Source organism: Pseudorasbora parva, chromosome 2 (genome assembly GCF_024679245.1).
Source record: "Pseudorasbora parva isolate DD20220531a chromosome 2, ASM2467924v1, whole genome shotgun sequence".
Classification (NCBI taxonomy): domain Eukaryota; kingdom Metazoa; phylum Chordata; class Actinopteri; order Cypriniformes; family Gobionidae; genus Pseudorasbora; species Pseudorasbora parva.
In genome coordinates, this window is record NC_090173.1 from 45,356,876 (window position 1) to 45,468,139 (window position 111,264).

The following is a 111,264-nucleotide window of genomic DNA, read 5'->3' on the forward strand; positions in this document are numbered from 1 at the left end:
GTGAACGTCACTTTGTTCAAGCTCAAATTCTGTTATTATGGCATGAGAGTTCAGAGCAGGTTGTGTTTAGTCTTGTGGGCATGGAAATGTGATATAAACAGAGAGGATGTGAAGTGGAGAAATCACTGGGAAAATCTTCTAAGCCCGTTTCTTGCTCAGCAGTCCTGTGCTATGTTGAATAGAGAACAAGGGATGGAAGTGTGGGGGAAGGGGTCACAAGAACAAGCATAATAGAAGGCTAAAAGGCCCTCAAAGAGCTCATGACTAAACCCCAAAGGCCAGTGTCTTTTCTTTAGGCTAATAACGATGACTTGAAGCATATAAATACTTGCTTGCAATGTTTGTCTTGGAAACAAGACACCAGCTCAAACATTTCATTCAATTTTACCATTCAGGCAGAAGAAGAAAAAAATGGGATGGATGAATGAATATCATCCATAGGCCATTAGACATGCATGATACTTTAAAGACCATTTAAAAGCATTTAAGTGCTCAAACAGAGACAAACATTTTACAAGACAGAAGAAGTTGAAAGTACACGTCAAGGCATTTAATCATATTCAGACACTTAAAATTGTACAAAACAATATACAACAGTCTTTAAACCACACAGGTCAAAGTAGAGCTGTGAATAACTATAGTCTGCCATCTAGTGTCCAGCTTTGCACTTCATCTACACATTCTGAACCTTTTCCACACACATCAGAGGACATTAAACTAAACAGCCACAGACATTAAAGACAATTCAATATTCATCAGCAAATCATGGGCATGTCCACACAGAGTAGCAACAGCCAAATATGCACGTGCGTGTTTAGTATAAATGACTTTTTTTGTCCAAATTACTGGGTAACAGTAACATATTAGGTTATAGAAAAAAAGTAGAATGTTAGATTAAAAAGATATTAAAGCATAACCAAAATGGTCCTATCAGATCACAGAGCTTTTCTGTGGAAGCACAGCATCCTGTGGGAGTCATTACAGCGCTGTAAACTAGGAGGAAACACTAGATATGGCTCCTTTTATCAGCTGTTTGACTGGGGATGAAGGGAGATTCTGAAATCCAGCCCTGGAAGCTGTGGGGGGGGGAAAGCCTAGTGTTTAATGTATGAACCAGGACTTATTTCACACACTTCTGAATTACAGTAAAATCACCTGGCACTATCAAGGCAGCGATTCAAACACCAAAGCGATCTTATTCCTAAAAGATAATGATTAATGCCTATTAAACCTATTACAACTAATAATCAAATCTGTGTTGTGGCTGAATAGTATCAGCATTTCTGTTACAAATATTCATATTAAATCAAAGAAGAACTGGGATAAGAGTTTGTAGTTCAGATATAAACACTAATTTCTACAGAAGCGATCAAAATTGAGCAAATCACATTTTGAAAGAAACTTGATGCTTCAAATAAAGATTGTTTCAATCACAATTAAATGGACTGTAGCAACTAACATTTTGTCAGAACCTCTAGTAAATGACATAATTTTGTTTAGTTGTCCGTTTAGAACGGTTGGTTTATCACTACATTAGCTGTTGCTGCTGCTTTGCACTTGATTTTTATCTTATGCTCAATAAAAGTACACTACAGTTCAAAAGTTTGGGTCAGTAAGATTTTTAAATGTTTTTTAAAGAAGTCTCGTATGCTCACCCAGGCTGCAATCATTTGATCAAAAGTACAGTAAAAACAGTAATATTGTGAAATATTACAATTCAAAATTCTATTGTAATATACTCTAAAATGTAATTTATTCCTGTGATCAAAGCTAAATTTTCAGCATCATTACTTCAGTCTTCAGTGTCACATGATCCTTCAGAAATCCTTCTGATATGATAAATTGATGCTCAAGAACATTTATTATTATCATCAATATTAAACAAATTCTTTTTAAAGAGTCCTACTGATCTCAAACTTTTGAAGGATTCTGTGTTGGTGTCCATTATACAGGTCCTTCTCAAAAAATTTCCATATTGTGATAAAGTTCATTATTTTCCATAATGTAATGATACAAATTAAACTTTCATATATTTTAGATTCATTGCACACCAACTGAAATATTTTAGGTCTTTTATTGTTTTAATACTGATGATTTTGGCATACAGCTCATGAAAACCAAAAATTCCTATCTGAAAAAATTAGCATATTTCATCCGACCAATAAAAGAAAAGTGTTTTTAATAGAAAAAAAGTCAACCTTCAAATAATTATGTTCAGTTATGCACTCAATACTTTGTCGGGAATCTTTTTGCAGAAATGACTGCTTCAGTGCGGCGTGGCATGGAGGCGATCAGCCTGTGGCACTGCTGAGGTGTTATGGAGGCCCAGGATGCTTCGATAGCGGCCTTAAGCTCATCCAGAGTGTTGGGTCTTGCGTCTCTAATCTTTCTCTTCACAATATCCCACAGATTCTCTATGGGGTTCAGGTCAGGAGAGTTGGCAGGCCAATTGAGCACAGTAATACCATGGTCAGTAAACCATTTACCAGTGGTTTTGGCACTGTGAGCAGGTGCTAGGTCGTGCTGAAAAACGAAATCTTCATCTCCATAAAGCTTTTCAGCAGATGGAAGCATGAAGTGCTCCAAAATCTCCTGATAGCTAGCTGCATTGACCCTGCCCTTGATAAAACACAGTGGACCAACACCAGCAGCTGACATGTCACCCCAGACCATCACTGACTGTGGGTACTTGACACTGGACTTCAGGCATTTTGGCATTTCCTTCTCCCCAGTCTTCCTCCAGACTCTGGCACCTTGATTTCTGAATGAAACGCAAAATTTGCTTTCATCCGAAAAAAGTACTTTGGACCACTGAGCAACTGTCCAGTGCTGCTTCTCTGTAGCCCAAAGTGTCTTGACCTGGGGAATGCGGCACCTGTAGCCCATTTCCTGCACACGCCTGTGCACGGTGGCTCTGGATGTTTCTACTCCAGACTCAGTCCACTGCTTCCGCAGGTCCCCCAAAGTCTGGAATCGGTCCTTCTCCACAATCTTCCTCAGGGTCCGGTCACCTCTTCTCGTTGTGCAGCGTTTTTTGCCACACTTTTTCCTTCCCACAGACTTCCCACTGAGGTGTCTTGATACAGCACTCTGGGAACAGCCTATTCGTTCAGAATTGTTTTTCTGTGTCTTACCCTCTCGCTTGAGGGTGTCAGTGATCAGTCAGGTCGGCAGTCTTACCCATGATTGCGGTTTTGAGTAATGAACCAGGCTGGGAGTTTTTAAAAGCCTCAGGAATCTTTTGCAGATGTTTAGAGTTAATTAGTTGATTCAGATGATTAGGTTAATAGCTCGTTTAGAGAACCTTTCATGATATGCACATTTTTTGAGATAGGAATTTTGGGTTTTCATGAGCTGTATGCCAAAATCATCAGTCAGGCATGTGATTGGCTAAGGACAAAAAAGCAGGAAAATATACCATATTTTATAATATAGACCAACCCCTACCCCGCCGCGCCGAACAAACTGGTGGCGGATCAATATGGACAGTAAAGCAGGACCCATAACAACTTATTTGAACAAAAAAATACATTTTATTGTAATAACTTTTTTGTACAGTATGAAAAATAACTAATTATTTGGTGGATGCATTTTTACCCAATTTTAATAGCTAAATGTGCAACATGCACATTTTCATGTCAAAAGAAGGCCTCAATTTTTCTATGACTCTTTAGCCTTTGTAGAAAGCTTTTTTAGAGCCTCTACACGTTTCTTTTGGAATTTGCGCCTGGCATGATAAATTAATCTATAATGACGAAATGGGGGTGCAATTCACATTTATTCCACAAGGTGGCGATGTCTGATACACAATGATGAAGTGACGTTTCACTCATAGTTACGTCTGACAGAAAACGAAACAATAATAATTATAATCTGCAAAACTTGAAATGACTCAGTGATTTACTGCAGAGAGCAAGTACTAAACACAATCATATGTTAGTGTCACTGTCTCTTGATGATGGATGTGGTCAAGAAGCTGTCAGTGAGCAAAATATTGATTTTGAAGACGTTGAAAATGAGTTGGAGAATATGCGTGAGATCGCGAATATGAGGCAGAAGCTGAATATACTGGTAAACGATCTCTGACGAGGAAATATGATGATGGTATTAAACATCTGCTCAAACTGAACCCTTCCAAGCAGGGCCGGCGTTTGCTATAGGCGAGCTAGGCGGTTGCCTAGGGCGACAATTGTGTTAGGGGCGCGAGCGCGCTCTAGTGCCGCCCATACTTCCCATTAAGCATAGAATCGGAACAAGCGAAATACAACATAATGTTCATTAAACATGATCATCATCGGGCGCCCCCTCCGCCACACGTTTAATTACTTATCAACCTGATTATTAGATTGAATTGATGGTGATTATTGATTATTAGTTCAGGCGTTAGGTCAGGCAAGTGCTCATCTTGCGCGTTCATCAAAAATGAGGCGTCTAAACCCGCGGATGCACAGGGACGGAAAAAGAGAAAGAAAGAAAGGAAGAAAATCGAAAGAAAGCCCAGTATAGAGGTTAGTCTTCTTATCTCAGCCAATAAGTTGTCAAACAAAATAAAATTACTTAGTATCAATCTTATCAACTAATATTTATTTTATAAATATTATTAATATTGCCACTAAGCTATCACTTGCTAGTTTTCTACATAATTACTATACGTATTGCAAACATAACTTCACTGACAATAATCTACAATAACCTAAATGGATGTCATTAAATATCAAAAGTCCAGTTCGTTATGAATATGGATAACGTATGCATGTTATTTATGAAAAGTACAAACGCGCTCTACGTGGGCGTCGGAAGAAAATAAATACGGCCTCTCGTTTTTTTAGTTTTTCTTTTACTGGAGCAGCCTAACGAGATGCCATATTATTTACATTAAACACAAATATGCTGTGTTCACCAAATTCTTCACAGTGGCTGTAGTCTAGTGGTAAGACGCATGGCATCAAGATTTGATGCAGATCGATCAGAGGTTCGATCCTGTCTTTTACCACACTCGCTCTATTCCCTTTTCCCATCACATATCAGATCGGAAAGGCATTTATTTTCAATAAAAAGTGAGAAAATGTTTGAAAAGTGGAAATAAAGCGTCAAACGTGTTTAATAATAAGTGCTTCTCGGTTAGGGGTAGGCCTAGGAAAACAGACGTGCTGAATTAGAATAGAGACGATAAAAGTGAGTGGGGTGGGGAGGGGTGGGGGGCGCAAAACTCAATCTCGCCTAGGGCAACCAAAGAGCTAGAGCCGGCCCTGCTTCCAAGCTCCAAAAGGTAACGAAATACGTTTTATTTTATTCTTCTGTGGCTGTTACTCTAACATCAGGAGTTGTATATATTATCGCGACAGGTAGAGGTCTAACGTTATCCATGTTAAATATAACGTTAGAACCGGGTCCCCAATATGTAAGAATGTTTGGCGAAACAGTCATGCATTTAAGGGTTAAGCTATGGAATGGCTTCAGATGACTTTGTCACCCAAACTGACGTGAAAAAAGCGGGGGGCGCCGAAAAGCGCGCTGTTTGCATATATAGCTAGTGCTAGCAAATACAAGTAATGTTAGCTGTCAAGTTAATGTTAAATGCAGCTTAAACATCCTGCCATAGTGGAAAATCAATCAAAATCGATCATCTAATCAATCGACAACTAAGTCAAATTAGTAACTTATAGGTTATATATAGACACAAGCAATAGTATACCCAGATCATCCGATCCGGTGATGTTCTTGTCACGATACAGTCCTTGTTGCCCATCCCGCGATCGTGGTTTCGACCCGGGTTACCATGGTGACGGCTGTGAGATGACGGTCAACCCACCAATCCCCCCCGCCCCCGCCAATTTTTTTTTTTTTTTTACAGATCTGCATGATTTACGTAGGTCACATTTTCAGGTCGGAAAATCCGGAATTCCGGATTAATCCGGAAAAATCACATCCCTGATCAGTATCAAATCAATAAAAGACCTGCAATATTTCTGTTGGTGTGCAATGAACCTAAAATATATGAAAGTTACATTTTTATTATTACATTATGGAAAATAATGAACTATATCACAATATGCTAATAGTTTGAGAAGGACCTGTATTTCACAGAGTGAAAAACATTCTCACCTAATCTGGTGCTGGTCTCCTTCAGCAGCAGCTGAGATTTCTCATGGAAAGACAGCAGCTCCCTCATTATACAACAGTGAGAGTCCATCTGTGAAGAAACACAACTGCACATGACTGCAGCTCTCAAAACTGTTTGAACGTAACCAATTCTCTTATTGTACTTTTTACATGATCGTTGTCAAGTCAAAATTAGCAGAGAACAATGTTGCGTCTACATTGTCACCAACATTAAAATATGCCACAAAAAAAGTATTATTATTTTTGTTTAGGATATTTGTCATATATATAGTATACCATTAGGCCTACAGCGCAAATAGCAGAGATGGCCATTGTCATTATGACATTTGATTTGGTGAAAAAAAGATTTTTAAAATTGCCATTTAGTAGGGATGCTTCAACATATATATGATATTTAATGTCAGTTCTATATAAAACTACTATATACTGTATAATGTTGAATATTATGTATAATAATGCAATGGAGGAATATATGGGGGTCCTGACAATGCCAAATGTCTTATGTTACCAGTAAAAAGTGGCTTCCATTATTTTAGTCAGTGATAGAGTGCAAGCATATTTATCTAAAATGAATTTGTATTTTTAGCCTCAAAATCATGAATATTTTTATTCTGGTGTCACTACTGTCCTGAGCATTGGGTTTAGCAGCATCAAGTCCAAGCCTATTCATTTCCACCCCCAATGTAACACCAAATGTAGCAAATTTTAAAATCAACAGTGCGTTTTTGTTAAGCTTTTACCATACGTCTTGGGACTATTATTGAATCTCAATAATATTGTATCATGAGATCAGTATTGTGTATCTAATTGTGACATGATGGTCTTGTTACACCCCTACCATTTAAGCACATCTTATTTTATCCCATTTTTTAAAATTATTTTAGCATTTAAATTTAGAAAATATACAGGAATTTGATTTTTTAATTTAATTTACAACATTTTAATATCTAATACATTTGGATTTAATGCAACAGCTACTTGCAGCCCACAGCCATCAATTTTATTTAGTCCCTTTGCATTAAAAGTTTGTACATCTTTAGTACATAGTTACAAACAATATGTAAAGAAATCTTTACAATTAATGAAATATGCTTAGAACAAACTTTTAAACCCATTGCTAAAATTTGTGATAAGGCTAGTGCAGTGTTTTCAATTCATCAACTGTTTCTGAATACTTTTGGATTTGACTTGTTCAGTGAATCCTCAAGTCTTAAAGGTGCAGTGTGTAATATTTATAAGGATCTATAGACAGAAATGCAACATAATAAACATAACTATGTTTTCAGTGGTGTATAAAGACCTTACATAATGAACCGTTATGTTTTCATTACATTAGAATGAGCCATTTCTATCTACATACACCACGGTTACCCTTAAAGTGAAGTCTCTATTTTGCACTGCCATGTTTCTACAGTAGCCCTAAACAGACAAACTGCTCTACAGAGGGCTAGCTACTCTCTGTTGACTTAGACGATGACATATTTGTCCTGTTTTGGCCACTGTAGATTTTCTATGTCCTTCAAAAGGGAGGGGTGAGCGGTTGCAATTAGCAACCTCACCACTAGATGCCGCTAAAATTTACAAAGTGCACTTTTAAACGTCATGGTCTAGCTCTCACCACTAGCTCCATGTTTCTGAGTAGTTTTTGTTGTCCCATGAGTATTGCCTTATAGTCAGGTTTGTTCAGAACGAGTTGACTCTGTGAAGACCTGGCAAAGCATGATGGGTCCAGTGGCACACCCTTCTCTTCACCCCGCTTCACACACCTGCAAAGGGACAGAAATGCACAACTAAGCAAAACTTCTGCATCCATACATGTGCCGTGAATGCGTGTAGTTGTTCTCACTTGTCCAGTTCTTCAGCTTTGGTCCGGTGTTTGTTCAATAGCGTCTCCCATGACATGCTTTCAGCCTGTAACCTTCAGAAGCACATGATGACCATTAAAGGGTTAATTCAGCGATTAGCATATGGTTTTGTATCAGTAGAAACCCTGGAGTATATTCAAATAATTGCGCTTCCCCCCCTCATATGCCCCTGAGACAAGATATTTATGCATTTTATTTCTGGAAAAATTCCTCCTATGATGCAAATTGACGATATTTGCAACATAGGAGGAATGTTTGGCCAAAGGCTAAAGACTACAGCCACCAGAGGGAGCCATTTCCACATGTTTTGAACCCGCGCAAGGGGGATGGAGATCACACTCACAGCTCAGCTCGAGGCTCCAGGCACTCATTTAAACAGAGCTATGGTGAGCAATGTAAGTCTTTTAACTTCTCAAATTAATTTCTATGAAAGTTAAGCTTACAAAACGCATGAACTGAAACGCGCCAGACTGAACTCGCGTTGTGAATGTATGCCGCGAATGTATGCCACGAGTGTAGTCGCGATTACCTCAGCTCTCATCACGAGAGCTCATCAGCTCATTTATCTGACTCCGGCAGTTAGTGCTCAGTGCTGTGATACTCGCGCGGTGACTCACTCATTATGTTGAACAGACACGTTCAGTTTTTAATTGTAGTGTCTTCTCCAACTCAGTCACAGTAATCAAGTTGGTGGCTTTGGGAATGGCCTCACAGGGCAGCGACGTATTCTGGGAATTGTAGTCTTTCATCCCCATGAGACAAAAATACATTTTCTGTCTTTTCTCAGTCTAGAAGGCACCAAATTAAAAAATAATTTAACATTTCTACTACATTGATGACCCAGTTTAAATACAGATTCATCTTCCCAGCGCTGAAGTACCCCTTTAACAGCTATAGATGTACATGGCAACTGCAGTCATGAAATAAATTCTAATCCATTCTACCATCTTGGACGGATGAGAGCAGATGGAGAATTACCTGTTAATGTCCTCCTGAATGCGCGCAGTGGTCATGTTAACAACAGGGTCACTGCACATAGAGAGAGAGAGAGAGAGAGAGACATTTAATAAACTGGAGTGTGCTTCAGGTGCAAAGGACTAGTGATTAACGTAATAGACACAGAAAAACTGACTTTTACCTCTCAGCAGTTGTGAGTGAATTCTGAGTTTCTCTGCTAATGTCTTTAGCTAGACTGTCCCACTCTTCATGCAAAGATTCAACTGGAAGTGAATGACATTCATATATACATGAAATACAAGATTTGACATAAAATATAATTATTATGGGCATTTACTGTGATACGACTGTGTCCTACACCTGTCCTACGCTATGCCTGTGTCCTATTCTTGAACGCCAGTCTCTCATGAACGCGCGTATGACAGTTAACAGAAGTTAGAGATTCAGATTACTGTTTGTAAATTTAAATGTGGATATTTTACTTACTCAAACGCATCGCTTCAGAAGGCTTTTATTAACCCCCTGGAGCCGTGTGGATTACTTTAATGATGGATGGATGCACTTTTTGGACTTTAAAACAGAAATAGCCATTCACTGCCATTATAAAACTAAGAAGAGCCAGGATATTTTTTAATAAAACTCTGAACTAAATTAAATTGTATTCGTCTGAAAGAAGAATGTCATATACACCTAGGATGACTTGAGGGTGTGTACCGGTAAATCATGTGCCAATATCCATTTTTTCTTCAAATAAATACAGATTAAGATATTTTTTCCCCAAAAACGTTTAAATGGCAGTAAGTTATAACTATCATTCCAGTTTTTTTTCCTCAAAATAAAAAGCTTAAATTTCCTGAAAGATGGTAAAGACAAACGTAACAGTTATATTTTATTCAGTACTGTGCAAAAGTCTTAGGTGCGTTAGCATTTTCACACCAAAAAATGTTAGGCCAGTTATTTATAACTTTTGCTTAAGTGTCAGTAGGAAATATCAGTTAACATTTACAAATATTTCCTTTGCCATTAATTGTAATAATCCAGTGAGATTTTTGTATGCACAAGTACAAGTAGTCAGACAACAGCCGGTATGATCTGATCTCATCATCATCAAATCCGCCTGTGATTACATGAAGATACAGAAAAAACTGAGACAGACTAAACCCAATAAACTTTCCTGCTAAGCTATATCTGCAAGTGTACCAGGGCAAAAACTGTTTGAAACACAAAAAGTGTCACACCAAATATTGATCTGATTTAGTTAATACAAGTTAATTGATGGATAAAATCTATATATGACATTATTTTTGAAAGCATCATCACTTTACAGCACTTTTACACAAATGCCTACAATTCTTTTTCAGTGACAGAAAAGCGATTAGAGGAGATAAATTGAGTTGTTGTGTGATGAGAAACAGTGGAAAACAGAGCAGGTGAGAGACCAGTTTGCTCATAATGTTATATACGCTAGCATACGAACACTGTGCTCAGATTACAATACTTTACAGATAATTATCATGTATCAGGCAATCGAAAAGCTGGCATTGGTCATCTAGGAGTCACAGTCGTTAATATCCATCTACACTAAACTTTAAAAGCTGGGTGTACATTACACAGTGCGGTTTTGGCTGTCATACGAGCTCGCAGATGATTTTCTTCTCTCACATGGACATCGTGGATGCTCGTATGGTCGTGGCTCGCAGCATGTGAGCGAGCGGAAATACAAGACGAGCCGAGCACATTTCCTCGCACCTCCCGATCTCACAATATAAATAAAAAAAAAAATTGGGAGTCGGCCCGATTTTTACCAGCGTATGACTGTCATGTCACATAGGCTAGATCTATGAGTATTATTATGTTATAGCTCAGTGGCTGCAACCATACAGCGTGCATATTCTCACACACACACACACACACACACACACACACACACACACACACACACACACACACACACACACACACACACACACACACACACACACACACACACACACACACACACACACACACACACACACACAGTTTCTTGTTGAAAGGAATGGCTGCTGTTCTCTGCTTTTCAACAAATACATTTTTTGCACACATTATTTTCTCAATCTGAAGCAATAGCAGCAACATTGAAAGCTCCAGTCTCTGTTTAACGCGAAAGCTCGTGTGACTGCACAGTGTACGCCCACCTTAATAACGGTGCACAATTCCCGTTTTCTTCGAGCTGCACGGATTTCTCTGAATTCTGATGGATCTGTGACCTCCCGCAGCGGCCAAACCACAGACAGTATAAAGTTAGTGTTATTGTGTGTTTCATGTGATCCTTTATTTACTCATTCTATGTTATACAATGTTGAAAAAAACAGCGTTTTTTACAAACAGCCAACGAAACGGCCAATTTATCTACTAAATTTGTGCTCTTATGTCTTTTAAAACATTTTAAATCCTGCATTTCCTTTTCATATGGCATTTTCATACAAGGTTATATATTAATCTTGAATTTTTTTTAACCTGCAATATGCTTTTTAAGCATCTTGGAGACATTGCCACAGTTCTAGTTTCAGTCGGTCTCAGGCAGACCAGATAATGACATCAGATTATACCGCCTGTGGTCAAATCTCACTGGATTATAACAATTAATGGCAAAATTAATGTTTGAAAATGTAGACTGATATTTTCAACTGACACACTACAGCAAAAGATAGAAATAACTGGATTAAAACCATCTTTTTGATGAAAATACTAAGGTGCCCAAGACTTTTGCACAGTACTCTATATATATATAGACCACAAACAGGTCATTCCTCTGTCATGAAGCTAGTGAAAATATTGGCAGAATATGAAAACGACTGGCCCTGACTTACCTTGAGTCTGAAGTGCCTCTGCATCAACACCAGGAACCGTGTACAGACTGTTTTTGACTCTCTTTACTGTCCTCTATGTGCAGTCAGGGAAATCAAAATATTTAATCCAGGAAAAAGACAATTAGGTATATTAATCGTAACAGCCTCATTCATTTTTTTTTCTTAACAAATATGCATTTACAGACCTGCATAGCAGCTTTAAATAGCATCTCCAGCCTCTCACTGTCAGATAAAGACAGACTGATGGTTTCACACAGCGCTGAAAGATACAAAGAGAGGAGAAAGTCAACACAACAAAATTCTCCAGCATGACATCCAGTGAAAGGCTCTTGGACTCTTACACTGTGAGGAGCAGGGAAAGGCCGGCAGAGAGCGTCTGCCTCTGGATGATCTCCTCCAGGATTTCCTCCGCGATCGAGGGCTCAGTTCAGGAACGGGAACGCTCACACTTTCCCTCATGCCGTCCTCAATCTTCGAGTCCTCTGGCCGTTCCTCTTCTCCTGAACGTTGCATCACTGCAGGAGTAGGTGAAGTGCAAGGAGACTTCTGAGGAGGACCTGATATGTGGTTACTGTCACAAGGCCGTTTGACTCCATGAGACACTTCTGAGACCTAGTTGAGATGACATAGCACAAGAGTTAATACATAAGGCAGGGGCTGACTATGAATTTACATACTTGTGACATTTTAACTATAGATATTGAATTATGTATGTATAACGACATATTGTGAAATATTATTACACTTTAAAAGAACGTTTCTATTTTAATATATTAAAAAATGTAATTTAAATGTGATGGCAAAGCTAAATTTTCAGCAATATTACTCGAATCTTCCATCTTTTAGAAATCATTCTAATATGATGATTTGCTGAATAACAGTATTTTATTTAGTTACTTATTGCAAACATTTGAACTGTAACGTTACATTATAAAAGAAGAACAGAAAACAGAAAGATTTACCCTGGTGTCGATATTGCTGGCATCACATCTGTGTGAGAGATTAACGTTAAAGGGTCATGTAGATTACCGAACCGAACACCGAACAAACTACACAACTTTGTTTGTTGCATTTAATATATTGCAAAGTATTTAAAATAATAGTTATCAGTACTTGTCCATTAACTAACCAAGTATCATTATGTAAACAATTGAGCTGAGAATAAACAACCGCTTTAAACACAGTTCTAAAAGCTGTAATAAATGTAAATATTTATTCATTCAAAAACAACTATCATGTGTCATTGGAAAATAATTAGTACACTTATTCCCTGTGTTGTAGATAAAAAACAAAACTCACGACTCAAATACTTTGTCCTGGAGCTCCGCCATTTTCTTTCAAAGCCCGCGCGCAGTGTCAGATATGCCCCGCCCACTTTCATTTCGACCGTGATGGTTCTTGGGAACTGTAGTCACGTTACTTTAGCATTGAGTGCGTGCTGAGACAGTACTTTGGTAGTGAAAATATAAGCTATTATTTAATATAAAATGAATCATTCTTTAAAAGTATAACTTACAATACACAGATCAGGCATAACATTATGACCGGTGAAGTAAACAACTTTGATTAGATTATCTCTTTATCACAGCCCGTTAATGGATGGGATACATTAGGCAGTAAATAAACATTTTGTCCTCAAAGTTGTGTTAGATTTTAAACAGGGAAAAAATTAGAGTTTGACAAGGGGTTGGCTTGTGATGGCTAGAAGACTGGGTCAGAGCATCTCCAAACCTGCAGCTCTTGTGGGGTGTTCCCGGCCTGCGGTGGTCTGAATCTATCAAAGTGGTCAAAGGAAGGAACAATGGTAAACCAGCAACATGGTCATGGGTGGCCAAGGCTCATTGATGCACGTGGAGAATGAAGGCAGACCCGTGTGGTCCGATCAAATAGACAAGTTTCTGTAGTAGCTCAAATTGCTCAAGAAGATAATGCTGGTTCTGACAGAAAGGTGTCAGGATACACAATGCATCACAGTTTGTTGCGTTTTGGGCTGCACAGCCGCAGACCAGTTAGGGTACCCATGTTGACCCATGTCCACCGCCGAAAGTGCCAACAGTGGGCACGTGAGCATCAGAACTGGACCACAGAGCATTAGAAAAAGGTGGCCTGGTCTGCTGAATCACATTTTTTTTTCCATTACATGGATGGCCAGGTGCGTGTGCTACCAGGGAAACACATGGCACCAGGATGCACTATGGGAAGAAGGGAAGCCACCAGAGGCAATGTTCTGCTGGGAAACCTTGGGTCCCGACATGTTACTTTGACATACCACCTACATCGTTCCAGACTATGTGCTCCCTTTCATGGAAACCGTATTCCCTGGTGGCTGTGGCCTCTTTCAGCAGGATAATACGCCCTGCCACAAAGCAAAAAAGTGCTGAACAAACAAGTCTGATCCATGGAGGCTTCACCTCACTTGCGGGACTTAAAGGATCTGCTGCTAACACCTTGGTGCCAGATACCACAGCACATCTTCAGGGGTCTAGATCTGTGTGTGTGTGTATATATTTATATATAGCCAGGACTCCCTAGTGAACCAAAGTAAACATCCAAACAGGCCACACGATGATTAAAATTAAAAAGAAAGAAACTATATTTATATTTTTCTCCCATTTTTTTCCTGTTTCACAGTTTTTCCTATATGGATATAATATATAGATATACATTTTTTAAACAGCTTTGTCATCTCACTTAAATCAAAAGTTTAAGAAGCACTGATTTTAAACTATTTTGGCATGAATATTTTTATTTATTTTAAAAATGTTATAATTTTCTTTCTAATATTTATTTTGTGATTATTTTTGAGTTATTGCATAGAAAATTCATTTAACATAAAACTGTGATCTTTAAACTTGCCAATCAAAATGTTCTCAAATAAAGGCCCTGCTTTCACCAACCATTATTTGAAAAACATGTTCAAAAAATCCAAGCCCTTCTTTCACGTGTTGAAAAAAAAAAAAAAAAAAAACATTGTACCATGTTATACATTCATATTTCATAATTAGCATTCCTACATGTGCTTTAAAGCTACAAGTGAACATTCTGATAACATACTTTTCAATTTTCCCTAAAAATATGAATTTTCATATATATTGCTGTTAAACTAAAGCAGTACAAAATCTGCTTGTTTTCTCATTCAAATTTGCGCAGTCTCAACGAGAAAGAGTCATGCAAATAAATAACACAACAAGAGGTTTTTTTGGTCATTTATAAGTCTTTCTGAGGTTTGTCTTTTTACAAAATGATGAAAATAAAACAAAAAAAGAAACACTTCTTAAGAATGCCCCGTCCTTGCCACACGCTTCAACCGCACTGAAACACTCTCACCCTCAACACAATACTGTAGTTTTTCTTGGCCTTTAGAGCAGAGGGGGTGGTTAAAGATGTCAGTAGAAAGAAAATGAAGCTAAAGTATTAAGACAGAGCAAAGACAGAGACAGGGAGGAGAAGGAAACACTGGGGTGTGTACAGTATTGAGTTTCACGCCCATCCTCTCTCATCTTGCAGAGTTTGCTGCCAGTCGAGTACCGCGTTCCTGTAAAGCCCGTTCACAGTCTGGTCACAAGGGGCAGCAGCTGCTTTGGTGACTGTTGGCAATAACAGTTCATTTAGGCAACCTCAGGGTTCCTTTGCCCAGCAGAAACTGCAAAACTCTGTCCACCAGCAGGGCAGCGACAAAATCCACAACTAGGACCTGTGCTATTATTAACTTGAACTGCAAAGAGAAAAAGAATATAAAAAAATTATTGTAAATATATTTGTATATTTACACATTTGTATTTCACCGATGAGGTTGAATACCAATTTGCATCCCATATACAGTGTTTCTGCAGGTTTGATAAAAGGTAAATAAAGGCAAGACTTTTAAAATACCCTTTTCCCCTCTTGAAGACCAAATTAAGAAAATGTAAGGAATAAAGTGAAGCCAACACAACATGTCAATACATCTCTAAATGTAAATATCTAGGGAGAAACACAATGAGTTGTATTAATGACACTTTTTAAATATGAATGAAATGTAATTGTGATCTTTTCTAAGTTGTTTTGCACAAAAAAGAAGAGAGAAATAGGTGAAAGGGTTACTTCACCGCTTTTTCATATTAAACTATGTTATTCTCTTAACTTAAACGAGTTGACACACACCCCTCTCGTCTCAGTGTGTGCACTTAATCTCTCTGACGCGTGGTAACATTCTGATAGCATTTAGCTTAGCCCACTAAGCCCAGTTCATTCACTATGGTACCAAACAGAGATCAAGTTAGAAGTACCAAACACTTCCACGTTTCCCCTATTTAAATACAATTACACCAATAGTTGAACGATCAAGTATGGTGACACAAAATAAAACGTGGCGCGTTTCTAATCGGATTAAAAAGGAGAACTATAATGTATGGCGGAATAGCACTTCTGAGAGAACTTCAGCTCGGCGCAGTAAAAAGTCCCGGCCGAAACATCTTTCCTCACACCTCCCCCTCACTCTCTCATTTCTGTCAATAGGGAGATGTGAGGAAAGATGTTTCGGCCGGGACTTTTTACTGCGCCGAGCGGAAGTACTCTCAGAAGTGCTATTCCGCCATACATTATAGTTCTCCTTTTTAATCCGATTAGAAACGCGCCACGTTTTATTTTGTGTCACCATACTTGATCGTTCAACTACTCGTGTAACTGTATTTAAATAGGGAAAACGTGGAGGTGTTTGGTGGCTTCTAACTTGATCTCTGTTTGGTACCATAGTGAATGAACTGGGCTTAGTGGGCTAAGCTAAATGCTATCAGATCGTTACTGCGCGTCAGAGAGATTAAGTGCACGCACTGAGATGAGAGAGGTATGTATCAACTCGTTTAAGTTAAGGGAATAACATAGTTTAATATGAAAAGGCAGTGAAGTATCCCTTTAAGGTTTGAATAGCTCTGTTCCCAAACACATAGAAGTAACTTTAACTAAACCTTCTGATCACACTGCAGTGCTGTTCTTTCTAAATATATATATTTTTTAAACTGAGGAAGATATAATTTATTAAATTTTTTTGCAGTGCATGCAACAATTTAATGCCCATTTCGCTCATCTATGGAGCGGAAGGCTTGTGGTACCATCACAGAAAGGCGTGAAATCCCTCTCCAGAACTTTTCCATTCACCGTTTCGGTTGGTGGAACGATCTTCTGACCTCCATCGGCATGGCAGAATCACTCACTTCATTCAAAAGACGGTAAAAACGTATCTCTTCCATGAGCACTTCATCTCATCATAAAAATAAATAAATCTAATTCTTCCATTTCCCCCCATTCGAGCTTATGCTACTCTGAGGAATATCCAAATCTTTGTATTTAAGGCCCTTTTTGCGTTTCTTCGCTTCTTCACGATAGATCGCTTCCTACTACTCAGTTTTAAGTCGCTTTGGATAAAAGCGTCTGCTAAATGTAATGCCATAAATGTATGAATTTAAGACTTTATGCTCTGATTTAAGACATCTTTTTAAACCTTAATTTGTGGAAGGGTGAATTAAGACCTTTTCAACACCCTTTTAAGACCATTTCAATACCTGCAGAAACCCTGTATATCACATAACATGCATTAGTATTTCTCAAATCATGTTGAAAAGTCAAGTCAAAGGTACCCAAGGTTGGAAAAATATTTATTGTGAGATTTTAAATTATACATTAATTAGGCCTGTAGCGGTTATTGATTAATTATCTGATTATGGTTATTCGATTTTTTGAGATTACACAATAATTGTGAACGGTACAATCACTCACTCTATGTATTATAATGTACACGTTATAATGTACAAGTCTCTTGTACAATTATAATGTACAAGAGAAAGTCAAAGGGCTTCCTTCAAACGAAAAGAAGATTTATGGATTTTGCTTTTTTAGTACTATTATATAAATGTATAAAATGATATAAAATTTAATAGCAATAAATTAAACCATATAAGCCTATTTCGTTATGATTTCTATTATTATATTAAATAAAGTTGCAGGTAAATAAAAAAAGTAGTGTATTCGTTTACATCAAGAGACTTGAGACTCAAGTATGTACCAAGCATGATAACTGTAAAGATGACTTTAATGTTTACTATATTCTCACGACAACGATAACTCACGACAATGTTCTGTTTATTATAAGCACACACCGAGTTGTCGTCTACTGTTTTAAATGCTGGAGCTCTTTAAAGCAGGAAAGATTCTGATTGGCTGTCAATGTTTTTAACATTCTGAAAGCGATTATTTTTGTTCTTATCGTTCTTGTGCTGTTATCATAGTTGTGGTGTGAACTCTGCTATTCTTTTATATTTAGAATTATTTTTAAATGATATCTGTAAGGACTTTTAGGCTCACACTGTAAGTTTATGTAAAAAAACAGAATCAAATTGTTAAACCGCAATTATTTGTAAGATAATTAATCGTCAACACACAATTCATGATAAGGAACGTAAACGTTCGTGCACAAATTTTGGATCGATGATTGAATTAAACAGTAACCCAGAGACAATTTTGTCACACTACTGATGTACTGACATACTGCTTAAAATACAAACCTTTCCATTTCAAATACATTTTGTGATTAGCGTGTTGTACTGAATTCATACCTCAGTTGGAATATCCACTAAGGCAAACTGCTCATTGAATTCAGGTGAAGATCCCGTCAGCAGCCCTACTATGGCGAGCCCTGATATAGCGATGCTCCACAGCAAGGGCCGGTTCTCAGTCAGAGACTCCATGAACGGATGACCCTGAACAAGACAAATTTGTTAAAAGTTAAAAATAGAAATTTTTAACAGAGTAGTTCACCCAAAAATGAAAATGTGTTATTCAATGAAAATCTTCCACTCATCTGCTGTTGTTATTGTTAAACTAAATTCTATTAAAATAATTTTCATTCATTGAAACAAAGATAAAGTACAATAAAATTTAATATTTTTTAAACGACGTTTGCCATGATTTGGTGTTATGTGCAATGCATTGTTTGGTAACACTTAATTTGACACTGTCCTTTTTACACATTTTACATGTAGGTACTATAGTAATAACTAAATGATGCATAATTACATGCAGCTAACCCTAAACCAAAACCTGTTAAGTTAAGTAACCTAACCCTATAGTAATTAAATGTAGTTAATTAATATTACTTAGTACTTAAAGCCACAATATGTAATTATTCAAAACAAAGGCGTCGCTTGATGCTTTTATTATGACGAGCGATTGATAGGCGATGCACAGACATGGTCCGTGTCCTGGTTAAAATGACTTATTTCTTTGGATTTAAACACTCTTGGAAACATTTGGGATAATGTAAGTACACAAAAGTCAACAAAATATATAACATTGTTCTAGTAGGTTTTACTGTGCCTTTAAATGTACAGTTAGAGTGAATTATATTCAATACATGCATTAAATATAATTTCACATAACCATTAAAAGTACCTTATAATTAATGGCAAATGTGGCCATTTGCATGGCCATGGACATGATGTATACAGTACTGTTAATGAGACTGGGCTCAAACTCTTTGTACAGGTCCACAAACCGCTCTGTCCTGCAAGAGAAAAAAAAGAGAATAAGAGAGGTTAAACATGATGCCAGATTGCAAATATTATGAAAATCAAACACAAATGAAAAGAATGAGGTCACACGTAAAGAATAAGTGGTGATAGCGATATGACTAATAGCAAAAAACAACACTAAAGACATTTATAATTGCAAAACAACATTCTATTCATTAAAAAATTCTGAAAAAGGTCATGTTTCCACAAAACAATCAGCACTGTTTTCAACATTGATAATAATCAGAAATGTTTTTTAAGTATCAAATTGATTTCTGAAGGATTATGTGACTAAAGACTGGCGTTATGATGCTGAAAATACAGCTTTGCATCACAGTGATAAATTACCTTTAACATTTTTTTCGTTATTTTTAATTGTTATATTTTTTCACAATATTACTATATTTTAGGCTAAATGCATTAGCTTTGGTGCAGAGTCAGTGTCATGGTGCAACTTTTTTCAAAAACATAATACACCTTTAAATAAACAGTGTAACTGATATTTCTAAGATTTTCAGTTACAAACTAATTGGCAAAAGTAAGTATCCCATTTATACCTGGGTGGGCTTCTGCTCTGTGCCCCTCTGTACAGGTACACCAGACTGCAGAAGTGAACTGCAAACTGCAGTAGCACTGTGAGGACAGTGTACAGGTTGAAGATGTTAGGTAAAGGCCGCTCTTTGGACAGGGTCTTCAAAGGCTGAGACGAACAGATATCATACACAGTCAGGGAAATGCAGTTCATTATATGACAAGCAGCTTTACAAAACACTAGCATCTCACCTTCGACCTTGAGATGAAAAGAAAGCAGCCGGCCAGCAGCAGGCCCTGAAGGGTCGCCTGGAAGTCACTGAATTTGACCCCCTCCAGGTAGAGCACAGACTGACTGTAGGCCAGAACCAGAGCGTTCAGAGCCAGAATCTTAAACATCTGCAGGGTGGTCACCAGAGTGCAGCGGCCCTGTTTAATCACGTGACAGACTGAAAACAGATGGGACAAGGTTAGGCAAATCGCATGGAGGACTAATAATCTGGATACATTTTTAAAAAGTGTTTGCGTTTTAATACGCTCTCGTCCACAGCACTAGCGTTTTCCAAAAGTTGTTCTTCCACACTTAAATAATTTTACTGTGCACAAGATATAATAAAAGTTAACTGAAAAAAAAATCTCACACTATACTTCTAGCACATTCATTTAATTAGTAAAATATCCCCAACACTTACTAGTATGTCTCAACCTTCGGAAAGCAAGTAAAACTCAAAAAAGCCAATGCAAAATATTTTTTATACAGTGTAGGTTGCACTCAAGTGTCTTAATCCCCCCATCTTTTGCCACAGGACAGCAATTGCGACTAAATACTGTCATCTTTGCAGGAATATAATATGAAGATTGTAGAAAGTAGCATTTATCTTTAGTAACATTGTGCAAGTGAATAGCACATAGCAGCTTTAAGTGTGTATGGCCATAGATATCTAAATGTACGATGCATCACATGACCAGCGTTGGGGGCAACACAATTCATGTAATGCGCATTATGCATGTAATCAGATTACTTTAATGTAATTTAATTTAAGTAAAGTAATACATTACTTCATAAATTTACACATGAATTTATGGGGTAAATATTAACAAAAAGTAATGCACGCTACTTTTCAGTTCAATTCACCCTTCGCAAAGACCCGCCCCCAATGACAGGTGTGTTGTTTCTCACGCTTTGTAAATAAGGATATAAATACCAAATATGATAAACCATGTAAATTACTGGGGTATAAATTAGTGTACCAGTAAACTAGACTTGTATGACAAGTCAGACATGAAGTTTGTGTAGAGCATTGTCTGAACTGACAGATGAGGATTTCGGGCAGGTTTCTGGAACGGATTAAACTGTACATCGCCAAGCCTTTCTGGATACCTGCTGTCAACGTTGCAAGTATACGAGCATATTTGTACAATTTTTCACGTTAAAAACGATGTCAGTCTACTAAGGGTGGTGATCTGTTTGTCGGACAAATGGCGGATAGCAATATCGGCGTTGTGATTCGTCAGAGCGCCTGTCAATCAAACTCGCCGCGAAGGGTGAATTAATTTGCAAGTACCGCAACATTACTTTTCATAAACAGTACATAGGTAATGTAATCAGTAACTTAATTTACATAATTAGTTACTTCAACAATAATGTAAAGCATTACTTTCCATTAAATGTAACCAAGTAAATTATTTGTTACTTTTTTAGGGAGTAAAACAGTGTGGACAGAATGCCAAAACAAATCAGAGGAAAAACATGCGTTTTCAAATGTATCTGGATTAATGTAGACAGCCCAAAATGAGAGAGTGAACTGATCGAAAACATGTTCAACTTACTGCACTGTATAGAGGAGAGTTTAGAGGTGAACGGAGCAGCAATGGAGGCGTCGCCCAGTTTAACCACCTGAATCTGATCTTCTTCTAACTCTCGCAGTACCTGACTGATTCTCTCCTATGACACAAGGCATTTATGCAACATTGGTTTACGTATATAGAGGAAATAGTTTATGTTTAATAAATGTTGAAGTTCAAAACATGATCATAGAGGGGGGCTGTTAAAAAACAAAAACAAAAAACCTTTTGTGCAGCTAGCTGCTCCTCTCTCTGGGCCATCATTCTCTGTCTGGCTGCACGGGAGCTGAGTTTGACTCCTGAACTCGGGACTGGGGGTCCAGGTCTGGGCTCTCCAGAGAACTCTTTGTCTTTACTTCTCTTCTTTTTCTCAGGCATGCGCTCTGGGGCATTAGCTAACAAGGCCACACCTGGTAAACACAAAGGACACGCTACAATATGGGTACATCTACTGACTTAAGTATGTTCCAAATTCAGTACAGTACAACCTGTGACATGCAGTTAAATGAGTGAAGTTGATTTTTGTAGCCAAGAACCAATATAGGTGTTGAGTCACAAAAAGAAAAGAAAGAACCCACCTGCTTTTAAAACCTTCAGACTGCACACATTTTTTAACCGAGCGACAAGCTAAACTTACCATCTGTGACATGCTTGAACGAACCCAGATATAATTTTATCTATATTTGGTTAGATTTGTAAATTACACATGGAGGAATCCATTACATGCATGTTATAAATGTCTGATAACACAAGTATGTTTAATGACTCACCAATGTGGGCATGTTTGAGTGCACCAACATCATTCGTGCCGTCTCCACACATCAGTGTAACGAAACCCAGCCCTTTTAGACTAGTTATGACAAACTCCTGCACAGACAGGGAAACCAACACTGTTAACCATGTTGAACAGCTCAACAACATAGGGTTTAATGAATACGGAGTTTGAAAATTCAGTGTAGGTTTCTCAAACGTGGAAAACTGACCTTCTGTTTGGGGCTGACGCGAGCAAACACTCGCACGTGAGGAAGCAGGGCGTTGAGTAAACGGGGTTCATAGGTCAACCTGGTCAGCCCCTCTCCTGTCACACAGAGGTCGTATCGCATGACCAAATCAGAGACCGAGGAAGGAGGTAGAGGGAGGCACACGTTGCCATCTATGGACACCCACTGCCATTCAGCTGCAAAAAACAACAACATAGTGAACAGATGAAATGGATTCGAAGCATGTAACTCCAGTTACTCTCAGAGGCGTCACACACCTGGATTGGGGCCTGGCTGCAGTATGAGTGTGTGCTCTTTCTGGATGAAATGGAGCTCTCTGGCCACATGACACGCAGTTAGAGGGTTGTCACCTGTGATCATTACTACCTGTGGACCGAGAATGTGACAAATGGTAAATCTGCCTCAGGAAAACAAACAGGCAGCCAAAGGAAAAGGACTTTAAAAGGCAATTATTAGAAAACTATTTCTTTATGGACTAAATAAAAATGAAAACAAAAAGTTCTGAATATAAAAGAGAAGGAAGAAACTATACTGCCCTACAATACACACATTCAGATTGAGAGTAATATCCGGCCTTTGAAGTCAATATCAAGTCAAATATATAGCATTGGAAGCATGTTTGTTTGCCAATCATAATTATTTATATTTTTATACATATACATTTATTTAAAAATAAAAGGTATAAATATGAATATTTTACTTACAAAACTAAATCAATTCACTTCATAAAGCCTTTATTAACCCTCCAGAGATGGGGGCTTCAAATTTGGGGCAGCTATTCATTGCCATTATAAAGCTTGGAAGAGCCAAGGCATTTTTTAATGTAACTACGATTGTATTCATCTGAAAGAAGAATGTCAAATACACCTATGATGGCTTGAGTAAATGAGGAAATCATGGGCTAATTTTCATGTTGGGGTTGAACTACCCCTTTAAAAGAATGACTAGAAAAATCTTTAGTCGAAGGCAGCCCTATATATTTAAAAAACAAAGGATACTTGTCAACCATTAGCAAATACATTTTCACATATCGAGCTAACCCACTCACATGGTGTGAGGCCTCTTGTATCTCTCTGATCACTGCTTTGCTATCTGTCTTGAGTGGACAAGACACGACCATGAACCCTGCGAAGCGCAGGTCACACTCCAGCACCTCACGGCTCAGCTCTCTCACCTGCACACACAGAGTATGATCACAACAGCCTGTGAGAAACAACAGAGCATCTGGAAACCTGATGTTCAGATTTCATTCAGGGATCTACCTGCTGATGGCTCAGGTGGCCGATCTCTTTGTATCCCAGTGCGAGAACTCTTGCTCCCTCCCGTGACATCTCTCTGTGCACCTCGTCATAGCTGGCTGGACATTCACAGAACTGAACAAACAATGTCTTATTAAACAACATATGACCAAGTCAATCAGAACATACTTTTTTCATACAGAACAGGATTTTTGATCAATACGATTTCCTTTCAAGGTTGGGTTAAAGAAAGCATTTAGGGTGTGAAACCAAAGATCCACTTAAACACGGTCTAGTGAGCTGCAAACGATCGCTTGATGGTTTAACATTTGAAAAGGAAATAAATATAAATATTGGCATTGTAATTTTACAGATGTACTATAAAATTATTTAAATACTAATGTAAATACTAAACTAATTTGTTTTTATTTTACAGTAAACTAATATTAGAAATTATTTCTTATTTTGTTTTATTTAATAAAAATATTTAATATAATAATTATTTTATAGTCATAGTGAAAAGGTCAAAAACAGTGGGAATGTGTCCAATGCAAACTTAAAGGGAAAGAAAAAAAAAATTCCTTTTTTTACTTGTTTACATTATGATTACTGAAAACGTTGACACATTTTTCAGGTCTTCGCCTAAATTTTTCAGCCCTAAATGGATGATTTACATGCAAATTCAAGTAAAAAGTATTTTTTCATATTTTTATACACTTTGTGGATGCACTACTCTAAAAAAAGAAAGAAAAAAGACCCCAATCATTCTAGAATAATTAATTATGTCCAAATAGATTAATTCAACTCATGCAATTTTCTTATTGTAATATAGTATAATAAACTTAAATGTATTTTTTTTTTTCAATTTCATGCAGCCCCAAAAGCGATCATGCAATCCTGATGGTGTCATGACATTAACCGACATCATTTTACAGGGCTTTTTAGACTGACTAGTTATTCCAGCAACCCACTGCCTTTGATTTTGAGAATATTGTTTTCCACATACCCAGTGTAAAGGTTAACCCTACAAAGTGTGTGAGGGAATGATCAGTGCTTCTCGTGCGAAGCTAAATGGCGGCCCACCATAGTCTAATCTGTGCCACCAGTTTTATAATGGACTGAAACATTTTTAGAACGTAAAACATAAAAAGGTCTCTGTTTTACACCATTGCTTTGGCAAAGTATCTGTCAATTAAACTAAAACGGAGTGCAATATGGCTTCGTGCCCATATCAAATTGCAAAAGACTGCAATTTAATTAAAGCTACTGTGTAACTTTTTTAGTTTATTCTTAGCTAAAAACACTTAGTTCTTTCAAAAATATATGTGCTCATTAATGTATATTTACTTCTTTCAAGTAATATAGTATTCTCGTAAGTTTATAATATGCCATTGAAAATACATACGGGTGAGGGGTTTGAATGCAGGTCGCCATGTTGCCCCTCCATCTTGAAAGTACATTAGCCAAAGAGGGACATACCCATAAATTCAAGCCGTAGCGAATGTGAACAGGGGGATTGCTTGAGACTGCTATTTGAAAACCTGAAAGCCTTTTTGAAAGTCTGTTCCTACAATGTAAACTTTGCCTTACGCTAGTGATGTTGTTCAATATAAAGAATAACGATAGCACTGATAAAAGTTACTTTACTAAGATTAGCTTGCATTTATCTGGGAACCTGATAGCTGATGTTAGCAATGAAAGGGTAAAAAAAAATAATGAAAATGTAAAACTGATTCATTTTACATAGATGTCAACCTACAAGTTAAGACAAATTAATAATTAGGAAAAACTCATGGACAAGGCCGAACTGGAAGCCATGCTAATCTTGGACTTAATCAGCCACCGTAGGAGTTAAAACAAAATCGGAATTGAGAGGAACAGAAACTAATATTCACTGGATGGTCATATACCTTTTCACCGCTAGATGGGGGGAAATATCACACAGTGTAGCTTTAAATAAGTATATAGTTTGTTTGCACAGCTCATTTTAAAGCTAAGGGTGCACTCTGTTCATGTGGTCAGATGTGCATTATAAACCACAGAGAACTAACAAACATATACCTAAAGAGCAAAAGAGATGCTCACCATGTCCTTCAGGGTCTCAGGTGCACCTTTAACAGTTGAGATATAGCAGAGCTCAGTGGAACCCATTCGCTCATATGACGCCAGCACTGACATCCTCTTCAGCGCACTGGCGAAATGAAACCTCTGATGGATCTTCAACCCTGGAGTCTTTATGCTGCGAGGAAACACCTTCTCATCTAAACAGGGACAGAAAGCATGCAATACATACTAGGTTAACCAAACATGCTGCCAATTGGGGCTATGCAATATTGAAGAAAAATTTGATATGCAGCACTTTGTTAAATAATGCGATATTTGATATGCAATACGATTAGCGTGTCAAATCTATTTAAATTATATATAAAAAAATATTTTAAAAAGCGGAGAAATGATACCATTTGAGTTTCACATTCTTTCTGGGAAAAGAGCATCGCTACAACTTCTGAAAGTGACTAGCAGTGTTTTAGCAAAAAATTCTGTTAAAAAAAGTGTGTGTATTTGGTAGTTCGAGTGTGTAACAAAACACAAAACAGAACTGAAGGGATCACATGCTTTCAGAGAGCCACTTCTGCGCACGTTTAGGTGTGTGTCAGAGAGCAGACAGAACGAAACTGCAAGCAGTTGTTTTTCAGAAGTTATTACATATAATAACTCTTTTTAACGTCAAACAAATCACATAAGTAATAATAGTTGTGCACCCATTCTATTCTCTGCTATATGCCGACCTAAAACTTACACTTTTCCCAATGTTGAAGTAGCCTATTAAAATAATTCAGATATTGCATGCCGTTGCCATATGCATTTCGTGGCAGCCCTACTGTCAATAATTCAAAATGACCAATTTTTTTTTTGCAATTTTGCCAGATAAAAATGAATGGTTTTCAATATTTTGCAGACAAATAAAAAGAACATGGTGGAAAATTGATAAAATTACACATAAATGATCATTTATAATCCAGTCGCTGAGCTCGAATGAACAGATCTGTGTTTAAATTGGACCTTTAGTGAGTGTCCAGTCCGCTGCGGTCAGCATGGCCTTCTCCAGCGGATCACCCACCAGCTGTCCATCATCTAGCGTGACTAACGAATGACACGTAGCCACCACCCGATGAGTGTCCACTGGAATCTCTGAAACGGGCATCACTTGTTTCCCATCTCTAAGGAAAGGAGGAACAGAAACAGACAATGGAATCTTTTCACATTTCAGGGGTTCTCAGAAGTGGAAATCGTCATAGGCATCATCATACACTGCAGCTAGTCAATTCACCTTTTAGTGCTTAATTCAGTTATGAATAGCGTTGTCAAAAGTACCGACCGCGATACCAAATCAGTACTGAAATTTAATGTGTTGCTTTGAGCACTGTTGAGCTGTAATCGTAAACACCTCTGACTGGCCATTGTGTTCACACGCTCATCGGATGTGCCTGTGATTAGCTATAATGATCAACACACAGGAGTGTTTGAAAAGCACACAGAAGTGTTTGAAAAGGTTTTAAAAGCACAAGCAGGCGTCGACCAGCGGACCAATAGGGCGATAGACACCTACATTCAAACACTTTGTTTTTATCTGTGTAAGCACTCTGTGAAAAGCGACATTGATGTATTTTTACAACATGTTTGTGAAGCGCTGGTCATTGTAGCCAATCACAGACATATTTCATGAGTGTGTGAGCACAACGGCCAGTCAGAGGTGTTTACGATTCCGCTCAACAGTGCTCAAAGTCACATTTTTAAAATTTCAGTAATGATTTGGTATCGCAGTCAGTACTTTTGACAACACTAGTTCTGAACAAAGAAAGATGTCAAATTTGCCATCAATCACTCAGTTGTTGTATTAGAAATACTCAGGCTGCAGTGTTAAAACATTTTCTGATGTAATGCCAAGGTAATTTAACACAAAGTATAGTTTACGTAAGTGTACATTAATCAAAAACTCTGCTAGATTTCAGATGTTAATAACTGAGGAAATGCATTATCACAGTCTGTCAAAAGGATCCATAATGAGGGAGAAACACTTTCAGGATGATTTTGCCTCACACTTTACCTGAGCCCTGCGACACCACGGACTACCAGGCTGTCACTTGTCAGGGTGCCAGTCTTGTCGAAACAGCAAATCTCCACTTTCCCAGCAAAGGGGATCCTGAAAGGTTCTGTGCAAAATACATCTGTAAGAGAAGAATATTAGAGGATACGTCTGAAAAGGGGGAGAACAGTGAGATTAAGTCTTGACCAACATGTTGACTCCAGTGTAGTCACTCACAGAGTTTGGCCAGCGCTATGAGAGATGTGTTAACAGCCAGTGAGAGCTCTATGGGTAATTCAGGAGGCACTACTGATGTGAGGATCAGAGTACACTCCAGAAACAGCTTATACTTGTTTCTGTTCGGGTCCTTCGTCCCTGAAAAGGCACAGAGAGTGAAGTATGAGACAGCGTATATATTATATCTAATGTTCCTCCAGAATCACAGAAAAAAAAAGTAAAAACTGATGTGATAGGAGTTATATTTATAATTTAAATTGTTCACAAGTGACAGTGAATGTTTTTTGTAATGTTATAAAATATTTATATTTAAATTACATGCTGTTTTTTTATTCAGCAAAAAAAATGAAAATGATTTCTGAAGGATCATGTGACCCTGAAGACTGGAGTAATGATGCTAAAAATACAGATTTGATCACAGGAACAAATTACATTTTAAAATATATAAACATTTTACAATATTACTGTTGTTACTGTAGATTTCATTAAATAAACGAAGCCTTGATGAACATGATACTTCTTTCAACAACAAATTTTAAAACATCTTACCAACCATAACATTTTCAATGGTAGTGAAGGTGCAAAAACTGAAATTTTTGAAATGAAGAAAATTCTTGGAATGCACAAATATCCCAGAAGGGTTTGTTTGTAAAGAGTAAAAAAAGACATTTAAATTAGCAGAAAATATAGATCAGCTGGGTCAAAACAACCATGACTCAGCACATAACACAACTGACCTGAACAGAGATTCCAGGATTTAACTTGTTTTTAAAAAGTTGAAATATTTTGAGTAATTGAGCAGTAATTAAAGGAGATGCATTCTCTGTGACATTTCAGAGATTTTAGTGTCTAACAGCATTAATTCTAAAAACAAGAAGAAAAAAAATGCAATAAATAATGACTAGTCAACCTCACTAATTAATCAGGTGAATTTTTAACAACTAGTCAACTATCCTGCCCAATCCCTGTGAAAGGAGATTTTACACATGAAGGTGACTCACCCTCGACCCAAACATACACAGCTGCAGCAATGGCAAAAACCAACAAGAAAAGGATGAAGATAAAGGTCTCCAAGTTGTTGGCCGTTACCCTCTTCACGCCAAACAGAATCGTTCTCAATAATTTGCCCTAAAAAACAACAACACATTTTCAGACAGTTTAAAGATACAAGATTAAAGGAGAGGTTTGAAGGGGTCACGTGCAACAAAACATGCAACTTGATCAAGGCACCTCACCTGAGAAGTGTAGAATCCAGTCCGCAAAACATAAGCAACACAGCCATTGTCTACAGCTGTGAAAAGACAGAAAAAGAGGGAGTGTAATTACATATATTAAAATTAAATTGCTGTTTGAAGACATAGAATTAGGGATGGACTGAAAAGTATTGGCCAGAAATTACATAACACCACTACATCTATTTCCATCAGTTTTCGGTCAAGATTTTAACAATGCAAGAATCTAGCACTCTGTAAAGTCTCCTCCAGTACATCCCAAAGACTTTTAATGAATTTAAAAGTTAATGAAATCAGAGGTATTGATTCATGTGTGAAAATGATTCTTCATGCATGATGAATCTTGACATTGTCATCCTGGAATATGTCCATGATGTGTCTTCCTACTAGGGGTTGCACCAACTGGTTGACTTTAATGCTCTGCCATGACGCTTTAAGCTAAACGTCGACTAGTCACTGGCCTATAGAGGGCGGAACAGAAGCCATTTCCTGACATGCAGGCTGTGTTTCAGAAAACTGAAAAGTCACAGTTTCACTATTAGTAGGCAGAAGCTGGCAGGTTGAATTAATACACACGCAATAACTCTTTCACTAATGCATTCATTTACATGTAATCTTTTTTGTGCTTCTTTATTGTGCTTCGAGCAGAAATCTGTGAGCAATATAACGACAACCTTACGGGCAGCACTGTGTCAAGAAAACCTGTCTTCACATCTCAGCTCAAGGTTCAGGGTTATTTGTTCAGTAAGGACATCATCAACGACTAGTCGACGTCAACTTTCATCACATAAATGTCGACTAAAAACCTGAAGTCATTCAACACCTTCTTCTTACATAGTTGTTTAAGAAATGAAAAGATACACACTCCATTAATCAGGGTTAGAAGAACTGTTGCTAAACATATAACATGCATCCCTGCAATAATGATCCAGTCATTGACATTAAGCATTTACCTATTTAGATCCAAAAATATCAACCAAATTTTTTTTTTTTTGCTAGGTAGTACAGATTTGTAGGATTATACATTATTTGAATAATTTGCCAAAAATAAACCTGATTCTCTTGCATATAATTGAAAAAAAAGATTAATATAACTAATATTTAATATGAATATATTTTCTGTCAATTTTAGTGTTACTTTCAATAAAATTGTGATTATTTTATTGGCTCATGTTTTTTAAATTCAATACCATTAAAATTGTTGAATTTAATTAAAGTCTAATACTAATATAAAAAAGCATTTAAGCATTCTCATTTAAAATAAGAAATAAATAATTATTTAAATTGCTGTGGACGGGGATACAACAACGCAGAGGTAACACAAAGAACATTGTTCATTTGCATATACTACCAACACAATGCAGAACAGGTTTTAAAATATTTAAAGTTACTCTTTAATTGGTCAGTTAAGCTAAAGCACATGTAAAAGTTCTTGTGGACCAATCACAGCTGTGAGTACTAACGTTTCAATCCAGCACTGGTTCGGAGAGGTGGGCTGTGCTGAACCACTTTGGTGCCACCTGAGATGACATGAAGTCTGGAGTCTGCCTGCAGGTTCAGGATCCTGTCAGGGTCCAGATCCTCCACCGGCTCCTACAGACAAAACACAGCCAATTACAGACAGCAGATTTTGCTGATGTTTTCTGCTGATTCTGTGCAGAGCGCGACCAGACGCACCTTCATCTGAGGTACAGACTCTCCTGTGAGCATAGCCTCGTCCACAATGCAGCGGCCTCTCAGTAGCAGCACGTCACAAGGAACCAGGTTATCCTGAGGAGACCGTCCTGTGACAACATGACAAAACGATGTTTATTAACATGCTACTGAATATTAGATTAGCATTAACATTTGAATGGATGTATAAAGTACAAGATACGAAAGTAACAGGTAGTTCAGAGTAACTACGGACATGACCACCAGAAGCCAAACACTTTTTATCTTAACTTTTAACAGCATTGACAATGATTAAAACATTTTTTTAATGGTTGTGTTCATCAAGGCTACATTTATTTAATCAAAAATACCATGTCATAATTTAAAATAACTTTTCTATTTGAGTATATAAAAATGTAATGTATTCAGTCAACAAAGTATAAACAATGTCAATAAGAGATTCATTGCACAGCATAGGCAGGTTCATTCCTATGCTCGCGCGCAGTCAGGCGAAAGTATAAACAAGCCTTCAGACATAAAAGAGACGCAAGGCTAATATTAGGTGCGTCTTAATCAGCTCCCTAGTTCAGTAGTCAGGGCACTGATCAGGACATACCGGTAAGTGAATGGACTGACTCCCTGATCAGTGCCCTGACTACTGACGGAGCAGATTGAGGCGCACGCATTGTGAAGATCGATATCTGTAGCCTGCCTGACACGGCATTTTCACAGACGTAGCATCTCTCATCATAGTAGCCTATTTAAAATGGCACATTCTCAATTTAATTTACAAAGCAATCCCTGTAAAGTTTTTAGGTTAACTATAGAAGAGACCAGGATTAGTGTGTCGTACTGGCATGACTCGCATCGGGGCGCGTGGCATCAGGATGGTTTCGCATTAAATTAACAGCATTTAGGAGATTATCCACTCATTTTCCCCCGGCCTTTATTTGTTTGTTCTGACCACGCCCCCGGCCACTATCAGAAGCCTGGTGTTTAATTGACTACAGGCTTTTATTTGACGAAATACGGTGTGTGTGTGTGTGTGTGTATATATATATATATATATATATATATATATATATATATATATATATATATATATATAAGGAAAATAAGCATTCGAAGACCCTGCTATTTTGCGAATTCTCCAACTTGGAAATCATGGAGGTGTCTGAAATTGTTATCGTAGGTGCATGTTCACTGTGAGAGATCTAAAAAATAAATAAAAAATCCAGAAATCACAATATAGTTTTTTTTTAAAACTATTATTACAGCTGAAAATAGGTATTTGAACACCTGTCTATCAGCTAGAATTCTGACCCTCACTGACCTGTTAAGCCTAGTTCACACTGCCCGATTTTTGCCCTGATTTTGAGTCGCCGACAGGTTTTGTGAAATCGCCGACAAATGCCCGAGATCACAGGCAAATCGGTGCTCGTGCACGCGAGTGACAATCACGCTGTATGAATGATCAAAGACGCGATCAGAGAGAATCGCCGACGAGTCGCCGACGCCGGTGAGATATTTGGCATGCTAAATATCTGGACCTGTCGGCGATTCAAACTCCTGCTGTGTGAACTGCGTTCTGACTGAAAATTACACCGACAGCCAATGAGAGAGTGAGATACAGGGCAGCAGGACGTTCAGAGAGGAGTTATAGAGCAGAATATCAGTATTTTAATAGATATATTTACAATTCTATCAAACAGAAACAAAGCCCAAACATTTGCACATCCAGCCACAGCAGCAGCACATTACAAAATTATTTATTTACCTCAAACTGTTTTTGCAGAACAAAATCCTGTCTCCCTCTGTCTCTCCAACAATTTCTTCCGCCATAATCTTTTTTCTTTTTCTCCACAAATCAGCACACATACAATTTGAAGCAAACTTTGTGCAGTTTATCATTTTTAATAACAATTCCAAGTCTCGCGGGAGAACTCCGGTCTGACGCACGTGTGATCTCGCGTTGTTTACTTGTCACATCGCACGTGTGTTTGGGAACCGTAGTTTGCGCACGGGAGAGAGAGAGAGTTGTCGGCGATTCTTCCTCTTGTTCAGTCATGCAGTGTGAACTCCTCTGTCGTCAAACCATCGTGCAGTGTGAACACAGCAGTGACTGAATGCTACCCCAGATAGTCATGCAGTGTGAATAGAGCAGTGACCCGACGAGTTTGAAAATCGTGCAGTCTGAACTAGGCTTTAGTCTGCCTTTAAAATGTCCACCTCACTCCATTTATTATCCTAAATTAGACGCACCTGTTTGAGGTTGTTAGATGCATAAAAGACACCTGTCCTCCCAAAACAATCAGTAAGAATCCAACTACTTACATGGCCAAGACCAAAGAGCTGTCCAAAGACACTAGAAACAAAATTGTACACCTCCACAAGCTGGAAAGGGCAACGGGGAAATTGCCAAGCAGCTTGGTGAAAAAGGTCCACTGTTGGAGCAATCATTAGAAAATGGAAGAAGCTAAACATGACTGTCAATCTTCCTTAGACTGGGGCTCCATGCAAGATCTCACCTCGTGGGGCCTCAATGATCCTAAGAATGGTGAGAAATCAGCCCACAACTACACGGAAGGAGCTGGTCAATGACCTGAAAAGAGCTGGGACCACCGTTTCCAAGGTTACTGTTGGTAATATTCTAAGACGTCATGGTTTGAAATCATGCATGGCACGGAAGGTTCCCCTGCTTAAACAAGCACATGTCCAGGCCCGTCGTAAGTTTGCCAATGAACATTTTGATGATCCTCAGGAGAAATTGGAGAAAGTAATGTAGTCAGATGAGACCAAAATAGAACTTTTTGGTTATAATTCCACTAAATATGTTTAGAGGAAGAAGAATGATGAGTACCATCCCAAGAACACAATCCCTACTGTGAAGCATGGGGGTGGTAACATCATGACAGGGCGACTGCACTGTATTAAGGAGAGGATGAGCGGGGCCATGTATTGTGAGATTTTGGGGAACAACCTCCTTCCTTCAGTTAGAGCATTGAAGATGGGTCGAGGCTGGTTCTTCCAACATGACAATGACCCAAAGCACACAGCCAGGATAACCAGGGAGTGGCTCTGTAAGAAACATATCAAGGTTCTGGCGGGGCCTAGCCAGTCTCAAGACCTAAACCCAATAGAGAATCTTTGGAGGGAGCTCAAACTCTGTGTTTCTCAGAGACAGGCCAGAAACCTGACTGATCTAGAGAAGATCTGTGTGGACGAGTGGGCCAAAATCCCTCCTGCAGTGTGTGCAAACCTATTGAAAAACTACAGGAAACGTTTGACCTCTGTAACTGCAAACAAATGCTACTGTATCAAATATTAACATTGATTTTCTCAGGTGTTCAAATACATATTTGAAGCTGTATCATACAAATTATTAGTTAAAAAAATCATATATTGTGATTTCTGGATATTTTTTTAAAGATTATTATGCTCACAGTGGACATGCACCTACGATGACAATTTCAGACCCCTCCATGATTTCTAAGTGGGAGAACTTGCAAAATAGTAGGGTGTTCAAATACTCATTTTCCTCACTGTATATTGTTTTTTTTATTCTGCTAACTGCGCATTGCACATAGCTACACTTTGACATCTGTATTTAAATGTGTGATTCAGTCTGACTGACAGCGAGTGATTAACTATAGCAATGGATGGAACAAAAAAAATCTGATATTGTATTTCAAATGATCTGTCCATTAAGTCTTGGTGTAAATGCTAAATAATAGACCTGCCACTTTTTCTATGTAATCATGTATTACTTTTTGTTCCATTTATTACAAACTTTTCAAATTAGGCATTTAAGTGACTTTTTACAAATAAATGTACAGATTTAATAGTTCTAAGCTCTTATTTATGCTCTGTCCTGACATTGATTGTTTTTTACTTAATGAATAAATAGTATAAGTGGATTTTACAACCAGTTTCTTTGCAATTATTTTGGATTTATTGTCAGGGACCCACTTTATATTAGGTGGCCTTAACTACTATGTACTAACATTTTAATTACTCATTTGATACAATGCACATTGTGTACATACATGTTTGTACATTGTAATTACATTTTAAAAATACCGGCATGCAATTACGTCTGTAATTAATTTCTGTAGTTACATTTGTAATTACACAGTTGGCACTTCCCTTACACTTAACCCTACCCTTAAACTGACTCACACCACCACACCTGGCCCTAACTCTACCCGTATCCCACCTCAATATCCGCAAAAGTGTTGTGCAATACATTTTGAACACAGTAAGTACATTGTACTTATTTTTTTTTGTAAGTACATAGTACTTAAGGCCACCTAATATAAAGTAGGGCCATTGTCAGTATTAGGCTCGCAGTTCATATTGGCTGAGTACTTTGTACTGTGTGTGGATGACCACAAAATACCATTTATGACCCAGGAAAAACCTTGAAACAGATTACATAAAACTCACCAACTGAGACAATGTCTCCAGGAACTAGTTCATCGCTGGATACAGGCCTCCATTTCCTGTTCCGATAGACCTGTTACAAATGCAAAGTACTCAAATTATCCTTAGAGCGACCCATTCTTTCACAAATGTTTGTAGACGCGTCTGCAGGCCTAAATGCTTGATCTTATACACCTGGGGCCATGGAAGTGATTGAAACACCTAAATTCAATGATTTGGAGGGGTGTCCCAATACTTTTGGGAATATAGTGCATGATACTATATTGGGGATGATATCACAAATGGAATCTTGCATTGACCAATCAGAAGGCAGAACCAGCACTGTGCTTTATAAAGAACATTTTGATAAGAGTTAGTGGACAAACATGGGCCGTAATCCATCAGTTACCTGGATCATGTAAGGTTTGTTTCCCATCCTCCGGATTTCTGACATGTTCCTCATCTGCTGCTGCACCAGAGATGCTTCAAATGCCACAAGCATGAAGAGCGTAAAGACACTGTAGTACCAGTACTCATCCAAACACCACAGACCCACACAAAACACCTGCAGGGGAACAAAAGCATGCAGGTTAATCCATGCAGGGTAGTGCTTCTCAATCCTGGAGACAGGATGTATAATTTTCATAAATTTTCAGTGTTAAAAAGCCTTCAGGACCAGAATTGAGAAGCACGGGCATAAGTTGATGCATTTACAGTATACTCATTCATTTATAACGCACAGGCCATCAATCCATCAGGTAAAATCAAAACCACAGGCCCCGCAAACGCACCTGGAAGACAAAGAAGGGTGCTGTGGCTCTCTCCTTGAAGAGCTCCAGGAAGTCCGGCACCACCATCTCTGCACGGTTGGTGCTGTAGTTCTTCTCTGCAGCCCGTAGCTGAGCCTCTTCCTGATAACCTCTCCAGTTCTGGAAATGACTCATGGGAAAGTTGATCGGAAATGCCACCTGCAGAAAGCGTTTCTTCTCCTTGCTGTCGTAAACATAACGGATCTTCTGGAACTCAAAGGACAGGTTTTCCTCTCCATCCTCATCCTGCACAAAAAATATATACTTCAAGCATTTTTATTATCTAACCTACATTTAGGTTTCCACATCTTTTAACCAATGAATTAACAAAACTTTTTCCAGTTGTACAGAGATTTAGGTTTATAAATTGTTTATACAGGAATTTAAGTGGGCCGGAATGGCCCGGAACTGCATTCCAGCACCTCAGATAAATTAATCTATTTATTTATTAATTAATATAAATGATAGCACGATGTAGGCTTTTGTAAAAAAAGATTTTTTGCATGCACCGTCATATATACACACACACACACATAGACACACACATATACACTGCCATTCAAACGTTTTTGATCGGTAAGACTCGGTAGGATAATGTTTTTAGAAGAAGTATCTTACGGTCACCAAGGCTGCATTTATTTTATTTTTTTAAAAACAGTACCGGTAATATTATGAAATAGTATTAAAATGTAAAATAACTTTTCTATTTTAATATAATTTAAAATATTATTTATTTCTGTGATGTAAAGCTGAATTTTCAGCATCATTACTCAGGTATTCAGTGTCACATGAGCCTTCAGAAATCATTCTGATATAATGATTTGATGCTAATGATTTAAGATTATTGTCAATGTTGACTTTTTCAGGATCTTATATATAATATATATAAGAGCCTATATATATATATATATATATATATATATATATATATATATATATATGTATATATTTATTTATTTATATATTAATATATTAATAATTTAGTAAATTATTTAATTGTGATTGTGTAACAACTATATTATAACATTAGAGATACTGCAAATCATCATATCAAATATCAAAAATAATTATATCTGAATATCAACATATCTAATTATTGCTATTGTTTTACCATCTGGTGGTTTTTGGACATTTTAGAGCAAAGATTTTGGGTTTATACATTTTTTAATTAATTTAAATGGTACAAAACACACACACACAAAATCATGGATGTGATTGCAAAAGGCTAAATGGTCTTTTTTTTATTTTAAAAAAGGCACATGATTTTCGTGGTCAAAAATACAGAGCAACTTTTGGGGTTCAATCAAAAAAAATCAGCCATGATGAACTATTCTTTAATAATGTCAAAATATATAACCAAATGCAAAACCTAATAAAATTAAGAATTTATATCAGAGTTATCTTAAAAGCAACTAGAGAACACAAAGTATTTATAACTTAAACTTTATTAATAGAAAGTAATATAAAATATTACAAAACACACTACATTAATTTTATTAAAATGGTTACACTTATTTTATTTGATTGTTTTCTTAAACACCAGGAAAAAAAGATCTCACCTTATCCCTCAGAATAGGCACTAATTCAGCTGAACCATTGTTGGGTGTTGGTATAACTTTTGCAAAGGTGGCTTTGGCTGGATCAGACTCCTGTTTAAAATATAATTGCATAACAGTCAGTGTATTATTATGAGATGTCCCAAACATATGTTTGGATTTTTGACTTACTTATTCAAGTAAAACCAAGCCAAAAAACATTACCAAAACGTGTTAGTATTTAACACTAATGTTTAGATTGTACATATATGTTTTTATGTGTTATTTATCACCTTTGAGCAGGTGAGCCAGCAGTGCGCGTGCACGGACCAGTAGCCAGAAAGCACTGTCAGGACGTGCGCGATCCCGAGAGCGGCGAGCGCCAGCAGGCCGGCTTCAACATACTCGGCAGCCCCGTAAACTCCAAACCACGTATATAAGCAAAGTGGGTAGAGGAGGAGAAACGGGAACACCGTACCGTGCAAAACGCGTGGCCTGCGGCTGTGGAGAGACACTGATCTCACCAGCTCATCGCTCGGCGCCCGCGTCTGCGTCCCCCCCGGCCCACCAACGCCGTCTGAGGCCATATGTCCCTCTTTTTTAGCTTCATCCATTCTAGAGTGTGCCTTCCTCCGTCGACCCTCCTACTCTCCACCTCCTCCTTGCAGGCGCTGATGTTAAAAAGGCAGCTTCGCACCGGCCTGTTGTCTGGCCACTCTACAGATTTCTGAAAAATTTCAGACACATACGACAGTTTCCGCATACGCAAACACGTACGCTGATGACGCAATATCCGGTACAAATCCTTGCGTAAAGTTTTGCATTTGGGGGGCGGTTCAAGATGGCGCTCTAGCAACATGTGAATTGATGAGCTCCGCGAACTCAAATAGTATTATTGGTTTATAGTGCAATTAAAAAAAGATTCTGCCACTCTCTTTCAATTCATAATATCAGTTAGTTAACAAATACTGTTTTATAAGAGAGTGACACAATGGGCAAATCCGAAAAAAGGAAAAGCAAGGGCACTCCTCAGGTAAACGTCAACACTGCCATTAAAACTGGTAAAGACCAAGCTTCCGGAAGTCTTGTAAAAGACAATCTTCATGACTACAGCAAGATAAATCCTGATTTTGATGATTTCATGTTATGCGAGGAGGAATTTCCTGCTCTGCCAGACACTCCATGCAAATCTCCTGCTACCAAACAACGGAAGACCGTAAGTTATGACATTGCTGATGTTCTCTCGCAACTCGGTGGACTCTCGCAATTAATAAATACTCGGTCTGATTCTCTGGAAAACATGATAGGAGAGAATACACGCGCGATTACCAGCATGAAGGAGGTAATACATGAAAATACCAAACAAATCACAAGTGTCAAGGAAGCTATCGAATTCATGAGTGAGGAAGTTAACAGTCTGAAAATCAAGTACGGAGCGGTAGAGTCCAAGGTGGGTAAAGTGGAGCAGGCTACCACTGAACATGAGAGAAGACTGGCACATCTGGAGAGCTATTCGCGACGTTGGAACTTACGCATTTATGGCATCCCAGAGAAGGACAGAGAAAATGTTCGGGAATCGGTCATCCAGGTGTGTCAGCAACTCCTACCAGAAGACAAGGACAAACTTCCAAGCGCCATTGACTCTGTACACCGACTTGGTCGCAAACAACCGAACAAAAACAGAGGGATTATTTTCCAGTTTACCTCCCGTTTCTACCGCGACGCCGTGTGGCGTGCAGCAAAGGAGTCGGCTTTTCTCAGGGAAAATAAACTGAAAATATCCGAGGATTTGTCCCCAGCAGATAAAGAGAGGAGAAACAAACTATGGCCAGCAGTGGAAAAAGCAAGACAAGACAATAAACGCGCTTACTTTATTGGTGGTAGGGCCTTTGTTGAAGGAGTCGAAATATACCCTCCAGCGTGAAACTTTATGTAACGTTACCTGATTTGGATATTCGAATCTCCTTTCGTGATATAGCCTACTGAGAGCGTGAGCTAACAGTTTGTTTAACTGAGAATTTATTTTATTTTTCTTATTATCTTCTCTTCAACGGACTTTATTTATTTAGTTCTTTTATCTTTTGAGTTCAATCTAATCTAAAAAAAATCTCTTCTGAAGAAGAAGGGAGAAAAAAGAAGAGGAAAAAACAACTCGTTGCTCACGGATAAAACCAAGGAAGACTTTGAAGACTACCTCGATTATTATGCTAGGCCTACTAAATGTGGGATTACTACAATTACTCTTTTTATTTTTTTATTTTTTTATAGCCTGCCATTGAGATTGAACAACATTATTTGCATTGGCACAGAGTTTGCTGTTCTCATCGTTCTGTGTATATTTGTTATTACACATTTTCTGAGACTTGTTTAATCTACCTTTATAATAGACTTCTTTTCTCGTTTTATGTCTCTATCTTTAATTTCTTTTAACACTAGAGGGTTAAGAAACCTGACTAAAAGGAAAGCGGTTTTTCTATATCTTAAACAATTTAATTCAGATTTTTGCTTGCTGCAAGAATGTCACTCAACCAAAGAGGATTATAATTTTTGGAGATCTCAGTGGGGATCAGATTTATGGATGGCTCATGGAACAAGTAATTCAGCTGGCGTTTGTATTCTTAGAAACCGTTTTAATGGGAAGATTCTTTGCTCTGATTATGACCCAAGTGGACATTATATCTGTCTTGTAATGGAAATTTCAAATGTTAGATATGTTATTGTTAATATTTATGGGTTTAATCAACAACAAAAAAACGAAAAACTTTTTGATCAAGTGGAAGAACTTGTGTTGAAATTGTTAACTAAATACCCCAATTCCTTTTTAGTTTTTGGAGGAGATTTTAATGTGACGTTAGATAACATCTTAGACAGATGGCCCCCAAAGTCTCCTGATAATTCAAATTTGTACTTAAAGATGTTTATGCAACGTTTTTCTTTAGTTGATTGCTGGCGAGATACTCATCCTTCTCAAAAAATATTTACTTGGAGTAATAATTCTCTTTCACACCAGTCTCGTATTGATATGTGGCTTATCTCTAGAGATTTAAATAATGTATCCTCTAATATTATTCCATCGCCTCTCTCCGATCACAAATGCATCTCAATATGCATTCCTTTTTCAGATACTACTAATTTACATAGAACTACCTCATATTGGAAAATGAATATCTCCTTGCTTAATTATAAGGAAGTAAAGGAAAAAGTACATTTTATAATTGTATATTACTGGGAAAAAGCAAATAAGGAAAACAGTTTTTGCTGTAATTGGGAATTAGCAAAATACGAAATTGGTAAATATCTACGTGCTTTTAGTAGCCAATTGGTTAAAAAGAAAAAAAAGGATGAGAATATTATAATATGCAAAATCTCAAATCTTCTATCTAAAACAGTTTTATCGGATGCTGAAAAGGTTGAACTTTCTAATCATCAAAATGCATTAGATGAGTTTTATAAACAAAAAGCTGAGGGAGCATTTGTTAGATCACGGAAAAAATGGATGGAGAAAGGTGAGCAAAACTCCTCCTACTTTTTTAGATTGGAAAGACAACAAATTAAATATAACCAGATTGAAAAGCTTATGATTGATGGAACTCTTTGTGAAGACCAGAAAGTCATTGCCAATTTTTGTGCCAAATTCTACAACGATTTATATACTTCTAAATTTAACAAAAAACATGCTCATGACTTTTTTGAATCATTTTCTTCTATAAATCAATTAAGTGAATCTGATCAAGCTTTTTGTGAAACCCCTATTACTTTAAGAGAAATCGATGATGCAATTAAGTCTTTAAAAACAAACAAATCCCCTGGTACAGATGGTTTAACATCCGAATTTTATCATGCATTTAGTAAAAGTATAACCCCTTTTTTGTTGAATGTTTACAAGGAAAGCATAAATAAATCTTTCCTTCCACCGACTTTATGTCAAGGGTTGATCACCTTAATCCCAAAACCAAATAAAAACCTGTCTTTAATAGATAATTGGCGTCCAATAACGTTATTAAACAATGATTACAAAATTATTGCCTTAGTATTGGCCAAAAGATTAAAAGGTGTATTACATTATATTATTGATGAAACTCAATCTGGCTTTATGCAAAATAGACACATATCTAATAATATAAGATTAATATTAGACATTTTAGATTACTCTGATATGATTAATAATAATAGCTTCATCTTTTTTTTGGATTATTATAAAGCATTTGATACTTTAGAACATAATTTTTTATTTCAAGCACTTAAAAAAATTGGCTTTGGTGATTCATTTTGTAAAATGGTTGAAGTGTTATATGTAAATGGGAATAGTTCAATTAAATTAAGCAATGGTACCTCTCCCAGGTTTTCTTTAGATCGTGGAGTTAGACAGGGATGCCCAGTGTCTCCTTATTTGTTTTTAATTGCAGTACAATTTTTAAATATGCATATTAGAATGAGTAATTTAAAAGGCATCACAATTGGAAATACAGAATTAATTATTAGTCAATTAGCTGATGACACAGCATTATTTTTAGAAGATTCATCTCAAATTTTAATAGCCCTAAACACCCTTCAAACATTTTCTAAAGCCTCTGGGCTAAGTCTAAATATTAATAAATGTGAACTACTTCCCATTAAAAGTTGTAGTGCTTCATCAATCTGTGGGATAGCTGTTAAAAGCACGATTAAATACCTTGGTATAGAAATAACTAAAGATAAAAACAGATGTGCTACTAATTTTAATTCAATTATTGCAAAAACAAAGAAAAAATTTAATTGTTGGCTTCAAAGAGATCTCTCTCTTAAAGGAAGAGTTTTGCTTACTAAAGCCGAGGGGCTATCTCGTCTATCTTATGCTGCCCAGTCTCTCTATGTTGATAAACCTACTGGTAATATGATCGATAGAGTCCTAACAGATTTTGTTTGGAAAAACAAAACACATTATTTGAAAAGATCTGTGATACTGAACACCTATAATAAAGGTGGCTTAAATCTTATAGATTTCAGTTCCTTAAATTATACCTTTAAAATAAATTGGCTTCATCGGTATTTGAAAAATCAACATTCCATTTGGTATATTTTTCCACAACAAGCTTTTTCATATATTGGAGGTATTCATTTTCTGTTGATGTGCAATTACAGTATTTCAAAAATTCCTATCAAACTCTCAAATTTCCACCAGCAGGTACTTTTGGCATGGGCTTTAATATATAAACACAATTTTACCCCCCATAAATGTTTTATTTGGAACAATCAAAATATTTTATATAAAAATAGAATGCTTTTTTTGGACCAGTGGTTCAAAAATGGTCTGTTTTTAGTAAATCAATTATTTAATAATCAAGGCTTATTAATGACCTATACTGAATTTCTTTGTGAATATAATTTGCCAGTTACCCCCAAAGAATTTGCTATAGTTATGGGAGCAATACCATCAGGAATTAGCATGCTCTTAAAAAACAGCAGTCATTCTACTCTTAATATTACTATTCCTCAACCAACAGAAACCCCTATAGGTACAATATGTTTTTCTAGAAAGAGGGATAGAAATTATAAGGTTAGATCCCTTTTTCTTGAAAATATCATCTCTGTATCTCCCTCAATCTCTTATTGGAATAATTTATTTATAAATTTAAATTGGAAAAAGATTTGGTCCTTGCAACAAAAATACTTTCTGACCAATAAAGTAAAAGAAGTGTCTTTCAAAATAATAAATAAATTTTACCCTGTTAAACATTTCATGAGGAAATTTAAAACAGATATTGATATAAGATGTTCATTTTGTCAAGTCCATATAGAAACTGTTTATCATTTATTTTGGTCATGCTACTATGTCAAACAACTTTGGAAAAATATTGAGGCCTTTATTAATGATAATATCCAGCAAGGCATATCCATAACTTTTAAAGACATTATTTTTGGTCATTATGGCTGCGACCCTAGTAAAAACAACGCTGTCTTTGTTATAAATTTAATGTTTATTCTTTGTAAATTCTATATCCACAAATGTAAATTCACTAACAACAAGCCAATTTTTTGTGTCTTTTTGAAAGAATTTAACATATATCTTAGCACTATATCATCCTCTTTAAATAAGAAAGCAAGTAAAACGACCTCTATATGTAATGACTTTAATCTGCATACCCTAACTGATGTATAAATATCTTACCCTCATCTTCTAATGTTCTTGTTCTATTATCTTTCTTCTCTTTACTTTATTCTTTCTTGCCTTTATTTTCTGATGACATTGGACATATTGTTGATGCATCCTTTGTATTATTGTGCATTTTTACAAACTTGTATATTATAGACATGTCATCTCTCTTTTGCATTAATAAAAAAAAAAAAAAAAAAAAAAAAAAAAAAAAAAAAAAAAAGTTTTGCATTTAATCAGGATAAATATTTATATGGAAACATGATTATTGGTTTTATTAGGGAAGTAAATAGAATACATAAATAAAATAGTCTAGCTCCAATATATGTTTCATATTATAGATTACTTTAAACTAAAACTGCAACATTTAATGATATTAAATTCAATATACTAATATTAATATAAATAAATATATTAATAGATAGGTGGCATCCTTTCCCCATTTTATATTTAAGCAGCTCCATGTACTAAAACAGTGACAGTCAGTGTTTTTGACACTGTCGTAGTTTCCATTTTTTTCTTGGGAACGTCCATGTAGTATACCACAATAAAATATTACTTTAATTTTCATTATTGTTCTGAAATGTGACTTCTTTAATAAAGAACATTTATTTTTTATTTAAAAAAATCGTTTAAAATACAAAACATGATGAACAACAATGTAATCAAATGTAAAGAAAAAAATGATGTTTTTTTACACGTAGAGACACTCCCATTCGTTCACGCTATCGGTGACATGACCAATAAGATTAGGGTAAGTGTAAATTTTGACCAATCGAATTCTACCGACGGGAGCGCGCTAGCGCGGACGTTCTCTTTGCACATGTTGTGCGTGATGTACTGTCGAGAGTAACCTTCACGAGAGACGAGACTTGAAAATCAAAGGTGTTTAGCATGTAAGTAGTGCTGATTGACAGCCGTGTGTTAGATACTCGTTAAAGCATGTTGTATATCATATTTGTCATTCTTGCGCTGTAATACGACGACAAGAATGTTTTTGAACGTAGTTAGCTAAAATGAACAGTGCATTGTATGAACTAGAATTTTTATTTTGTCACTATTAACTTTTTTTTGACAGACTGTCGTTGAACGTATGTCCTTCTTGTTAGTCTTCATTGTGTGATGGTCACCTGCAGCAATAATTTGTTGTAAATTGCATTCAAAACAAAACACATATTTAACTGCATGATGACAGGGAGGCAGCAATGGCCATCACAACCAAATACTGCCAGAAGGAGCTGGATGAATATGGTGGCTGTGTAGTGTCTCATCCAGCGTCATGGCAAGAGAAGTGTCTAGACCAGAAGCTGAAGGTGGCACAGTGCACTTCATCACAGTATGTTCGCATATCATGCTTTCAGACAAATGCATTTCCATTTATTTTATTCTCTTTGACAAGCAAAGCTATTTATTCTTATTTATATCACAAATAGATGTTTCTTCAACTTTAACTCTTCTTCAGGTCACATTACCATGCCTTCATTGGCCCAGACTTAGGTCTATAGCAATCTATTATGAAAATATATATAATATAAACAATATAATAATTTAATAGCATCTGCCTACCCCACAGTTATGCCATCACACAGAACAAATTATATGATATATGAGACGTGATGATGTCTAAAGAAAAATTAAGAAACATCAGACATAATCTAAGTACTTGGGAACAGAAAGTTATAGTTTAATTTCCCATCGAGCTGTATTTTGTTTAAACAATATAATTTCATTATGTATACATCTGAAATATTAAGAAGACTGTCGTTGTATTTCAAAATTTAAATTTGTACTTTCCACTGTTGAATAGTTTTAGGCAACATTCATTAATTTGAGATGTGATGCAGAAATGTTTATGACAAATTAAATAACTAGTGAGAGTTCACCTTTCCCTATAACTGATGAATCAGAGTACCCAGGTTAAAATACAAAGGGCTTTATATATGATGTTTTCCCCCTCTTTCTCTTGCATCTTAATGCAGTCCAGTGATCAGGAAGATCCGAACAGACTGTGCCGGTGAGTTTTCAGTGTTTGAGCGCTGTCTGCAAGAGAACCAGAGCTCTGCCGAAGCGTGTCAACCTCCCCTCGCTCGTTTCCTTTCCTGTGTTGAGAGCGTCGACCTTTCAGGAATAGGTAAGATGTAGAGTCTGTGTGTTTGTATAATGCTATAATCTGATACGCAGCTTGAATTTATGACAGAGTACAATTGATTTTAAATATTTATAACAACTTTTTTCCAACAGCAAATGCTGCGCCTCAGCCAACATAGATGTTTTTGCCATTGTTCTGTCTAATGAGGACAATAGCACGTGTTTTATACTCAACACTGGGACAAAATGGATATGGAAATATTATATTTGAAGAACTGGAACACACACACACACACACACTTACATCTTTTGCTCCCCCCACCCCCCACCACCAGACTGTTTAATGTGATTTTTGTTGTTTTTTGTTTTTGGAACTTTTCAAACTATTTATGAGGGGGAAAGTTTTCATGGTATTAAAACATTGCAATAAAAGTTGCAATAAAATATGCATTTCTGTTTTTATCTATACAGCTCTCAGCCCTTTTGAAGATTGTGTCCTAATTTAGTAACCCCAAAACTTTTGTTTCACTGTTAAATCCAAAAAATAAAATTATTCCGTGAGAATCTGATCAGTGGACTAGAGAGATATGGAATTATTATTTTTTTAAAGGAAAAGAAACAACCTACTACTCAAATCAGTATTCTTATAGTGAGGTAAAAAAAAAAATATTTAGATGATCATGCCATTTTCTTTTTTTATATGTATTTATATGTCTCAATTCTTCAGTCTTTACATGGACTTTAAGGTATCTTCAACTGTCCCTAAAACATGGATTCCTTTTAGATCTATATTAATATTATTTAGTCCAATGGGAACATAATTATCTGTAATAATTAGTGCTGTCAATCAATTAAAAATAACTAATTACACATTTTCCCTGTAATTAATCACGCATAAATGCGCTTTTAAAACAATTGCTTTAATATTTCATAATTATATATTGTAATCATATTAGTGAACTTAAAACAATCTTCACATAAATCCATTATAACAATTGTCCTTTACCCGTGGCCTTCCTACCAAATTAAATAAAGTTATCAAACACCTTTCTTAACTGCATAAATTATAAATTAAATATAGATGAATCCTTATTAAATCTACAATTTTCTCTTTTGTGTTTGTACTTTGATTAACATTAATGGCACTTTCACAGCAAATGGTTTATTAGGCTGCTGTTACTTTAAGATCTGGTTTTATTTACTTCATTTACTTGAAACTCTTAAACATCATCAAAGATGTTATTTAACTATTTTAAGACTCCTCTTATAAAAATACTCAACAAAATGGGCGTTTTGGCATAATTCTATGTTCAAGCATGTTCTCTTTTGTCTTGTCACGCTTAAATGCATGTTGCGCTTAAAAGCACTGGCATGAATAAGAGCATTATAACATTAATCTGACACTAGCCAAATGATAATAGAAAAACGGATGCTGCATTAAATATTTTTAGCGCGTTAAATTGAAAAAATTAATCACATGCTTTAATTTTCCCCCCACTAGTAATATGTTTATTATTAATTAACGAATTCTGAAGCCCTTGTTATTACTGACACCGGTGGCTGTTAAGTGAACTGCAGCCAGAAATGTATGAAGTATAGGGTATTCTATATCTGGCTAAGTTTGCATTAATCAGTTTTCTTTGCATGACACATTGGTATTATCCTAATAGCATTTGTTTTATGTAATTGATGGGAAGAGAGGCTCTCCGGAGGACACGTAACCATAACACCTTTTTGATTTTCCTGGCAAAAACATCCCGAGGCATTTACATAAAAATCAGTCAGCAAGCTTTTATAGACAAGTCGGGGAAGTGCTCGTTTTTTAAAGTTTAGGTAAGCTACAAGCTGTTCACACACTGGCAATAAAAAGTGATTAATACATTAAAATTTGTACATGCTAGCTCCTAAAATGTCTTCAGAATTCTTGATTTAGCATGTGCAATCTCCTTTCACATGGGTCATTTATAATGGGAATTTCTTGTTCTCTGTAAGTCATCGTTTGAATGTTTTTCTCCTTACCTTGGCGTCACTGTATAATATTAAACTAAAGAATGCAGACATGTAATATCTCCCCCTCACATGCCCACCGGTTCCCTGCGTCCAGTAACAAAAGACCGAAGGGAGGCTTTAGATTAGGATTGCTTTGACCGCTGGTTAAACAGGAGGGAGGACACAGGCTTCTGAGCCTTTGACCACAGAGTTGAACAGATCTCTCATGTGGTCCATTTATCAGAAGTGGAAAGAAATGTAGCTGTTTTACCAGACTCGCATACTTATCAAGAATGCATGAGCCATAAATCACACAGCCAAGCGTCATTGTTTGAAATGACGAGTTATATTGGAAAGTTAACCCGAGAACACCGTACACAAAAACACGTTTACTGAAAGTGATCGCACTGAAAAGAAACAGAAAGACGTTCCATTCATCTCCCTATCAACAGCTGTCATCAGCCAGTTAAAGAAATCCTTTGAAGGAAATATTATAACACTCAAAATAAAACAGTCCAGCATCACAAAATGGTTCATGAGTATGTGAGCAGTCAGCTGCACACTTGATTTACCAGAAAGTCGTGTCCAGTGTATTAGAGGATTTTCATAAGCAGATGGTGTTACTGTACATTCTTCAATATAAATAATACATTTCACATAATTTTACAGTATATCATGCTGCAACATAAATATTCCAATGCTATTGTTGCCATTAAAAACAGTCAACAAGAACATAATGAGTAAAAAGAGGTGAAGTAAATAACTACACGTATAACAACAGTGCTAATTACAACAACAGTCATATGACCAACACATTTAGTATATTACAATAAAGCACAGTTAGCAACACTTTGCCAAGTGTACACGTACTGTAACATTTAGGGGGTCTTCTTAATAATTTGTGCTATTTTTCTTGTCAGTACTAAAGAGATAGATGTGATATTTATTATCAACCCTGTAACTGTAAGGCTAACTAACCCTGTAACAGCAATAACCCTGATTACTTCCTCATTGTTGAAATCTCAGTTCAGAGATTAGAGCACATCCCTACATTTTACCTGATGCCTAACAATCTAAAACCTGCTTGTTAATCATAGTCACCGTGGCGCAATGCCACTGCAGAAACATATCAAGGCCCTGGATATTTTTATTTATTAGAGAGAATTACCCTGTGTCCAAATTTTATATTGTTTAAAACCTGAGATTTAAATTAAATAATCTCATTTGTGATTTTGTGAATGTTAAATTACAGAATAATCAAGACTCCCTCGCAGTTTTGTTTCTTTGAGATATCTACTTCCATCATTATTTTATGGTGTACGATTTAATATTTGTAATATTTTGTCTCTTTAGTTGTCTAATGCACAGTTTAAGGCGGCTTGAAAAAAAACAAACACTAAACAATACATCTCTGTCTGAGAAAATGGCGATATTTAAAAACCTAACAAATTATATTTCTTCATATAAAATACTGCACTAGCTGTCAACATGTGAAAAGGAATTTAAAACGATAAAGGTGCACTCAGAATTTTTTTCTCATTATAAGTTTTACACTTAAGGAAAAAAAATCAATAGTACTTTTGAAAAATCACGTGATGATAAACATTAACATGAGATGAAGACTCCAGTCATATAACAGCTGTCTTATTTTTACATGGGGTGGAAAATCATTACATTGAGGTACTATTATAGATAGTTTTTAATTACGTTCCAATTTCATTGTACTTATAGTTAACATTTTTAATTGTTATTAGCTTTTGTTTTGAAAAAATGTGTATAGTTTTTATCAATTTTATTTTATATCAGTTAGAATAAAACTATTCTAACTGAAATATTTTGAATAGTTTGTGTTTACTGCTTCCACACCACCAGGTGTCAGTGTAAGTCCAAGACAGCTGCTATATAGGTCAGCTCGACACACATAAAACTACTGAGTGCAACTTTAATATACATTTTTACTTGACAAGAAATATTAATGTACATTTGACTTTTGCCTGCATGCTAGACTATTTTGGTTTTCACATTCGATTTAAATAAAAGCTGGTTCCTATTCATAAGGAAGAACATAAAGAAGCCAAAGCAATAAGAAGAGAGAATTGTAAATTGGCTTGGGCTATATCTAAAATCACTTCTATACCCTTGCATCATTTGAGGGGAAAGCAATTTTAAGCTGTGTTCGAAACCATGGTGGACAGAACTTCTGGCTCACTCGGTTTCATTCAGTGGACTTTATCAGTGATGTAGTGAATAGAGGGCAGAGATGACTTATATTTGTAGGCCAAAAGAAACAAGTTAGCATTTAGCACTTCCTGGTCCATCATCCTGAAACTCGATGAGTTTTTGCCTGAAAATAAGCCTGAAATAAGGTCTATTGTTAACATAAGCTAATATTTACATTTTATTCTACAACATAAAATGCATCATTAATAGCTTTTACTATGTGTTTGTTAACATGCGGCTAAATGGGACTTCAGACATTAAAGGTGCAGTAAACAATTTTTGAGAACAACACTTAACATTTGAATTCAACCCAAACAAACACACCCGTCCCTTCATTGCTTCACAAACACAATGCAAGAGTGGATGTCTCTGATGATGAATGAATAAAAAGGAAGAACAAAAAATGAACATGAGAGCTGGCTGTTAGTCGCCAGCACATCTTGTTTCTGTAAAACATAAGCCCCTTTCACACAGAGCGCTGATCTCAGAAAATTGCCATAAAACTGCTAGAGTGCCTTCTGTGTGAACACAAACACGTCCTGGGATCAATTCCAGGATGGGGACCTAGTAACATTGCTGAGATCAATCCCAGAACGTGCCCTGTGTAAACAAAAGGCAGGATCAATGCCGTAAGGGATGTGTCGTAGTGATGATGCTGAAGCTGAGATCGTTCTGCGGCTTACTGGAACGCTATGCAATGAGCTAGTTTGTGATCAAATCAGAAAAAAATGCACAAGCGTGGTTTCGAGTGAGAGGAATCATGGATCATTAGCAAATGTAAGACACTTGAGGAGACATTACACCTCACACCCTGATGTCACGTGTCTTTTAGGGGTGTGTGTGGACGCTCTACAGTCTTTAAATCTCCCTCCAGCTTACTCTCTCTCCTCCCCCATCATGAGTGGACACGCCCCCAACTGCTGATTGGCAAGTGTGTTGTGTCACTTGGTTTCTCAAAAATCACTTACTGCACCTTTACTGCAGTGTGTAGTATTTGAGGATCTATTGACAGAAATGCAATAAAATATACATAACTAAGTTTTCAGTGGTGTATAAAGACCTACCTACCTACATAATGAACCGTTATGTTTTCATTACTTTGGAATGAGCAATTTCTATCTACATACACCGCGGTTCCCCTTACAGTGGAGTCACTATTTTGAGCCGCCATATGTCTACAGTAACCCTAAACGGACAAACTTCTCTACAGAGCGCTAGTCAGCCTCTGCTGTCTCAGTCGACGACATCTTTGTCCTGTGTCAGCCACCGTAGCTTCTCTGTGTGCTTCGAAAAGGAGGGATGGTTGCAATTCGCAATTCAGCGGTAGTATTTAGGCTTCAAAATATCATGATGAACAAAACATGTAAGAATCACAAACTCTTACAGAGCATTTTCTGCAATAATCCAATAGAAAAATATGATTGGCTTTTTATCAAGGGAACCGGGGTGATGCTAACTTTTGGGTTGGCCTACAAAATACAGCAAAATACAGCACTCAAATAGGGATGAGAGTATAGGGGAGGATTTTGAATACAGACTTGATCGGTTTGTTAATTTTACAGCGGGTAGGGGGTGAGGTAACACTTGCGCATCAGCTGCCTGTTGATGTTTGCACCTATGACTGTTGAAAAATGCATGCATATGTGTGATATAAAACATGATATTCCAGTGAATTCCTATTCTGTCCACGTTATGTAGATTTTTTAGGGTCCGATGCTGTCTTGGATTGATTGGTTAGAGCTTTATTGGCACAACTAAGATACGAATGTGGGATTCGGTTAGTTCTGATGATGAAAGACGCCTCCAGTGAGACTCATCTATTTGCTGCCCCCTGCAGTGTTGGAGGACAGCTTTAGGTAGGTGGAACCAGGGTCATGAGGTAAAGTAGGAGTTTTGCATTGAGTAGAGGCGATCAATGGGATTTCCTATCCGCCCTGCCAGAATTCCACCATCTGCGGTCGACAAGAGACAGTCGCCAAGATGACTGAGACTTCCATCACTGTCCAAGTCATGGAAAACTGTCTCTGAGTCTGAAATGAATTCAGTGTTCAAACACAAACATTTCAGTTAACAGAAAGAACAGGCGATGCCGGAGTTGATTCATTAGGAGATCCTACCGTATGAGTGCATCTGCTCGGGGCCGAGCTGTGGTGGCGTGAGCCCGTGCCGGAACTGCTCGCTGCCGTATATGTTCGGATCCAAAGCCAGCAGTTGTTGCCTTGGCAGAGAGGAGTATGAGAGCAACCCATCCAGTCCGTGACTGCTGGATCCATCTGTGAAGAGAGAAAGCTGGGTTCACGCCTACTATCAAGCCATTTCACACAGCTGTCCGTCCTCTCCGCCGTCCGTCCGTGTCTTACCCTCGCTGTCATCATTGCTCTGGCGCCCCCCTCTACTCGGGCCTCTCCTGGTCCCGCCCATCTGCTCCTGTTCCTGCTGTTGCTGCTGCTGCTGCTGTCTGCGAGCGATCTTCTTCATCTGAACACAAAAACAAAAACAATAACTACAGTTCACGGCATTCTCAGCTCCAGGAACAACAGAGCCTGTCTGTCTGTCTGTCTATCATTCTATCTGTCTTTCGTTACGCTATCTATTTCTATGTCTGTCTATCTGTTGTTCTGTCTCTATCTTTCTGTTTGTGTCTATTTGTCTGTCTGTGGATTTATCTGTATCTACTATGTCTACTAATCTATCTGTCTGTCTCTCTTTGTTGTTCTGTCTGTCTGTCTGTCTATCATTTTGCCTGTCTGTCCTTCTGTCTGTCTTTCTATCATTCTCTGTTCTCTCTGTCTATCTATCATTCTGTCCGTCTGTCTGTCTTTCTATCATTCTCTGTTGTTCTCTCTGTCTATCATTCTGTCTGTCTGTCTGTCTTTCTATCATTCTCTGTTGTTCTGTCTGTCTTTCTATCATTCTGTCTATCATTTGGTGACTTTCAGTCTGTCTGTCTTTCTATCATTCTCTGTTGTTCTGTCTGTCTTTCTATCATTCTGTCTATCATTTGGTGACTTTCAGTCTGTCTGTCTTTCTATCATTCTGTCTGTCTTTCAGATTATTGTTCTGTCTGTCTTTCTATCATTCTGTCTATTGTTCTGTCTGTCTTTCTATCATTCTGTCTATTGTTCTGTCTGTCTATCATTCTGTCTATTGTTCTGTCTGTCTCTATCTTACTCTGTCTTTCTATAATTTCTGTCTGTTGTTCTGTTTGTCTATCTATTGTTCTGTCTGCCTATTTATCTGTCTGTATGTCTATTATTCTGTCTCTATCATTCTGTCTGTCTATCTATCATTCTTTCTGTCTATTGTTTTGTCTGTCTGTCTATCTATCATTCTGTCTGTCTGTATCATTCTGTCTGTCTGTCTATCTATCATTCTGTCTGTCTATCATTTTGTCTCTGTTTTTCTATCATGTCTGCCTATCTCTCTGTCTGTCATTCTGTCTGTCTATCATTTTGTCTCTGTTTTTCTATCATGTCTGCCTATCTCTCTGTCTGTCATTCTGTCTGTCTATCTTTCTGTCTATTGTTCTGTATATCTTTATATCATTCTGTCTGTATATCATTTTGTCTGTCTACCATTCTGTCTGTCTTTCTATCATGTCCGTCTCGCTGTCTATTGTTCTGTCTGTCTATCTTTCGGACTAGCTATTGTTCTGTATATCTCTCTGTCTTTCTATCATTCTGTCTGTCTTTCTGTCTATTGTTCTCTCTATCATTCTGTCTGTCTATTGTTCTCTCTATCTATTATTCTGTCTGTCTTTCTATCATTCTGTCTGTCTATTGTTCTCTCTATCTATCATTCTGTCTGTCTTTCTATCATTCTGTCTGTTTATTGTTCTCTATCTATCATTCTGTCTGTCTATTGTTCTCTCTATCTATCATTCTGTCTGTCTTTCTATCATTCTGTCTGTCTATTGTTCTCTCTATCATTCTGTCTGTCTTTCTATCATTCTGTCTGTCTATTGTTCTCTCTATCATTCTGTCTGTCTTTCTATCATTCTGTCTGTCTATTGTTCTCTCTATCTATCATTCTGTCTGTCTTTCTATCATTCTGTCTGTTTATTGTTCTCTATCTATCATTCTGTCTGTCTATTGTTCTCTCTATCATTCTGGCTGTCTTTCTGTCTTTTGTTCTGTCTGTCTTTGTATCAGCTCGTAAGGCCTATAAACCTCTAAGATTTCAAAAAAGTCTCGTCGAGCCACATTTAAAACTTATAAAAAAAATTTTTTTTAAAGAACAGAAAGAAGTTTTTTTTATTTAAAAGTGCTCTTTTGTCAAATACTTTATTTGATTTTCAGTTCATTATACTGCTTTAAACCACACTCTAAGCCTTAAAAATAACACAACCCCTAAAATATGATTGGTCAATAGAACAAGGATGTTGTTCTTGCTTTTTTCTTTTTCTACCTGAGGTTTCAAACAGAAACATTTTCAGAATTTATCAAAAACCGATGCCATCCTACCTTTGCTCTTTGATTTTGAAACCACACCTGCACAACCCTCACCGTCAGTCCAGTCTCAGCTGCAAGAGTTTCTCTGACCTGTAAAAACAGAACATGCATGACATGGACATAAGTGCTGTTTTCACATCTATTGCAAACAGGCGTCTTGAGACTGCTGACCTTTCGGCAGGGTTTGGAAGACACCTCGAAGGAAGCCTTGAAGGCGCGCCGCTGTTGCGTGGTCAAGATGGTGCGTGGCCTCTTTGATCTCTTGTGCTCTTTCCCATCATCCCCAGCCTTCCCCCCAATGGAGACACCGCCACCCTCCTCATCCTCACTCTTTACTGCAGAGGGAAACTGAGCATTGGCTTAAATGTGAAGTGTGTCATTTCTTTACAACCTTCAAGTGAGGTCAAGAAGGTTACCAGACTCTGTAGGTGCCGGGCTGATGGCGGCCAGCATCTCTCTCTCCTTCTCATAGTCTCCCCGGCAGAGCAGCTGTCCCTCCTTTAGCACAAACTCATCACCTCTCTGCAGCCGGCGCTCACACTCACAACAGCTGAAGCAGCCCAGGTGGTACACCTGTCCCAGCACACGCATGATGAGCTCCGTGCGGCCGATCGCCTGCAGGCACGCACTACACTTACGCACGAACAACCTGACACACACATAAAGATGTGCACATGTTACTGAACGATCACTTTATGCAATGTTTTGTCTGTAACACTGGGTGGCAATATTTGACAAAATGTCACAAGCAGAAATGTATTATTTAACCCTATAAAGCCTACTGTATCATATTCTATGCGCATATTTCTAAGGCCAGTAAAGTTTCAATATGATCAAAACTTTGCTGGAAAAAAAAACAGTTGCATCTATTACATGATTTCTGTTTGTCTGATTGATAGGATTTTTTTTTGTAATTGTAAAAATGTCCCACTTCAGGTCGTAATACATGAGTTTTTACTGTGAAATCTTTACTGATTTTAATTAAAGAACATAAGAATAACTTTTAAATGTTATATATATATATATATATATATATATATATATATATATATATATATATATATATAATTTTAATTTTTAATTTAATTTTATTTATTTATTTATTTTTATTTATTTTTTAAAGAAAATTGTGTTAAAATGGGAGTATCAAATATGATCCACCAGGCATCTTGTTCATCTCTCAATCATAATTTTATTGCACTGCTTTATATGTTTTGCCTCTAACAATAAAAACTACAAACATTTGATCACAAAACTAAATTGTAAATATCTTCCCAAGACATTATGGGGAGATAAATTGTGATGTCTGATATTTATATGCATTTTATATAACTAGCTTGTTTGCTATACTGATTTACATTACAAGCTATCAGAATTTCATCTTATATTCTGGCCCTATAAATATCAGCATCTGCACCAAATTGCATATTTTTGTTGCCAGTTTAGGCATCTACTGAGCTTCATGTAATATAAACTTTTCATTTAAAATATATATATTTTCTAAATATTTTAAATGTCAGGCTTTATTGGGTAATTTTATTTGTGTTTATTAATTTTGACAGATACTTTTTCCAAAACAACTTACTTAAAGGGGTAGTTCACCCAAAAATGAAAATAACCCCACGATTTGCCATCCTAGGTATGTATGATATTCTTCTTTCAGATGAAAACAATCAAAGTTATATAAAAAAAATTCCCACAGTTCCAAGCTTAATAATGGCAGCCTTCCATATTCAACATACGAAAAAAAGCATAACTGGCATGTCTAAAAGAAGACTGTCAGATACACCTAGGATGTAGCCTGGATGCCAGCCAAACTCAGCCCCGCCCACAATATTTGAGCTCGGGCAGTTCGGTCTGGCCTCATTCCATAGAGGAGTGATTAAGCCCGAACAGAAACTGTTCGGACCAATGAAATCATCAGGGCGGGCTTTAGACGATGACGGACAGATGATCATCAGTAACGAAATCATGCACGTCATCAAAGGGGCTTGGATTATATTTGTTCAAATCCTAAACGAAGAGCTTGTTTGTATATGCATTCACCTTCACCATTTCTCTCTGAAATGATGATCATGTTGGTATCCTTAAAATCTTTTAAAAAAATGTTTTTTTTACAACACAGGCAAAGATCATTTATTCCAGCCCGCGTGCAGACAGGGTTGCCAAGTTTTTACAACAAAACCCGCCAACTACTAGCCCTAAACAGTAGTTTCTCAGGGCGGTTCTCCGGGAAAAAAACGGCATTTAGGGGGTAAAATGTGTGTTATTTTGTAAAGGTTGCCTGCTAAAATTTGCATTCATGGGTCTATATATCACATAATAGTTGCTTCAACAAGCGGACATGGAAAAAACACGGACTTGGCAACACAGTGCAGTTGAGCTCTGTTGACATTTGACAACTTACAACAACTAATGTAATGATACGCTTCGTTGCTCTGATTGGTTGTAGGTCTATCCAATTGAGGTCTTTTCTGGTTCGGTTGAAACACGTCCCATGATCACAGCCCAATGGAGCAGTATCAGACCTAGGATGGGTTGAGGGTGAGTAAATCATGGGCTAATTTTAAATTTGGGGTAAAATATCCCTTTAAGCTGTACATTTTATCAGTGTGTATCACCTGGGAATTGAACCTGTGACCTTGGTGCTGCTAGCACTGTGCTCTTTGGTAAATGTTTTAAACTTACCAATGATTTTCTACAATCATTAATGTTTACAGGGACAGGGCAAAAGTGAGCAAATGTATTAAGAAGGTCATTTGTCCTCCTACCAATGCCCACAAATGCCTCTCTTTAAAATGCGTTTTCCTTTGACGTGGCTCATCAACATCACAATTCATTTTAAAGGCACTCTCGCTCTTCAGTCCCCACCAAACCCCTTGTTTTTTCCCTCCTCTCTCCCCTCCCTCACCGCTTGATATTTTCTGCCAGAATTCCCTGTCCTCCCTCCCAGCCTCCCTCCCCAGCTCCGTGAAACTAATAAAGACAGGATTAATTAGATTGTTGTTTAAACAGTGCGATGCCCAGACAGACGCTGTAAACTCATAACCAGGGATTGAGGATAGCATGGGGTTAATCTCTCCTCTCTCTTTTTCACACACTCGAATAAACACACCATACTCGCACACACACACATCTACCAGCACCTATATTCGTCCGGGCTCATGTACTCTCATAAATATTGACAGGTATCCACAGATGAACCTGTAGGCGCTCAATGACAATCTAATCCTTTTGTACATTTCATCAAACCAAAGCAAGAGTCACCATTCACCCAAAATGTGGCTTGAACCAATGTGACGTTACTGTCAAACACCTGAACTGGACAGTCCAAAAGATTTTTACATTTCAGATGTGGATTTTACACATGCTGGCATGATTTTAGGTTGTTCTTGGTGTTTGCTAGGTGGCTGCTTACTGTCCCAAGTCAGAAAAAGCCCAAGTCTATTATATTGTGGTCTCATGACCCTTGTCAATGTAAATATAGGATCAACCAGGTGAAAATCGTCAAAAACCCACCCAATTTGATACATCATTTTATCACAGTGCAAGACAAGCTATCATTTAAAGGAACAGCTCACCCAACAAATTAACAGAAAAGAACCACCCCTTTAATTTTCATGCTTAAGGGTTTGTTCAGATCCCTAACCCTAAAAATAAAGGTTCTTAATTGGCATTGTTCCACGAAGAACGTTTAACATTCATGGAATCGTTCCATTGTTCAAAAGGTTTGCTGGACCCCCCCCCCCCCCCGATATTTAAAAGGTTCTTCACACTAAGAAAAAAATGGTTCTTTTAAGGATTGAAAGGTTCTTTGGGGAACCCAAAATTGTTCTTCTATGGCATTACTGTGAAAAAAACCCTTTTGGAATTTTTAGAGCAGTGAATTATGCTGATACCTGCTTTAGAAATGACCACTAATGTAATTACAAAACACGAGGCCAATGAAACGATAGATGCTGTCACACATGATAGGATGAAAACAAAACATTTTGAAAGCAAATAACAGATGAACTGCACATTTGATGGATAACAGACTTTGTGACAGTTGCAGAGACGGAAGGCGGGAGTTGTGTTTGTGTACATGGTATTCCCTACACTGTAAAAAATGATATGTTCAGTAAGTTTTGACTTATGCTTTTTATCATATGCTTTACATTGTTTAAATTCATCAAAATAAGTTAAGAAATGTTACACAAGTTACACAAAATGTAACTCATTTTTTAAAGTCAGTTTAACATAATCTAAGTTGAAATAATTAAGTAGATTGTACTTAAAAAATGTGTGTATACATTATGAGGACCAAATGTCCCAACAAGGATAGTAATACCAGCAAATTTGGAACTTTTTGGGACATTTTTTTTGTGGTCCCTATGTGGAAAATGGCTTATAAATCATGAAGTGTTTTGAAAATGAAAAATGCTGAAAGTTTTGTGTGATGGGTAGTTTAAGGTTAGGGTAGGTAGTGTTAATGTAGGGGGATATAATATAGGCCTACAGTTAAAAACAATTATAAAAATCCCCATAAAACTTGTAAGCCAGTGTGTGTTTGTTGGTGGGTGTGCAGGAGATGAAGGTGTCATATCAGAAATCTGCTGAAGGAAGAGGCAGCCAGGTCCACACATTATAGCCTCTAATCTGCACGGATATGATGATCCTGTCCGAAACGCAGCTGCCATGGCTAATCTGTCTCAATCCATCTGCCAAAAATGCCAAATTACCCAAATCACCACCTACTACACTCAGATCAAAGAAGACCAACTCTAAAACCCCTGAGCAACATTCATTCAGCAACTGACTGTAAGAATGACTGGCATGAAACCTGTGAAGACCATGCCCGGGTCATATTTCATCTCAAAACCAAAAGAAGTGAGTCAGAAATTATATGTTTCTTAAAGACAATGAAGGCTGTTTAAATATTTTGTTGTTGTTGTTGTTGTATTTTTTGAATGCAAAAAACAAAACAAAAAACAAAAAATGCATCCAAAAATATGTAAAGCGCTTTGAGTACCCAGAAAAGCGCTATATGTAACATTTTATTATTATTATTATGACATTATTTTCACTCAGTTTCAAATGATTTCCTCCTGTTTCTCAGTAATTCTTATTATCATCATGTGACTAAAAATGTGCTAAAATTGAATGACAATTACAATTGAGAGTTACAACAGAAAACATCTGGATATAGCAATGAGAATTTGAGATCAGATGTGTTTAATTGTTATGAAAATATCACAATGTTAAACCTCTTTATTGGTCATAAAAACGGCTCCATTTTATTTATGCTAAATATAATTTATTTGTGTTTCTTATTTATTTATTTTGGTATGAAATGTGACCTGGACACGTTTTCGTGACCATTCATTCGCAACAAACTTTAAAAGGATATCAAATGTTCTGAAAAGAAACACTGCTGAGTGCAAACAGACACATTACACATGATGGTTGCAAAAATAACAGCATATTTCATACTGTGATCTGAAAACCAGAGTTAACTGAGGATGAAAGTACCTCGAGGGAAAGAAATTATGGGTGCAGGGGAAAAAAAATCAGGTGGTGTGTATACGTACAAGCTGTGTTCACGATGTCAATTCAATAAAGTTTTACATGAATCTATAGCCAAATTATAGTGCGGGGGCATAATCTATGCATGAACACATAATTTTACATAATCAAACACTTACTGTCATAGTTGCAAGGTTTATCCCACAGACTTTGGTGCATCTTTGTATATATATGGAGTCAGTATGTAAATCATACATGTACACATAATTACAAGGGTTGGTGCTATGTGTGTGTGTGCGCGTGTGTGTGTGTGTATGAGCGAGAGAGAAAGAAAGAGAGCGGATATTGCTGTGAGGGAAGGTGGCTCAGAGCCAGGGTTCAGTAATCACATCATCTTCTTTTATTAAATCTCACTGCACTGCTTCTGCGTTATTAAAATCTCCCAGCATTCCCCACAACCCACACCCGCCACCCTCCCTCCCCGGTACGCACGCACACCAATATTCACAATGATGAAATATGAGAAAACCAACAGGTAGCTGATAAAAATGTACACATCAGACCACTCGTACGCAAAAGAGAAAGCACAGGTGAGCAGCTAAACTGTTCAGTACTGACACATTTTATACCCCAATCATGTCATAGACACACACTTACATATGTACTAGAAAATCTGCTTTTTTGAACCTTACATGCAAAGAATGCAATGCACAAACACGTTCAAAGTACTGAAATAATAATCGACAGGTGGCATGCAGACTTTAATTGTCTAATTATGTTTGATTGCATTGAGACATATTACATCGTTTTATGCTAATAAAACAACAAACAATGTCATTGTACACTATTAAATACTCGTTACCAAATCTCAGCTGAATTCACACGGTTACATTTATGGCTTATTAGTCATATGAAGAACACTTCAACAGGCTTATTAGAAAGTGTACGGTCTATCAAGGTACCAATAAAATAAATTGACATTCCTTATGTAGTCTGTTTAATGAGAATCAATGTTTTTTAGATGATCCTGTAGAAATTACGGGTGAAAAATACCATTAACACATTTCAATAAGGTTCCATTTTCAACATTAGTTAACTAACAATGGAAAATAAGTCTAAAGCATTTATTAATCGTAGATAGTATTAATTTCAATCTTTACAAGTTGTGTCTGTTGATTATATTTAACATGTACTAACAACGAACAGTTGTATCATATGATATGTTGTAGCATATGATGGCCAGTATTTTTATTAGCTATTTAACAAAGATGAAGTTAACATTACTATTTTTTAGTTAATGTAAGTATTGAATTAACGTTAACTGATTGGACCTGATTGGACATTAAAAATAGATTTTATGACTGATAATGGTATGATTTACTTATTATCAACATTATTTTTGAAGGAAGTACATTTAAATTCCTCGTAAGCTTTTCTGGTAACACATTAGTTTTGGGTCAAGTTGCAAGTTGCAAGTTAACAAGTTGCTTATTAGCATGCATATTGCACTGTATTAAGTTACATGATTGCCTTAAAATTTTGAGTTCATTGAAATATTTTTTTTTTTTAAATTAATACAATAAACATTTCTACGGAAGAATATTGGGTAATTGTGTGTTTTATTTGTGATGACTCAGTGAAACATGCCATGATTTATGATTTATCACATTTTTGTGTGGTTCAGATACAATATTTTGACTATCTATTTATTAAACCAATTTCCTTCATTGTATCAACTTAAATTTTTAATTTCAATAAACTCAAAATTTTAAGGCAACCAGGTTACTTACTTTTTTAAGTTAAACCAACAATATTTTCTACAGTGTATATAAAGCACATATTAATGCCTTATTCTGTATGACCATATTCTACATCCCTAAAATACAAATACCCTACTAACTATTAATAAGCAATAATTGAGAGTCTATTGAGGCAAAAGTCATGGTTAAAGGGTGTGAATTGGACTATAATCTAGAGTGGGACCGTTTGTTCTGGACAAAGAGGAAATGTTCATGCTGTCACTGATTCTGTCATAATGTCGCTATGTTCACCATGGCCTGCCAATAGCCTTCTATCAAAATTTTTGTCAGGTAACCGAAAAAGTATGTTCACATCGCATTTTAAAATATGTAAAATGACATAAGAATGATTTAGTGTGAGGAATCAACCTTGAATCAACATTACGTTTTGAAGGGTCCAACCCTGCTAATTCACAATGACTTTTTTATTCTTTGAAACACTATTTTGCCTGTATATAGTGAATGTCACTGGGGTCCAAAACAGACCCCATTGTTATTGTATGGAGAGAGAGAAAACGGAGAAGTTTTGTTCTAAATTTATTTTCTTTTTTTGTTTCGCAGAAGAAACAACGGCACAAATTTTGGACAACATCAGGGAAATTATAACAGTTTTGTGGGGAACAATTTCCACTGTAGCAATGATGTCTCACTCCTCAAAATACTCTTAGAAAACCTACAAAATGCATGGTAATTCACTTGCCACTTGTCAACAGACCAAAGGATCTCACACACACACACACACACACACACACACACACACACACACACACACACACACACACACACACACACACACACACACACACACACACACACACACACACACACACACACACACACACACACACACACACACACACACACACACGCACATTTGTTTTTGTGACATATGGGGACATTTCATAGGCGTAATGGTTTTTATACTGTACAAAACATATTTTCTATCCCCTTACACTGCCCCTAAACCTACCCATCACAGGAAACATTCTGCATTTTTACTTTCTAAAAAAACTCATCCTGTATGATTTATAAGCATTTTGAAAAGTGGGGACATGGCGAATGTCCTCATATTTCACCCTCTCCTTGTAATACCTATGTCATTATACACATTTGTGTCCTCATATGTCACAAAAAAATGCCCACACACACATATATTCAGACAATGCTTTAAAACGAAAATGCACTATTGATGTGCTGACGTACTTATTGTGATGCATTTCCTTACTGACAGCAAGGCCTGTCTGTACATTACAAACGCACACGTTGGTTTCCAGCATCCCTTGTGTGTATGTGAGATACTCGAGGGTTCAGGGACCGACAGGATCGATGTGTTGAGTTGTGTGAGGTGAGAGTGAGTCTGCGAGTGTGTGTATGTGTGTGTTTGGATACAACAGCTAATCCCCAGGCCACCAGAACGCAATATCCTGTCAGCCAGATTCTCATTTCCTGTCTCTCTGTGGCAGGGCGAGAAGGAAAAAAAAGACGCGTTGAGGGGGGACGGGGGATTCGTTGCCCCAGAAACAGAAGATACGGCAGCCCTGTTTGAGGATATCTATGGCATTCTTCCTATCTCTCCCCCTCCCACTTTCATTTTTTGCCGTTCTTCTTTTATTATCTCAGATTTAATAAAGCCAAGGCGAGCAGCTTGTTCTGCCATGAAACATTTATTAGCCGTCTGTAATGAAATTGTTGTGGGGAGGCGAGGTGATGGAGACTCATCACACATTATGCAAAAACAGTGGCAATATCACGAGAGGAGACACCTCCAGCTCATCTCTCCTCTTCCTCTGTCATCTTCCTCTCTCCACCTCTGTTTGTCACCTCCATGGCCTTCTGGCATCCCCTGAGCTCTTCCTTCCCTCCATCATTCCCTTACAAGTCTAATATGGACACTAACACTTAAAAATAATAGTTCTTTATTGGCATCGAAGGTTCCATAAAGAACCTCTAGAATCTATGGAATTGTTCCACAAAAGCTGCTTAAAAAAGTTCTTCAGATGATAAAATGTTCTTCGTACCAATTAAACAAATGGTTATTTTAAGAACTGTTGAGTGAAAGGTTCTTTGGTGGAACCCAAAATAGTTCTTCCATGGAATCCTTTGCAAAAAACACCTTTTGAACCTTTATTTTTAATAGTGTTGCTACAACAGGAGCTAATGGGAACTTCAGGGAACTTAAAAAACAAAACGTGTCCAAAAAGCAGCAATGCAGAAAATATACTGAACACATAATGAGCCCCATGACTTTAACTACATCACTGTGTTTATGTCCTCATCTGAAGTTCCGTATAAACATATTCACCAACAGGACTAAACACATAAGGTTGTGTATGTTTAAAACCTTCAATTTGACTCAAAATTTATAAAATAAAATAAAAATGTAGTCTTCACCGGAGTGGTCCAAGACTTTAGGGCCTTTGTTTCACTTAAACCAAGAATCCACAATTTTTTTTTTACTGGATTTTTTACTGGAGAAATAAAAAAAAGTGACAAATCAGTCCTTCATGGGTCAATCTGACCCCCTTAGGAATGAATGGAATAAGAGTATACATAGACAACCTAAAATAAATGCTCAAAATGAAAACTAAACTTTACCAAAAAAATTATTTGATTATCTCTCCATGTGTATCTGAATGCATACTGAAGAGATAAACTCAAGAACTGACTTTAGGACCCAGCGGAACAACTCATTTGCTCCATGTAGAGCTCATCCAATGCTATCTCACAAACTATTTGTACGTATTTGTACGAGGTGGCTAATTCGTACCAAATTCGTATGATTTGTCTATACTGCAGTTATAGGTAGGTTTTAGGGGCCAGGTTAGGGGTAGGTAATTCATACGAATCGACCTACTCGTCAAATACATCCGATTTAGCAAAAATCGAGTGAGGTCGTACAGATTTTTACGAATTAGCCACCTTGTAAAATACGTACAAATTGCCGTAAGATCGGGTTGAAATGATATAAGCTTTCTGGAGCAAAAAGATTAAGTATAATTTTACGGCTTCGGGTCCATTTGAACTGTGAGGGACTGATTTTTACTATAGAGTGCAAGGGATAGATGAAGGTTCTAATACTAGGTTTGGTGTGGTTCAGTGCTACTGATCTTAAACTTGAAGCTGTAATTTTATATTTAGAAAGTGTGAGTGTCTCGGTGCCATGACGCTAGGGGTTGCGATGCAGTTGCTAAAGCATACAGGGAAGAGACTGCTTCTGCCCTCAACACATTTCTGCTGCTTCAATCCCCCTGTGTCTGACTGTATAGCCCAACAACATAAGTGTGAATGGTAATATTAATGGCCTTAGTATTACTATTATGACTAACTAGCTTATTGACTAACTAGCTTATCAGAGCCCATGTGTCAAATTCCTGTCTGACAGTACAACAACTCTCTAACCACAACACAGCTTGTAGTCACGTCTAGGAACATGATTAGCAGCGTTCCCAATCAAGACCCTTCCACCCCCCTCCCTGTTCCCACAGACACAAAGAGACAGCGAGCAGTGAGATGATTAAGCGAAAATGTGGGATAAATGGAGAGATAAACTGATTGGTGTCATCACAGCTATAAATCTCAACAAGTAGGAAATGAAGTTTGGAACAGAAATATTATTAGAAATCAGACAGTGATGGACGAGGTATAGAGAAGAGATGCATGGGGAGGAAGAGAGACCGAGCAGAAGAACATTTCTGTAACCATCAACCTAAAAGCTAATAATAGTGACTCCGCTTGAAGATTGTGGTAGAGTGTGTGACTGTAAACAGTGATTTCCATTGAAAAAAATGTATTATTGTCTTTTAAAGTAGAGAAGAACTAATTGAGACTTCACTTAAAGGAACGTTCTGGGTTCAATAATGGCATAATGCCATGATGGCGTAGTATTGATTGCTGTAAAAAATGATTTGTCCTTTATTCTTTAAAAAAAAAAAAAATTATGGTGAGGCACTTAAAATCCATACAAGGCACTTAAAAGTCATGATGTATTGTATCGAATACTGTTTCTAGGTCCAAACCTTACTCCATTTCATGTGAGAATATGGTGTCAACCTCTCTCTTTATCTTTATTCTACACCCTTTTAAAAAATGTAGATAAAGGTTAGGGTCATGATTGTTATACAGCATACAATGAGTGTATATTTGTACAGTTTATTTTTATTCGTTTTTGTGATCTGAGGGAGCGTCTGGGACTCGGAAACGGGACGCATGATGCCAGATTTAACAAGGGGATGAAAGAGAACGAGAGGAACTTTTACAGAAATGTGAAGTTGGTCATTTTATTTTACTTTAATTCTTCTGTTATTTGTTATTTTGTTACTTGTGTATTTTTTTAGCTGTAAATTTTCAATTTAATGTTGTTGTTTTTTAAAACACAAAGATCTGTCATGAAACTCTAGATGGTGCAGGCTGATCCTTAACTCAAGCTCCCAGCAATCACATCATTAGCCCCTTTCACACATACAGTCTTCAATGGTAAATAACCGGTAACGGATCACATGTGAACAGGACCTTTTCAAGAATAGACAACAGCCTAGCGATTAAAAATCATTTCTGATAACTGACATCACAGAATTTACTGGTATTTTGCTTTTGTTGTGTGAACGTTCTCTTACCGGTAAAAAAACAGAACGCTGTTGCTTGAACACTGGTAAAGTCATTCTGGTAATTATACGGTAATTTTAAGGTTTTAGGGGCCAGGTTAGGGGTAGGTCATTCATACGAATTGACCTACTCGTCAAATACGTACGATTTAGCAAATTTATACGAGTGAGGTCGTACAGATTCTTATGAATTAACCACCTCGTAAAATAAGTACAAATTGCTGTAAGATCGGTTTGACATGATATAAGCTTTCTGGACCAATTTTTATTTTATTTATAATTTTACGGATTCAGGTCCATTTGAACTGTGAGGGACTGATTTGTTACAGAGTGCGAGGAATGGATGAGGGTTAAAAAACTAATACTAGGTTTGGTATGTTTCAGTACCATTGGTCTTAAACTTGAAGCTGTAATTTTATATTTAGAAAGTGTGAGTGTCTCGGTGCCATGACGCTAGGGGTTGCGATGCAGTTGCTAAAGCAAACAGGGAAGAGACTGCTTCTGCCCTCAACACATTTCCGCTGCTTCAATCACCCTGTGTCTGACTGTATAGCCCAACAACATAAGTATGAATGGTAATATTAATGGCCTTAGTATTACTATTAACCAGCAAGTACGACTAACTAGCTTATTGGTTCAGTAGTGAATCCAAGGTACAGCAATGTCCTCCATCAGAGCCCATGTGTCAAATTCCTGTCTGACAGTACAACAACTCTCTAACCACAACACAGCTTGTAGTCACTCACATCTAGGTAATTTACCAGTATTGCTGTGTGAAAGGGGCTATTTTCTTTAGGTTACTGCTGTATCAGTAGCCAATGAGCTCGCTGCTCAACCTTCAAATACTTGGTCAGCATTTGCCTTAGCAGTGGAGCGCTTTCAGAAACCCTCCACCTTCCCCAGCTCCACCTGTATCTGTAATGGGTAATTCATACAGTAGCAGCAATTCTTACTTGCTGACAGCAGCATGCCTTGTACAGGGTTGCCAACTCTCACGCATCTGGCGTGATTCTCACGCTTTCAGGCTCTGTCTCACGCTCTCACTCCGCCCAACTCAATCTCACGCCAAATTGCTAAACCTGCTTTTGATATTAAACAAAGCTATAAGCTTTAATTTTTTAAAATGTGTTTTAATGAATTTCAAACAATAAATAGCGTTTTGGCGCTAATGTGGCATAATGTTAAAGCCAGAGGCGTTGAGAAGCGGAGTTGCTCATGCTCTCGTCTCCCTGCGGCGCGCGCTGGTGCACGTGGCCCATGAGCGCTCAATACTTCTAGCGCTCTGCCAATGCATTTAAATGGCTTAAGCGGATACACAACAGTTTCACTATATAGATGTTTGCTGCAAGTTTTGGTAAACAGTACAGCTTAGTGTTAGTGTGTATTGATTATTAAGTCAGCCATATTTACAGGATCGTTTTTATTATGGAGAGTGATAGAGATTCAACATTGTTAACATTAATGTTATTCTTGTATTTAGCCCTCAGGTATTCCTTACTATAGGTCACACTCATACTCATTAAATTATATTTATTGAATATTTTGAGGAGATCTTTTGGTACTAAATACTATTTGTGCAACAATTATTGTCAATAAATGACCACTTAAAACATTTTTCTTCTAATATTTGTATTTCTTCTAAAATTTATATTACAATTAGTGTAGTAATTAATATTAAAATAGAGAATTCCAATTCAAAGAGGCAAATTAGTCATTTTGTGGCTAAAAAATATTAATGTTTATTTGTAATGCCATTAGGTGCCTTATGGCTCTTTAATAAATATACATGTATCTAATAGTTGCTCAAAAATATATTGCAGTCTTTGCATTCTAATAAATATTTAGATATGATGATCAAACACTAGATTTCTTTAAATGTGAAATTTCAAAACTTAAATAACTTGCATTCTAATCTTTTTAATGAATAATGATACTTATATAAGCAGTCACAAGTGAATATTAAGGAATGGCACATATAATTTGACCCATGTTTTATGTATTATTATGTACAGTATATATACTAGATATAAACTGATACTGAATCAAGATCAAAAGCATTACCCCCCCCCCCCCCCCCCCCCCGGCCCTCAAAAAATCTCACTCCAACCTAAACTTAAAAGTTGGCAACCCTGCTTGTATGTATTGACAGTAGCAAGTTTTGTACTTGATCATGCGGCAGCAATAACAGCTGCAGCGTAGAAGATCTTTTCTGGCCAGGCCAAATATATCAACTTAGTCATATCCATTACCATGGTAAAAACTCTGAGAGTTGTCATGACAGAAATAACATTACAGAGAAAAGATTAGTAAGGGATGTTCACTATAACAGTATTTATGAAATGAAGAGACAAGTGGAAATGTGTTAATCAACATTATGCCACAAATTCTGTAGACTAACTACATTATTCTAGTAGTATCAAGTATTAACTTTATATAAAATGTTTTTTCCTAAAAATCTGTATAATATATCAATATAGACTATATATTGGAATTGAAATATTGAATGATATTGTGGCAAATCTAGGCACAGTTTAGGATATTTTTGAGAAATTTATAAAAGGACATTATATTCTTGGTTCTTTTCGTAGGAGAAAAATCTGAGAGGCAGGAAACTAAAAAAAAAAAAAAAAAAACATTCACAATTTGCTGTATAGGTGAAACAAGTAAGATACTAAAGAGATCTCATTTATGACTTTCCGTTCTTATGTGTTCCTCCTAGCATCTCTTTACACACTGGGGGCTGTTTTCGTTTGGTTTCCCACCCCGCAGAGTGATGTATTAAAGTTGGGGTGTCTTAAATATCCGCTCCCCTGTCTCCACTCTGATAGGCCTCCGAGACCCTCGCTTGTCTAATTTTCTGCCATGGATCCAGGCACCGTACCCTGGGGCTGAGAGCCTTTATTGGTCTGGGACTGGTTGCACTAGGATGGGCTGCACATGCTTTATCTACTGGTTGTGTGGTGTCGAAGTCAGCCAGGAAGACAATGATGGAGAGTATTTGACCATTTCAGGGATGTTTGCAAGCATATGTGGGTTTAATGAATAGAGGTTTGGCTTCGAGTTTAGTTTTGGAAAGAGTGTAGGTGTTGCTGGAACAAGCGAGGAATGAATAGTAATTGAGAGTCAGATTTCTGATAGCAAATACATCCGGGACTGGAGACTGGATGGATGCAAGATCCAAACTTAGGTTCGGTAGGTGCCTAATCATTCGGTCCAGCCAATCATAATTTCAAGCTTATGTAAGCAGCACTCATTGAGCCGTCCCAGTGACAATTCTTCCGGCATCTCTTCTTTCTCTTTCTATCCAATGCTGTTAGGGGGTTTTTTTCTCAGAGCTCGAGATTAAACCTCCTTCGAGGATAGCAAGCCAAGTTTGTTTACTATTAACCAAACTATTACTATTGTTTAAAAATTTTCAATTGTAGACATAATTATTATTTACTTATGTCTAAGTAAGACATAAATAAATGTACTATATACCCTTACTTTTTTATTTTACATCAACTTTTGATGACCCAATTAAGTCAACTATTTACTAAATGCATCTTTTTGTTGTGGACGATTCATCCACACGTTTAATTTATATATATATATAATTTATATATAAAAATATATATATCATTATTATTATTATTATTATTATTATTATTTTCTTTCTTTTTTTCTGGTGATGTATGTAGAATGTCTCCAGTCATTCAGTCCACTTAAACTCCACCTCTTTCTTATAATCTGCTTCCACCTAATCAACAACCCCATGGACAGAACCAGGTGCCCGGTCTACATTTTTTCTCTCTTTTCCGATAAACCATTTCACTTGGATACACAAATACGGAAGAAAATAGCTGTCGCTACTTCTGTTTCATTGTGACTTGAAAATAACCAGCCCTATGGGGAAAAATCGTGTCCTACATTTTTGTCTCCATTTCACTTGGAAACACATATAATGAAACTAAAATGGGTTGTCAATGCTGTTTAATGTTGACTTTAATGGGCCATTTCTACCTCACCTAACTTTTACTAATGACTTTTGTAATGATTCAGTTATTTTAAATAATATTTTGGCATTTAAAATGAATGGGTAATTTAGGGGAGACCGGGTATAGTTGTAACAGGGAGAGATGTAACTGACAATTCCATGAATCACAGATAAGACTGGAGTCCTTTAACGGTTTCAGTTTCCTCTGGCTTCCTTTACGATCACACATGGAGGTTTTCCAGTCTGTGTTGCTATCTCTCTTAAAGCTACAGCAGAAAATCAAATTCTGGTAAGGTAAGAAAGGTAAGAAAGTAAAAAAAAAAACTCTTTAGTACTTGTATATAGTGTTGTATATAATGTTGTATGAGTTATATTAGGTCAAAGTGTATTTCCTCTAGTAAAGAATGGGGTATCAACCTCATGCTAATGTCACAGCACCATACTAATACAGCTACCTAAACAATGGGTTACAGTGTCGGGGTATGTTGTAATACGTGTTTTGAAACAACCATCCACTTACATACAACATTTCTGGGATTTTAATAATTCTACGCAGAATGCCTATGTTTATGTTATTTTGCTCTCACTTACACAGACATATACATACACACACCCATATGAATGTGTGGGTACAGACAAACAAACGCACACAATACACATACACTCCCCATATTCACCCATATTTTATTGTTGCAGCCATTCATTTAAAATAAAACTATTGTTGTGGCATAGCATTTGGAGAACCCTTAGTTTTTGTGCATTTTGTCTACCTGTTACATCTTACTCCAGTATGTGTAACAACCTACCCCAGTATTGTTGTAACAAAGGACCAATTTGTATTTGTCATCATCTCACAAAATCTGTGACTTTGTGAGATGAAAGAAAGAAAGAAATTTCAATTGTTGCCATTTGTAGTAGACAAATGTGGGTACTTTGCCTAAAAGTTTCAGACAGGTAGCTAAAAAAAGGGTAGGTGCTGAAGAAAAAAGTGTTATAATCATACCGGTCTGCCTATCAATCATATTTTTTATGTTACTCAACAAAATATTTTTTACAGTAGAACGTTAGCACAAGAAAGCTTTTTTGGCCCATATTCCATTTTTTTACACCATCAAAGATTCCCTGGCACCCCAAAAATGGAGCACACACCTGCTGTAGACTGAGCAGGGGTAAAGGGGCAGGAATGGAGTGTGCTGACGGACAGACAGCGGAGAACACAAGGAGACATTGTTGTGGATTCACTCAAGGTCAGCCGCACAAAAGTGTGCCAAGTTTCCTCCACAAATACACCACATACCACGCTGCAGCCTTAACATTCACAAATAACATCTGCAAACCAAACACTTGCATTCAAACGCAACAAAAATGACTATATCTTACTTTCTTGACATATGAGAGAAAATTTGTTTTTAAAGAGGCCATCTGATGCTTTCTGTGTGGAATCTGATTGTGCATGTATATGATCTGCAAAGTTACAAATCTCCTAGTCTTTCACTAAGAGGTTTATTCAATCTAACAGAGAATATTGATTCAGACCTGCCTAAAACACCTCAAAGTCCAGATAATACTTATCGTTCAAAGGTATATGCAAAGTAAGAGGGCGAGGCTTCAGTTATTTGTTGTGACGTCACCAGAGATTAACAACAATAGTATAATGCATTTTTGGAGAAACGAAGCCATTAGGCAGGACTGTTTCCAAAACCGTAACATGTTCACACTGCTGTCATTTCAACCACATTGATTTATCTATTTGAGACCTCTGAGGATTGAGAACAATCCTCACATGAACCCATAATACATTTCATATTTACCTGTGTCCTTCCTATCTGTCTAACAGGTAGGAAATATACAAAAATGGAATAAAGTTATTAAACAGTCTGCACTGAACAAATTATAAATTAAATATAGATTAATCCTTATTAAAGCTACAAGAGTTCTTTAGTCAAGAGCAGTGAGTAATTTTCTGTTAGCTTTGTGCTTTGATTAACATTAATGACAGAGAGAATTAGTGGCTGCTGTCACTTTAAGATGTGCCGCTGCTGCCCATGATGTGGATCTCAAGCAAGTCTAATTTTCTCACAACAATTTATATTCATTTAAGACTGCTCTTATGAAGATACTTGACAAAACTGACATTTTGGCATAATTTTGTGTATTGTTTCTTCAAGCGCGAAAGAGAACTCGATTGGTGCTCGTCCTTTGTGTGTCACATGGACTGGACATTCACAGACAGCGTTCTCTTTTGTCTTGTCGTGCTTGAATGGTTTAAAAGCATTTGCATGAATAAGAGCCCTTGCCAAAGCATGACAGAAAAAAACTGATTCATTGCTGATTGCAAATATTTTTAACCCAATTAAACTGGGGGAAAAAACTAATTGCATGTGTTAACGTTGACAGCACTAATTTAAAAACAATGAAAGATAGAATGTCCTGATAGAATGCTAGCTTGCTTATTGTGCCCAGGAGCATGATCCAGTTAAGTCCACATGTCATTTAATGAGAAATGTTCTTTAGAAGTGTGGTTTCGGGAAATTCCAAATCATTGTTGGTTACGACAACTTGCAACCATAGTTAATGATTCTTTTGGGAATCGCACCCCTCATTGATCATCCACATTTTCAGATTTTGACTCAGTCTCAAACTGATACGATAAAATTGACTGTGCTTACAGTTGCTTTAGAAGCCATGGAAGCTGAAGCTCACAATTATAGTAAAGGGGTGTTTCATTTCTGACACACGCTTGAGGTGTTTGACCAATCACAAACCACTGGGTCAGCTGGCCAATCAGAGCATTTTGTGCTTTTTGTAAGGAGTGGCTTTGTCAAATCAATCAGAGTGTTTCATACAGACTGGGAATAGAGGTGCTGTAATAATGTAGCCTAGAAATCTAGAAGCACCCTAGCGGCAGCAAATCTAATCTGCCGCAAGTGTCGTCTAGCAACTCTCAATACACTTCTGAGCTGTAAAAACCAAACTGGTCAGGCCAATCACATCGTTTATAGAGTCAGTGGGCGGGGCTTAACATAATGACGGCCGAGTTGCGTTTGCGTGCTTCTAGTAAACACAGAGACTGGCGAACGGCGATCGAATCAGCTTTGAACGCGACTCTGGAAGAGTTAAGCTTTTCTCTGAGAAAAGAACAAAGAACGGCACTGAAGTCATTCTTAAAAAGGGAAGATGTGTTCAGAGTTTAGCCGACCGGATACGGCGAATGTTTAATCTATCAACAAGCTCTGTTTCACCTTCGTTGCTCTGGTTGGTGTAGCGCTATCCTATCGCGTGCAGAGGGAGTTTGAAAGACAACCGTTTATCCCGCCCCTCGGATTGAGCCCTGTCTATGGTGAGTTTCCAGACCAAACGTCTTGATGTGGGTCTGGCTTGTAGTAATAATGTACAGTGTGTGAAAAATAATGTGTTTTATGAAAAGGTCTGTCTTGAATCTAAATGATAAATGAATTCAAATAATACAAATGAATCAAGCTCATGGGAATATCAGGTCCAGCCTGCATAAGAAATGTGCTGTCCTTCACTGTGCTATGATCCTTTCTCATTTGTAATCGTTGATCACTTTTACCCTCATTATGACATCCTTGCTGCAAGCCCTGATGCACAATAGTTATCGAATCTTTGGTCCCATTTTTCTTCAACGGCTTGAAGAAAAGCGACGTCAGTTAGTATGGTAATTTCATACTCCGGAACAGTCCTGGATCTCAGGTGATTTATCTTTCCGGGAACATATAGAATTATTTCATATCCCATTGGGAATTCTTCCACCGTACATTCCCATTTTCTTTTATTCTCTCCTCGGACCTTCTTATTTCTTTCTGTAGGCCTCCAGATGTCAGCAACAGAGGGAGTGTCCACACTTCTCAGCAGTGTCTGACACTTCTCACAACAGTGATAACAGGGCACAAAATCGCCCTTCAACTGTCCGCACTCCTGGTGATGTCACTGGCAAATTATGGTTGCTCTGAATCTCCCTCTGACCCAAACAGATACAGACTGATTCATCAGAGAAAAATGCAAATTCTGTCATTATTCACTTCTTAAGTCATTCCAACACTTTGATGGTTCTTCAGATTTCTCCTGTTTTCCACAGAAATATGGGTTTGCAATAATAAGAGGGTGAGAAAATAGCTATGTTTACGTGCAAGTTTGGTTGAGTTGAATGAAAGTTAATGTTGTGGCGGGATTAAAAAGTAGTGGTGTAAACCGAAAATATTCAGATCATCAGGAAGACATTAAGCATGTAAATACTTGATTCTGATTATTTTTTCAATCGGATTCAAAAATACCATGCACCCATGCGCAGTGGCCTGATGTATGTATGTATACCTCTTATGAACAATGTTTTCTTACGTCTCACATCTTACAAACTGATCAGTGCAGCGGAGACTAAATACTATACTTCTGGTATATGTATCATTGTTGTTTCTCCCATCACGTCAAAAATCTCAATTATACTCACTGTGGGTCCAGTGATGACATTCTCATATTTTGAACAGCACATGCACTGAGGTTTAGTTCATAATACTTGTTAAGCACATGCAAATAAATATGTGAATTGGACTGCAAGATTTCAAATAAACATATATTTCGGAATCTTAGGATTGATTCATTCTGATTTACGAAAATTAGAGCATATAAATATACGTAATGATGACAAAATACGCCTTTATGAGGCAGAATTGAATCACCAGCCTTACTAATACAGCTACTAAATATTCCACTAATAAGCTAACTATGAAAGCATAAGATCCCACCCTCCCTTCAGAGCGCTGTCTAAAGTCAAAGCTCCTCCAAAACACACGAACATGCACAGCCAGAGGAGAGTCTGCAAAGCGACACGAGAGACAGCGCCAAATTAGCTCATGTCTCACATAACATTACAATATTAATGAAAGTAAACAACTTAAACAGCTCTGAATTGCAACCACCGGACTGCTGAAGATTCATTTCGACATTGATAATGTTGCCGTTGAAACGCATTATTCTGAGTCTGAGGACGTGAACAGCTCCGGGTAGAATGTCACGGGTTGCCATCTCATAATTACGGTAATTACAATATGGCAATGAACACGGCATAAGCTCATTATTTTAGTTCAGGGGGAACTGTAAAAGGCTGCTTGTTTCAGGTAACATGACAAATCGAGTCCTCTCTCAAAATCGGATCTCTTATGGGATCAGTTAATGATTATACTAAATACATACAAACTATATTAATTTAAAGTCAACCTACCCTTTTTCACAAGATGTAATATAAGTCTCAGGTGTCCCCAGAATGTGTCTGTAAAGTTTCAGCTCCCCACAGATCACTTACACTTATAGCTTGTTAAATTTGGTCCTATTTGGGTGTGAGCAAAAACACAGTTTTTGTGTGGGTCCCTTTAAATGCAAATTAGCTCAGGAAGAAGTTACAACTTTTAGAGTGCAGCTAGGTGTTTCAGAATGGTTAGTGGATAAATGAATGTAGTTATTGTGGAGTTAAGCTAATTAAACTCATTGACTAGCATGTACCGTCAAGTTGATCTAAAAATCTTTATAAAAAACACATTTTGTGCAAATCCAGTGTTGAACTGACCTTGTGAAGCAGTCCAGCTTAAAATGATTCGCGCAATTACGACAAATTTCTGCTTACTATACAGTGCATAATAAAACAAACTAAACATAATTTCTTTCACTTTATTTTTTTTTTTTGTTAAATAATAATGATAACTTCAATAATTGAACATTATTACATTCCTTTTATAACTGAAATATTTGGACATAATGATGGACACAATCATGTACATGTACGCTATGCTACATAAGCTAAAATTAATGGTCAATATTTTGGTCCAATTTAAAGGAATTGTAATCAGGCCCTAAAAAGACCTATTAAAAGTAATTTAGAGCCACTGGGATCACTTGGGGTCCTAACAGAGACCTGATTTTGAGGGACCTGATTTGTCACCGGCGCTCGGTGACTGTCTATAACTCTGTATAGCCTTAGGGAAGGTGCTGATGACGTGTGGAAATATATATTTTGACAGGCAGGTAGGACATCCTATCAATAAATTCGGACCGAATGCAATGATTGGACGAACATTTTTTGGTCCTGAGACTTCCACAGAAGATATATGTACATGTTTTAATATTTAGACCACTTCTATTATTGATTGCTATCAGAGTTTCAACCAGTAGAACAAAAAGTGTATATAAAAATCGCCGCCTACTCTACCTTTGACCACATTTTCTAAAGGAAAATTGTTATATTCCACAATAGAGAGCAGCATCACAGCATGGTCAGAACACACTTTTATATAGAGCTCAGAGGAAAGCTCTGAATGTCGACTTACAGACGGTACCCCGATAATCCCGATAATGGGATGTTTTGCCATACTAGGTCTTTGATTCAGTGTATCCAGGCGCAGGATGCAGACTAAAATGTGTCTTACTTCTCATAATCATGCTTGCAGTAAAGCAAGCGGTCCCGGCAGTAGCAGGTCCCACTCAGCGCGCTGCGACACACCGCACACTTGACACACGTCTCATGCCAGGACAGTTCATTGACGCGCAGGAGGAAGCGGTCCGCGATGGGAGACTCGCACCCTGCACACACCTCACCTCCTCCCACATGCTCTGATGGAGAAGAACAGAACAGGTGTCAGCTGACAGGACACAAACAAACGTGCCACGAGGGACTCAATACACACACATTACAGCATCCATATGAATAGGTAGAGATTAAGTAAGGATACATGAATAATAAAAGCTTTGTGTTCTTCCATATGTTGTGGGTTCAATAAGCAGAATATTCACCGTAAGGCGTGGCAGAGGGGGCCTGCTGAAGACATGATTGGTTTTCTTCTGTTTTCATTCCGTTCCTTCTTTCTTTGGAGTGCTGACTGAAGGCCAACAACGTAAACAAAGAAAACTCAAGAGACTGATGAGGTCATATGGAATTATTGCGAGCTGCTTGTAATTGCTCATTGTTTAAAAAAATGTTTAAAGTGTTGCTTTGAAGATATTTAAAGGATGGCATTATAATCCGTGAGAAAACAGAGCATCATTATTTTCATTAGAAAAAGACAAAATCAGGTCCAGTGTTGGCCCGTATTTAATGTGCAATTAATTTTAAAAAATTGGCTGACTGTACGTTATCTTACCATATAAAATGAAAAATGGCATATTTAATAAATATGAAATAGCCTAATAATAATAATACAATAAAAGATTTTTTACACTGTACTAGATGTATGTATACATATTAAACATACATATTTAAAATATACAGTCTTAAAAATGTATGTGTACTTTCTTGGAGCAATATTGCTGAAATTATGTTTACATAGGCTAAGTAAAAACTGACTTGGGGATATTCCCAGAATTCCCTTGATGACAAATACATCACATTTCATTGGTTCATTGAAATATTTGTCTTTTTTTTTCTTTCTGTTATCGTTATGTATTTAAAGAGGGACTTTACGTTGCATTGTGTGACGTTTAATTAATGCTTACTGTGAAATTTTAGACATATGTTAAGCACTGAAGGCGTTTTGTGTTTGGTGTCAGTAACACTGCGCTCTGTCGATATGTTATCAACGCTCACGATTGCTGGAGAAGCCAGTTTTGTTGACCTTTAAGTCACCGTTATTCTCAGTATGTTTAACAAAACAAACAAACAAAATAATAATAATAATAATAATAATAGGTTAGTTTGTTTGGCATTTGATACAAAGACATAGCCTACGTTCAAGAACAGTAGGCTTCAATGGCTAATCTCTAAATGCTTGGAACAATATCAAGTTATGCGTCGACGCCAGGCTTTTTTACTTTTTATTTTTTTATTTTAGTTTACATAAATGTAACATTTATTTTAAGTGTAGGCTACTCTTTCTCTCTTCATACTCTTTCCCTCTTATTTGTGTTTAGCAGGACATTGATTCCTTTTATGTTGTCTCATTGCTCAACATGTTCTGGAGCTCGTGCAGGTGAAGTGTCCGGTAGAAAGGCGCGCGGCTTTAATATAGCGACATTTAGGCTATCCCTTTGCTCTCTGTCAAAACGAAACAATGCAATAATGCAAAAAAACAAAAACACAAAACACCCTGGTCCAAAGGCGATGCCGTCAGATTTAAAACATGAAATAATAACGGATATCAGTTTTCAATAATGTTTTGATTATTGTAGGCAACAGAAACTTTCTCTGTAGCATTAAATAGCATATTCGAGATTTACACTAAAGTAATCTGATTTATTTAAAACGTCTGTAAAAGAGGGAAATCAAAATCCTAATTTTGGTCATAATTTGTCATTGTCTGCATTAATGTTAGGCTATATGCGATTGCATTTTTTTATTGTTGGTATTTAAAAAAAATAGCAACCTAGGCTATTATTATCATCATCATCATCCTCCTCGTTTCGTTTATGTCTGCTTATTAAAAACCTATTCTCCTGAAAATTGAAAAGTTGCATTTTCCTCAAGGCTGAAATCATGCGCGTGTCTCTTTTTCCCCGTTAGTAATGCAGTTAATTGCACGAGTTGATTAATAAAAATACAGGAGATAATCGCGGGTCATCAGTAGCCTATCGCATATGGCCTAACAGAGAGTCAGCATTTTTATTTTTTTACGTAGCCTATGCCTATCAATAGAAATGTGATCAAACTTTGGAAAATATATTTTAATAGCCTAACAACATAGCTAACTACAATATAGCCTAACATTTGTCGTATAGCCTAAGGGGAATATGTTTTAATTGCGATCCAGGCCTGTAGCCTATAAAGGTCTGATAGTTTGACAGAAAAAAAAATATCAACCTAGTAAGTAGGCTAAGTAGTCGCATTAAACAATTTCTTTACGAAATATAAATTGTCGCAATTTGATAGGCTATTGATGATTTGGTGATTATTTGATATTTGGAATAGATTCCATTTAATTTGTCTAAGTTTAGTTTTAATTTACAATCGAAGTCCATGACTGACAGTGTTCTGTGATGTGATAAACGTAAATAGCTACGAACAATAGGCCTTATTTATTTATTTATTTTTGGTTTATGAGTGAAAAGCGGCGATTAAGATTATGAAGTTTTTATTTTATTTTTTATTTTACTCAAAAAGAAACCATTTACAAACTTACAGAAACCAAAGCTTGCTTGAGTGATTTTTGACAATTTGAGATATTTTAGACTATAGGCTAGCCTATTTTCTACCAAATTACAAACTTAGCTTAAAAAATATGTAGAAAAGCTTGTCCTTGTGGGGAGTTTTTTAGAACTTGGTAAACGTTAGAATAAAGTAGATTTAAAATTATGACTCTATTTTTTATATAGCCTATAGCATGTTGGCTTAACCTAATGTCATAAAGTAGCCTACTAGGCTATAATATAAAAGTTAATATTTTATTTTTACCTTTGACATTTTACTAAATATACACGGAAGGCCTATTAAAGTCGACCATGCATATGTTAAATAAATACATTCATTAGCCTATTAACAGAGCAGTTAAAACTGAGCATTTCTGTGAAATGACTATAGGCTATGTAAAAGTGTGTAGCTATTAAATCCGTGCAGGTTTGTATGTGAACACAGTAGCCTATAAGAGTCGACCGAGAAAAGTTCAATATCATTTGCCTTATTTGAGATGAGGTGATGCTCAGATGCTTACCTTGCGCTGAAACACACTCCACCAGAGATTTCTGTTGGTAACATCAAAATACCGTTGAAGAAGAGTACGGGCAACAGTGCTCCAAAAGCCAAACTTTAGTATTAGCTATAGTCCAAAATGCACGCAGTGGCGCAAAAGCATAGTCAGACTGTGTGTGATGTTCAGGCGCGCGCTTTATGTGATGGAGTGAAGACTCGGGCTGCGCGCGCACAATCAATGACTGCTGAAGGAGGGGTGCAAGAAGAAGAAGAAAACACGGCATTTACGAAGTATATGTGGCCTATTGGTTCTGGCAACGAGTATCTCGCCGTTTCTGCTTCAGATAAATAGTTTATTGTCTAAATGACAGGCTTTTTCAAATAAAAAGATGGGTAGCCTAAGTTCCATATCAATAGGCTACAATATGGCAATATCTGTAACATCATATTTTAGGTAGTCTAAAGAGCATTAGACTTCAGATAAAATATATATTTTTGTTTGTTATATTTTTATGCATATTGGTCTACTCTCTCTCCCTCTCTCTCTCTCTCTCTCTCTCTCTCTCTCTCTCTCTCTCACACACACACACACATGCACAGTGTTCAAGTTGTGAATGCTCGTATCATTTGAAAAGCAGCATAATGTAGGCTAAATACGTTATTAAATGTGCAATTTCTTCTAGTAGTCCGTATATGAATAATATAATCGTGTTTATATAGCAAAAAAAAAAAAAAAAAAAAGACAAGCATGTTTGAAGCATGAAACATGAAAAATCGCCTATCAAGAGCTACAGCGGGAAAATAGGGATATTTAGTACAGGCATGTTGACAAAACTATGGCTAATTTGGAAGTTCAGGTAATTTTTGAGGTAATTAATATGCCCAATTTAGAGCTGAAGGTTATAACTCGAACATGGTATCAAATGCAATGCAGGTCCATACCATAGACTGTAAAAAAAAAAAAAAATGCGTCATGTCTGCCATCTAGTGGCCCAATAGTGACACCAGCGTGTAGGCTAGACCAGGGGTTTTCAGGGGTCCAGAAGGTTCTAAGGTGTCCCCAGAAAATTGCAGGGACTAAAAAGACAAAGCAAATAGTTAGAAGAAAAAAGTATTTTTTCATACATAATAATATGTGACCCTGGACCACAAAACCAGTCATAAGTGGCACAGTGGCAATAGCCAACAATACATTGAGTGGGTAAAAATTATATATTTTTCTTAAAGCCAAAAATCATTAGGATATTAAGTAAATACAATGTTCCATGAAGATATATGTATGAATCTTTATTTAAAAAAGTGACCCTTATGACTGGTTTTGTGGTCCAGGGTCACATAAATAGATGGATTTTAGGAAGGGGGTCCCATAAACGGTTTATCATATTTGGGGGTCCTTGGCATCATACAGTTTGAAAACAACAGAAGTAATCTCACTGACAGTTGCTTAACTGCTGAACACAAATCATTTTTGTCAGATATTTTGAAGAATGTTGGTAATCAAACAGTTGATGGGGCACCGCTGACTTCGACCAGCAAGCAATTTTTCTTTGAAACTCGTCTAATAGCCGTCCAATCGCAGCCCTGATGTCTAGGCCAAAACTGGGCACAAATTAGGGCTGTCTGTAAAAATATGTAATAGAGTTGGGTATGGAAAAACATAATAAGGTGGAAGCCAATGGGGCCCAGAAACTGTATGGTTACAACATTCTTTAAAATGTTTTGTGTTTAGCAGGAGAAAAAAATTCATACAGGCATGGTACAACTTGAGGGCGAGTAAATGATGGCAATTATTTTATTTTTGGGTAAACTATCCCTTTAACGCAGTTCAGGATCACTGGTGTGTGCTATAACGGGATTAAAATGATTAGGCTATTATTAAGATTTATAAAATACATTTCAGTGCAGAGGCTAATTTCAGTTCACGCCATGAACCGAAGAGGGTGACACATAGGCTAAAACAGGCTATAGAAATGACTATCGACTTATTTCCAACTCTTGAACTAAAGATCTGAAAAGTATTATGCAGTAATTTTACTTAATGATCTTAAAGTTATTATACTACAGAACATCTTTTGTTTTTTGTTCTGTGTTTTTAAAGAATCTGTAAATAAAACAAGCCAGTTTTGCTGTTTCCATATATTGCATGTTCATTCCAAAAGAGTCATGTTTCAGCATCATACATCTATACAAGACAGGCTGTCTGTGTATAACTAATAAACACTGGTAAATCTGTGCCAGGTTTCCAGTGAGAGTGGAAACTACCATCTGTACTGTGATTTAACTACACCGTACGTCAAACACCTCAAAGCAGGAAAACTACAAATGTACAGCGCATAGCCTACTAAAATACTGTGGATTTACAGCCAAACAAGGGATTCATTCTGGTGAATTTAAGGAACCCCATCAATGAAGTAAACATGTTAGTTCTGCAGTGTCAGTGTCAAACAAAATGGAGCTGCTCGCCCTTCCCTGAATCACTGCGTTTTAGCCTCAGTCCAGACAGGACCTTGTGTGCCGTTCGCTCCTCTGTCGGACGTCTCCTCAAGGATCGGATCAGGCGCTCTCTCCCGCCCAGGGTGTTGTTCGATTGGTTGGTATTTGATTTGTCTATTTGGCCTACATGTTCTTTGAATGAAGAAGCTACTGCTTTAACCCCCTCATCCGATACCGTCCTTTTTACCCCTGCGTTAGGTGCAGTGTAAATCCCAGGGGCGTATCCAGTGCTATTCTGGGGACCAGGGGTCTCGTGTAATCGTGAGTGAGTTCTTATGGGGGTCCCAGGCTCAGGAGAGGAGCTACGGCTGCTGTCTGCACTTCCTAACACAAGTCCTTCCCCGCTCCCAGAATGGTCTTCGTCCCGCGAGCCTGCTTTATGCAATTGTGCTCCTGCCGAACCCTGTCTGTAGTACTTGACTGGCTGCCTGCTGAAGTGACCCCTCGGCTGAGTTTGTAGTTGACTCTCTGCAGCCTGCTCCAGATGCCCCTGAGGAGAGGATGTCGGTCTCATAGCCAGGACTGGAAGACGTACAGAACAAAACGAGACATTTATTCACAACAATATAATAAAACAAAACTTCGCATTTGCGTCGTTTCGTATTTTCAAGCGTAATCAAAATGCTTTTAAAACAATTTAGTTCAATATTCTTTAGACTGTTTGCTTATGACAACAGGAAGAAAAAGGATCGGCAATGCCACAGAAACACAGAGCACAAAGTTTGCGCAAGCAGCCAGCTGGTATTGAATTTGAATGTCTTTTAAAGCCCGCCTACCTGCTCTCTCATTGGCTTCTGGGCTCAGCTGGTCCATTGCTTCATTGGATGATGACTTGTCAGAAATATAACCCTCGCTTGAATCTCTCTTGATAGTGCGTTTCTGTTAAAATGATAAAGATTCTGGATATAAGTCGACTAGAGAGCCATTAAGGCAGAAGGATCATTTAGATTTTTAAATTACTGTAATAGTGTAGATAAAGTGTCAGTGACACATTTAAAAGATGTATAAAGTAAACGGCTTACATAGAATGTTTAAAGTTTGGGTTTTTTATTCTGAAACAATAGTAAAAACAATTATATAGTTATTATTAAAATAAATTATGTTCTGTTAAAATGTCTATTCATCAAAGACTCCTGAAAAAAATATATGCATCACTGTTTCCCAAAAAATATTATCCAGCAATACTGTTTTCAAAATTTATAATATTTATATTATCATAAATGTCTCTTGAGCAGCAAATCGCACATATTAGAATGATTTCTAAAGGATCATGTGACTGAAGACTAGAGTAATGATGCTGAAAATTCAGCTTTACCACCACAGGAATAAATTATAAAATATATTAAAAATAGAAAAGAGTTATTTCAAATTGTAATAATATTTCACAATATTACTGTTTTTACAGCAATTTTGATCAAATAAATGCAGCCTTGGTGAGTTTAAGACACTTCAAAAACTTAAAAGTCTTACAGACCACAAACTTATATAGGATTTATTATAATTATATATCTACCAGTCAGAACAGTTAGTAATATTAAATGTGTTAGTCCAGCGCTATACATCTTAACCTGTGGAAAACTAGTTCTAAGTTAGAGGAGACTAAGCTGCCTATAAGCTATTAGCGTCTATTACCGTACCAGACTTTTCTATAGTAAACAACTTGGTGAGGAGCCCAGCACTGACTTAAAGCACAGTGCACCATAGGTAAGACTCTGACATAAGCACAAGCACACAGGCAAGCAAAAGTAATCTTCACAGAAAAAGCGTTTAATCCCTCCAGGCCTTTCCACGGGCACGGCGGGACAATTCAGGCCCAAGCAGAGCAAGAGCGGCTCAAGCAGATCAAGATAAACTCTCCCAAGATGAACACCCGAGGTGAGCTTTTAGCATCATCATGACAACCGCCAGCTTAAAGCACGCACTGTGTTCATTTGACTTACACCGTGTCCTAACCAGATTTGACGCAATATTGTTTTTATTTAATCTTAAAAGCATCTAATGTGAGATTGCATGTCAATTTGTGTGAATTTTATAGCCATATTGTCTGAAAGCAACAATGGCTAATTCACCTCAGATTTTGAAAAAAAAAGAAAAAAAGAAGAAGATCCTTCAAAGTGTGAACTCGACATGAACAAACAAGCTTATTTTACGTCAAAGATTGTTTTAGTCCCTTAGTGTATTAATTTATTAATTAAGCGAATTAATTCGTTTTAAATAATATTAAAATGGTTTCATATTTATTATCCATTTGGTTGCAAATAAAAAAATTGACGATTCTTGTTTTTTTATAGAATAATTTATAATGAATATATTTAATAATATTATAATATTTTTGGATTTTTTTGAACCTTAACATTTTTTCATAACCTTTAATCAAAATAAGCAGCTCATCGCTTCTCTCTACTCTGATGATGTGTTTACTTTTGCGAGGGCAGAGCAACCTGTCACTCACATAAGATTGACCAATAGCAAACCAAAACCAAAACCAACCATTGATTCTGACATGTTTACTGAGTTTCCTCGTAATTACAATTTTTGTGGTAGCGTACACGTGCCCTCAACTTGTAAATACTTTCCTACACGTCTTGAATACATCAACTATCCCAACTTCCATTTCATGATTTTAAGGGCACTTGCACAGAGAGAGAGAGAGAGAGAGAGAGAGAGAGAGAGAGAGAGAGAGAGAGAGAGAGAGAGAGAGAGAGAGAGAGAGAGAGAGAGAGAGAGAGAGAACGCACCCACACGCTCTTCTGATTGGCTTTGATATTTGATTGATTTCGACACGTCTCGTAGCCGCTTTGTGTCTGGTGTCCACAACTGGTGTCCAAAACAAACTGCTACTTGCTAGGAACTTATCGCAGCGTGTCTAGTTAGGACATAGTGTTAGCGTGGAGCAAATGATTGTCTGAAGTCATGTTCTTATTGCCTACCTCCAGTGAGCGTGGACGTTCACGGGACGCGGCCTCAGGGTCCTGAGACGAAACGGGACATGACGCTCTGGGTGGGGTGTCTGGGAGGGGCGCCGTGGGAGGCGGGGGCAGAGGTGTGCTGGATCTTGTTGCGGAACCGAATACTTGATCATAGTGTGAGATCATGAACTCCACGAGAAGAGCCTGATAGCTGGTTTCCAGGAGAGCGATCATCGATACGTCGCCTGACACCAGGGGCCGCAGGAGTGTGGGGCCAAACACGATGCCCAGGTTTCCTGGAGACATTTTGTTGTCTTCATATTGTTCAGCCACCCTGAAGATAAGAAATTGACGGATTAGTAGAGAAGTACATTCATTTAGCTGAGCTTTAGAGTAATTTCAGACAGTATGGTACCTGTTCAAGTGGGCAATCATGTGCTGCACTGTGTTGTAGTTACACTGAGGCAATCGGCCAGTAAGCTCTCTGAGTTTGACCACAATACTCTCCACAATCCCAACAGTCTCGGCAGCATGGTCCTTTTCACTAAGCCTCTGAATCTCCTTACCCACATTGATAAAGTCGTTGTAAAGGTCAAAGGTGAGTAACGGCTCTGGAAGCTGTGAAAGAGGAAGACACATGGTCCCAAGTGTTGGCCACATGAGAGGTTTAATCCCCAAATATGTTTTAAGTAATCAAAAAAACTGTATAAAGTGTAATTTTATACAATAACTACCATGAAAATTATGACAGCTGGGATTATATCCATTTATTTTTTTTTATAATTGTGTTTATCAGAGAATTACAACAAGCAAATCACATATTTTGCAATGCATGTAAAATATATTATTTCTATATATAATATATAAATCTTAAGATCAACAGTTTTATATTCTTAATATATAGTATTATAATTTAATATAGTATGTCACATTTTAGCTTATGCCATGCTTTACACCATGGGTAAACAGTCATTTTGTCTTTTCAAATATTTTTTTTTGCTTCAAATCAAAGTTTGTAATGTTGTGATTAACCTCGTAAGCTGGATGGTTTGGTTCATGCTTTTGCTTTATAACTCTTTAACAAAGACTTTTAAAAAATCCCTATGGGAAAAATTAATGGGGAAAAATACTTAATAATGTTGTGCTCTGTTTAAAGGAATAGTTCAACCAAAAATATAAATAAAAGTCATCATTTACTGATCCTCAACTTGTTCAAGACCTGTATGATTTTCTTTCTTCTGTTGAACACAAAAGAAGACATTTTAAAGAATGTCGATAACCAGACTTCTATAGAAAGAAAAAATACTATGGAAGTCGATGGTGCCGCACAGCTATTTCATAACCAACATTATTTAAAATATCTTCTTTTGTGTTCAGCAGAAGTAAGAAATGTATACAGGTTTGGAACAAGTTAAGGATAAGTAAATGATGATTTCATGTTTGGGTGAACTTATCCCTTTAAGACTAGATTTTTGTTTTACTTTAACTCTCTCAGAAAATGTGAACGTCACACAAGAATCCTTTTTTACCTCCTTGAAGAAGTGCTTGAGTACGGAGGTGATGTCATGCGGTGAGAGGTCACTAAGGTCAACTTGGTCTTTCTGGATTTCAAAGGCCTGACATAACTTTAGAATGCGAGGTTTGGAGCCACTGATTCTGTACACTCCCTATACACAGAGACAAGAACAAGAGTGAAGACAACTAGATCATATTTTATACTGAACAAAATATGATTGCTTGCTTGTCCATGAATGGCTGCCACGATGCCGGCTGACACCTTACCACATGATTTGAGGTTTCATTCATTAAATTGATTGATCTTTATTGAAATCACACAACGTTTACCCAGATTTTCACTCAGCTTTACAGTCTGCAGATTTTGGCCAGTTAAAGTAATTGTGTAGTGCTTGATGGGCACAGGCTCCATTTCAGCTTCATACTATGATTTCATCCATTTAGAGGATACCAAACATATTTGATATTTTGAGCCTAACCTCATCCCGAAGAGGATGAGGTACATGTTCCTGTTTTAAGAGTTCAAAACTACTTTAAGTCTAGTAGTGTGTGCTCCCCCATTGTTTAGAGTATGATGCCCAGTTTTCCTCATTAACTGTTTATGTGGTGTAATGCTTTCCAGACTTAAAGGTGTCATGAACTGGCTTTTTAATTTTTTATACTGTTGTCTTAGGTCAATGAATGACTTTGTGTGGTGTTTACATAAAAAAAAACATCATAACTAATAAGTAATAGGCTATTTTCTACACTGGTTTTGAGGCTCTCTCCTGAATGCTGGGTTTGGAAGATTTGGAAGTAAACGCCCATGGCTAGGATTGGATAAGATTTGCATATTTAATGAGCTTCAGCTCCCCTGTCAGTTCAGTTCACATGAGGGAGGGATTGTTTTGAAAGCAGCAACCGGAATGACTTTCTCGATCACAGGGCTCAAAAACGTCTTTATCAAACAAACACAATGATTTATTTCTCATCCACCCGCAATTGATTGGAATATTATTTTTGTATTACATGGCCCACCGCACGCACACGATCAAATGTAAAGTCAAGAGAGAGTGAACAGCGCAGCTCAAGAAAGGAATATTATTTAACTATTTGAGATTAAACAGCCTGCCGACGGGCTTACATTTTGGTAGCCCGTCTGGAAAACACACAGCACCGGGATTTTTGTACTTTGCAAGCCATGGCCCATACATGTCTGAGTCCAGCATGCTAAAGGTATGTTCTGTTAGACATGTACACATAATCAAAACAATCTATAAAAATGGAATACTATTACATATAAAAAAGACGTTTTAATCACATAAGTGTGTTGCACAATTTCTTTCAGATCCAATATAGAAGTAACAGCATGGTGTTTTACTCTCAATATATCTGCAAATCCAGCTCAACCCGAGACTTGTTTACAAACGATTCCGCAGTGAAATGAAACAAACATGCGTATAATGTCTTCCCCACGTGAGCTGGAACTTCATTAAAAATAAAGTTCAACCACACATTCCTAATATTAGGATCCGAAGGAAGCTTATGCAGAGACTGTGTTCTTCCACAACCAGGAATAGCGCAATATCATGTTATCTTCTTCGTCATGTTTATTGCTGCTGGCTAACGTGATCTGAACAGCTCCATGAGATGGTGGGCGGGGCTACTGAATTAGACGTTCTGTAAAGGCGTGTTTCGCAACAGATGATGTCAAGATGCGCACACAATCGTTTTCTGGGCCTGGTGTCTATAAAAGCTTTTCTTTGACTAACACGGAAGTTTTCAGCTCTGAAACTTATTGGATATTCTTATATTACCATGACCTTTTTTGCATCAAAAGCTCAAGGGAAAGTTGATTTCTCAATTCATCATCCCTTTTAAACTAAGAGCAACAGTCAAAAGTTACTTTAGCAAGCATTATACAGATTGGTGTAGGAATGAGTCAACTAGTCAAGTTTCTTGTCTGTCTCTTTAAGATATTTTCACAAGAGACGCGTTTTGCTTTATTCCTACCTGGACTCCGAGAGCCCTGCTCTCAATCTCTTCGGTGCAGCGCAGGACAACGAAGGGTACAGAGTCTTGGCTCTCTCTGGGCAGAAGGGAGAACTCCATCCCAAAGATGAAGCCCCTCCTAAGTTCGCACTCCATCTGGCACACCTCCAGGCACTTCCTGTGGACTGCAAGGCCACACTGGCAAGAGAGAAGCAACAGTCAGTGCCCTGCTTATCTGTGGCTCTTTGCCTAGCTAGTCATTTAATTGTCACTTTTATTACACTACTTACAAAACACTTATTTATAGGATCAGTTCACCAGGAGTTAATTGCTTTATTTAAAGCCGGGCGCACACAGTGTGACTTTTGCTGCTGTACAAGCTTGCAGACGATTTTTTTCTCTTGGGAAAAATCATGTGGAAATCGTTGATTCTCCTATGGTCATATGTTGGGAGCCCCTTCCAACAATTTTTTAAACATGTTAAACAAATTCTGGGAGTAGCCCTAATTTTGACCAGTGTATATATAGCCTTTCCCATATTGCCAAATATTCACAACCATGTCAAATAGGCTAGATATATAAATATTATTATAGCCCGTTGGCTGCAACACTAATGTATATAATGTGAGGTAATGTATAAACCTTATAAATCTACCTTGAGGTGATAAAATATAGTAATAGACAAATTGGTTGGTAATTGTCACACTGTTTTTTTTTAAAACCCATCTATCATACAAATCACGGTTACTATGGAAAAGGGAAAAAAAATCTCACCAGTGACCTTTCAGCATTTCACGCATGACACAGCGGTAAAAAAATGTTGGTGTCACCATGAAATCAAAATGGGCAATTCTTGTTTTCTACGAAAAATTGCAGTATATTATAAACGATTTATACATGCAGATCTCATGTCAATTCATGTGTTCTCTTTTTTTGTGCTGTTTTTGCCCTTATGACTGAACAGTTAGTTGACAGGAAGCAAAGTGTGTGTATGTGTGTGTGTGTGTGTGTGTGGGGGGGGGGGGGGGGGTGTTGTTGCCCACAAGGCTATTGGTGATGGCTCATGTGTCCGCTTTAATCGAAATAGCTTCCCCTCCCTTTGGAAATCTCTTCTCTGACGTGTTTACTGATGTAAGGGTGGGATCAACCTGTCACCCACATTAAGATCGACCAATAGCAAGCCACAACCATCCAACCAATACCTCATGGACAAAATCAAGTCCCACCCTACTTTCTCTAATGTTCGAGAAGCTGTTTCACTCAGCTATACTAACTAAAAGCCATGGGCCTTTATCTGACACTCACCTCTTCACACTCAATCCCATTGACCAGTATGTAGTTGTCACATTGCTTACACTTGACCATCTTACTCTTCATTTTTCTCAGTCTGTGGGTCAAAGCGGCACGTGATGCGGTTCGTGGTTTGCATGTCATTCCGTTGCTATCAGACAAACCCTCTTCGCTCTCTGCGCACAGATAAAGAAAAGTCAACCACTGCAAAGTCTGCCATTGAAATGCAGAAAGTGTAAAAAGTTATACCTGTCTCTTGAAGAGAGTCTTTCTCATCAAGATCATCTGAAGACATAGTGCCCGTGGAGGAGGCCTTGGGCAGCTTACGGCTCCCATGAGCTTCAGGGAGGAGAGATATTAGTAACTTATTTACATAAATGGGACAGTAATGAAATATTGCAAGAGATTTCTTCTACCTGGACTGGACAGTGATTCAAGACTTCCTCCTGTGCTGTCTCGGTCACTGTGGCCAGGCCGTCCTGTATATCAATAAATCACATGACAATGTTCAGGTGCACTTCAGCTGGACGAGTTATATGCAAGAAAGTTTATGATAAATAAGACGTACGTCCATCCACTAAACTGCTGCTGTGTTTCAGATCATCTGGTAGCGCATATGAATCTTGGTAACTGCTTTGTTTACGTCGACTTATTTGTGGGGATCTGTGAAAATTAAAGAGGTAAATAGATGTGTAACGTGCAACTATTTCAAATAGTTGCATCTCGGCCAAATATTGTCATATACAATCAATACATCAATGCTTTCAGATTATGTATACAATCTGAATTTCAAAATAATTGACTGGTATGACATATGACTGGTTTTGTGGCCCAGGGTCACAAATATCATTACAATTTGAAATAATTTTAATATATTTTCAAATGTAATTTATTCATAAGATGTCAAAGCTGATTTTTTAAATACTTTTTTTGTAACATTATGAAATGTTTTTACTGTCATTTTTGGTAAATGTAATGCATCCTTGCTAAATGTAGATATTCATTTCTTTAAAACAAATCCTACTGACTCCCTGCAAGTTGTTCTTGTGGGCCCTCACCTCCTGCTTTGGGGGATGAACTCTTGAAATATGAAGTTCTGGAGAGGCTGTTCAGGTATGCACTTTCCCAGGATGTACTGCAAGTAGGGTTCACCTGGCTCACAGGGCCTGCAGGTCAGCTCCAGGTTCTGGTAGCCCAGAGGAACCGGCTCAGTCTGCTGCCGCTGGTAATAGAACATGTTCACGGTTGCCTGACAGAAGAATAAGACAAGCATCCATGGATGAATATACAAATATAAGTGTAAACTAGATATGCTGAGTAGTGCAAGCTGATGCAAAAGTCATCGCTATGCCATTGCTATATAGCATGTTATTGCTATGGTTTTTTGGAAGCTAGGGAATTCTGAGTGGTTACTTGTCAGTTCATATCAAAAGAGCCCACTCTCTATACTATACTGGTTTCTGTGGCATTTTTGTTTTTTATTGATTGATAGACGTTCACTGGACCTTCCCTTAAATTTAAGGCATGTGTGGCCTTGTTTACTAGCCTGACAACCCAGACCCACACCAAGATGTTTGGTCTGGAAACTCACCAGGGCTCAATCCGGCAGGGCTTAATCCGAGGGGCGGGATAAACGGTTGTCTTTTCAAACTCCCTCTGCACGCGATAGGATTAAACTTTAGCCATATCAGGTCGGCAAAACTCCGAACACATCCCTTTTTAAGAATGACTTCAGTGCCGTTCTTTGTTCTTTTCTCAGAGAAAAGCTTAACTCCAAGTCTTCCAGAGTCGCGGTCAAAGCTGATTCGAAAGACCGCCGTTCGCCAGCTTCTGTGTTTAGTAACACGCAAACGCAACTGGGCCATCATTATGTTAAGCCCCGCCCACCGACTCTATACACGATGTGATTGGCCTGACCAGAGTTTGGCGTTTACAGCTCAGAAGGGTATTGAGAGTTCCTAGACGACACTCGCGGCAGATTAGATTTGCTGCCGCTAGGGTGCGTCTCGATTTCTAGGCTACCATATTACACCAGCAATAAAAATGTTTTTAAAATGTTTTTGTTTGGACAAAACACTGATCAGTGTTCCCTTTGGTTGGACACTTGGAACTTAATTTATATTAATGTAATTCTCTTTCTATTGATGCAGCGATTCAACAAGAAATCAGTTATTTGGTTTCTAATAAATTAGTTGCTTTTAAAAGTTGACATAACTTCTAAAAAAAACCTTAATGATTTAGGCAGAAATTAGGTTACCTTTTAAAGCAAGCTACTTATTACTTACCTTTATGTCAAATAGGGATCTTTAACAGTTTTATTGCTAACATTGATGCACCTTGTGAAACTTTAAATTGGGTTGATATAATCTTTCTATATTTGTGATAATATCTTGCAGTTGACAATGCTCGAGTCACACACATTCAGCATGCAAAACATGACAATGGTAGTTATACTAAGTCAAGAGTAAATCTAAAGTAAATTATCAAGTACTCTCTATAGTTTTTTTTAGTTACTAGAACTCTTGTGTAAGTGAACTATATTAACTAAGCGTTTGTCAGTACAATATATTATTCCTATTTAACTTGTTTTTTTTTAGGCAATCGGTTTGCATATTTTTTTGCATATTTAAGTCTAACTAATATGATTCTACAGTGATGTTAAGCAGCGTTTTGGTCGATCAGATCACAAGTGGACGACCCTTTGAGCTTGTCCACATTGGACCACTTCCAAAGGTAGTCGAAAACACATTTGACCGGATTGCTTTGGTCAAATGTGTTCAAACAGACAAAAAAGACGCCTACTCTCCACCTACTGATCTAATGCGTTAAGATTATGGGAAGCATGCTAGCCAGATGGGATTTAAGCTTAGTGTTTCAGCTGAAGACGAAAACGTACCAAGCACAATGTTCTCTAACCATTCCGGATTGCTAACATGAAGTCACAGTGTTTGGCTGGTCTTTCGTCTGTCAGAGCAGAAATGAAAGCTGCTGCTCTCTGTATGTTTTTCCGTCATCTCCGGACGAGTTCATATGTAAATTGCGCAAGCTTATTTTACCCATTGGATCAAAAGATCTGGAAAAAGCTCTTAAATTGACCCACCCATACACCCTCCTCTAGAAGAAATCAGGACATAAGTGGTTGAAAGTGAACAAAGGAAACGGATTAAAACACCAGGTGTAAATGGGAATCTGTCTCTCTCATCCTTCATGTGTATACATTTTGTGTATACATTTACTTTTTACCTTTAAACCACCCAGTCTGTCTCTAAAAGTAAACCAACCTCTTTCAGCACAGTGTCTCCTTGACAGATCAGCTTGCGGATATGGACAATTATTTTTTGCTTCACCTTCTCCAGCTCTTTTTGATGGTTGTTTGCTTCACACACACACTGCCTGTACAGCATCTCAGCCTCTGTGACCTACACCATAGCAAAGCACAGTGATAAATATCACACTGAAGAGCTCATTAACATGACACATATTTACTTTTGGTTGTATGCATTATTAAAACTCATGTCCTTTGAAGATAATATTTTTTTTCAGAACTATCTTATTTATTTATTAAGGGAAAGCATATTATAGTCTCAAACAGATTTTTGTTCACCCTTTAAGTCCCTTAAATTACAGGTTTTGCAGTGTCCTTTCTTAAAATGAGTCTGAAGTTATCAAATATTCAACAAAACATGTAAGCTCTACATAGTATATATTTCCTTAATCTAAAGACGAATGTAAAAAAATAATAAAAATAATAACATTTTAAAATAGAGCTGGGGAAAATGAAGTGTGATTAATCGCATCCAAAAATAAAAGTTGTTGTTTACATTATATATGTGTGTACTGTGTATAATTATTATGTGTGTGTATATATATATATATATATATATATATATATATATATATATATATATATATATATATATATATATATATATATATATATATATATATATATATATATATATATATATATATATATATATATATATACAAACACACACATGCATGCATATATTTAAGAATTTATAAAAGTATATTTACATATAAGATAAATTATTTATGCAGTATACATATACATGCATGTGTGTGTATTTATATTTACATAATATTTATACACAGTACACACACATATATTTTGTATTTTAGATGTGATTAATCACAATACATTTCCCCCCAGCACTAGTTTAAAATGTAATTTCCTTTAAATTAAGTAACAATTATTTTTCTTTAAAATGTGTACATTATTGAATAATTAAATTATTTATTATAATTCTTTTTCTTATGTCCGCAAAAAACTTCTGTCAACTACTTTTGTCAACATGTATGGATACTGGCAAAAAAACATAATTCTTACAATTCTGTCACTGTTTATATGGCAGAATAGACAAGCAAACCTTTAAAAATATGTTACTTAAAATGTAGCACAGTTGATAAATTGACCAGGGAAAACATAATTTCCCTTATAATGTCAAGGCGGTGTTTAATGATTAAACTTGGTAACTTGCAGATATGTAAACCTGAAAAAATATATCAACTGAACCCAATAGTTATTTTATTGAAAAATCATATTGTTTTTGTCCTTTTTTGTTAAGGTTACATTGTAGAATGAGTCAGGATGACCTTAGTTTGGGCGTCATCTCTGGACTTCCTCCTCTTGTCCAGGGTCTTGTAACCCCCTGTATCTTCTTCAGCTTTGGCTGTCATGGCTTTGGCCTTCTCCAGATCTTCACAGCGCTGCAGGTATTGCTGTCGTGCCCTCTTCAGAGCAGACACGGTATCATTCTAATCAACAAAACGTATATCTGTCACATTACTGACTGACTGATACATGAATACTCACACAGAATCAACCTCAGCACTAAGAACTGACCATCCTCTTCTGTTCTTTTGACCACTGCTCTTTGAATTCCCGTCGCCACTTATCGATTTCGTTCTTCTTAGCCGAGAGAGCCTTTGAAAAAGATAGTTCAATCCCACGTCACGTTATATGTTTCATATTTTGTGCATTTGTCAGAAACATTGATAAGATGGATGTCTGTGCACCTGGTAGCAGCGCTGCTGTATGAGTTCAGCAGTGTGTTTGGCTGATGTGCTGCTTTTGAGATCATGTTCCAGGGCCAGGGTGTATATATACTGCAGAGGCATCATGTCCTGTGGAGAGTGTCCGAACAGATATAACAGCATTAAAGTGGGCTGACAGTAAACAACACATTTCTTACGTGACAGAATAGTTGTTCATTACGGTGTTTTTTAACTCTATTTTTATGTCCCAGGAACTCATTTTATTACATTACATTTTATTTATTTATTTATTTATTTATATGAAGGCCCCAATAAAGCTGCACTATGTAACTTTTCCGTCTGCTAGAGGGCGCCTATTCAAAACAAAGGCATAGTTTTATGACGCCAAATTTGAGCACAGCATCTTAGGACATATGGTCTTCACCTCACAGCTGGAGGAAAATAATCAGTATAGGGCTCTGGCAGAAATCATGTTCATGGATGCGGTTATTAACGTTACTGTAGTGTGAAGAAGAGCAGGACCGAGTGTTGAGGAACTGAGCAAGGCCGCAGGAGCGATTGTTAATAAGATGAACAACATACGCCTCGCGAGCAGCGGGACTTTTATTGTGATGAGACACAGTCACCAGCGCCATTACCGCTTTTCCAGTCATGAGTATGAGGAAACGCAGCTCTGTTTATCATATTAGATGTATTTAAGTGTGTTTAAAATAATGTTATGGCGTTACTCTGTGTGTTCGCTCAGCGGATTCTGTGACACTTGTTCACACTGCTAAGAGTAAAGCATTTCTGCCAAATAAAACTGGAAAACGAGGAGAACGCAGATATGGCGCAATTGACAGGCGACTCCCTCAGACGTCTTGGCTCCTTGGTTAAAATAGCAATTTTCTCACAATTTACAAATAGTTGGAAACATTTGGGATATGGTAAGAACCCAACTGAACAAAATATATAACACTGGCCTAGAGGTTTTTGGGTATTTTACTGCAAACATACTACATAGTGCACCGTTAAGCATTTCACATTAATTTTTCTTATTGTTTATTTATATAACATGTATAACATATGTATATTTTAAATTTTGTGTGTAGAGTTTGTTTAACCTTAGCTTAGATTTCAGTATAACAATCTATCATCAAAATATATATTATTACATTTATAAAACAATATATATATATATATAGTTTCTGTTTAAGCCAATACGGAAGTAAGTTTAACTGCAATTCATTGACTGGCTCCAGAAGGGAGCAGAATTTCATTGAGCCCCATGTTAAAATGTCCAACTTTACAGCAGAAAAAAACATGTTTACAGCCTGGTACATATTGTGGTTTTGGTCTATATGGCTAATTTTGCCCTTCATGACAATTATGAGGTGGGTGAATTTTTAGTGGCCACTTTGAGTGACAGGTGAATAGCCCTTTAGACATTGCGTCATCTCGGCTCCGCCCACGTCCCAGCTCTTTGCCCATTTTCTGTTATCCAGGAGGGACGCGAGATGACGAGTTGCCAAAATGGCAAAGGCCAGCTCGTCTCTACTTTACGCTTCAGAACTGCTCTGCAGAATCCTGTGGGCGACGTCACGGACACTACGTCCAGATTTTTTTAGTGTATATGTCAAACAGTGTAATTTGAATTACCCCATTTGTCGACATGTTGCCTGAAAATTGCAGAGCTTGTGCTAACATATCCACATTGCTATCAGATGCTTTCTTAAATGTTGATTTCTTACCACATTTTTTATTTTGTTATTAAGAGCAAAGCGTCCTGCACACATATTTACATTCATCTCAACGTTGTTTGAAGCAGCATGGACGGAATCAGGATGATTGTTAAACAGTATATCTCTGCAAAAGTAATTCTAATTTAATTTTATTGTTAATTCTAAACAAATAAAGAAAGAAAGAAACAAAACTTCGCAGTATATCAGGGCCTTGAATCACGTTCATCATCAAATACGCGTGCATAAGTTCAAGGCGAGCACGAGCAATAAGTTGCTAGCTGCAGTTCATTTAACGGCCACCGGTGTCGCTAATAACAAGGGTTTCTAAAGGCCTATTCATTTTTGATGTATAGATTTTATATTAAAGGGATAGTTTACCCAAAAATTGCAGTTCTGTCATCATTTACTCTTAAGATTAGCTTAGCTAATATAAACTTAGCTTGTATTAGACTTTCAAATTTATAGCATACAAATTACATATATTCATAATTCAAATGTATAGCATTACATAAATTACACCTATTCAGCTGTTATCAAATTATGAAAAAACTGTCACATTCTAATGAATTGTATCTTTTAAAATCTAAAATGCTAGCTATGAAATTAGTCTTAGCAAGACAATGGTTGCAGCCATTTTATTCCCAAACATTTTAAAATGTTATTTCTACCACATTATTTCCAAAACATAATGCTATAGATGCTATCCAATGTTCATGCCTTTCATGAAAAAAAGTGTCCTGCACTGAATGTATATTGCTGAACATTGTTAGAGAAATCAATAAAGTAGTTAGAGTTTAAAAAGTGTTTTATAAAATTCCACAGGGCCAAACGTGCCAAAAGCTGTATAAACACTTATTACATTTTGCACACACACAAACACACTTTTACCTGTTGAGCAACACATGACTTGGCTGCATCTGCCGCTCTCATAATACTCTTTGCAAACTCTTGCTCTGCAAACAAACAATACAATTTTTCTAATCACATAATGCTGAATAACAATGGTGTCTATTACACCATATTTTGAATATCTGACATTGACATGTAGAAGAAAGAGGTTAATAAAACACAAAATGGAAAACACGATTGATAGAAATAGTTTGCATCTGTATTGATGGACACAACAAAGTGCTTCAAAATATCAATACAGCAGTGAGCAGACATAAGGTGACATAACTGTATCAGGCCATAGCCCATTAGCATTACAGCTCTGGAAAATAGGACATTCATCATCTAATTCCAGGAATACCACACCGGGTAATGTACTCTATGCTTTCCCTCTTCTGCTCATTTATTTTTATTGATGTCTGGCATATAGGCTCTGTTATATATTCTGAGCTTAAGCACATTCTCTTATTGCTCAGACTATTTATCAAACATACATCTTCATGACTGTATTTCTTAACACTTTGTAATGATGGAAAATTAAAAGATTTACTTTAAACAATCATTTAAATTATATTTAACAATTTTTGTTGTGCTTATATTTTTCTGTGTTGACTAACATACTAAAGCACATGTAAAGTGCTTGATTATCATTTTCAATGAAGTGTCATTCAATACTACAAAGTATTTGGAATGTACTAAATTGCAACTTCATCATTACAAATTACAAAATATACGTTTTTAACTATATGTGAATTTCTATAGAAATGACATTAATGGATTAGTTTACTTCAGAATTAAAATTTTCTGGTAATTTACTGCTCATCCCCATGTCATCCAAGATGTCGGGAAAAAAAAGATGTGTTTTGAGGAAAACATTCCAGGATTTGTCTCCATTTGGACTTCAGCATAGCCTAGAAACAGCGGCAAATGGCGGTCTTTCGAATCAGCTTTGACTGTGACTCTGGAAGACTTGGAGTTAAGCTTTTCTCTGAGAAAAGAACAAAGAACGGCACTGAAGTCATTCTTAAAAAGGGAAGATGTGTTCAGAGTTTTGCCGACCAGATACGGCGAAAGTTTAATCCGTCAACTTTCCGCTTCACGTTGCTCTGGTTAGTTGAAGCGCTATCCAATTGTGCGCAGAGGGAGTTTGAAAGACAACGGTTTATCCCGCCCCTCGGATTGAGCCCTGTCTATGGTGAGTTTCCAGACAAAACATCTTGATGTGGGTCTGGCTTGTCAGGCTAACTTCAATGGGGAACGGTCCAAATTGCAGTTTAAATGCAGCTTCAAAGAGCTCTACATATAATAAGGGTCTTGTCTAGTGAAACATAATTTTCTAAAAACAGTAGGTGAAAATACCTATGGGAAATAACAGTCAGTAAAGGGAAATACCGACTCTGTATGCAAAGAGAATGCACAAATGAAAATGCTGCCATCACGCCCTATTGGAAATTTCATAACGCCCACTTAAGAAGTCTTGATTATGAGCTTGTCACATTCAAGTGCTTTTTTGTTGGACACCAGGTTTATCCTTGCCTATTTATTGGAAAAGCCTGCCTATTTATAAGGAAATAGCATGGTAAGGCAACATAAATCAAACGGCCTTTACACACACACACACACACACACACACACACACACACACACACACACACACACACACACACACACACACACACACACACACACACACACACACACACAAAAAAAAGGTCAAATCGGACGATTTTTAAGTTGCAGGAAAACATGGGTCGGCACTGGGTCGGTACATCCACCTACGTCACATGTGACCTTTTCAACGTGATTATGTAATCGCGTCGCAGTGCAAGATGAGCATTTGTGGTTAAAAGTATATAAATATTTCGAAAATAACTTGCTAGATAAGACCCTTTTTCTTCGGCTAGGATCGTGTCGAGCTCTTTGAAGCAGCAGACACTGAAATTTAGACCTTCAACTATTGATTGCTATTGAAGTTCTATATGGAGAAAATCCTGGAATGTTTTCCTCAAAAAATTAAATTTATTTTTGACTGAAGAAAGACAGACATGGACATCTTGGATGACATTGGGGTTAGTAAATTAGAATTATGAAGTGAACAACTCCTTTAAAGTATATCTTAGTTTACCATAAATGCTTCTCAGTACATTAAGCAGGATGATTTGTAGTAATAGTACTCTTTTTAGAAATATGTTGAAGCGTACTTCTTTTTCACAAAGAGTAACATTTCAGTAACCTTCCACTAGGGGGCATTGTGAGAGATGACGTGTTAAAGGTTAATTCAGCCTATTGAAGGTGTTGTTCAGCACAAGTCATATTCTCTCAGAGACAGAATTTGAATAGTTTCTTATGTCATTTTCTAAGAAGCGGTCCCTCTACTTCTCTTCCAGGCAGAAATAATCTATAATTACTGCCAAACAAATACAGCCTAAACATAATTATACCACATTAAAAAAACATGAGTCTAAATATTTGTTTTCCATATTTTTGTGACAGTTTGATGTATGTTTGTGTGACTCCTATTTGACAGAAGTTAGCGTAATCAAAGCTTAATTTTAAGCACTCACCCAGGCTGAGTCTTTTGTCCATCCAGGTCAGCAGGTCTTTGGCATAACGACACCACATTTTGGCATACTGCAGGGCGAGCTCCACGCCACCCTCACAGCGACAGAGGGTCAGGTCGGCATCCTGGGCTGAGGTGGAATACATCAGCATCAACAGACTGTGTGCATGCTTTACTCTATGTAAACTAAACCCCGCTCAGGACTAACAGAGGCTTGTCCTCAACCAGCTTTAAGGATCCTGTAGACTGTCACTCATTACTTGAGATAAATCTTCTGAATCTTCAAAAGTTGTGAAGGCAAAGATTTGTAAAATGCTGTATTTGCGGTACATGCCCATCATAACACAGACAAAAAAAAATGCTACTTAATTGTTAAAAACGATGCGGAAAAAGATAATTCTCCAAAAGTCTAGTGTCGGAAATAAGCACAGAATCATAACATCTTTGATAGTCAGAGGGAAAAGTCGAATCCCTGCGACTCTTCGGCACAATATTCCAGATTGGTAATTCAATATCCATGCAAAATGCCTGTATAGGGAACTCCTGGCCTCGCTCAGTAGTGTCCGAAAGGCTTTGGGATTCAGCAGTGAGTGTGTGAGGATTTCAGAGAGACCGAGACAGTTCACCCTCCCTCTGTCTGCTGTCTCCTCCCTGTGCCTTTAATGCTACAAATCTGATCTGATCAAAACATCAGAACAAACTAAAATCCCAATTTCTGTTGGAATGCTTCCTTTCCACTTCCATCCCGCCATACTTCCTGGCTTGTCATGTTAAAGCATATGTGCGTGTGTGTGCGTGCGTGTGTGTGTGTGTGTGTGTGTGTGTGTGTGTGTGTGTGTGTGTGTGTGTGTGTGTTCACTTTAGGCACAGAGGGGAGGGGAAATAATCCATGACAGTAGCAGACTGTATAATGATGGTCTTTAGATTAGGGTGGGGTTGACTCCCTGATATAAGGATATAGATCTCTCATCATTACTTGACGGTCTTTTAAATAGACTCACTCTCATCAAATTCTTTTTGATGTTACAGTCACACATATTGTTAATGATTACCTCAGCACAATTGTACATACAGGTGAATCTCAGGAACTCATATTTCACTCCAAAATCAAGATTTAAAACCAAAAAAAGATATACTGTAAAACAATCTCATTCTCATTATGTAATGTGAAAATAAATGTCACTCATGATGTAGAGAGGGAAAAGTAATACTCATTGCTGATGCAAAAATATCATTATCATTACCATAACGACAAAATATCATTCCCATTACTGTGATATAGATAAAAAATATACAGTTTTCATTGCCATGATGCCAAAACATCTCATTCCTAAGGTATACAGAAAAATATCATTCTCATTACCTTTATGCAAAAAATATATCTCATTCTCATTACCGCAATATAAAGAAAAAATCTCATTGTCAATTAACACGATGCCAGAAAAATAAAATTTTAATGACCATGATGCAAAAATATTCTATTTACCATGATGCAAAAATATATCTCATTCTATTTACCATGATATAGAGAAATATATTATTGTCATTAACATGATGGCAAATCCATCTAACTAATTATGAAAAGTCCTAATGGTCCACAAAAGACTTCTTTATGCAAAATACAGTTTCTTTTACTTTTCATACTAATGTCTTTTGAAATTGGAGTGAAATATGGACATTTCTTTGTGAGATTAAACCACCTAAACGGGTGAATCACAAATGAATATATATATATATATATATATATATATATATATATATATATATATATATATATATATATATATATATATATATATATATATATATATATATATATATATATATATATATATATATATATATATATATATATGTGTCTCTGCTTAGTCAGTCCATTTAGCTGATCAAATTGCTCTCAGTGGGGGTTAGAGAACTAGACTAAAGCCCTATTTGGACGGTAAATGTTTCTTGTGGGGTCATAAGGTATTTTCATCGTTGACAGTGATTTTATTGCTGTTGAATCCATAATGTCAGTGTTCTTCTCCCACCACCCGTGTAAAAATCCCCGGCCGTTACCCACTGTTTTTTGACAAACACCAAGGTCGTGTGGTGATTTAATTGCCATCCAAATCCACATCTCTGAGTTTTCAGGAATATATAACTTCAAAATTCACAGTTTACATCCTTTTCGACCACTGTCTTTTGGATGCATTTCTAAGATCTTTAGAATCTTTAAATCTAAAGACTGTTATTACTGAAATGCTGGCAAGTATTTACAAGAGCGATATATTTCATCACCGCTCAAAAAATAAAAAGAAGAAAAGCACGTAAACATCTGAAATGGGCCGTTATTATGGAAGCATTTACTGTATATATGTTAAAATAACATTCCTCATGTAAATAAGAGGCTGTATTAACTTATTTCAGCAGCTCATTTTAATGTGGAATAAAATGACATCCTTTATTTTGAGATCAAATACAAGACAGAAAACTATAACTATATATTTTAACTATATATATAACTAACTATTTTAACTATAATGTGTGTCTATCTTAGATTTAAATTAACAATAATTAGGATATTATTTCACTATTATAAAATTAAATATGCATTTATTCTTATTATACCAAGCATATGCCATTTTATATACAGCATACAATCATGTTATTGACCACGTGAGCAGCCGTTCCTAGGTGCGCAGGATCACAAAACTTGCTCCGCCACCGTGAATAAATCACCATCCGAATGCACAAGTTTTATCACAGGTGGCATGCAAGTTTATTTACACGGACTCCCACATGAGAAACAATTACCGTCCAAATAGGGCTTATTATGGCAAAGGAATAAATTGTTGATACTGAAGTTTGTCTTAGGTGTATGTAATGAAGATGATGTGTTTTGTGAGTATACCAAGAGATTGCCTCGAAGGTCACCATTTGAATGTTTTATTTAAACTTTGAGTGTTAGCGTAATCCCTAATCTCAGACAGAAAACAGCTACAGTATATGCAAACATAGCAAGCAGGTCTTGCCAAGGTAGCACCCGGGGATGGATAACATCAATATGCAGCATATCTATTACCTAGTCAAAATATATCTCATCTTCGGTTACTCATCCCTTCCTAATTTATATTTCATATCTACTTTTGTTCTACTCCAATTTTATATTAAGACTACAATTCTAATGGTAACACTCTTTCAAACATTGACTCTCCTTCCCATCTCTGTATAGTTCTTGGAGAGATGAAAAACAGAGAGCAGCTGTCTGTCGGTTTAATCTGCTCTCTAACCCCCGTCCGGTGCTAATCTTGTTAGCAAGGGGCAATTAGTCCATGTGGCAAATTACACATAAACAGTTGCAGGTTGAAGAAGAAAGATTTAGTGGCATGACATGATGCCTCCGGGCCTGATCAGTCACTCTTGCTTTGTTTTGCTCCTATCAGATATCAGTGCTGTTTATGTCCAAATGATGGACGGAAGACCCTTCTGTAGGGTTCAATGCGAATAGGCTGGATGTAAGATATTCATTCCAATATTTATGTGAGTGTCTATCACAAATCTCATTAGTCCTTCACCCTGTTAGTCTTCCTCCAAATGCCCAGCAAACAAACACAAGGATCTTAAAAAGAATTACCAGTTGCGCCTCCGTCCTTTTCCTCCTCTTCACGGCAGATCTTCAACGACTCCACATCGTCACCCTGGAAAACATGTAGCTTTTAATATTCACTGTAGCACGTTCTTGCTTGAGAGAGATTGTTGAACTGAAAAGTATCAAGAAATATGAGTTATGAGTGAGACAAAGAGTGGGAAGAATAATTCATCAATCATGTCTCACTGTAATATCGTCCAGGTCAGCATTCAGTGTGGTGTCTGCCGAGGTGTCTGTCAAAGACAGCGAGTCTGCTTCTTGTAGAAGCTCATCCACAGTCCTGAGAAATCAAATCAAGACACAAAGATATTAAAAATGAAATGTGGCGGTTCTCACAGAGCTGAAACAGCTGTCGTTTATTTCATTCAAACTGTTGTTAAAAATAAAGGTTCTTTATTGGCACTGATTGTTCCTTGAAGAACTTTTAAAATCTTAGTAAATCTTTCAACTGGACAAAATGTTCATAGTGGAAAAAATGTTCTTCACACAAATAAAAAAACGGTTCTTTTAAAAACTGTTCAATGCAAGTTGCTTTGAAATCACCCTTTTGGAACCTTTATTTTCAAGACTGAAATTTGAAAATATGAAAACAGACTAAGAACATCTACGTACGAGCATGTTAATGACAGATCCAAATTAGCATCGAAATCTCGTAATATCTCACTGTAGCGCTTGGTTTCTGAGTTACGGACTGGGGTACCACCATCTGAAACAGAAGAACATGTGATGAAACCATGTGTGAATTGTTTCTAAGGAAATGTGATCTAAAAAAAAAAAAAAAAAAGGTGGTAACACTTTTTTTAAGGTGACCTACTTATTACACCTACTACACATTGCCTACCTACTTACTATCAGTATACTAATTACTATAGTAATAACAGTAAATTATGCATAATTACAAGTAACTAAACCTAAACCAAATCCTAACATGTAAGGTTACATAGTACATGTAGTCAATTAATATTATTTAATATTACTTAATGTAATGTATAATGTAGCCTATGTAATATGGACAGTGTAAAAGGAAACAAGATAAAGATACATGCTTTTGCAAATGCCTTTTTCTTTGTAAAAAGGTTGTTTGTGGTTAAAGTACATGCACATTTGTTTGAATGCTTGCAGGAACTGGAACCTAAAACTAGAATATTAACAATTACTAGCATTGGGAAATGTGCGTTTAACATTAAGACAGGAAGTCACACCATTCAATTTCACACAAATGTTTTGTGACAAAAGCAGTTAAAGAAAAAGCAACAAGACTCATTTTTATTTTCACAATTATATTAATAGGCTATAAAAGTAGGCTATTCATAAATCACCTTTCACAAATAATTTAATTAGATATTTTAAAGGAGACTTTATAACTTTTATAAGGTGTTTGAACATAAATGTGTGTCCACAGAGACCGTTCATCTGTTTACTCACTGTATACAGACACATAACGTTGACACAACGTAGGCTACGTACACAGCCTTCTAACAACGTTGACACAACATGTCCAAAAGGTTGCTATTACTACGTTGTGTGGCTACGAGGGTTACAGCGTTTTCACAACATTGACATATGAACCACCGTCCAGGGCCATTGCTTAAAAGGGGTTGTGCCACTGCCAAAGGTATCTGGACAACCACGACCTGTACACTCGTCACTGCCCTGAAGCGCGAATATCAGCCTTTTAAATTTAAACTGAGAGTTGAACCGGCGTCTCATTCTTCAACGAGTAGGCTAACGGAATTACTTGATACGCAGGAGTATTGCTTTTAATTTACCTCAGCTGATACGTACATATTCAAACAAGCTACAATTTCCGTCTCTATGTGACATTAATTTGTTCTTTCTAATGTTACAAACTACAAAAAAAGAACGGATAAATCATCTTATTATTCACGGAGTTGCGATCATGTGTAGGCTACAGTAACGTTTACCATAATCCCGCTATTTCTTTTAACGTTACCAGATTTATTTACTCGGTAATTTACTCCTTAGCGTTAAGAAAAGTGTTCAACATCTTGCCAGGTAAACGACAAATATATTTTTTTATTGTCTAATAACTTGCCTGGTGTTTCGGACCCATACCTGCCTAACGTTACCTACTGGTTTCTGGACTTGCATTTCTCCTTTGGGCTTTGAAATTGGAAGTGTATTTAAGATTGTGGCCAAAACTGGAACTGTTTCACTATCCCCTCTCCCCCTCCCCCTGACTCGAGGTTGCAGGATCAGCAGGAACGTTTGTAGTTTTCCAGCTGTTGTGGTTGTTGTAACTAGAGCAGAATGGTAACCCGGATGCTGAAACAAAACTGACTTCGTGATTGGTCGATAGGTGGAGGGTGTAGCTTCAGGCCAAAACACAACATGCCAACATCAACATCAGTTGAGGGCTGCAACAACAACTTTTAAATGACAATATCCTGGCCGGACTACTGTTGTCAGTGATATAAGTTTTTGAAATTAACATGATTTCTTAATGTCTAGTGACATATCAGGGCCATTTTATGATAAATTGAAATACATTTCTTACAGTTCCTGGACTGATTCCGGTTACGGACCTTATCACTCGGCTTTCGAATGCAATTTTCTGCCATCTAAAGCCCGGTTTTGTTCATTAAATGTTCTGATCTATCTTTGTTTTTTTGTTTGATGTATTATACTTAAACTAAATATTTGTTTATTCTATTTTATTTATTTTTACAAAATGTATCTGTATGTATGTTCAATTACCACATGCTGTTTTAATAAAGTTGAATTAGTTAACCTTGTATGTCATTTTTACTCTTCAAATGTGTGTTGCAGGTGTTGCTTATAATATAATTTACTGTTAGGCCCATAAATAATAGGATAAACAATAGGCCTAAATATATATATATACACTGTAAAAAATTATTTAGAAAAAAAGTTACCTGGTTGCCTTAAAATTTTGAGTTCATTGAAATTGAAATTTTGAGTTAATACAATGAACATTTTTTGAGATTCGACAACCTTTATTAAGATATTATTAAAAGATTTTGTAAGCATATTGGGTAATTGTGTGTGTTTTATTTCTGATGATGCAGTGAAACATGCCAAATAGTGCTATTTTCATGATTTATCAATTTTTTTATGTGGTTCAGATACAAAAATATTTTGAGTTTCTATTTATTAAACAAATTTCCTTCATTGTATCAACTCAAATTTTTAATTTCAATAAACTCAAAATTTTAAGGCAACCGGGTTACTTACTTTTTTAAGTTAAACCAACAAAAACCAACACAATTTTTTTACAGTGTATATCTGAGTATCTCCATCTCTGGTTCAAACACCAGCATTCTGGTTGTGCACTCCACAACTGGTTATTTCAGACATTCTGGCTGTGAGATTTGTTTTGTTGTTGAGGTTGTATCCGAAGCTTTTGTAAAGAAGCCTTGAAGGGACATACACAAAACGGAGCGTTTTGCTCCACACCCAAACGGGGTAATTTGACACACTATTATAATCTAGGGGGTATTTTTACCTGAAACTTCACAGACATATTCTGAAGACACCAGAGATCAGAGATTGAAATTAATTATTGTGCAAAGGGACATAATATGTCCCATTTAAAGCACAAGTAAATCATGGATTATTCAAAGTTTAGACATGCTTTTCTGAGTTTTTATGGATATATGGATATATGACTCTGAACGTGCAATGTGCCACACTTGCACTGCACCAACAAAGAAAGTGTCTCCGTCAATCTCTCTCTTTCTCTATTTCTCTGTGACATGCACCATTTAGGTCAACCACATCCTGACTAGGTTTTGTAACACGCTTTGCTACAGGGACAATAAGGACTTGTTTTTCATGAAGAGATTAGTTCAACTGTATGGATTAAGAATACATTTTTTTGTTTTATCTCCATTTTGCCTTACAACCCAATCACCCACCGGAAGTCATCTCAAAGATAGGACGGTGGTTACACTGTCAGTTGGCACATTATGCTGTTAGTTGATACATATAATATTAAATTCTAATTCTGATACTAAATGCAAAAATTATGTTGTTGGATACTTAATGTGGTTAAAATAAGAAGAACTGCAGCTATTACAGACTACTTGAAACCAGTGCATGTGACTTCCTCCCACTGAGGTTTTATTAAGGTTGTTTATTTCCACATCCTGCGATCATTAACGTTTTATATTTTGTGGATTTATGAGAAATTCTAAATAATAAAAAAAGAGACTAAAATCAAGGAAATTAACAAAAAAACATTGTGACAAAAACAGTGACAAAAATAAACTTTTTATATATATATATGTGGACAGAAACAATGTGACGCCCCAAGATGCAGTAATTTTTTACATTTGTCCAAAAAATAGCTGTGTACATGAAAGTTTCCTTGAGATGGAACTTTTGTACAAAGGGCAAAATGTACAAGACAGGAAGTGCTCTGATCTTGCACTGAACATTGCATGCAACACAAAAAACACACGCACGCATATGTAAAAAAAGAGTACAAGATAACTAATCATTTACACATATGAAGCCTAAAGCTGTAGTTGTGCACTACAAAAACACATTTCCCTCTTACAACTCACCCTGAACCTTTGGCTGCCTCAGCTGTGCAGTCTCTGCTGCCTCCTCCATCTAATCCTTTACTGATAAACCAGCCCAACCGTGTTCGTGTTGTCATCCAGCAGTTAGTCCATCCAGCCCAGCTAAAGATGACTCCCAGAATCATCACCTTTTACCGAACATTGACACAGGATAAATGCGATGCGGGGTTTGATAACTGCCTTCTCTTCTCTTACAAACGCCACTTCTCTTCCTCTAATGTGGAGGTTGGCCAATGTTCTTTCACCATCGTATGAGGAGGAAGTTTGTCTCACTATCACTCTCAGACACACCTAACACCCAAAACTTCTGCTAAGGCCTGAGATATTGCTGGTAATTTGTGGCTGCATGTTTTTTTTTTTTTTTTTTTTTTTTGCAATTCAATGTTTGTGGCCTATCAAAGGCTCTTTAATTTACAAATACTTAGTTTGTGCAGCAACTTTAATAGGAAACCAAATAGGAAATATTACAAACTTTTATAAACACAGTGTTGGGGAACGTTTCTTTTAAATGTAATGCATTACAATATTGTTACTTCCTAAAAAAGTAACTAATTGCTTTACCCAGTTACTTTTTATGAAAAGTAATGCGTTTCATTACTTTTTCTTTACTTTTACTTTTACTTTTCCTCCCTTGATTGTTTTTTTAATAACAAAAAAATTGGATGTGTTGTTTTTGGCAAGGCCCTTTCACACCAAGGGTCCTATCATACACCAGACGCAATGCGGCGGTTTCAGCTCAATGCAGTTATCACCATTTTGTTGTTATTTAAAGAGCATGTTAGTAATATGCGTCTATAAGCAGATTCACAATGCATGTGCACTCTGTTTAAAAGCGTTCGGCATTTCCGCTCACAAATTCCGCCATGTAAATGGCGAATCCACCATGGTGCAAGCACAACTGACTTTAAGAGGGAATGGAGATGTGTCTGATTGGTTTATTGTATGATATGCCCAAAACACACCCATTATTCATTAAGATACTACAGACAACCCTTTTAGACCATCTGCCCGGCGTGCCAACCATTTTTTCCATTGTCAAGTGAACAAAAGGGGATTGGGACACACCTGTGCACCTGCACAATACGCTTCAGACCATGTGCTTAGTCATTAAAATAGTGACATGAATAAGCCTCAGGCTGAAGGGAATGCAAAATCAGGCCTGTACAGTAGAGGGCACAGCTCAAACTAACTTTTTAGCTGTGCTACCATTCTGTATTACAGAAGAATATGAAGCAAGAGAAGAAAGTTCAACACTCTTCAGCAAAAAAAGAAAAAAAAGAAACGTGATGTTTCTCTAAAGTCATTTTGCTTATTGGTATGGTTGAACCAGATCTTTGGATGTCAGCAGCAGACACTGGTTAATAGAGTGAGATTAAAAACAAAGTATATTTGTACAAGTATATAATTTGAAACATTTTTAATTATTGCAGGTCTGCGTAATATTCAGAGTTTTCATTAATTTTAAAGAAGACCTCATCTGTTTTTTTTGCAAGTGAGATGAGTAAATACATGCTCACATCTTTAGTCTAGAACTACAATAACCCTCATGTTTACACAGCACACACAAAACCTCTGCACTTAATTCTGATTTCTCTCAACATGGGGACAGGAGAGCTGTCCTTCAATACAATGGGAAAACAAAGTAACGTGAGTTACTTGTTTGAAAAAGTAACTTTAAAAGTAATGCGTTACTTTACTAGTTACTAACTAGTACTTGAATAAGTAATCAGATTACATAACTCACGTAATTTGTAATGCATTACACCCAAGATTTATTATGCAGTAAAAACACTTGAAGCATGAGCCTCTAGATGCACCATAGCTGCAGCCAGTGCAATTTGGGTGACCCACTTGATGTGGGTTGGCTTATCAGGCTATAAGCCTGAATCTTGCTGTAGCATTCTGCCAATGAAATGCAACCTCATATCACTGCCCCCTATTGGGTGATGGTGGTTGAGTCACAGAAAGAGCAGGAAGGCGCTGACACAAGGTAACTCAATGATGGCTGGCTCATCGATTTTGAGCAAAATCATCTCACTTCCACTCTGGGGAAGATGGTTTCATATTTTGTCAAGAAATATTTAAAATTACTAAAAATCACCATCAAGTAAAAAGTACTGCAAAAAAAAAAAAAAAAAAAAAAAAATTCTAACACATTGAATCTTTCAAATCTGTTTTTGAATGTATTTTTTTCTGACCTGGTGATCCGGTAGGATTGTGCAGAAAACACTCACAGCCCTAGGTCCGGTCCAAACGACAGATTACTGAACTCTAAAACATATAAATCATAATTACTTATACGCTACTGTTCAAAAGTTTGGCGTCAATAAGATTTTTTGCTGTTGTTGAAAGAAATCTAAACTTTTATTCCGCAAGGACAC

At 36.9% G+C, this 111,264-nt stretch overlaps 5 protein-coding genes across 6 annotated transcripts; 1 reads left to right on the forward strand and 4 right to left on the reverse strand.

Moving 5' to 3' along the window:
• Window positions 1–528: 528 nt before the first annotated feature.
• On the reverse strand, window positions 529–13,208 carry LOC137054518 (Kinetochore-associated protein DSN1 homolog). Its single transcript, XM_067429014.1, has 11 exons — window positions 13,097–13,208; window positions 12,760–12,787; window positions 12,139–12,409; window positions 11,983–12,056; window positions 11,798–11,870; window positions 9,127–9,208; window positions 8,967–9,017; window positions 7,970–8,041; window positions 7,742–7,889; window positions 6,106–6,193; window positions 529–1,076 (listed from the first exon to the last, which is right to left on the reverse strand). The coding sequence occupies exons 1-11, from the start codon at window positions 13,126–13,128 to the stop codon at window positions 994–996; spliced, it is 1,002 nt and encodes a 333-aa protein (XP_067285115.1). The 5' UTR covers window positions 13,129–13,208; the 3' UTR covers window positions 529–993.
• A 1,780-nt stretch (window positions 13,209–14,988) lies between these two features.
• atp13a1 (ATPase 13A1) lies at window positions 14,989–38,694 on the reverse strand. Its single transcript, XM_067421691.1, has 25 exons — window positions 38,225–38,694; window positions 37,956–38,045; window positions 36,379–36,642; window positions 35,997–36,152; window positions 35,612–35,681; window positions 31,190–31,296; window positions 30,976–31,105; window positions 29,516–29,571; window positions 29,282–29,408; window positions 28,281–28,418; window positions 28,065–28,185; window positions 27,020–27,177; window positions 26,042–26,217; window positions 23,981–24,091; window positions 23,767–23,892; window positions 22,976–23,084; window positions 22,701–22,894; window positions 22,488–22,584; window positions 21,943–22,127; window positions 21,703–21,817; window positions 20,125–20,321; window positions 19,899–20,041; window positions 19,223–19,334; window positions 18,388–18,531; window positions 14,989–15,512 (listed from the first exon to the last, which is right to left on the reverse strand). The coding sequence occupies exons 1-25, from the start codon at window positions 38,543–38,545 to the stop codon at window positions 15,402–15,404; spliced, it is 3,558 nt and encodes a 1,185-aa protein (XP_067277792.1). The 5' UTR covers window positions 38,546–38,694; the 3' UTR covers window positions 14,989–15,401.
• A 6,137-nt stretch (window positions 38,695–44,831) lies between these two features.
• Window positions 44,832–57,356, forward strand: LOC137045182 (coiled-coil-helix-coiled-coil-helix domain-containing protein 5). Of its 2 annotated transcripts, none has more exons than XM_067421725.1 (4): window positions 44,832–44,960; window positions 45,260–45,400; window positions 46,044–46,195; window positions 57,265–57,356. In XM_067421725.1, coding segments are annotated over exons 1-4 (309 nt in total). In that variant the 5' UTR covers window positions 44,832–44,958; the 3' UTR covers window positions 57,279–57,356. The 2 variants fall into 2 exon arrangements, with proteins under 2 accessions (XP_067277826.1, XP_067277818.1); XM_067421717.1 differs by lacking the exon at window positions 57,265–57,356 and adding an exon at window positions 46,306–46,596.
• lmx1al (LIM homeobox transcription factor 1, alpha-like) lies at window positions 48,516–80,508 on the reverse strand. The gene is made up of 9 exons (XM_067421703.1): window positions 80,341–80,508; window positions 77,495–77,580; window positions 77,131–77,314; window positions 55,229–55,461; window positions 54,984–55,147; window positions 54,825–54,902; window positions 52,722–52,839; window positions 52,479–52,634; window positions 48,516–52,391 (listed from the first exon to the last, which is right to left on the reverse strand). Exons 1-9 carry the CDS (start codon window positions 80,382–80,384, stop codon window positions 52,234–52,236), a joined length of 1,221 nt encoding a protein of 406 aa, XP_067277804.1. The 5' UTR covers window positions 80,385–80,508; the 3' UTR covers window positions 48,516–52,233.
• Window positions 80,509–82,087: 1,579 nt separating this feature from the next.
• gmip (GEM interacting protein) lies at window positions 82,088–109,117 on the reverse strand. Its single transcript, XM_067421736.1, has 21 exons — window positions 108,866–109,117; window positions 104,928–105,021; window positions 104,502–104,595; window positions 104,301–104,364; window positions 100,689–100,814; window positions 98,125–98,189; window positions 95,537–95,644; window positions 95,364–95,444; window positions 95,114–95,275; window positions 93,778–93,915; window positions 91,555–91,745; window positions 91,065–91,159; window positions 90,913–90,975; window positions 90,746–90,835; window positions 90,512–90,672; window positions 89,228–89,404; window positions 87,250–87,387; window positions 86,136–86,338; window positions 85,742–86,054; window positions 83,588–83,690; window positions 82,088–83,333 (listed from the first exon to the last, which is right to left on the reverse strand). Exons 1-21 carry the CDS (start codon window positions 108,912–108,914, stop codon window positions 82,759–82,761), a joined length of 3,090 nt encoding a protein of 1,029 aa, XP_067277837.1. The 5' UTR covers window positions 108,915–109,117; the 3' UTR covers window positions 82,088–82,758.
• Window positions 109,118–111,264: the final 2,147 nt, after the last annotated feature.

Excerpts from the sequence above, each read along its gene's own strand:
- LOC137054518 (XM_067429014.1), bottom strand. The coding sequence starts at position 13,128 with ATGGCGGAGCTCCAGGACAAAGTATTTGAGTC. Across the intron at positions 12,410-12,759 it reads CCAGCAATATCGACACCAGG|GTCTCAGAAGTGTCTCATGG; the intron begins GTAAATCTTTCT and ends CATCTCAACTAG. Across the intron at positions 7,890-7,969 it reads AAAGCTGAAGAACTGGACAA|GTGTGTGAAGCGGGGTGAAG; the intron begins GTGAGAACAACT and ends GTCCCTTTGCAG.
- atp13a1 (XM_067421691.1), bottom strand. The coding sequence starts at position 38,545 with ATGGATGAAGCTAAAAAAGAGGGACATATGGCCTCAGACGGCGTTGGT. Across the intron at positions 36,153-36,378 it reads CACCCTTCTTTGTCTTCCAG|GTGTTTTGTGTGGGTCTGTG; the intron begins GTGCGTTTGCGG and ends GTTCCCCTGCAG. Across the intron at positions 22,585-22,700 it reads GCGTCAGCCCCAAACAGAAG|GAGTTTGTCATAACTAGTCT; the intron begins GTCAGTTTTCCA and ends CTGTCTGTGCAG.
- LOC137045182 (XM_067421717.1), top strand. Across the intron at positions 45,401-46,043 it reads GCACAGTGCACTTCATCACA|TCCAGTGATCAGGAAGATCC; the intron begins GTATGTTCGCAT and ends ATCTTAATGCAG. Across the intron at positions 46,196-46,305 it reads CGTCGACCTTTCAGGAATAG|CAAATGCTGCGCCTCAGCCA; the intron begins GTAAGATGTAGA and ends TTTTTCCAACAG.
- lmx1al (XM_067421703.1), bottom strand. The coding sequence starts at position 80,384 with ATGTTACCAACAGAAATCTCTGGTGGAGTGTGTTTCAGCGCAAG. Across the intron at positions 77,581-80,340 it reads GGAGTGTGTTTCAGCGCAAG|TCAGCACTCCAAAGAAAGAA; the intron begins GTAAGCATCTGA and ends GTTGGCCTTCAG. Across the intron at positions 52,392-52,478 it reads CGAGCAGATGCACTCATACG|ACTCAGAGACAGTTTTCCAT; the intron begins GTAGGATCTCCT and ends AATTCATTTCAG.
- gmip (XM_067421736.1), bottom strand. The coding sequence starts at position 108,914 with ATGGAGGAGGCAGCAGAGACTGCACAGCTGAGGCAGCCAAAGGTTCAG. Across the intron at positions 91,160-91,554 it reads TTCATCCCCCAAAGCAGGAG|ATCCCCACAAATAAGTCGAC; the intron begins GTGAGGGCCCAC and ends TAATTTTCACAG. Across the intron at positions 86,339-87,249 it reads TCAAGCACTTCTTCAAGGAG|CTTCCAGAGCCGTTACTCAC; the intron begins GTAAAAAAGGAT and ends CCTCTTTCACAG.